Source organism: Sceloporus undulatus, chromosome 2 (assembly GCF_019175285.1).
Source record: "Sceloporus undulatus isolate JIND9_A2432 ecotype Alabama chromosome 2, SceUnd_v1.1, whole genome shotgun sequence".
NCBI lineage: Eukaryota > Metazoa > Chordata > Lepidosauria > Squamata > Phrynosomatidae > Sceloporus > Sceloporus undulatus.
The window spans coordinates 230053360-230160840 of NC_056523.1; the positions used below are offsets into that span (position 1 = coordinate 230053360).

The window sequence follows — 107481 nt, forward strand, 5'->3', positions numbered from 1 at the left end:
AACCTTCTGTTTCTGGGCTGATTTTGGGGAAATATATAGGTTCAGTTACAGATGGATAAAGACCACCGGAATGATCTCCAGAAGGTGTCAGAAAGAATTGTAGGGCCTGAGAATATGGGCAATGCGGGATTAGTGGGACCAAGGGTCTGAGTCAAGGCATGCTAAAGCATATAAGCACCATTCCGCCGTCCCCGATCTCCCTCTCTTCTTTGTCCCGTCATACTGGTTCTAAAATGTCACTGTATTTTCTGTTTTGCCGGCACTCCTCTATTTACAAATTCGCTTTTTAATATCCCAAAAATAGAGTCTACATTACGGTGCTGCCCTATGAAGATATTCGGTCTTCTCACGTGTCTGCAAAAGGGGTGACGTTCTGTCCCTGCATCATTCCCAGAGGGCCTTCAGGGTCCAACAGCTCTGAGGTTCACCAGGGTTGCGCACCGCCGTATTTGGGGAGGCTCTACTGTAACTGAAAGGCCACTACTAGAAGATACTACTGCCGGCGGAATCCCGAAGTGTATTAGTTGGGACAGCAAACACAGATCAGGGAACCAGGAAAGCTCATCCTGCTGATCATGCCAAGAGCTTCTTGGACAGAAGGCCTGGTTTGGCAAATGCATGTTGAAGTTTCTACTACTAAGTCATAAAGAGACAAATTATTGATTAGCTCAGGGGAACAACCACAAATTGATTGTTAGAGCCAGATGCCTTCACTGTTGAAATACAGTAACAGCAGTGCACACATTCAATCACTCTTCCTCACCCTTCAGTCGATGGGCTCAGACTTTGAATACTGACAAATGGTAGAGTGTTTGGCCAGTGTATTGTTCTTCAAATGTACAGGGCCCCTGTCGACTTTTATCTTGTCTACTGCTGAAAACAAGAAAGCTAGCCTACTTCGCTCTTATCTATGCCTTTTTGTATAATACATATGTAAATCATAAGTTCAAAAGATGATTCTTTCGTTCTTTCACATTCCCTTAATGCATTGATCTATCTGACCTAGTTTCCCAAAGTGTAGCAGCAGCTTTATAGTCGATAAAGATCAAAACAAATAATAATAAAAAAGTGTATTATATCTGACAGGTCTTTTGTTTTTTCCCCATTTCCCATCCAGTTGTGCTAAAATGCAAAGACCAGGAAGCCAACAAAACCCTCAGATCCGCACATGTGCTTCATGATGATTTGAGAAGGACACGAGAGCTGTAATTATTTTTTTTAGTTCAAGAGGGATTTTGGTTATTGAGCTTGTTTTAGACAGCTCTTGGAACAGTGCCTTGTTCTAAGCTCCAAATCACCAAGCTAGCTCTGCCTTTTCTCTTCCTTCCCTGTTTACTTTTAGAGACTAGCAGATTTTATATTCTCAGGAAAGGATGTCTTAAGTCTCCATGGTCCATCCCGCCATAACGTCCGTCCCTGTCATGGAAACTAAGTACCTCGTCATCTGCTGCGCACCAATTATGTCCAGAGGTGGGTTGCCTAAATAGTCACAAGGCAGGAGAACAGATTTGGGACATGCTTCTAAACCTGATGCAAGAAAACCAGAAGAAACAAGAACTAAAACAGACCCAAAAATCCAACGATCCTTCAAACTAGCTATTTGGCATAGCTCCCCCATCCCAATGCTCTAGAAGAAGTTGTAATAGTTTTTAGACCACTGATGGAAGGCTAATTTATTTAAAAACAAACAATGAAAGAATTGCCCTTTTCAGATCCTCTAAGAAACAAGCCCCGCATTTTTTCAGCTTGGATTTTTCTTGATAAGAAAACAAGTATGACATGTCGAATAGGCCCCAGATACTTGAAAATGAAGCTTAATTGGTTTAAGTGGAAGTAGTGGGAAGTAACTGGAAGAATGAGGTTAACCAGAGAAAAGGATATGGTGCAAACATGGAACAGCAACCAAAGGAACAAGAGATGCAAACCCAAAATAATGCAAATGCGTGGTTATGCAAATTTGATTCAGTGATTTGTACAATGAAGCAACTACTATTGAAGTGGAATATTTGTTACATGCTCTCTGGCAGCTCGAATATCGTGGCTAATACTGGAAATCAGTACAATTCCTACTATAGAAGAATGGAAAATCTAAACTTCTTGAATTCTGAAATATGGATAGGTTATCTATGTAATGCAGCAGGGAAAACAATTCAAGAAATATGAAAATAATGAAATGGTAGTGGGAAAACATGGTATCTACGAGATAAACAGACCTAATACGGGAGTTACTTAATAACCAGTTGGTTTTTGTCATTGGTTTTGATAGGCCTCTTGTATACTAAGGCCTGTTACAGACGGCCAAAATAAAGCTTCTGTGGTCTCTTTGGAGGTTAGCATTTAAATGAAGCATGGGATCCTAAGAGATCCGGAGGTTGCAGCAAAGCACACTCCATTCCTAACACCGGAGTACAGCTTGGTGGCAGCTTCCGGATTCTTAGGATGCATGCATCAATTTAAATAGAATACCTTCCGAAAGAACACAAAGCACTTTATGTTGGCAGTCTGTAACAGGCCTAAATACGATAGACAGTAATATGCTTTGCTTTGATTTCAGGTTTAATGATAGGTCTACAGGGCACTAATAAGAAATATTATTTTCCTTTACCCCTTCATTTCCTTATTTCCTCGCGCCCCTGTGTTTATTTCCCCCCGCTATCCCCACCCTTTCGTCTTTCTTAATATCATTTAGATAGGATTGTTTTATTCTGTTTTGTATATATGTTTAAAAAATAAAAATAATTTTTAAAAAACAGTGCAATGCTGCAGCTAACAAGGCCAATGCGATTTTAGGCTTGCAATCAATAAAAGGATAGTTCTAGATCAAGGACGTAATAGTGCCACTCTATTTCTGCGTGGGGATCAGGAGCCCCACCTGGAATACTGTGTCCAAATTCTAGGGCGACACAATTCAAAAAGGACAGTGAAAACTGGAGTGTGTCCAAATAGGGAGACGAAAATGGTGAAGGGTCGGGAAAACATGCCCTATGAGAAACGACTCAGGAGCTGGATGTTTTTAGCCTTGGAGAAGAGAAAGGTTAAATGGTGATATGATAGCCTGTTTAAAGATACTTTTAGGTAGTCATAATGAGAGAAGCTAACTTGTTTTCTCTGCTCCAGATACTAGAATCTGGAGCAATGCATGCAAGCTACAGGAAAGAGATTCACCATAACTTTAGGAGGAAAACTCTGAAAGTAAGGGCTGTCGACGAAGGAAACACTATACCTTGGAGTGTAGTGGAGTCATCCTTCCGTAGAGGGTCTTTAAACAGAGGCTGAATGGGCCATCTGTCGGGATGGTTTTGATATGGATTTCTGCATGGCAGGTGGTTTGGACTGGAATGGCCCTTGTTGCAGGCTCTTCCAACTTATGATTGTATGAATCTCTATAAGATTCCTTATGCAAAGGGACTACTTCACTCCAATGCATCGAGGAATAGATAATAGTCTATAAGAACTTATTCTACAAACTTCTTTTGCAACAAGTAGTCTTAAAGGTCTCTAGATCATTTGCATACTGAGCTTCCATACTAAAAGGGTATGTCGCTGAATTCAGTGAGATGCAAGTTTTTGGTATTTGAAGAACCATGGTCACCAGTAACCCTTTTTTCCAATATTGCAACTATACTGAATCCATGCTGTTTGCTGATAGGTCTCGTAGTGTAAGGTCAGCCTAAGATTAATTCATTTTTAACAATTTTGTTGTTGTAATGCCTTCGAATTGTTTCTGACTTAGGAATGACCTAAGGCGAATCTATCATGGGTTTTCTGTGGCAAGATCGGTTCACGAGAGGTTTTCCACTGCCTTCCCCTGAGGACTTGAGGGGTTTATTCATACCTGAAAAGAATTTTCAGGATGAAGCGGTGTTGAATCTATTATTCACCGGCATCCCAAAATGCACCCAATTAAAAAAAACCCCCACTTAGGCCACGGGCACTGTGCGCCAGCCGGGGGCCAATAACTAAGGGTCGGTAGCATGGCACCAACCACACACAGTATCCATATACAAGCCATAGTTCGTGCAAGACGGTGCCATCTTTTATGCAAGTGCCATTCAACCAGGGTGGTGTAACGATGACATCACACATGCACGACATGTTTAAAATGGGACAGACGTGCAATGTGATATGTCTCCATCTGACCCCAAGCCGCTAAGGCGGACTGGCGGAGGCGTGGCAAGGAGCTCCGAAACGGAAATTCTTTGGGGCCGCCTCGTTGTTGGTGTGGCAAACAAACGGCCACGCCAATGAATGAAAAGGACACCCTTTTCCAGGCAATGGAGAAGTGGCATTTTTTTGGCTGCTGTCTCTTTGGCTTGGAAAAAGGCTGGATGGGACCCAGTGTGAAAAGAAGGTGGGTGCAACGACTGCCCCGTTGAGTTGGTCTGTACCGTGCATAATCTGGGATAATCAATAGGGGGTTGAGGGTTTTTTTTTTAAAGATCTGCATTGTTTGGTAGTGTGAAGAACCAATGTGAATAGACAGAAAAAAATAGACCCCGGGATAAAATGCTGCATGCCTTGAACAGTTCGGAATACATTTGCATATTCGATTCCATCCTTGTTTGAGTACTTTCGACCTGTGAGCAACTGAACATGCAGAATGCACATTACATGTGCTCATAGTGTGAATAAAAAATCCAGAATGCATGAGTGAGATTATTTGCATTGTTTACAAACTAAAACCCACCCCCCCCGATAACATCTGAATAACACCCTGAGAGTGTGTGACTAACCAGGGTTACCCAGCGGTTGCAGGGCTGAATGAGGAATCCTGGTCTCCAGAGTTATAGTCGCAAAACTAAACTCAACCGCTACGTCATACCGGTGTCTGTTATTTTTAAAATTAAAATGTCCGTAATAAGAAAGAATTCAGACTTTGAAAGCAGAGGATAGTTTTCTTCCAATTCAGTGGACAGTATGACCAAAACATGCATTGCTTCAGGCGATCATTTGCATGAACTCCAAATCAGTTGGTGGATTTGAGATATTTCTATCAGGTTTGTGGTATAGTTAGCTTCTTCTGAATGGATTGTTTTTTGAGAAAGTGCCAGAGAGAAAAGAAAAGAAACTAGTTAAGAGAGACCAAATAAAGAAAGCATTGTTAAATTAGGAAAACCTACTATGGTTGTATGCATTATGAACCTGGTCGAAGAAACCAGCCATTTCTTCATACCAGAGCTGGTTCCCAAGAAAGCAATTAAATACTTTTGGGCTTAAATCAAGCCCTGTTTAAATGTGATACTTTCTCAGATAATATATTAATGTTATTGCGATGTCATTTTCCATAGTAAATTGATAATATTTAATAAAGGCTCTATTTGTTCATAATCAAGGGCTCCTAGAGTTGTTTTCTGTCCAGTCCCCCTACTATGATTCTCCAAAAAAAAAAAAAAACAAAAAAATAAATATTTTAGTATTTATTTTTATTAATTTTACCATATATATTTTTGAGAGGTATTATTCTAAATTTTTTAAGCACCAAGTTGACTCCAGTTTTACTTTAAAGTCTAAGCATTTAATCAGATAGAAGAATACTATGGATACAGCCACGTCTGACAGAGTCTTCAGCAAGTTCAATGTATCCAAATATAACTTATATAATTTTGTCGGTTGAATGTCAGGGATGATTTCCCATCAGATTTGCTGCTCAAGCATTTCCTGCAAACATAGTTGTTTCTCTGCATTCTTATATATCTGGAAGGAAATTGGCACATAATTGCCTTACATCCGGGATGGACAGCTTGTACTGAAAACACACTGGCAAGGTTTCACATAATTCTCTTTCTCATCACTCTCTCCCTCCGTCTCCTTCTCTCCATCACAAAGAAAGTCTATTTAACAATTGTGTTGAGAGGTATTTTTAAACTTTTCCATGAACCTTTATTATTTCATAATGATAGAAACAGTGGCTATTTAATTGTACACACAAGTCTACTTTAGCTGAGAACTGTACAGCCAGGGAGAAAGCCTGCATTATACATTGTTTCATATAATACAATATAAGTAATCTTTGGTTTTAACTTGTATACATCATAGCGCATGTATGGTTACTAATCAGCAGCATGAAAATGAACTCGCATCAAAACATGTTAAAATAAGAGCAAATATGGATAAATGCCACAAAATACACACGTCTCACTTAGAAATTAAATTGTGCATGAAATATGCCCCAATTTTGGATCCTATTTTACTAGAACAATTAGAAGCAATATTTAGAAAGCACATAGTTTAATAATGCAGCATAGGGAAGACTCTTACTAGTTATGTAAGCTAGCATATACCTTACTACTAATGCAAGTACTCTTACTTGAGCTATATATCTTTTATAACAGAATTCCAGACAAGGGCCCTTATCATGAATGAGTGTGGAACTGGGGGTCTTCTGCAACTGGCGATTCGAATTCGCGTCAAACGCAATGTACGTCATACCTGGTAGTCCTTCCGCATTGGCAGGATTAAGAATTGGCCAATCCGCATTCGCGCGAAGTGCATTCAAGTGGCAGAAGAATGTTTTGTCAACACGCGGTGACTGCAACAGGAGGATTGCCGATTCATATCGGCCGCCTCGCACATGCTTCCGTGGTGCATCCTGCAATGGGTTGCGACCTTAAACGATGCCGGGGTGAAAAGGGGGAGGTCCCGTCATGACAGGCCCGGTAAGACAGCTGGAGAGCCACTCATGCACATTAACAATCGCGATACAACGTGCCCATTACGGTTCCTCTCTACATCCTGCTTGGTTTTTAATGTTACGCATGACTCGAATGCAACAATATAGCAATGCCCGGTTCTGCGTGTGTGTGTGTGAGTGTGTGTAGGTATGTAGTCTGGGGGGGGGGGGGAGGAGCAATTCCAGCGGATGTCAAAGAGGCGGGATGGGACATCTAAGTCAATGGGGGAGCTTTGATTAAGAGTTTCGGCATGGCAGAAGGAGGTTGACTGGATGGCCTTTCTTGGGGTCGCCATGATGCCAGCGGCGTTCCGCCTCCTCACCGGCTTGGGATCCAGCCTGGGCTGCATCCCAGGCAGGGAACAGGCACGGGGCCGCTAGAATCGCGGCGAGCGCCGCCGTTCCAAGCGGCCTCCCTCCTCCTCCTCCCGGCTTGAGAGGCGAAGCCGGGGAGAAGGAGGAGGAGGTGCTGGAACCGCGATTACCATCGCCACCGCGCCTCTTTCCCTTGCCTGGATGCAGCAGGATGGCTCTCAGAGCCGGGGATGAGGAGGAGGAGGCCGCTGAACGCCCCCCCCACGTTCCCTGGAACCGGCAAGAAGGAAAGACCCAAGAAGAAGGAAGAAAAGAAGAAAAAAGAGGATAAACATTGAAGCTGGGGGTTCTTTTTGCGATGGAAATCAGACTGGGTAGTCAAACACAGACCCATTTAGCACTGAGATCAACAGAGCCCCAATCCAGGAATATCGCCGAATCCCTTATCAGCGCACTGGCAACACGCTCCAAAAGAGGAGCCAGGACCATTCAGTTCGGCAGTTCGGCGCATTCACGTGAGTGAGGATTGGGCCATTCGAATGCTGGTAATGATGGTAATGTTTGGCGAATAATAACGCGAATTTGAACCACCCGTGGCGCAAAACCAACCCAGTTCCACACATCATCTGATAGGGCCAAAGCATTAATGTTTTGCCCCTCGTGCTGTTTGGTTATATGAAGTTCTACATGAACTAATAGGAAGGAAAATGGAAGAAAGCCCCAAAAAACGCTCCTGTGGAAGGGAATTGACAGACTGGGAGCTCACACCAACAAAGCCCTCGCTTGCAATCTTCACAAATATGGCTCTGAAGGTGACAGGGGTGAAGGAATACCCCCTCCTCAAAAGTTAGTAAGTGTTATAGGGGAGAAGATTAGCCTTTTCAGATAGGACTGTAGACCGATGAGGCGACATCATGATAAGGCACAAACTCACGGGAAAAGACCAGATGCAATGAATGATAGAGGGGCAAAAAAAGATAAGAAGACCACATGCTAGATGGATGGACTATATTTAATGAAGGTCACAAGTATGATTATTGCAGGACCTAGCAGAGCAGGGGAGGACAGGGAAGTCATGCAGATGTCTCATCCACAGGTTTTCCATGAGTCATATGATTGGAAGATGGTTAGCAACAAAGAAGAGTAAAATGACAAATGAAGGCCCATGTCCTTTTACTCTTCTACTGTGAATGAGCATTTAAACAATACAAAAGTAATAACCACACTTTTAATTGTCATGGAGACAAATAGATAATCAGAGAACTTTATATACATCATAGTTTATGGGTCCATTAGTCACCATCAGTCAACAATCAGGCTCAGCATTGGGAGCCAATTCAAATTCCAAACAATTTTCAAAGGCAGCTGCACTTAGATTACATTACAGCAATCCAACAAATAATTCATGGTGGAATGTTGTTGACATTTGGTGATACTCCAGGGACAAGAACGCTGGTATACGAGTCTTACTTGTACAAGTGCACTTCCTGGGATTTGTAATTCAAAAATAGCTAGGGTGAGAGGCCAGCAAGTATAAAGTTTTGAGCACGGTACTTGTTGAAGTGTGCGTCAAGTCATGTCTGAGCTGGACTTGTTAATTGTTGTGTGCTTCAAGTCTGTTATGGGGATCATAAGGCAAACCTATCACAGAGGTGTTCTTTCTTGGGCAAGTTTTCTTCGTCTGCAGAGGGGGTTTGCCATTGCCAATCCTCTGAAGCTTGAGAGGCACCCTTGCCCAGTGGGTTTACATGGACTAGCCAGGATTGAACCTTGCTCACCAGAGTCATAGTCCAACCTCAACCACTACCATGATGATTCTCAAGAGGGTTCAAATTAATAACTTCTATTGAGGCTTTTAAAAAGGCGATAAAAACGATCCGTGGTCCGGAGGGCCGTACCCACTGACTTCTGCCCTGAATAGAACAAATTTGTTCATCTTGTCAGCCCCTTTGGTATTGCCCACTTTGTGTGAACTGTTTTTAATGCTGCTCTGTAGTTAGGATGAGTTTATTGTCGTGATTTTTAGTATTAAGGGAGGGAGGGGTTTGAAGGGTTAGGGGGTCAGGGGTATTGTTTGTTTTGTCATTATTGTTTTGTATTTGTATAACCTTGAGTACCTGCCCAGTTCATCCTTAAAGGGAGAATTGGAGATACAAATATAGTTTGTTGTTGTTGTTGTTGTTGTTGTTGTTTGTGTGCTCAGACATGGAAAACTCACTGGGGGATTGGGGGCAAGTCACACGCTTTCAGCCACCTCAAAAGGCAGGCAAAGCCACCCCCCCAAAAAATATTGCAAAGAAAACCCTGTGAATAGCTTGGGGTGTGCCCCGTAAGTCAGAAAATGACTTGAAAGTGACAACAACAACTCCTTGGATCGGTGATAGAAATTTGGAAACTAGGCTCAGGACAAAATCCAGATGTCTAAGTCCACCCAGATAGGAAGAATCCCTCTTCCTTGACCTAACTCTTGGTCTGATTGAAGTTCATTCTTTCCCTCATCAATCCAAGAGTGCCTTTAGAAAAAAAAATCCACAAACTCTCATTTTAGGAGCCATTTACGTTAGCTGTCAATGGGCAACAAAGATGGCATTCTGTGCTGAAGGTCCTTTGCTTACATAGGATTTCTCATATTGGTGTGGTGGCATTTTGATTTGGTGATTTACAAGCCCTTTCTAACGGAAGTCAAGGCCTGTAAATCCATTGTTATTTTGCATTGTAATGCCTCTGCTTTCTCTCTCAGACTCACGTCCTGTATCCAAGGTTCTCTAATATGTGTTCATTTGGTCTTGTTAAATTTTTTTCTGTAAAGGGTTCAGGTCCGCTGGTACGAGAGAGCTTGTCATATTCCATCTTTCTCCTTTTGGAAAAATTTTGAAATCTCATCTTCCTGGATTAGCCCTTCTACTCACTCAGCAGAGGCTTTATGGCTACATTGCACAGTCATTCATTTGAGAGTGCTTCAAGCATTCATCAATGAAAAACCCATCCCTCTGTTGCCTTATGATAGTTAATTCTAAAGGACAAGTAAAAGGAGAATAGGAAGGGGACCAGGTAGGCACTCTTGGAAAAGAGCCGTAGATGAGAGACTGCCACCCAGGGCACACTAGGGGCTTCAGTATAGTCCCACCTCAACTTCCGCAGTCCCAAGTAAACAAGTAAGTGGTTCTAGGCTGCATCCACACTGCAGAAATAACCCAGTTTGAACCCACTTCAATTCCCAAAGCTCAGTACAAAGCTCAGCACACTGCGTTTGGGAATGTAGCTAAACGTCTCACAAACTTACTTCCCCATAGAACAATGAGCAATGGCAAGTAAGGTTGTGTAAAATGGGATTTTTTTTGCAGTATGGATGCAGTCCTAGTCTTCCCACCATTCAAATGTTTTTAATACAGGCCCTTTCACACTTCACAGTTACAGTGATGATCTAAATGTCATGCCTGTGTAGTAAAAACTGATAAAACACTGAAGTTTCTTCACTAGACTCACAGCAAACCTCGGTCTGACAGAGCCAGAAGGAGGGACCAAAGATGAATTGGCCAAACACAGATTGTTTTATTTTAGACAGCTGTCACCTCGGGAGGAATTAGCATTTCCAACAAAGATCCCGAGAGCCCCGAACAAGGAAAAATGGCTTCTTTATATAGCATTGAAACAAAGAACTCTAGTTGGCAATCCCATGGACAGGGCAAAAGTTAACATAAGGATTTTCGTACAATCAGAGTGCAGATACATGAATACATTAAAAGTACATTCTTTTCACATTCCACTAGCCATTAGCCTTATCTTTAGCCTCATCTGTCCTTGCCCCCCTTCAGTCCTTGCAGAGATATCTCTTCTCCAGGATTAGGGCCTCTGCCTAACTTCATACATAAACCACACTCTAGACCTGGGGTCAGAGCCCTAGTCACTTTGATCTCTCAGGCCTTAAGTTTTACTCCTTTGCTTGCATTCCTGGGCCTCTCAAATTCCTTTCAATGCATGTACCTTTATTTCTACAAACTACATTTATATGCATACTAAATATGAAACTTTAAAAATCTTTACCTCACCTGCTCCTATGGGATCCTGGGATTTATGGTTTTACGGAGGGAAATTTAGAATTCTCAAAGACCGAGCTCCTTTAGGTAACCCATTAAACTACAAATCCAAGATGACTCAGATTGCAGCCATATTTTATTTATTCATTTATTGAATTATAGCCCACCTTTCTCCCACAGCGGGATTCAATATATCATGGTTGTGAGAGAGGCACAGCTCTGGCTAAATCTACATTGCCACCTTTTAGCGGCATAAACATTTACAGAGGCATTAGATTTTTTTGTCTTCTTCTGGTATTCAACGAAGGGTCTCCATTAAAGTTGTCTTCCTTATTCTGCAAACGCATAACTAGTCTGGCTGGCAAAAGCAGAAAATCTTGTGAATTCACTCTAAAGAAGATTAATCAAAGTGTGACAATGGGATACAATGGGTCCTTGATAGTTTCTTGGGTTTGGTCCCGGCACGCGGGACATAGCCAAGGGGGGTGTCAGAGGGTCTGGACCTGCGACTTCTTTCCCTTCTTTCCTCTCACATTCAAGTCCTTCCACCCTACTCCTCCTCATGCTTTTGCAGAAGTGTCCCTGGGAGAGGAGAGGAGGAAGGGGGGGAGGAAGAAGAAGGAAGGAAGACGGAAGGAAGGAAAAAGGAAGGAAGAATTATAGGAAGGGAGGGAGAGAACTGAAGAAAGGAAAAAGAAAGAAGGATGGAAGAGGAAGGAAGAAGGGAAGGAGGAGGAGAAGGAAGAATAGAAAGATTTGTAAGCGCGAGGCAGGGAACCGTCTAACTACTAAGATATTGCATGTACAGCGCTGTGTAAATTTACAGCGCTTCATAAATAAAGGTTAATAAAATAATAAGAAAATAAGAATATGAAAAAGAAAAAGGGAAGGAAAGCTCTAAAAGGAATATATAAAAGAACGAAAAGTTGACTTCTTACTTCCTTCAGCATTATCCAATATCCAATATAGTAAAATTTACATAAATAATAATAGAGATAATAAACAGTGTACCATCGGGATACAATTACCCAGTATTACGAATTTTTCGGGTAAAGAATAAAAACCATAGGGATTTATTTTCGGCTTAGCGAATGTTTTTTTCGGGTACGAAAATTACCCCGGCCTGGGTTTTAAATGGAGGCCGCGGCAGAAAGCCGCGGCTTTTCTCATTAGGACCTATGGCAATTCGGGTTAACGAAGGTTTTTTTTCGGGTGTACGAAATTAGCCGATGGAACGAATTAATTTCGTAACCCGAGGTACCAACTGTAATAATAATAATAATAGCAATAACAAGAAGAATATCCTTATCAAGCTAAAGGGGGAGTCTCCCTTATCCAAAATGCTGAGGACTAGATGATTATAGGAGTTTCAGAAGCTTGATATATTTATAATATGTATAAACGGGTATTTTGGAGATGGGCCCCAAGTCCAGCCATTAAATCCATATTTGTTTTATATGCATCTCAACAGACATAGGCTGAAGGTAATTTAATACACAATATTTTTTAAAAATGAGCTTGCCAGCAAAATCCTGAGAACAGACCAATATAATCAGTAATTGATCTAAACCTCAGGATTCCCAAGTTTCCTTGACTTGGGTCAGACCAGATGCTCTCATGGTCAGGTTTTGGGATTTCGGAATAATTCAGATTTCAGAAGTCAGATAAAGGAGACTCGTACTCTACTATGTGCATTTCTTCTGATATTAAAATCAAGTTTTCAAAAACATCATTTCTTTGATTTTTGCAACAACAAAAAAGAGGAGGGTCTGTGATGGCAAAAACCAAGAAGCTTCCTTACCAGCTTTGTTTTTCTCTTTTTAAAATAAAAATAAAATAAATACAGTTAGTTGTGCCCATTTTCAGCATGTCAATGGGGATGCTTGATGGAGAGTTCCTGCATGGAAAATGGGGTTGGGACTAGAATGGACCTCCTTGGGGTTCTTCTACTAATGATGAAAAAATAAGAATCAATCGAAAGTGGGGTCGCCAATGAAAGAGGTCGGCGGCAAAGGTCGGGGCCTCTCTGTCCTGCCCTTTGCTGTCAGAATCGACCTTCAGTTAGGTGTTCAGGGTGTCTTCGGCCATATAGAAGAAGATGGGTAAGATAGATGGTTAAATAATGGAATAGAAGAGGGTTAAAGGGAGGGATAGATAAATGGATAGAGAGATGGGTAAATAGGGTGTCTTCTGCAGATAGATAGATAGATAGAAAGTAGAGAATAGAGAAATAGATAGATAGAGAATGGATAGGATAAACCGACAGACAGTCAACAAGCCGAAAGATAGGAATGATAGAAGAATAGACCGAAGATGAAGAGATAGATAGATAGATAGATTACATCACCAAACAGCAGACAACATTGAACGAGGGGGGAAAGGTTCCATGGGGAACGAGCGGATGGTCACGTATGTAGGACGAGGCAGCAGGTAATTTATGAGGGGCTATTGAGAATCTGAGCCCATCCGGTATACAGCCTTAGATCTCGGCGACATAGGAAAGCCAGGAACCAAATGTCAACCCTCCTCCTTACTTTTACAGATCAAAGAAGGGGTTTTACACAAAGGAAAGGTGCTGGGAACCAACTCATTGGGAGGGGCTGGAGGGAATCTTAGGTTCGATCCCATTCTGGGTCTTCATTTTGGCAAAGACGTGGCAAGAATACTTGTTCCAGTTCTAATCAATAAATTTTTCTGTTTCATCTGAAGGTTGTGTGGATCTTTGGCCAGAGTAGTTCCAGATCTCACACCCTGCCTTGTAAGTAAAGTCCATTGGCAGACCTCTGAGTTTTACTTTGCAAGGAGTTTTTATTTTCCTTATTTTCACCTTTTTAAAGGAGTTCCCCCCAAATTCCTGCAGAGGATTAAGGGGGGCTGTGGAGTCCTATGGCTCTGCTCCAGGCAATGCTAGACGGCAGGCCCCTCATCCAGCAGCACACCACAGACTGCTGGGAACTGCAGTCTAATAAGGCTGCACACTGCAGAAATAAGCCAGTTTGACACCACTTGAATGCTAGGAAAATCCTGGGATTTGTAGTAATGTTTGTGGCACCAGAGCTCTCTACAAAGAAGGCTAAATGTCTCCACAAACTACAATACCCAGATATTGTTGTTGTTGTTGTTGTTTGTTTATTATTATTATTATTATGATTATTATTTATTTTATATCCCGCCTTCGCCCAATATAACGGACGGACTCAAGGGTGTTTTCCATAGCATTAATATAAAGTATGTCTTTCTACAATGTAGCTGGACACCCCCATTACATAATTTGTTGTGGATGATGTTTGATTAGATTTCCTGCATGGCAGAATGGGCTGGACTGGATGGCCCTTCTTGGGTCTCTTCCAACTCTATGATTCCATGATCCTACGGTATCCTACTGTGATTTTAATTGTTTTTAAATTTATAAAGTTTTAAAGTTATAAAGTCTTATAATGCAAGCCATGCACTGATGGACTATTGCACTATAATTTTTTATTGATTGATTTTATATCCTGCCTTTCTCCCCAAATAGGTTTCTCTTAAAGAGGTTTGTTTTTTATAAAAAGAAAGGACTGTATAATGTCTTGGAAATAAAAATTATGATAGATAGATAGATAGATAGATAGATAGATAGATAGATAGATAGATAGATAGAGTCTTGGAATTAAAAAGTGTGTGTGTGTGTGTGTGTGTGTGTATGTCTTGGAATTAAAAATTCTTCTTGGAAGTGGGATTGAAATGTTGTGTGGCTGCAGCCTGGGTTCTTAGCTCAGCTCAGAGGTTGGAATGCAGTGTCTCAAAGCATGAATAGAGTGTCTCTGAGCATGAACAGAGTGGCTGCCGCTCATTGCTTGAGCAGCTGCACTTTGATTTATCGACCTGAATTTATCTGATGTAAACACCTTCAGAGGAAGGACTCAGTTTGCATCTGCACTGAAAAAATAATCCAGTTTTATGCCACCTTAACTGCCCTTGGCTCCATGCCGTGGAATGCTGGGATTTGTAGTTTGTTGCGGCATCTGACAGAGATGGCTAAACAGCTCCTCAAAACTACAAATCCCAAGATTCCATAGCATGGAGCCATAATGGAAGTTAAAGTGGTGCCATCCTGAGGTAAACGCTTGCACCCTCCTTTGTGTCTGGGGCGGGGGGGGGGGCTTTAGCCTCATCAAAATGGTGGCTCTTAGTCGGACCCCCCTTTCCCAAAATCCTGGCTACGTCCCTGGTCCCGGACCCCCCCTGTGCATAGCAAATCAATAGATGTCAAGTCCCATTAAACACAATGGCATAGAAAAGGGTACCCTGTAAAAATGGCAAAATCAGATTTGAAATTATGAAATTTATATTGATTTTTTAATATTTTCAAGCCATGGATGCTTGAATCCGTGGATACAGAGGTCCAAATGTACTTCTGAGATCTGACATTATCAACTGGAAACTTTGTCTTTCTATCTAACATCATTCGGATAGTCCAGGAATTTTCTCCACAAAGGACATGCTCTTAAAGAATCTGTTTGTTGTCATGAAGCTGTAGAGCCAGAGGGGAAAAGGGGGGAATTTCCATGAAGACTGATAGGACAGCGATTGATGGTGAAATAAGAACTTGGGAGACACCCCACCCGTCCCCTATCCAGGGAACTTTGCAAAGAAACAGATTAGATGGAACGCATAGATATAATAAACAGAAAAGACAGAGATCACTCTTATCTAATTGACAATCAGGATTAAGCAATCTCCCCTAATGATGTTAAGGAAATGGTGTAGTAAAAGGTTTCAAAACTGGTTGTGCTAGCTCAATATACTAGCTAGCTCAATATACAGGAAGAGCAAATTGTTCTAGGGTTTTGCATTTTTAAAAAAACAATATTAAATTCTCAAGTCCTTTCCTGAGCTATATTGGGAACACTGGCAAATCTGGTGGGGTTTTGTGAGCACTGGTGTAGGTGGTAAGGATGACATTTATAAATATGTGCTGAAGGAGACACACTAGTGCCAGAATTTAGCATTGCACAAAATATTCTCTTTTTCACAGAGTATCCTAGCCAGCATTGAACATAAAGAAGGACAAAGAGAAATAAGCAGCTCTCTTATGACTTTATCATGCAAGATGTTAAAGCTAGAGAACAGCAGTGTTGGTAACACTTATTGCATGACATTGTGGTTGTTTCATTGCTGTTTTGCTGCTAGAGTGTCCCTTTTCATTGCTAGGGAACGTCTGTCAATAAGGTCCCCAAAACTCTCCTGTAGCATTTGTCAACGAATCATAGAATCATAGAATTGGGAGAGACCACAAGGGCCATCCAGTCCACCCCCCCTGCCATGCAGGAAATCTAAATCAAAGCATGCACAACAGATGGCCATCCAGCCTCTGTTTAAAGACCTCCAATGAAGGAGATTCCACCACACTCCAAGGGAGCATCTTCCACTGTCAAACAGCTCTTACTGTCAGGAACTTCTTCCTAATGTTGAGGTGGAATCTCTTTTCCTGTAGTGTGAATATAACTACAAATACTATATGCTAACAAAGGTAATTAGGATATAGTATCTATGGGATCTACGGAGGAAAGTCAAGGAAGAAAGTGCAAAGGCAAGCTTACTGCTGAACATAAGGAAAACAAGAAGTTATTCATAAATTCAACCTAGACAATGAAGAAGTAGAAATAGTAAAAGAGTTCCTATACTTTGGATCAAGCACACATCAAAAAAGGGGCTGCAGCCAAGACAGCAGCAGCAGCAGCAGAAGAAGAAGAATGGGGAGGGAAGCTAGAAACTGTTTTAAAAAGCAAAGATATGCAACTAAACATGACAGTTAGAATCATGCAAGCAACTGTATTCCCCATTACCATGTATGGATGCAAGAGCCGGACAATTAAGAAATTTATATGAACAGAGCCTCATTTTCAGGGGCTCATAGGACTTCTTATCTTCTGGCTTCCTTATAAGTGCAAGACTCACTCTGCTAATGAGATTATTGTCTTTTTTCACCTGGTGACTCTGAAACTCTTTGCTTTGCTCTACTGTAACCTTTACCATGATGCCAGATAGGAGATAATTGCTTCGTTTCTTTCTAGTTTCACTGTCAAAGAAAGCAATTTTTCTATGTTTTATTGCTTATCTGATAAGATCTCTTTTGTTACCGTATTGCTTTCAATGATTTTTTTTTTAGGTTGCAATAATCACAAGGACTGAATTAAAGTATGCATGATTTATTTGACTGTCTTAACTGTTCATAATTAAAGCAAGTTGCCATTGTTTGCACCACTGTGTATGTTGTCTTTCCTTGCAACTTTTGTTTGCACTTCTGATTGGCCCATGGCCACTATAGGCACATAATTGTTTTGTGTGATGATGGTGGTTGGCCACTGAGTTCCCACATAACCAATGCCAGAGGTACTGAAGACAACTGCTTGAGAATCCTTCTTGAAAAACCTGGGGATCGGCTGGGCCTTGGGGCTACAGGCTGGTTACAAAGGGTGGACTTTGGACTAGAGAAGTGACCAGTGGGGTCCCACAGGGTTCTGTCCTGGGCCCAGTGCTATTCGACATCTTTATTAATGACTTGGGTGACAGTATTGGAGGCATACTTATCAAATTTGCATATGACAACAGATTAGGAGAAATAGCTAATACCCCAGAGGACAGGATCAAAATTCAAAATGTCCTTAATAGATTAAAAAACTGGGCCAAAGCTAACAAAATGGATTTCAAAACGGAGAGATGTAAGGTACTGCACTTAGGGTGGGAAAATGAAATGCACAGATATAGGATGAGTGACACCTGGCTGAATGACACTACGTGTGAAAGGGATCTAGAAGTCCAAGTAGACCACAAGTTGAACGTGAATCAACAGTGCAATGTAGCAGCTAAAAATGCCAATGCGATTTTAGGCTGCATCAATAGAAGTATAGTGTCCAGATCAAAATAAGTAATAGTGCCACTTTATTCTGCTTTGGTCCGGCCCCACCTGGAATATTGTGTCCAGTTCTGGGCACCACAATTCAAAAAGGACATTAAGAAACTGGAGCGTGTCCAAAGGAGTGCAACTAAAATGGTGAAGGGTCTGGAAACCATGCCCTATGAAGAACGACTTAGGGAGCTGGGGATGTTTAGCCTGGATAAGAGAAAGTTAAGAGGTGATATGATAGCCCTGTTTAAATATTTGAAGGGATGTCATAATGAAGAGGGAGCATGCTTGTTTTCTGCTGATCCATAGAATAGAACCTGGAACAATGATTGCAAGCTATAGGAAAAGATATTCCACCTCAGCATTAGGAGGAACTTCCTGATAGTAAGGGCTGTCTGACAGTGGAACACACTCCCTCGCAGTGTGGCGGAGTCTCCTTTCTTGGAGGTCTTTAAGCAGAGGCTGGATAGCCATCTGTCAGGGATGCTTTGATTGAGTGTTCCTGCATGGCAGGGGATTGGACTGGATGGCCCTTGTGGTCTCTTCCAACTCTAGGATTCTAGGATTATATGGATGGAGCTAGTGGTGTTATGATCCTCTGTGAAAATGGAAAATGTCCTTGCCCAGGAACAGAGGCCACTTTGGGAGATCATGCCTTCTAGACCTTTGAAGAACAAGAGGCTTGATTATCTAAGAAGGCCTACATGCAACTATCTGCAAACTTTTTAAAAAGAGGGGAAATTCTTTTTAAAAATAGAGCGATAGAGTAATCAGAGATACAAGGCATGCAACCTCCTTTCATCCCACCCATAGAAATTGGTTCGTATTTGTGAAATTCATTTTGTTTCTCTCAAAATCTCTGAGATGCTTTGCCAGAGCAGGAAACGTCAACTTTTGATGTATTGTTTTAGGCAGAAATGGGTTATAACACTAGGTAATTAATTAGTCTCGTCAGTTTTGTGCAGTGAGCTAGGATTCCCCATGATGATATCCTTATTCTGGTGTGACAGATGGTGTTGCAGCCTCAACACACTTTTTCTAATAACTAGTAGTAATCTTGTGTAACCTGTCAAACAGGAAATGGCATTTCCCTAACATACTGGGAAGAAGGCTTTGTGAGTCACAGTGAGAAGGGCTGCCTGAACCAGTGCCATGTTCAGCTGACCAAATATACCCTTCCCAGAAGTCTTTGCACTTCAGGGAAATCCTGGGTAAAACCAGGAGTAGCTGGTTACTGGTGATAGGGAGCAGAAGTAACCCAGATGAAGACTCCACTCTGTTCTGCTTTTGCAGAATAAATGCAGCTGCTCACCACTCCCAGACACAGATCAACTATGGAGAGATCCCTTTTGGCCACTTAGACCAAAGCTATTATCTTTTACATGCTGGGAATATTCGCTCATGCAGATTACTCTGAGATGTCTACTGAGCTGCTAGCATGCTATAAATTGCTTTTACTTGCTGTTTTTATTTTGTGTGTTGCTCAGTTGTACAGTGTTATATGAAAACAATGATATTTTGAGGTGAGGGAGAGGTGTCTATGTTTTTTGCATTTGAAAGGCTTTCCATGTGATTATCAGGGACAATTTGACAAACAAAAAGGCCAAAAAGATACTTAATTTTTATTGTTCTCAGTAAGGCGGCTTTGTGGGACTGGTGTGGAGCTTGAGGGAGTACAAAAGTAAGAACAGGGTTATGTGTGTAACCCATGGACCGTAATTCCCCCACCCCTGCTGTAAAAGGATGTGCATGTGTTTCTGTTAATAGGAAAGTCACTCTCCCTGAATGATTCCAGGATGCTAGAGGAAGCTGACAATTCCATCACGCTGGGGAAGTGCACCTGGCCTTCATACACTCACACTTCTCCAACGTTTCCTTCGCAGTTGGCGCATAGTAAGACCCTGTGTGATAATCTTCTGTGTTAACTGCCCTCAGTTCAACCAATGGTGACCCTGTGTGCGAAGCATCTCCAAGACCTCTTGTCCTTTATTGCTCTATTTAGCAGAGGGGATCCCAGTGCGGATGGCAGGACTTCTGGTGGGACTTGTGAAGCCAGAAAAATGGCTGCTTGGGCAGGGGAAGGCAAGAGTTGCACGGTGCCCCAGTTTGACTGAATGATTCCTGACATTCTGGAGGAGGTGAGGGGACCCAAAACAACAGGACAATGGGCCACAGATATAAGATATAAGATAAACAAAGCACCAGCGATCCTTTGCTTTAATCCTCTCTGCCTGGAAATGCACATCTATTGCCCTCCATTCACACCCCAGTGTGACAACTTTGGAAAACCATTTCAAAATGACTCCAGACATTTCAAAGTGATTCCAAATCCATTTCAAAGTAACTTCCAAACCATTTGGTCTTTTGAAACTCTGTGGAGTCTGCCCCTGAGGCATAATTTTGGTATACATATTGGGACCTTTTCAACAAGTCCCTGGCTCAGTCTATCAGCAGGCAGAACCCCTGTTAGTTTGCTTGGCTTAGCAGTTTAGCAGCTCACCTATCCCCCCGGCTGTTGGAGCTGCTTGAGCCTTCCATTTCATCCTGGACCCTCAATGATTGGAATCAAGGTCCGCATAGGTAATTATCACTGTTAGTGAAGCCTCATTACTATTCCATCTTGCCACCATTGATTTCTCTAGCCATAATGGTTAAATGCCTGTACTGCAGCCACTCACCCACAAACTATAAGGTTGCAGGTTCAAAATCAGTGAGGGCTCAAGCTTGACTCAGGCTTGCATCCTTCCGAGGTCGCTAAAATGAATAACCACCTTGTTGGGGGCAATTAAGTTAGAATTGTAAACAGCTTAGAAACTGCTTAGGCAATATGAATTGGTATACAGTATAAATGAAGCTGCTATTGCTTTGCTAGTATGTATGTGTGTGTGTGTGTGGTCGTTTGAGTGAGTGTGTTTATCTCCCTTTTAAATAAAAAAGCGGCTGCCTGAATCCCCCGGGCTGGCCGCTTTGCCAGTGGGGGCTCGGCAACGCGGGGGCCTTGGCGCGCTCCAGCATGCCTTGCTGGGGTGTGCTGGCTCCTGATTGGCTGGCCGGGGGAAAAGGAGGGACTTCTGCCTCCCACGCGGTCGCTCTGGGAGACGGAGGCCCTTCTCTATGGTTGCCCCGGTCCTCCAAGGCAGCCGATTGGCCGGCTGCTCTTGGGGGCGGGGCGACTCCCCTCCCAGCCCCCACTGTTCAGGCTGGCCTATATAAGGCCACATGGCGCTCTCTCCGGCGCCATTTGCAGCTTGGCTCTCCCACCTGCCCTCCCTAGGGTGCTGGTTTTTGTCACGACTTTGGGGCGCCAGCAGAGGTTCTGGATCTGGTAGGCATGGTCTATAAGGTTGCGTAGCACTGTATTGGGAGTCCCTATGGGACACGGGAATGATGAGAGCATGCGTTGTGGCCATTGCGGGGGCCATAACGTCACACCACTTCCCGGTGACTAGGGGCTTGATTTCATATGCAATCAGCAGGTTGCATGGTTCCGAGAGGGCGTTAGATTAGCCCCTAGCTCATCCCGATGCCTTGCTCCATATGACATGTCATTATCTTACAACGGCGGGTTGTACTATGATCCAGACCTCATGCTTTTGGCCAACCCTACCTTTGGTTGCTGGTTTGCGTAAATAAAGTTGTGGCCTTTCCTCCACATGTGGCTTCTGTTATTATTGTGGCGCCGCCCTAACTGGCAACTCATTTTCATTAGAAGTCTGCCTCTGGAGTTCAGTGTGCTTTTGGACCCTGTAAAAATTGGGACTGAGTTAATCCAGTCATTCTATGGCCTGGGACAAACCACCTGAAAAGGGTGCCCTGCTGGTGGCCTTTTTTCCTCTGGAGGGAAATCAGAAGAAGAGCCCTCACTCCAGTCCATCTGCCTTGGTCCAGGCCTCAGAGGGAGAGAAAAATCACTAGACTTCATCCCCTTCCCCACCACCATTCCCTTCTCCTTTTGTGTTGTTACTTTTAGATTGTAAGCCTGAGGGCAGGGAACCGTCTAATTAAAAATAATAATTGTAAGCTGCTCTGATAGCCATTAGGGCTGAAGGGCGGGGTATAAATAACATAAATAAATAAATAGGTGGCGCCTAACCAAAGCAGAATACAGTGGTGCCCCGGGTTACGAAAGTAATTCGTTCCGCCGCCGCTTTCGTAACCCGAAAGGCTTTCGCAAGCCGAAACTCCATAGGCGCTAATGGGGAAAAGCCGCGATTTGGTGCGAAAAAGCCGAAAAAAGCACCAATTTTTTTTTCGTAACCCGAAAAAACATTCGTAACCCGGAACAATTATTTCCTATGGGATTTTTTCGTATCCCGGAAATTTCGTAACCTGGGTATTTCGTATCCCGGGGTACCACTGTATAGTGGCACTATTACTTCCCTTGATCTAGACACTATACATTTATTGATGCAGCCTATAATTGCATTGGCCTTTTTAGCTGCCCCATCGCACTGTTGACTCATGTTCAACTAGTGGTCTACTTGGAACTCCCTGATTGGCTGGGAAGTCAGGAAGGAGTGGGACCTCTACCTGATGATGGCCCTGATTGGCTGCCATTGCTCTTTAGAGCCACATGGCTGGGCTGGCTGACACCATTCCAGCTGGACTTTCCCACCCTCCCTCCCTCTACTTGGGACATGGGTTCCTGAGTGCTGTCACAACTTTTGGGGTGATAGCATAGGCTGTGGATCTGATGGATGTGGTTTCCTGAACTGTGGAGCACATGATCGGGAGTCCCAAGGGGTTCCGGGGGTTCTGGGAGTAATGAGGTGTTGCCATTGCGGGGGGAACTCCAGAATAGCATCCTCTGGTGACAAAGGGGCAAAGAGCCTTAGCTCTGGAGTGGCAAACCCAATCTAGCTGCGGGGAAAGACTGCAAAGCAGTTTGAAACAAATCGGCTTCTTCCCATTGGATGTTCTTCTCCATCCCTCCAGGATCCTCCAACTAAGAAGGAAGCACATGGGTCCCAGAACCCACCAGCCTTGGAAAAGAATGAAATCCCAGCCAAGGTGAGTGACATGATGTGGGGAGTGATACTAGACTCTTTCAAACATACAAGGAATTGCAGGATAGTGCGGCACTGGACTGGCCAGTGGGCTCTGATGCCTGATGCCTCCAAAAAGGTGACAAGCTTGGAAACTTCCCTCTTGTAGGCCTTGAAGGTTGTTGGGACCAGCAAAGACAACATGCCCTTCATCACAGCAAGTTTCCAGTCTCCCACAGTTCCCCTGAGAAAGATGTGGTAAGGGGTCTGCTTCAAGTGCCAACTGTCAGAACATGGCCTCCTGAAAATGAGAGAGAGAATCTGCAATTCCATTCTCCAGGACAAGGCACGAAATGGGCCCTGAATCTGGTGTTGTTGTGGAGGCACAGCAGAACCAAGTGGTGGACCAGGAGCATGACCTGCTCTGATTTGGATGTTTGGTGGGTGAGGACACTGACCACTACCTGATTGTCACACCAAATGCAAACTACCTTGCTGGCAAAGATCTCCTTCCAGATGTGGACTGCTACCAAAATGGGAAAGAATTATAGAAAAGTGAGGTCCTTGAGGATGCCCTTCTTCTCCAAGTGGGCGGGCCATCACTGGGCATACCAGTGGCCTGGGGGGGGGGAATCCCCAAACCCAGGCTCCCTGCCATATCAGAGTGGACCTGTAGCCCTTGTCCCAAGCCCAAAGTATATTGCCTCAGGGTCATCTCATTGAAATCCCAGAGAAACGTCTGCCACAATTTAAGGTTCTCCTTGATGCCCCTTGAGGCAAATGTGGTGGTGCACTGCCCTGACCGCCATAGTCACCATTGCAAGCCGGGTGCAGAAAGCTCAGCCTGGGGAAACCACCCTGCATGCAAAGTTGAGGTGTCCCAGAGGGGCCTGGACTTCTTGGAGTGTGGCCTTCTGGGATGCAAGGGTGGCCTGTAGCATGGAGAGGAGGGAGAGAGACACTTGTCACCGAGTCCAGCTGGATTCCTAGGTATGTGAGGGAGGTGGTGTCTTCTTGGATGTTAATGGAACTTCCAGTTCAGCAGCCATGGCCTGGAAAGTGGCCAAGAATTTGGCACAAGCCTCTCCCTATCCTCCCCAATGAAAAGTAAGTCATCAAGGCAATGAGTCACCAAAGCGGACATGGCATGGCCTTTCGCCTCCCACTCCAGGAAAAAACTGAAAGTTTCAAAAGCTGCACAGCTGATGGAGCAGCATATAGGCATGGCCTTGTCAAAGTACCATTGTCCCTCGAATTTGAAACCCAATAAGGTTGGGCAAGGGTTGAGAGGGCAAGTCGTCTTTTTCAAACTACAGAGAAGCTTGTCCACATCCTCAGTACTTACCGACTCAAATTGATCCAGTCTAACAGTAATGGCAGAGGCACTGGATGCCTCTCTAGTTGTCTCTGTCCTCAAATTGGCATCCAAATCAGCCCTTATCCGAGAGATGTTATCTGCAAGGTAAAAACAGCCATGTAGTATCCTCTGAGGATACACTTCCTGGTCTTCTTGGACAAGTGAAGACCAAGGGGCTCCTCAATGTCTGTGAAGATGGGAAAAGTGGCTGTCTGGGGGTCCTCCCACACTCTCTCCAAACCCAGGCACCTGGCCCTGAACCTGATGGCACATGGAGCTAACCCAGGGGCCAGGGCATGTTCCAACCAGTAAATCTTCCTGCTGACTGGATCAGCAGACTCACCAACCCCATCCCTCCTGGTTTGTGACCTCTTGGCCTTCTTGCTGCTTTGCTTCCTCCTGCGTGTCATGTTCTTGGCAGCAGAGGAAGCACTAACCAATTTGGGGCTCAATGACCTGCTGGTGCTGCTGCCCTCGCTACCCCTTTGGTGACTCATTATGAGGAGGGACCCACTGCTGGTGACAGAGCTGGCTACCTTTGCTTCCCCTTAGGAGCCAGGGCAGCCCATGATTTCCTTTGCTGCCCAGCCTGCCCCCTGGTGGCAGGCTGTGCAGGCTCTGCCACCTTACTTGCCTTCTTAGGAGGCATGACTAAGTGGGGAGGGGGGAGCAGAGCTGGTGTCCTATGCCCCTTCCTGGCCACTTGAGAGAGCGGGAGTGCCCCACCGCTTGGAGGCCTTGGCCCAAGGCCCTGCCGGTGAGGGCTCCCTACACCAGATCTGAAGCTTCATGGTTCCAGAGGGGGGGTCTGCATGGAGTGCTGTGCGAGTCCAGACCTCACCCCCAGGCCAACTGTCAGGCTGAACACGATGTGGCTGGACAAGGGGAGGCCCCCGGTGCTGGAGGAACCTGTATGGGCGCTCTCACTGAGAGCCCAGCAGGAATGATGCCGGCCAGACCAGCCAAATGGCCTGAAATAGGCATGACTGCTGGTTGGAAGTCACCGGCAGGATCTCCGGATGCAAAGGCTGCTGGGACTTGGAGTCCTGTGCAGTTGCTGTAAGTCCCGCCGCAAACTGGCCCAGACATCCTGAGAACAGGCCAAGGCCCTGCTGAGCTGGGAGAGCAGCCTGGTGGCACGATGGCTTCCCCCCCAGCAACTGGACCGGCCCGGATGAATAGGACGGACGCATTTTCTAGTTCCCCACCAGAGATTTACTCATTACTGGGCTTGATTATGAGACTTCTGTCAGACTCTCCAGTTCCATAATACGGGCTGTAACTTTGAATGTTCAACTTTATTAGTATTCACTCCGCTGTTCCTCTTTCACTTTCTTAGCATGCTCCCAAAACCTGCTCTGCAGCACCAATCTTTGGCAGCAAGAAGGAATGTAGGGGAGCAGGGAGGAGAAGCAAGTTGTGTGCCCTTTTAATAAAAATGTAACTGCAGATGAGCAATCTTATATCTTTCCACTTTTTAGCTGCTTTTACAATGCCTCTGTTTGTCTCTCCTTCTCTTCCCTTCTGCCTTCCTCCACAGCTTACTTTTGTTGTTGCAAACTGAGCCCAAAATGTAAAAGAAATGCATGTTCAACAGGAGTAAGAGAAAGAGGAGCTGGAATCTTTTCCTTCCCTGTGCTGGAGCCTTTCCTAGCTGGCCTGTTAATCTTCTTTAATAACTTTGCCAGCTTGACCGTGTTTTGGTGATGCTTGGCCACACATGTCTCACTTTTCATGTGGGAAATGTTGGAGGCTGTGCAATAACATGTATGATGTTTAGTGGGAAAGCTTACACTGTGGATGGTATTGTCACTCTTTTTTTAAAAAAAATGTTGCAGACTCTGGATCTTTACTTGATAGAACAAGACGAGGCCAACAAAAAGCTACATATGACAACTAGATATCACAATTTGTTGTTGTTACTGTGTTCCTTCAAGTCATTTCCAACATGGGTGAAGGTGATTGTAGGTTCCCCTTAGAGCCACCATTATCATATGATTATCTTGGCAACATTTGTTCAGACCGGGTTTGATTTTGACTTGCACAAGGTCACTCAGTGGGTTTCCACAGTTGACTGAAGATTTGAACCCTGGCCTCCAGAGTCATAGTCCAAGGCTCAAACCACTAGAACTATGCTGGTTCTAGGTGTTATGATAGCCTGTCCCTTAAGGAAGCCCTCAAAGACCAATTTCTTATTGAAATTTATTGCAGATCGATGAATTATTACCAGTGCCACTCACCAAAAACAAAAGAACAAAATTCACCTTGAGTAAACCAACCTTATGCACCAACCTCATTTATGGCATTTTCAGAGAACGTTGACACAAAGGAGGTAAAGAAGCACTCATGTGAAGGGCAACAGTATATTTAGAATTCTTCTTGCATTCAGCTTTAGTACATATAGAAATAGGCTACACTGGGAAGGGAAGTAGATGGATCCTCACTGTTCCTTTCCCCCATTCAGATATTTGCAGTCTTTTGTTCTTTCCAACTGGAAGACATCTGCAAATTTTGATATCTTCTTTTCAGTGAAGTGAATCTAAATTATCTTTCATTTATGCTGGCCAAATTCAACAGGCCCAGCTACTGCCGGTATGGTGAGAACTGTGTTGTCCTGCTTCTCATATAGGTGTTGAGGGCATTCCAAGATCCTCATAACTACAACAATGAAGCTCCAATGCTGTAGTTGTGAATGACTGAGACCCACAACCGCCTTTGCTGCCTGGTTAATGCCCTGACTGAAGCATTTCTGATGTGTTGAAGATCGTGGTGCTGGAAAATGACTTCCATAGCACACTCCTAGTTGTGGGGCCCTGCTGCAACTGCTTTCTCAAAGGCACTCCACAACCAGGGGTGTACTGCAGATGTCATTCCCCAATGCCCTAATCACCAGCACTTCAGAAATACTTTAGTCAGGGTGATGCTAGGATATTTTGGGGATCATGTCCAGTCGTTTATGACCACAGGACACCAGCCTATATGTATTTTGATACATGGTAGGAGATATGTGTTGATGTGTTACAATATTGATTTGAGGTTAGAAGGATTTGTTACCATGGATGAAATATGGCTGCAAGATTTTGCAACACAGATAGGAAGAGCTCTTTTCCATCCCTATGGAATGGCAGTAGCGGCAGCAAAAAGGATGTGTTGACTAAAACTATTGGAGCTGCACGGAACCAATCAGTTGAGCTGTTTCGAGTGGTCAGGGATCTGTTGCAATCTGGTCCTGTGGAGAACCTAAGCCACTCAATAGTGAAGAATTTGCCCACCATTTCACTGATGAGTTCCAACAAGGCTAAAAGAGGCTGTGTGGTAAGACTTATTTTGAAAAAACCTTCCCTGGATCCTACTGTATTAGATAACTTCAGACTAGTCTCCAATCTCTCATTTCTTGCAAGGAGCTAAAGTGTGTAGTGACCTCTCAACTCCAGAAGTTCCTGGATGAGACGGATTATCTAGATCCATGTCAGTCGGGTTTCAGACCTGGCAACAGGACAGAAACTGCTTTGATCGCCTTGGTGGATGATCTATGCAGGGAACTGGACAGCGGGAGTGTGTCCCTGTTGGTCAGCAGCTTCCGATACCATTGGCCATGGGATCCTTCTGAGTCACCTCTTTGGGATGGAGCTTGGAGCTGGCTCCATTCTTTCTTGGAGGGCCACTCTCAGAAGGTGGTGCTGGGGGATAATTTGGCCATTGGCCTGTGGAGTCCCTCAGGGCTCAGTCCTGTCTTCTATGCTTTTTAACATCTACATGAAACCGCTGGGAGAGGTTGTCCGGAGTTTTGGAGTAAGGTGTCATCTGTACGCTGATGATACCCAGCTCTATCACGCCTTTCCACCCAATTCTGAGGAAGCTGTTTCTGTCCTGAACCAGTGTCTGCTGCTGTAATGGACTGGATGAGGGCAAACAAATTGAAGCTTAATCCAGACAAGACAAAGGTGCTCCTGGTCAGTTGAAAGACAGATCCAGGAATATGGATTTGGCCTGTTTATTTTATTTAACTTTGCGTAACATACAAATATATAGAACACTACTAATTTATACATAAAGAAATGGAAATATGCACACACACACACACACACACACACTTGTATATATATTTGTAAGCCAAATACATCTACTATAGGGGCATGGTGACCTCTTTTCATGGATATTTGACATTATTTTCTGTCATCATCCATTATTTACTTCTTTGCGCGTGGTGAAGTCATTTTTCTATTAGGTTTCTTATTGCTTTCCTTCAAGCAGTAGGGTGAATAAAGGATTTTTTTTAATTCTCAAAGTTTATTCACTTTTCCCCATTTTTTTGAAAATTTTGATCTATTTTCTCGTTGATCATCATAGTTATTCTGTCCATCTCCTTCAGATCGATTACCTTAATCAACAATTCTTCCAATAAATTGTTATTCCCCCCTTTCTAATATTTAGTAAACACTAGATGCACTGCTATTACTAAATACAATATAACATCTATTCATCTCGACATATTTTCTCTTTAAGGTCAGCTGTAATGTTCAGTAAGTATAGTTGGGGTTTCAATCCTAGTTCAAATTGAAAGATATTCTGAATTCTCCTGTGTACTCTTTCCCAAAACCTTCTTGCAATTGTGCAATCCCACCACTTGTGGAACAATGTTGTTTCATTTTCCCCACATTTCCAGCATTTACTTTCCTTTGAATTTTGGATTTTAGCTAATTTTAATGGAGACATATGCCATCTATATAGCAATCTGTAGTAATTTTTAGTTAGATTGGCACTTTTGGTAAATCTTATGTCTTTTTTCCATGTTCTTTCCCAGTTATCTAATGGAATTGGTTCTTTGATATCCTGCATCCATTTAATCATTGTATCTTTCACCAATTCACCTTCGAATGCAATATCTAGTAAAATTTTATACACTCTTGATATCATATATTTTTGTCTCTTAAATAATACTTTATCCAAAATACTTAATTCTGTATCAATACCAATTTCCTTCTTATCCTTATAGTATCTCCCTTTTAATTTATAATAAAGAAACCAGTTTATTTCTATTCCATCATTTTTTAGTTTTAACTTCCTGCCTTTTTCCTGTATTAGTTAGGATATCTAAATAAGTAATCCATTTCTTTTTTTATAGATTCTTCTGCTTTATAAAAGGCTTCTTGGACCAAAGTCCATCTTGGTACTTTAGAGTAAAAGTACTTTTTATACTTCTTCCAGATTTTAATTGAAGTTCTCCTTATTATATGTCTATTCCATTCTTTGAGATCTTTCTCTTCGTAGCAAAGGTATGTGTGCCATCCTTTCCCTAGTTTTGTTCCTTCCAATGCCAATAAATCATCATTGTTTAGGTCCATCCAGTCTTTAATCCATGTGAAAGCTCAATCATAGTAATTATTCGGTCTGTTTAGATGGGATTCCACTCTCCCTGAAAACTCAGGTTCGTAATTTGGGGGTACATCTGGATTTAGCACTGAGCCTGGAAACCTGTGACCAGGAGTGCTTGCTCACAGATAAAACCTGTGTACCAACTGCGCCCGTTCCTTGAGAAGTCAGATCTGTCCATGGTGGTACATGCCTTGGTTACATGCCACCTGGATTACTGTAATGCATTCTACGTGGAGTTGCCTTTGAAAAGTGCTCAGAAACTTCAGCTGATCCAAACAGCTGCAGCCAGGCTGTTAACTGGAGCTGGCTATAGGGAGCATACAACTTGCTTGTTGCAACAGCTCCATTGGCTGCCAGTCTGTTTCTGGGCACAATTCAAAGTGCTTGTTTTGACCTATAAAGCCCTATATGGCTTGGGTCCAGGCTATTTGGAGGACCGTATCTCTCTGTATGAGCCTACTAGAGTACTGAGATCATCTGGAGAGGCTTTTCTCTCTGTCCCACTACCCTCTCAGGTGAGAACAAGAGAGAAGGCCTTCTCAGTGACTGCTCCCAAGCTTTGGAACTCCCTCTGTAGAGAGGCCTGGATGGCGTCATTCTTACTATCCTTCCGACGCCAGGTAAAGACGTTCCTGCGCAGTCAGGCCTATGAAGCTGAGAAGGACTGGGTTTTTAATGCTGGGCTATCCAGATTTTAATGGTTTGTATTTTAATATGTTATATTTTAATTTATAACTGTTTTAATCCTTAAAATTGTTTGTTTTTAAAATTTTATATTTATGTATTTTAATATTTTTGTATTGTTTTAAATTGTATTGTTCTATACTCGTTTGCCACCTTGAGTCCCTATATTGGGATCAAGGAGGGATATAAGAAAATAAAATGATGATGATGATGATGATGATGATAATAATAATAATAATAATAATAATAATAATAATAATATCCTAATAGTTTGACTGAATAGTCCATTTTAACAAGAATGCTAGGGGTTTTTTTTGGTGTGGAATATTAGCAAGTATTGCGAAACATACGATCAAATAAAATTACAACAAAAGAGAACTACTCAAATGACTGTAGCAAACAAGTAATATTTTATTTTGTAATCAAGATATTCAAAATAGCCATTTGAACCTTAAAAATGTGCAGCTAGTTTCCAGTAAAAAAAGTAAGCTGCCCCAGTCTTGACAAGTTGTTAGGGCAATTGCTGGACTGGTGATTCTCAGAGACACAGCTGATCTTCCTTGCTGAAATAAAGGAACCATTTCATTTAGAGAAGGGACATTAAAAATAAGTAAATTAAAACTGGTTTTGGAGCTAATCTTCATTAACATGCTGAACAAGCCTTCAGCTATTTCTTCTGCTTCCTACGAGTGGAAAGAGCACCACTTGCCACTTTAGAAAGACGGCTACACAGCTGCTGCTGTTGGTTGCTGTAATTTGTTGGTATAGTTCTTTTTTTAAAAAGCATCTGAAGAAGCATTCAGTCCCAAAGCATTCAGTGGTAATTCCTGGCACCAGAATCAACATTTTATTCCCACCAACAGGTTATTTTTTAAAAAAAATTCTAAGATACATTACAGAAGATACCCCGCAATGGCTTGTATGGTTCAATACGTCATACTGGGTTCCTTGGCTATTGGTTCTCCTCCTTGCTAGATGGGATCAGGGAGAAGGAATACTTTCTGATATTACTATTAGCATTTATTCCAACACTGTTCCTTAAAAAAAAGAAGAAGAAGGCATGGCTGTATGGGTCTCACAACATCCAGAGCCAACAGTGAGAAAATGCATTGAAGAAATCTGAATGGTGTTTGGCCAAACAGTTTACAGTGTTGTGAGATCCAAATGATTACAATGGGCCCTTTGGATCCACTGGGGTTTGGTTCTAGGAGCCCCTGTCAATACTAAGATCCATGGATGTTCAAGTCCCATTGAAAACAACAGCATAGTAAAATGGTGCCCTTTATATAAAGTGGGAAAAATCAAGGTTTGTTTTCTGGAATATTTTAAAAATAATATTTTCAAGCCATGGATAAGTTAATTCATAGATAAAGACATTGTGGATATGCAGGGATGACTCTATTTGGACAATTGTCTGCAGTGTAATACAGCGTAATCCTCCTGCACTTGTGTGCTGGCTTTTGCAGGGACTGGATAAGCTTCAAGAGGCAACAACTAGTAGTAGTCAAAGCTCTCTGTTGTGAGAAGTCCTGTTTTTTGTACTTACCTGGAAGAATGTGTCTATGAAGTTCTTATTTTTCTTTGACTCTTATGCTACCCACCTTTCCGCCCTTTAAATATGCTAGCATCTTTTGCTTTGCCTTACCTTTCTCTCCATTGCTTTCAAACTCAGTCTTGCTGGCAAGCTGTAGTATATTCAGCCTGGGCAAACTCATCTGGTGGAAGGAGAAAGAAGATGGGTCACAGAAGTCTAAATGGGACAATGTATGGATCCATTCACATATTTAGCAAGAGAGGGGTGACTTTAATTTTAGGGAAATGAATTAAAACACCTTTGGATTGCAAACACAGGATGCTCAAAATTATCCCATTCTTTGGAATCTTCAGGTTGAAAACGGATCTTTATGACCCTCCTTCCCTGCCTTTAAAAGCAGCTCCCCTGCAAAATCCAGCAGATGAAGCTTTCAAGACCATACTGGAATCTGTAGATCAGTCTGTTATATTAACAGTATGTTAAAGACATAGGCAATAATTTTGAAGAAAGCATAGGTGAACTCAGAGGACTACAAGGAATTGCGTTTGCATATATGCAAGGGTTGTGAAGGATGTAATGTAATGGCTAAATATGGAATACAATCATGTCAACTGTGAAATAGCTGGCTTTCCATTAAAGAGAAGATTATAACTACAGTCTCATAGTTGCTCATACAAAGGAACTATCATGCAGTTTGGAAGGAATGGCTCCACCTGTTAGCCCTGAAAGGAAACTCTTCCATTATTTCATACCAAATAAATACATCTTCAATGTGGAGCTATTTGTCCCACTTGTACACAGTGACCTGTGTACAAATATATTATTCAGCGACTACCAGATCTCTTACCTGTTTCATAATAATCGTAGATTTTAACTAGAGCTGGTTTGATGTTAGACACTGCATGTGTTTGTTCTACAGTTAATGCAAAAGTAATTTTCTCTGCTGATACCTGAGGAATAAGAAAACAAGAGATATTAGAGATAGCTTCTCTTGACATGTTTTGAAGCTGCAGCTTTACAATAAACTTACAAAAGCCCTTTCCCTCCCACTCAGAACTTACAGCTTCCAGATAACAGAAGACGTGGTCATTCTTGATTTCTACTCGCATCACTTTGTTTTGGAGCTGCATGCGACAAAAAGTAAAAGGAAGGATATTTTTACTGACAGGAATTGAGGCATTGGCCTATGACACCGAAGTGAGAAAAATATGGCCTATAGATTGCTTTTTGTCATTGCTTCTGACTAGTTGGAATGATGCCAGTTCTGAAAAGCTCTTCCTTGGGAGCTCTTTCACTTCCATGCCGAAATCTCTAAGTGTATTAATGAGGGGGCCTCTACCCACATTCCCATGGCAAGATGGGGGGAAATGGCTTGTTGGCCTAGGGCTGCTGGGATGTAGATACTCTACTGCAAGGGTGGGAAATGTGTGGCCCTCCTAAATTTGCTGGACTACAGTGCCCACCAGCACTGACCATTGGCCATGCTTGCTTGGGTTTAATGGTTGCTGGGATTCTAAAGCATCTGGAGGGCCATATGTTCCCCAGTCCTGCTCAGCACATTTGAGTGAGTGTTGCATGTAGCATGTGGTTATTACCACTCCACTATGGAAATAAGCAAATAACATATTTTCTAATCCATTCATGGTCCTTTCAGAAATAACATAAAAGGGGTCCTACTCCACATGGTAACATCTCCTTGACATGCTAGTTCCCTGCCTTACATGAAAAATATGAAAGCTCATGCTAACAGCCTTTCTTTCAGTTAGGAGATTATTGCATGCGAAATCCACGCCAGGTAACACATGGGTTGTTACCAACGGCTACGGATCTTATCACATTTCTCCATGCCCAGGGAGTAGGTTGCTTGTATCCAACCCAGGCCTCTCCCACAGCTTTTCATGAATGGGATTTTCCCATTCATTAAAAGCTGTGGGAGAAGGCTGGGTTGGATATGACTGCCTACTGCCTGGGCATGGGGAAATGCGATAAGATCCGTCACTGTTGGTTACAACCAACATGTAACCCAGCATGGATTTTGTGGGTGATAATCTCCTTATTCTCAAAGGTGCTATAAGATCCTGTTGCATACTAATTTTCCAGACTAAAATGGCTATGTCTTTGAATTCATTCTTTTAATGCTGAGCCTTTACCTCATTGAGGGACGACTGGACAGGAACAAAACCAGACAGCATCTTCATATCAACAATGGCCATGTTGGATGTGTTGCGCTCCCCAGTGTAACTTGAAACAAAAACAAACCTGAGTCATTTTGTATTCTGACTGAGCCTAGTTGAAAATGTATTGTCAAGAGCTTCCTAAAATATTCATAACATCTGGAAATTCAAATTCAATGTTAAAAATTTTGTAGCAAGTTAACTCAAGTTTTGCCACGAGAAAAGAACTTTCATCTTGTGGAAGTTAATACAACTTTTTGTTTTTAAAATGCACGTTTGTTTATTTTGTATAAATGATGGCAAATGCTGGGTTATTCCAGCATTTGCCATTATTTTTGTCATTAGCAGTACAAACTGGTATTATACCAAGTAGTGGAAATATGCCTCAGCCCCTTCCCTTCCTATTTCCAAGATTTCACAGAATCTATCCATTTCCAGATGCCTCCCTGCATCCATTAAGCGTTAGAGACCAGCTTTGCTTTTTAAATAGAAGCTGGAAATTTTTCTTACAAAGTTCAGTTTTGTACTTATTGTGCTTCCATGAAATCATGGCGTATATGTGCCATATGGCTGCCCTAACCTACAGTGAGTAGTAAGCAAATTTATTGCTTGGATTTTGCACCTCACACAGGAACAATACATATTCCTGATGTATTGTTGGATTGCCAACAATACATCAGGAATAAAACTGAAGTTGACGAATTGCCTCTATGGCAATGCAACAAGCAGAGGATAGATGCTAATCAATACCAGTCATCTGTTCCCATTCTCTCATCCACATTTCAAATGGGACATTACCTGGTTGTCACAACAACAGTAAATCTGGGCAGGAAATTGCCTGTACAGGAAGCATTTTTTGTTTCCACTGCTAGAGCAAAGCCAGAGGCCTGTGCAGGAAGGATGATGTTGTACCTCAAGGTTGTCTGAAAGAGGAGGAAAAATGATCAGATAGCATCAGCAACAATTGCATCACTGGTTGTGATGCTGTGCATTAAGTAGCCAAGGTACTTATGGAAGGACATTGACCAAATCATTTACCTGTATGTAGGCACATCCAGAGCCACTAACGTTCACGCTGTAGCTTCCTTGGGCACTGGGCAGTGCAACCTGCTGCAGTAGGACACTGTTGTCCTTATTCACCAAGAACCGCTTCGTGAAAGATTCCCCAGCACTAATATCTACTGTGTTTTCAGCATCTTTTTGAAAAGTCTGGATTCCATATTCAGATAAAGCATGGAGGGCCACAGGAGTGTCCTGGAGAAAGCAGTAAAACCGTATTAGAAAATATCCAAGGGTAGCCATGTTGGCCATGTAGCAAAATCCAATAATATCTAAAAGCCACTAAACAGTTATATCCTCATTGGACTAACCAAAATACACAAAATACATGATGAATATTATTAAATATATTATAATATATTCTGTTAATTATATTAATTATGTCTAAGTCCATGGTGGTGTAGTGGTTTGAATGTTGGACTATGGCTCTGGAGATCAGAGTTCAATTCCCAGCTCGGCCATGAAGCCCACTGGGTGCCCTTGGGCAAGTCACATGCTCTCAGCCTCAGAGGGAAGCCATGGCATACCTCATCTGGAGAAATCCTGCCAAGCAAACCCCATGATGCATTCCTTTAGGGTCATCATAAGATGGAAACAACATGAAGGCACACATTACCACCACTGTATTAATTATATATTATAAATATTCTATTAATAGTAGAAAACCATGTGAGGCATCTCATTCATCACATTTCCATCCCACTGCAGGAAGCCTGAAGTGATATACATGGAGGCTATTTGGTTTTGCCTTGACAACAACTCTGAAAGCTAGGTGAGGCTTAGTGAGCTTCATGGCTGAGCAGAGGTTTGAAGCCAGGTCTCTCCAGTCAAAACCTAGCATTTTCCATTTTACAGCCCTGTCTCTTCTCTTCCCAGCATGTACTAAGGAAGAAGAGAAAATAAAATAATAAAGATTGGCCTTGATTAGCCTTCAGAGCAAAATAGAGCAATAACTAAGCCATGTGGACAGTTTATTTAACTCCCTGACAATTAATTCCATGGGTGTTTGGCAAACCAGTGTGAATGCAAAATCGAAAAGGGCTTTTTACCTCATAAAAGAATACTACCAATCTATTTGTAGAGCTTGAAATGGAGGCACTGGGAGACATTCCAAGTAGTTTAGTAAACACAGTCTCTCTCTAGTCCATACAGCTTTTAGTCCATTATGGCAAACATTTATTTTGATTCAAAATGCTGTCTGACCCCAAGAGTAGGAGAGGACTAATGCTCTTCACCACACAAATATGTTCTGCTAGGTCTGTTACAGACTGCCAAAATAAAGCTGCTTCGGGTCTCAGGTATGCTGTTTAAATGATGCATGCATCCGAAGAATCTGGAAGCTGCACCAAAGCAGCACTCCAGTGCATAGGAATGGAGTGTGGCTTTGGCGCGACCACTGGACTCCTAGGATGCATGCATCATTTAAATAGCATACCTCCAAAGAGACCCGAAGCAGCTTTATTTTGGCAGTCTGTAACAGGCCCGTGTTAACTTTTTAGTTAATTTAATTTAGTTATACTAGTTTTTAGGCACGGTCAATTTTTTATCCTTGTATATATTTGGATATTCTAACATAATTTGTATTATGTATTTTGTCTTCTATTGATATGGTCAGCTAATCAATAAAATTTTTTTTGTTGTTGCTAGTTGGGTATTACGTATGGGGAAATGTGCATTCTTGAAAGCATTGCGTTTTCCCAACATAGAATCATAGAGTTGGAAGAGACCGCATGGGCCATCCAGTCCAACCCCCTGCCATGCAGGAAATCCTCTACTCCATGCAGGAAATCCTCTACTCCATGCAGGAACAGACTAGAATAGGAACCAATTCAATCAATTCAAATGATAAGAAAATAGACTGTATGCAAACATTAGAATAAATTCTTTTACACTAGAGTAGATGGTGACCTCTCCATCTCTGGAGGTTTTTAAACAGAGGTTGGATGGCCATCTTTCACGGGTGATTTAGCACTAGATTTCTCAACTGCCAGGGACTAGTTGGCCCTTGTAGTGATGATTCTATGACAGATGAAAGGTGCAATTTCCTCCAGAGCATGCAATTAATTTAATAGTCACCTGACTGGAGGAGAAGCCTCCATAGAAGTTCTGTTGTCTGACAATCCAATGTGCTATCTGTGAGGCAAAAGTCAGGTTTGCCTGGGAGAGGTTGGGTTGTTTGAGCCAAGCCAGCAGGATGTAAGCGTTGGTCTCAATCTCAGCAGATGGGGCACGAGGATAGAAGGAAGAAAACTGTTCAGCTGCAGGCCTCTTCTCCCTTTCCCAGTACACCAGACCCCCTAGGAATTCAGAAGATAATATTGAGAAATGGCATGGGCGGAATGCATTGGTAGCAATTGGATATTTGTCCATAGGTAGTTTCTTTGCCTTTCACCCTGGTCAAAGTAGGCATTCTCTCAGACGTACCCCACAGACTGAGTCTAAAGAAAGTGTCACATGCAAACCCTATCTTAAAAGGGGTGGTGGTGGTATTGTACCATTTAGCCTCAAAGAGTTCTAGAAAATTCAAAAGTGCACACTACCATCTCACATTTTGATCCGTTTAAATAAAAGTATTTCCTCCTCTGAACAAATCTTGCTAAGAAAACCCCATGATAGGCTTGCCTTATATTCACCATAAGTCAGAAACGACTTGACTGCAAAGGCACACAAAGCAGTGACCCATTTCCTAATTCCCCCTCCTTTTAAACTCATGGACCACATGATTACTACTTCTGTTTATTTTTAATTTTCCTTAAAGCAATCTTATTTCTTACTTACTGTATATACTCATATATAAGTCTAGAAATTTTAGTCCAAAAACTAACCCCCAAAGCCTAAGCTGACTTATCCATGGGTCAGTGTAAGTACTGTACTTTAACTCTTATTTAAAAAGAAACCATCCCCTGGTGAAAGAGTGTAATCTGTCCTAGAAGCATTGACTCACCCACTAATCGCTCAGCTATCTAGCCTTTATGGTGAGCCCAAACAATTATGCCTGCCAGAATTTTATATGTTCTTTAGCATTGTTTTCCTTTGCTTCATCCTTTATATCTTTTATTATATGCCCCTAAATTTTACCCTTGACTTATCCATGGCTCATATCAAAATCCATAATTTTGGCACCAAAACTTGACCTCAACTTATAAATGAGGTCAACATATAGTCGAATATATATGGCACTGAGGTACATGGTGAAACCCAAGTAGTTTCCCTCTGCTAACAGAAGATTTCCAGAAATCCACTCTCTTTCTCGCTGCACCTGTGCTTCTGAAGAATCTCCTGTTCAGCAAACTCTTACCCTCTGGGTCATTTTTTAATACAAAGGGAGGGATGCTTCATGTGCTCTTAGGCTACTCTCCAACTGTAGCATTTTCTAGCATTGACAAAATTGTAAATGTTTGGTCTGCTCATGCAAGGACTGAAATTGTGGTAGGGACAGGGGTGTACATACAAGCTGTGCTCCCCCCCCCATTTCTCTATGTCCTTGGCTCCTCCTTGGGTGAATTCATATCAGCTCTCCATATCCATACATTTTTTATCTATGGTTTAAGGCATCCAAAGTTTTAAAATATTTTTAATATATATAAATTGCACAAAGCAAACTCTGATTTTGCCATCTTATTCAATGGACACCGTCTTACTGTGCCACTATATTTAATGGGACTTGAGCGTCCATAGATTTTGGTGTCCACTGGGGGTCCCTGAACCAAACTCCAGAAGATACCAAGGACCCACTCTAGTGTTCTTACATCCAGCAAAACTGCAATAGAATAGCTCTGCACCGTGGTGAAACTGGTTCTCTCCTTAGCTAGGGGTTTGTTTTGTTTTTGTTTTGACTCCTCCAATGGATTATAATGTCCACAGGTTTTTCACTGGTTTATACCAGACAGTCTGCCCACTTTTGGGGTGAAGTTGCATATCAGATTTAGGTTCTCCCTTAGTTCATCTTCAACTATCACGAGAAGAACCTTGAATTATTTGTTCCTACTCTTGACCCTGGGCTCCAAGTCACAGTAGGCCAAGTCTAAGCTGGGTCTGTAACAGGTGATGATTGGCACTTCATCTCAGCCCAAGCAGTCATTATACCAACACAGGCATGGTTAGAGGTGTTAAAGCATTAGTTGATTGCAGACAGGGTGACTAGACATCCTCCTTTTCCAGGACATGTCCCTCATTTCAGCTTTCTGTCCAGGAGGAATTTCAAAATATTTCCATTTTTGAGTATGCCTAGGAAGCATGAATTTATATGTGTGTGTGTTTAGCTTTTACCTTGTAATGTCCTCCATTTTTCTTGAATGCCCTACATTTTACGATGCCTTTTCCTCCTTTGTGGTTGGGACATCTAGTCACTCAGATTGCAGATCATTTCAGTTGTCAACAAAGTTATGGCCCTTATTTAAAACCAAACATACATGCCTTGTTTTTTCGTCCCTAGGTCCAAGGGCAAAACACTTACCAGTTCTAGTAGCAGATTTTAGCAGGATATCAAAGATATGGTTCAGTTTTTCCACTTCGCCAGCTAAGCTGTAGGTATAGGCCAAGAGAGCATTGACATAGATGTTTTCAAAATCCCTGTCTGAAAGAGCAGCCAAGCAGGAGAGACCATTCCGCACCACAGGATCCTGTAGTTTAAGACACATGTTATAGACACACTATATAAAGACATTTCTCAATAACTGAATAACTTAAATGGATACTAACATAGTTAGTATACTTGCATTTGAATTAAATAAAGAATTGCACACTCCAGTTGCTAGAACTAGGGTCAGCTCTGGTTAGTACATGAATGGGAAGCTGACAATAAATGTTAGGTGCAGTGGGCTGTATTTCAGAGAAAGGAAATGGCAAAACCACCTCTTGAGTATTCCTTGCCTAAGAAAACTTTATGAATTTCAGAGGATTCATAAGTTGACAGCAACTTGAAGGCACAGACACACCACATTAATTGACAAAACTATTCTTGTAAACCTTCTGTTGCTTGCTCGGGATTATTTTGTAATGAATTGTAATGGACTGTGCCCTTTGTTTATAACGAACAGCCAAGAACAACATGAGGGACATGCACAATCCTGATACTACATATTGTTGTAGATAATTCACATAGTATGGGTGCCTCCATGGGAAAGGTTTAATTCTATCTAAACTGAAGTTGGTGAGTGAGATTCAAAATTGGCTTAATGCCCTAATTGGAGGACTGGGAGTACAAGTCAGAACGAGAGATTCAGGAATCTGCAGTGCAAGTGCAGAACTGGTGAAAGATACTGTGTGTTGTCGTAATAAATCCATACCGATTGGGGAAGTCCATTTTCCATTAGAGAAGCAGTGACGTAAGCTGTGATTACAATTCTGTCATCTGTTCCAGCCTATTTATAAAAGGGGAAAAATAATTCAGACCAAGGTGCAAACAGGAACACACATTCTTCACTCCAAATGGTGACGGGGTTGAGAAGGCGGGTGGTTATCTTTGTTGTTCTTGTTCCTCTCAAAATCCAAAGTAAGAGTAAAATTACATCCCAGCCAAAATCTGAATTCATAGATTTCATTTTAGGCTGAGTTTAATGATAGTATCTTAATCATTCACAAATTATTATTATTTTTAGTGTGCTTTTGTATATATCCTGGACTTGGCTAGATGGAAGAATAAGACTCTTAAGACTCTTATACTGTTTCCAACATTCCCTTCTGCTGTATTGCAATCTTCAGCTTCCAAGTGTAGAAAGAATCTAGCCTCCAAGTACAGCACTATGTAGTGCAGGCATCACTAAGGTCCCTTCCCTAATAATAAGGGGGAAAAGACTGCCAGCAGTGTTACCAATCACCCTCGAAGGAAATCCCCCTGAAAATCCCCGAAACACCCCCAAATTCCCAGGGCCATCTGGGTCAGGAGTGGTACATCCAGGTCAAGGGTCTGCAAAGGCAAAAGAGGATGGGGACCCCTGGGTCAGCAATTTTGGGGGTGGTGGGGACTTCTGGGTCTGCCATTTTTTGGGCCGGAAAGGCATTTTTGGCCATTTTTTGGAAGGGAAATGAAATAATTCCCCCATAAACGGAAAGGCTTCTAATTACCCAATGAGAAGGTTTAATTCCCTGGAAATTCCCCAGAAATTTTATACCCGGAAATTACCCAGGAACCAGTGTGTGAAGATGTGGCCAACCAGAATTCCCATGCTACCTTTAAGGCATTGTTGTAGATGTTCCCTTGTGGCTGGAAGCAGCCATCTCCTTCCTGTTTGCTTGCAATCCAGATGAGTGCTTGGCTCAGGACATTGTCATCTACAAATATATAGGGCTTGCTCTGCGCAAATGCTTTGTAGATCATAGCAGTGAGCCTAAGAAGAAAAGGATAGGAGGAAGTTGGGATGAAGACAGCACAATGCAGGGCAGAGAAACCAAAGGCAGGGTATGTGAAGCATTAAAACAGAAGCTATTCTATCTACTTGCAGTCTTAGTTCTCACCAAAGGTTTCCTTCTGCTTGCTTGCTGCCAAAAGTGCTGAAGGATCCATCAGATAGTCTGAAAGACAGTTGCCTCTGGTACCCTGAAGTAGAAGAAAAGATACTAAAGTCAATTTGCAGGTGCTCTCCCCCACCTTTAATTGTAGCAGCATTTTAAGCAGCAGATACTTGGGCTTTGGTTATCATTCCTAAATTAGCTTAAGGCTCCAGTCAATATGAGGACTGCCAGTGACTTTTGGCCCTATTGAAATGTTAAAGAGAATGTGGAGGCTGCCTCCTTTCCTATCATTTTCAAAATCAAGCTAAGGTTTGGAACAAGTCTTGTACAATATATTTCCAGGAATTAAAATGGATAATGAGCTCAGCTGACATTTTGATTTCATGGTTCATTTAGACCAGCTTGTAGCCAATCCATAATTATATGGCATGGATATAGGGGGAAAGGAGGCGTGGTGAAGTGGTTCAAGTATTGGACTATGACTCTGGAGACCAGGATTTGATTCTCAGTTTGGCCATGATACCCACTGGGTGACCATGGGCAAGTCACACACTCTCAGCCTCAGGGGAAGGCAATGGTAAACTCCCTCTGAACAGATCTTTCCAAGAAAACCCCAGGATAGGTTTGTCTTAAGATCACCATACATCAGAAATGACTTGAAGGCACACAACAACAGCAAATGTGGGGAGAAATATGGACATATGTATTAATGCTTCTAAGTTTGAAAGAAAGTAAAATGAGGGAATAGTGTGACTTGGTTGTGGGTATGGGTGGTACAGTATGATGGGGAGAAAATGTCATCGTCAATAATGCCAACATTCCAAGAGGTAACCCATTTTGTCACTGAAATGTCTTGTCAACTTGTCAAAGCTGGCATCAGCCATGGGGTGCCCTGTACAGAATGCATGGACAAGATAATGGCAATCCATCAAGCCACATGGAAAAGGCCAAAAGGACAGCTGCTTTTTCACACAGGTCTTTCCCAGGGTGCATCTACACTGTAAAAATAAAGCCATTTTGACACCACTTGAATTTCCATGGCTCTATTCTTCAGAATCTTGGGATTTGTAGTTTTCTGAGGCACCAGCATACTATGGTAGGGAAGGCTGACACCTTGTAAAACTATCATTCCCAAGATTGCAAAGGATGGAGCTACAACACTTAAAATGGTGTCAAACTGCATTATTTCTACAATGTAGATGCAGTCCAAGTTTGAAAATTACTGAATTTATATTGAACCATAGAAGTGATACAGACCACCCAAAAGGGCGGCCTGCCGGCGCCTGTTTTTCCACCAGAGGAAAGCTGCAGCCGCCAAACCGCATGGCTTCCCACCGGTGGAAAAAGAATCCTCAAAAAGCAGGTTCTTTTTATGCTGCGGTGGCGGCGTAACAAGTGTGCCACTGGTGCACTCATTATGTAAGCACCGTGCAGTGCCATGCAGATGCCACGTGACGCTTACGTAACAATGGCAGCGCCCACGTATACAGGGCGCCACCATTGTTATGCCCTGATCACGTGCAAGGGTTGTGGGGCATATGGGTGCACTGCCCTGAGTCTACCCTAGCACATGACAACATTACGAAAGGCCCATCTGTTCTGCGCCATAGAGTTGGAAGCGACCCTAAGGGCCATCCACTCCAATCCCCTGCCATGCATGAACTCACAATCAAAGCATCCCTGACAGATGGCCATCCAGCCTCTGCTTAAAGATTTCAAAAGAAGGAGATTCCACCATTTTCTGAGGGAGTGTGTTCCACTGTCAAACAGTCCTTACTGTTAGTAAGTTCCTCCTAATGTTAAAGTGGAATCTCTTTTCCTGTAGCTTGCATCTATTGTTCTGTGTTCTAGTCTCTGGATCAGCAGAAAACAAGCTTGCTCTATCCTCAATGTGACACCCATTCAAATACTTAAACCGGGCTATCATATCACCTCTTAACCATCTATTTTCTAAGCTAAACATACCCAGCCCCCTTTCCTCATAAGGCATGGTTTTCAGGCCCTTCATCATTTTGGTTCCCTCATTTGGACATGCTTCAATTTGTCAACATCTTTTTTGAATTATGATGCCCAGAACTAGACGCAGTATTTCAGGTGAAGTCTGACCAAGGCAGAATAGAGTGGCACTATTACTTCCCTTGATCTAGACACTATACTTTTATTGACGCAACCTAAAATAGCATTGGTCTTATTAGGTGCCGCATTGCACTGTTGACTCATGTTCAACTTGTGGTCTACTTGGATTCCTAGATTCCTTTTACACATTGTCTCCTTAAGCCATGTGTCCTCCATCCTATATCTATGCATTTATTTTTTTTCTACCTAGATGCAGTTATTTTACACTTCTCCCTGTTGAAGTTAATTTATTAAGCTCATTTTGAATGTAAGTTCATTTTGAATTTTGATCCTGTCCTCTGAGGTATTAGCTATTCCTCTTAATTTGGTGTCATCTGCCAATTCTGTCCTCCAAGTCATTGATGAAGATGTTGAATAGCACTGGGCCCAGGACAGAGCCCTGTGGGACCCCACTGGTCACTTCCCTCCAGGATGAAAAGGTGCCATTGTTGAGCACCCTTTGGGTTCAGCCAGTCAGCCAATTACAAATCCATGTAACAGTTGCCTTGTCTAGCTCACATGTTACCACCTTGTCTGCAAGAATATCATAGGAACCATGTCAAAGGCCTTACTGAAATCAAGATATACTATATCCACAAAATTCCCTTCATCTAACAAGCTGGTAATTTTATCAAAGAAAGAGATTAGATTTGTCTGGCATGACTTGTTTCTCTGAAACCCATGTTGACTTTTTGTGATTATGGCATTGCTTTCTAGATGTTCACAGACTCTCTGTTTAATGATCTGTTGTAGAATCTTTCCTGGTATTGATGTCAGACTAACTGGACGATCATTGTTGGGATCCTCTTTTTCCTCCTTTTTGAAGATGGGGACAACGTTTGCCCTCCTCCAGTCTGCTGGGACTTCTCCTATTCTCCAGGAGTTCTCAAAGATCATTGCTAATGGCTCTGATATTACATTTGCCAGTTCTTTTAATACTCTTGGATGTAGTTCATCTGGTCCTGGAGACTTCGTTTAGATTAACAAGGTATTCCTGTACTGTCTCTTTACTTATTCTGTACTCAAATTCCCCCAATCTGTCTTCTGCTCCATTTTCCTCAGGTTGAACACCCTTTCCCTTTTCTGTTAACCATGTTCCATGCAGCAACTTCTCAGGGTCCCTGTTCCATACAATAACTTCCCTAGCTGCAAATCAGAGATCATTTCTAATCACAGTATCCCAGATTCCCAGACTTTACACAGATTATCTCTGATTCGTGTCAGTTATTTTAGCAATAATGGCAAGAGAAGTGTGGATATGAAGAAGAAACTCTAGTGATCACGGTGTAGCCAGTGGCTTTGAGGTTTTGGGAACAACAGATGAAACCACATTTCTGATTTGTATATCCTAGGACTAAAATTATAGAAAAACAGAGTAGATCACAGCTGGGAAATGATTAATTAAAATCCATTCATTATTCCCAGTGTGTTAGATTTTAAAGTTGTTATTTTATTGTTAAATGACAGTGACTTGTTACTAAAACAAATATTACTCACCACTAGTTAAGTGCCCAATGATCCTGGATCTTTTTTCATCTGTCAGCTGCCCAGTGTTGTTCAGATATGTCAAGATGACAAGGTTGGATAGGAACATGGCAATATTTTGCTCTGCACATCCATAGGGCATTTGGAGAAGATTTTCAGAGTTCCGCATTGCTGTGCCCATAACATCACCTGTTGACCAAGATAAGGTAGTTATTTAATTAACCAAACTGTTTCTTCCATCAAACTGTAAACATATATTATTTGCATGTAATGTTTTACAGATCTTAGACAATTACAGCAGTTTAGATTACAAAATCTTGTTTCATACTCTGCATTGCAATGATATTCCAGTGATGATTCCCACTATTTCAGTTTGCCTTCTTTCAGAGACTATTAGAGAGCATATCAGGTACTCTGTCCAACTTCCTACCAGGATGTGGAGAGATCTTGTAACACCATTGAGAATAACAGAAATAAATTGGCAGCATGAGCTTTTGTAGACTTCAGTCTCCTTCTTCAGATGCATTCTGAGGAAATAGACTGAAGTCTATACGAAAGCTCATGCTGCCAATTTCTTTCTTTCAATAAGTCTCAAAGGTGCTACAAGATCTCTCCACATACTGATTCTACAGACTAACACGGCTATATCTTGCAATCTCCAAGCGTCCGCACATGCTGGATTATGAAACAAATGGATTATCACTTCATCTATGTAGGCAGAATTTATTCTCCCTTGTTACTACAAAGACTATTTACATACTATTTTTGCACTATAAGAGGCTGAAGTGGAGAAGTGTAGTGTCTTTTAAACAGACACATTTATACTTAAGACCCAAATATGGAGTGAATCTTTTACATTTACTATGGCAAATGCCATTAATGCATCATTGCAAACTGCTCTGCTGAGACCAGCAAGTAGATTATCACATCTAAAATTAATTGCTGGCTTATTGTAACCTAAATCTTCAGGTTGAGCACAGAGCAGATGGAGGCTTTCAAGTTAGAAAGACCAAGAGGAACAAAAGAAACACCTTTTACTATTCTCTGCACAGTGTAGGCAATTTTCTTTGGCAAAAAAACCTACCACTGCATGGATGGTATGCAATACTAGAAAATCACTTATTATGAAGTCTCACAAAAATCTTAGATAAATAAAATACAAGTAAGGAGAAAATTCAAAATTTTGAAAACTTACCAAGGACAGAAACTACAGCTCTAGCTGAGCCTTCCACCAGATTTTCAGGTAAGTTCAAGGTTATTGGCTCAGAGATGGGTGTACCTTTGGGGTGATAGAAATAAATAATGGGACCGTGGGCACTCTTTCAAAATTCTTTATATAAGAACAAAATGTCCCTCCGGCAAGCCATTTGAATACAGATACGAAAACTGGAAAGGGTTAGTGGTAGAGGTGAGATGAATGTGTTTCCAATATTCTGATGCTGAATACCCAGTGGGCATCTGGTGTCTAATGAGAGCCAGCATAACATAGTGGTTTGAATGTTGGACTGTGACTGGAGGGTTCAGTTCCCCGCTTGACCATGAAACCCATTGAGAGACCTTGGACAAGTGGCACACTCTCAGCCTTGGGGAAGGCAATGGTAAAGAAATTTGGCTAAGGAAACCCCATGCTGTAGGTCAGAAATGACTTGAAGGCACAAAACAACAAACGATATGTGATCAGCATTAAACACAAGAACATGCAAAGATATCCAAGTCATTGCATTGTGGCAGGTCAGTCTCTTATGCTCAATAATAATAATAATAATAATAATAATAATAATAATTTTATTTGTATACCACCTTTCCAGTTAAAAGAGAACATGCAATTGTATTAAGATTTATTTACAGCACTTCTGTCTCTCTCTCTCTCTGTTAACATAAAAAGGGTAGCCAATTATGTCAACAATAAAATTGAAGCTGTCCTTGGGGCAATAGAAAGGACTTTACAGTAGAGACTGATATCTCTGTAGTAAGTAATTTACCAGAACTTCAATGAAATCATCATCATCATCATCATCATCACCATCATCTTGCACCCGTTTGTTAGCCACTCAAATCAGAATTCATCTATAATGTCCCCATTATTGTCATAAATTGGTATATTTCTAAGGAAAGGCATAAATTATAAACATCAGTTTGCTTTGTTAAAGCTGTATTTGGTTTACACTGTTTACTGAATTTAACGGGATTTTATATTGTTGAATGTCTGTTGTGCTGTGTAAATTAATGATATAAACACAAAGAAAACAAGGTAATAGAGAATCCTAATGGAATAAACCAGTATTTGACAGTTGGCACGTCCAGAGGTTTCATATAAAACCAATCAACTGATGTTAAAGTCTTGGAACAAGTGCAGAAAACTGGCATATTCACTTATTACAACTTGCAAAATTTTCTTTACCTTTTGTACAAATAAGACTGCTCTGGGTCACCTCCTTTTTGATGCCTTCAGGCTGAAGGGCAGAAAAGGGAGAGATGGGTAAGGTTGTATGAATCGCAGTTATGAAAATACATAATAACTCAACACTAACAAAATGGAAGCCACTAACATGTAATGCAGAATAGATGAGAAAGTCATACATGTACTTATATATTGACAGTGCAGTCGGTCCTCCATATCCACAGATTTATTAATCACGGATTCAAGCATCAATGGCTTGAAAATATTTTTAAAAATATATAAATTCCCCAAAACAAACCTTGATTTTGTATATTTTATGTAAGGGACACCATTTTACTATGCCATTATATCTAATGGCACTAGATTTTGTTATTCACTGGAAGTCCTGGAACCAAATTACAGTGGGTACCAAGGGCCACTGTATAACGGCTATACCATTGACTACACAATCATGGTGTGATTTAACACTCTTCAGTGTGCAAGTCCATTGTTCACTCTACAGGGATACTGATTTGCTCTTTGTCTCTCCCTATCCCTGAGAGCCCACTGTGCTAAGCACTGTTCCATTCACTGCTTGGATCTTCGAGGTTTTTTAGTCCCTATGTAATTGACCTACTCATGCACCCTTGCTCTTCTTCCCATCTGTATCTATATATATAAGGGGGCCTCCTCTTCACAGAGACATGCAAACTAATGTAACACTACTAGTTCATAAACTATTATTTTCATCTCTTGCAGATCCCAGTAATGCCTTTTCAAATTACCTCAACCAAGAGTGGCAGGATGATTGTGTCCCTTCGTCCCACTGTTCGCTCGCCTGCTTTGGCTTCAGCAGTGACGGTGACGTTCAAGGTGCCTGAAAAAAGATCCAGAATGCACATAAAAAAGCAAGCCTTTTGCCAAAGTAGCAGTTTGCAAAGCTATGGGCCCAAACAGACAGCCAAAATAAAGCTGCTTTGGGTCACTTTGGAGGTGTGCTGTTTAAATGATGCATGCATCCTAAGAGGCCAGAAGCCACGCCAAAGCCACGGTCCAGTTCTAAGGACTGGAGCGCAGCTTTGGTGCAGCTTCTGGCCTCTTTAGATGCATATGTGTCATTTAAACGGCATACTTTCAAAGTGACCCAAAGCAGCTTTATTTTGGTCTGTCTGTTCAGGCCCAAAGATACAGAAGTAAAATAAACAAGAACACTTTCCATTTTAACTTGCATGTTCTAGGTAAAGCACAAATCATTTATACACCACTTCAGGTATGTCTAATGAAAAGCTAGCTAATATGTTACCATTTTTTAAAAAAATCAATTTTGTTCAAAGCAAATAAGGGATTCTCATTCCATCTCTCATTTAACATGGAGAAGAGTATTTGTTCCTAAGGTGAAGTAGTATTTTAGAAAAGAAATGTTAGTGCAGTGGTTCTCAACCAGAGAGGCTGGACATGTCAGTGGACTTCCAGCTCCTAGGATCCCTGGAGTTCTTCATGCTAGTTGGGGGTCCTCGGAGTTGAAATCTAATAAGAGACCTGTTTGAGACACACTGTTTGAGAGAACCTGTACAGGGGCAGCAATACAAATATTACAAGAGGAGAATGAAGATGATTACCCAGCCGCTGAGGAATAATTCTCCAGGTATGGGATTTTGTTTCATTTGCACACAGGCTTGTGAGATTGTTCTCCGATGACAGGCTTTCTGCTTTGAAATCCTCAGACTCTTCCAGCGCAACAGTTACCTGAGAGGCAAAGGACCAAGAGGAATGTAAGTAAGGTAGTGCCACAATGCCAATTCATACCTCTGCTCTAGTACTGCAAGCTTGACTAGGATTAGGTCTTTGTTACCTTTCCTAGGATGCATGCACTCTGCAAAAATAATCTGGTTTGACACCATTTTAACTGCTATGGCTCAATGCTATGGAATTCTGGGAATTGTAGTTTGTTGTGGCACCAGAGCAGAGGTGAATGCAGTTGTTGCCAACTTTAAACATATCAAGAAATATGGGATTTGCGGCATCCCATATGGCCCAGTACAAGGGCTAGATTTCAATATGGGATATCCTCTAGAAAATGGGACACCGGGGAACCCTACTTGTAAGTCATAAAATATAGTAATAATACAATATGTGTGTTGTAACAATGGCAGCTGGAGATAGTAGAACATACTGTACCTCAATGCAGTAGTTCAGGTAATTGTAGACATTGGCTTTAAGAAGGAACTCTTCCTTTTGGATAGTGGAGTAGGGTAGTGTCACACCAACAAAGAATGGCTGGAAAGCTCTCATAGAGGCAGGCCTTGACATGCCAAAGCCATCCTTTTCTTCCAGACAATACACACTGGCTTCCCATTCAGTGATAGTGTCAGGTACAGTGTATGAGAGAGTGGCCTTCCCGCTAGAACTAAAACAGAAAAGAAGGTAAATGTAGAGGTCTTCTGAGGCCCTTTGCTCCCAGGGTTGAACTTTATTACAAAGATCATCCATTTAACCATATATCAGAGGAGATAGGATAAGAGCCCCCTAGTAATGGTATTGCAACATCAGATCTTATTTGAAATCTCTCCAAATAAAATATGTTGAATGGATTTGCCCCTGAAAGCCACTACTGCTATGACCAGCACTTTCAAGTTTATTTGATTTAACTTTATTAATTCTAGTATAGCACTTAAGAAAAGTCTCAGCATTTGAGGATTTTTCTTAACAAGTCCCATAAATACATAAAAATAAAACTAGCAAATAAAAAATAAGGAAGTTATTGCTGTAAAACTAATTTTCCAGGTAAATAAGACTGAGAGACAATATTAACAATAAAAGCAGTTTTGTTGTTGATATTGCATGGTTTTTGTGGAGACAGGAAGCAAAATAGGTATGCCTTGAAAGTGATACTAAAAGTAATGAAGAGCAGGTGAAAGACTCACTCGACTGGAAGAATATCCCATATCCAGGTTTCAGGGAAGTTGGATCTCATGGTCTCCACCACGCTGTCAGCAGATCCGGCAAAAGCAACTTCCTTTGCTATAGGAAAGCAGAGCAAAGTCATAATAAAGCCTGTAAACTCAAGAAGCGCAATTGGAAAAGGTTAATATTTACTCAAGAACACTGAATGCTAAGCCCAGAATGTATGGAGTGTTGCATTAAACTGCATCAAGCATGAATGTGGTAAAACCTATTGCCAGCTGTTTCCTTTTGGAAACAAATAGCCCATACAGACAGGCCAAAATAAAGCTGCTCCAGGTCACTTTGGAAGTATTCTGTTTGATGCATGTATCCTAAGAGTCTGGAAGCCGGGCTAAAGCCACACTCCAGTCCTTAGGAAGCCTAAGGCCTGTTACAGACTGCCCAAATAGAGCTGCTTCGGGTCTCTTTGGAGGTATGCTGTTTAAATGATGCATGGGTCCTGAGAGTCTGAAGGTCGCGCCAAAGCCACACTCCATTCCTAAGCACTGGAGTGCAGCTTTGGTGCAGCTTCCAGATTCTTAGGATGCATGCATCGTTTAAACAGCATACCCCCAAAGAGACCTGAAGCAGCTCTATTTTGGCAGTCTGTAACAGGCCAAAGTGTGCTTTTTACATCAGTATAGGAAATCAACTGAAGGGATCTTCAGTTCAGCTCTTCTACTGAAGAGATCTTCAGCTGAGATCTTCAGATTCTCCAGATGTTAAAATTGCCCTCAACTGTTAAAACCATCAACAAGGGGCCTCCTGTGGTTGATCTTGCTTGATGTGTTCTAGAAATGCTGTGTTGGGAGTTCCAGGTAGACCTGTGTAACCCAGCTTAGCCATCTATTCTATTCTATTCTATTCTATTCTATTCTATTCTATTGCTAAAGGAATATACCTGTTTGGGTGCTATGCTGCTCCTATTCTTGCCATCTTTAGTCAATTCTAATTAACTCCTCACCTTGATACCTACCAAGACCACCAACACCAGGCTCATCATCAGAGGAAATTTTCTTGCATTCAAAGTCACTTTGGCACACAACCGGCTTCTGTAGTGTGGAGTTGATGAAAACCTTGAGACCCATGCTCTGCAAATGGATAGATAAAATGTTTTTTTCTTTAATGGCAGACACAAACTTCGCAAGAAATGGTTAGCTACCTGATTTGGCAAACCTTCTTGCATTCTGACTAGGCATTTAGGGAGGTCAGACACTCCTTCCTCTTTTCCAGTTACACATAAATTATTCTTCAGGAGTAGCACAGATTTCATGCAACCTCTCCATGGATCTTAAATTAGTGACTATGATAAACTGGTCTTAAGAAACAAAAGACATATGCCATACAAAATAGCATTCATAACTAATTGAGAAAGTGCACAGTGAACAATTTGGGGGTGGGGGTGGGTGGAAAAAGGAGGTGCAAGCTGGGCTACAGAGACTGCAAAAGACTTAGGTTGGAAGGAAGAGGCTTCCTTCAAGCAGCTCTGTCTTCTCCTTTCCACCAGCTATGTCACTGGCTGCATCCCCTTTGGTTCCAGAGATTCCTACCCTCACATGTTCAACCAGGTCTTGCGGTATCCATTGGTGTTATAAGAACACATCTCCTGCTAGAACTCCATTTCAAAACAACACTCCCCTACTTCACTATTGCACTTTCCAGATCCATTCACTCCTTCAACATAATTTTATTGAGAATACTTGGTATTTACTTCATGTATCTGCCAACTATTGGTTGTTGGTAGATGATCATAATGACATCTGAGGAAGTAGGCTTAAGTCTATGAACGCTCATGCTACCAACTTCTCTTTTAGTTAGTCTCAAAGGTGCTGCAATATCCCTTTGCAAATGGATTTTCCAGACTAGCATGGCTATGCCTTTGAATAAATGACATAGGCGGGTTACAGACCACTCTCAAGTGGCCGTTCTCCCGCCGCCGCCATTCGCTGTGGAGGGAAGCCCCAGCAGCCAGACCGCGAGGCTTCCTGGTGCAGCGAAAAAGGAGAGCCAAAATGGCGCTCCTTTTCAAAACGCGGAAGTGGCGCGGCGAGGGGCGAAGCGCGCCCTCGCGGCATCACTTCCACTGCGACACGTCTGGACGCTATGCGTCCAAGACGTCAAAATGGCGGCATCCATGTGGATGGGTGCCGCCATTTACGACACGCTCCGTGTATGTTGGGGCCAGGGCCGGTTAGGAAGGGGTGACTCTTCCTAACCCTACCACGCCCCTTCCTAACCCTAGCACGCACGGAGTGTGTCGTAAGTGGCGCTTTGTAACCCGCCATAGTGTGCTAATTTGTGCTATTAGATGTGCTTTGTGTTTTATATCTCTGTGCAGTAAACTGTAACGGCCCATGGCCATGAACAATAAATTTACATGACAAGCTGAACAACAAAGCTTAACCATTTTCTCCTATTAAAAACCATTAAAACCTTATGTATGTATGTGAAATAGAAGCTGACTGCTCACTAACAAGTTCTCCGCAGTCATTATTTTAGCAACATGCAAATGAAAAAACATTCTCACTCTGCTTTCTATGTTTCATTAGGGCTTCTGACAGCAAACATGCTATTCACAAAGGAAACAAAAAGAAGGCGCAATAGTGTCAGGCCCCATGTAGGTAGACAAACATACCTGGAAAACATCATAGGCATTTCCATCATTGGTAACATTCACAGGGACATAGTACATGCCATCAAAAAATGTATTTTTCAGCTCAATGCATGGTTCTTTAGAGTCATCTTCAAGGTCCAGTCCCATGTAATAATAACCAAAAAGTTCTAGATAAGGCATCTGGTTGTACACCTGTTGAAAAGGGGGACAATGCACTACTTGAAAAAATGGGAAGACACTGAAGAGTTATAAATATGTATGTTATACTATAAAGGTCATGCTACATTTATATTTCAAGATGGATATACAGTAACTCTGTTCAGAGGAACATAAACGGCAGAACGTTTCTTTCCCCCCCTTTTTCCTGTTTATTATTTTTACAAAAATCTTAGTTAAAAATAGATAAATCTTTTTTTTTTAATCAGTATCTAACTGAGCCAAAATACCTCATATAAATCAACACTTAGTTCACAGTTTGCTTGGGACAACTTCTCAATGGCCTGTTACAGACTGCCAAAATAAAGCTGCTTTGGGTCTCTTTGGAGGTATGCTATTTAAATGATGCATGGATCCTAAGAGTCCGCACCAAAGCCACACTCCATTCCTAAGCACTGGAGTGCAGCTTTGGTGCAGCTTCTGGATTCTTAGGATGCATGCATCATTTAAACAGCATACCTCCAAAGAGACCCCAAGCAGCTTTATTTTGGCAGTCTGTAACAGGCCATAGTTTTATTTCTTCTTTAACAAACATTTAACTCTTCTGACCACATATAACTTCTTTAAATTAACTTATATTTTACATTTCTGCAATGCGTGCAGCAGTTATCGTATATATTAATATATTTTTCTCTTCCTGGTTTAAATTGTCGTTTGCAGCATCTGTTATATTTAAGAGGAATAACTGGAACTAAAGATAGATTCTTTTGCATTATGTTCTTCATTATTCCGTGTATATCTTTCCAGAACTTATTTGTTACCTTACATTGGCATCACATATGATATACTATGCCTAATTTTCCCTTACATTTTCAAGAGTTTCCCCCCTTCTCTTCCGGATCTTTGCCTATTTTGTAGGTGTTATATACCACCTGGAAAATGTTTTAAAGTAATTTTCTTTTAAATTATTACATTTTGAAAATTTGTGATTGTTTTGCCACTGTGCTAATGGTACTGTACTGTTGAATCTTTCTTTAAATACCAAGTTTTATCCCCTCAAAATGGAATTATTTTTCTGATCAATTCTCTTGCCCTTCATTGACCGCGAGTAAGATGGGGGGATTTTCAGTTGCATCTGTGGATCCAGAATTAATCTTGCTTCTTCTTCTTTTGATATAGTTGAAGGAAGCAATAGACCTCTTCTTGCTCCTTGTGGCTTTCCTCCTGTTCTATCCACTGTACCATCAAAGGGCCCTTTCCCATTATACAGTTATAGCACTATGATTCCACTTCAACTGTCATAGTTCCATCTGCATGGCTCTGGGTTCAAGGGACAGTGAATATTTTAAGACTTACACGGTCAGGAGACAGATCTTCTCCAGGCCTCAGAAGCAACACACTCTTATCCACGGCTCGCAAGGCACAGAGGGAATTGCTGGTAGCTTCAAGGAAGAGGCTGACACTCGAAGCTGGCAATGCCTCTTTCTCAGAGAACTGCAGGCTGACCTGGAATTGAACAGAGATTTCAAGTCTCTTTCCACAAAACCATCTCAGAAGGACTCATTTCTCATTTGTAGAGTCATCACACATAGCTGTTTATTCTACTATGGGATGATAAATATTTCTTTGGCCTGTTCCACATGGGCGTAAAGTACGTCCCCAGGACATACTAGGGTTAGGAAAGGGCGTGCTTTACGCATGCCCCTAACCCTAGTACGTCCTGGTGACGTACAAAATGGCGGCACCCGTTCTACACGGGCACCGCCATCTTGACATCGTGGATGCATACCATCCGCACATCCCGTGACGGAAGTGACATCGCGAGTGCGCCATTGGCCACTTGCCGCACCACTTCTGGGGCGCAAATGAAGCCGCTTTTTGTGTCTTTATTTTTGTTGCGTCCGGGAACCGCGCGGTTTGACTGCTGCGGTTCCCAGATGCAGTAACCAGCAGTGCCAGTAGAGCGCCCATTTTGGGCGCTCTGTAACACACCATAGTTTCTTTTCTCCAGCACTCTGCTTAATCTCAGGAAAACAGCAGCTATCGTAAAGCTTATATAACACTTCCACAAGTACTATCATAGTTCGCTACGTAGTGGGATTTTACTCCCTATAAATGAGGGGGGTTTTTTGGGAGGGGGTAATGAATGGACCCCACTAATAGCACATTTGTCTGAAAAGAATTTTAAACTATGCAAAGATAAGCAGATCACCCAAATCATTTAATAGCTTCTTTTCTTTGAAATAATAAATTTCTGGTTCTTTAAAGGAATGCATAATGCCCTTCAGAAACTGAAAATTTTGAATCCTGTATCAAAAACCATGAAGAGCAAGTTAGACCTACAGCCAAATATTTGACTGGATATCCTAAAGGCACTGGATCCTGCCTGAACTTGGAAGCTAAGCAGGATCAGCTTTCATTAGTACCTGGATGGGAGACTGCCAACAAATACCAGGTGCTGCAGGCTATATTTTGGAGGAAGAAACTTGCAGTACTTGAGGTGAAGGAATTAGCAAGCACCTCTAAGTATTCCTTGCCTAAGGAGTTCAAACAGTGGATTAACCCATGAAAATCGTGCAATTGACATTAAAATGTGATTAAAATGAGATTAACACAAGAATCATTATGCCGTGAATAACAGGCAATAAACAGCAAAAAGTAATCCATGGGAAAATCCTATGAATGATTTGCTGCTGTTTCTTGTCTTGTTATTCACAGGATAATGGCACTTTAATCACGTTTCATCTTGACGTTCTGTGAAAACCATTTGTGCAATTGTGGGATTATCACACATTATTCATGGGATAATAGTGCTTTGAACATGACCTTGCCATGTTAAAACCATTAATGCAATTGCAGTATTATCACAGGTTAATCACCGTTTATACTTCCATTTATCCCTCGTGTGATAAACTCTTCAGAAAATCCATAAAATTCATGGGGTCACCATAAGTCAACAAATGACCTGAAGGTACACACACAGAAAGACACATGTTTCTTCAGATTAATGAAACATATTCAGAGGTAGCATTTATCTCTTGGACTTTGGAATGCTTTGTTCCCAGTGCCACATGGTCAGAAGGAGGAGGGACCTGCTTGCATAGATACCTCTCCAATGAACACCAACCACACCTTGAAAAAATGCTTATGAAATATTGTAATATTCATTATATTATTCCAAATAAAGAGTAACCTTCAATCTCACTTCTCTCACTTTCCTTTCTCTTAAGTCTACTAACACTTCTCTCTCTTCATCCCTCTGTTCTCTTCTCTCACATACCCTCTTCCAGTCTTATCTTATCTATCTATTCTAATCTACCTACACACACCTTCCTCACCTACTTAACCTTCTATCTTCTTCCTTATCATCACCTTGTTACTCTTCATTAGTTAGACACATACCACTCTCTCCCTCACTTCATTCCTAACAATCTCTCCATTTTGACTTCCTCCTACCTATACTAAGTTTGCAGGGCATATGACTTTCTGATATTAACCTTATCACAAGTGGATCCGATTTCCCTTAACTATCGAAATTTTATTTCCTCCAATATATATATATATATATCACCTAGCGAGCCTGAGCACTCGAAGATTTAAGAGAGATCACCGCTATTTCACCCCATTGCCTCTCTAAAAACTGAATCACCTTTCCCCATTCGTCCCTAACCTGTTCTATTCCATTATCTCTTATCGTTTGAGTTAAATTGTCCATCGTAATAGCTTCATACAGTTTTATAATCCAATCTTCTAACCTTGGAACCTTATCATTTTTCCATTTTTGAGCGAAGCATATTCTAGCAGTAGCTGTTAGATAATAAAGAATTTTCTTATCAGTTCCTTTAATCTGGTCATCAAAGATGCCCAACAGGTAAGTCTCTGGTTTCAATTGTATCTTTCCCCCCAACATATTCCCAATTTGGTTATTTATCATATTCCAAAATTTCTTAGCTTCTTTACATGTCCACCAGCAGTGATAGAAGGTTCCAATATCCTTCTTACACTTCCAACATAAATTATTTTTAACCTTGTAAATTTTTGCGATTTTAGCTGGCGTTATATACCAATGAAAAAATAATTTGTAGAAGTTCTCTCTCAAATTTTGAGAAACTGTGAGTTCGTAATTGTTTTTCCATGCTCTTTCCCATTGCAGCATTCCAATTGGAAAAAAAAATGCAATCCTGTGACTAACACCATTATTTTATAATTCTTTTCTCTTGCATGATTCTTAACAGCTTTGCCTGATGAAGAAGCCAGTGAACATTCAATAGCTTGCTACATGTATTTTGTGCATATTAGTTTTCAGATTAAAGGTATCACTGTTTTGAGGATTTTAGATGTTATTGTACTTTGTTATGTATACTTTGCTATAGGGCCAATATATACTTTGCTATATGGCCAACATGCCTACTCCACTGTTTTGAGGACTTTGGATGTTATCGTACATTTCAAATTAGTGTGGATGAACTCTGGACTTCTTCAGCTGTCTAGCTGGTGGCCACATGCACCTCTTTCCTCCTGCTCTCTCCTAGCTTTTGTTCTACTCTCAGGACTGACATATTTCTCTTTGGTCTTTACCCCAGTTCATTTCGTAGACTTACCATTTCACCTTCACTTGCAATTTCTCACTGCTGTCTCCTTTGCCAGACAACTATATTTTTCTGCCTGGGCCCTTATAACTCTCCTGTTCTGTGACACCAAGCACAACCAATCCCTGTCAAAGCCTGACTCAAAGTCCTTAAGCATGTGATGATATGCAGATTAAAAGCAACACAATTTCTGTAGTATTTGGTAGTTTCCCAGGCTTTCATGATCAGATCACAGGATAAACTCATATTATCTTCTCAAGCACTACCATTCATTCATCCTATTTTCAAGAAGTCATTATTAGCATTCTGTTTATGCTCTGTTAGTACACCCTGCATACTCTGCATTATTTTGAGGTACAAATATTTTGTTATAATAGAAGTTACAGAAAGCCAAAAAGCATGAACCTAGAAAGGTCATGATAACCTTTAAGTGAATTTCTGATTACTGCTCGCATAGACCTGAGAGCCCATATCACATAATGGCTGTGAGGATTGCTGCTTCCCAACCCTCTGCCATATTCATTCCTCTTGAAAGTCAAAGACAAAGAAGTATGTTAGCCTAAAGCAGCAAGCCAATCTCTCGGGCACAGTACAAGGTGTTGGTTATCACCTTTAAAGACCTACATGGCTTGAGCCCAACCTATCTAAGGGATCACCTGCTTCCATATAATCCACCTCGTACACTCAGGTCCTCTGGGAGGAATTTACTACAGCCCTTAAAGACTAGATTGATGGCAACCTCCCAGAGGACATAGAATCGTAGAGTTGGAAGAGACCGCAAGGACCATCCAGTCCTGAAGGAAATGCCATGAAGGAAATCTAAATCAAAGAATCCCCAACAGATGTCCATCCAGCCTCTGCATGAAGACCTCCAAAGAAGGAGACTCCACTATACTCCGAGGGAGTTTGTTCCACTGTCGGACAGCCTTTACTGTCGGGAAGTTCCTCCTAATGTTGAATTGGAATCTCTTTTCCTGCAGCTTGCATCCATTGTTCTGGGTCCTGTTCTCTGGAGCAGCAGAAAACAAGCTTGCTCCCTCCTCAATGAGACATCTCTTCAAATATTTAAACAGGGCTATCATATCACCTCTTAACCTTCTCTTCTCCAGGCTAAACATCCTCAGCTCCCTAAGTCATTCTTCATAGGACATGGTTTCCAGACCCTTCACCATTTTAGTTGCCCTCCTTTGGACATGCTCCAGTTTCTTAATGTCCTTTTTAAATTGTGTTGCCCAGAACTGGACACAATATTCCAGGTGGGGCCTCACCAAAGCAGAATATCATGGCACTATTATCTTGATCTAGAAACTATACTTTTGTTGATGCAGCCTAAAATTGCATCAACCTTTTTAGCTGCCACATCACACTGTTGACTCATGTTCAACTTGTGATCTAGTTGGACTCCCAGATCCCTTTCACACATAGTTTTATTCAGCCAGCTGTCCCCCATCCTATATCTGTGCATTTCATTTTTCTGCCCTAAGTGCAGCACCTTAAATTTCTCTGAATTTCATTTTGTTCGCTTTGGCCCAGCTTTCTAGTCTATTCAGGTCATTTTGAATTTTGATCCTGTCCTCTGGAGTATTAGCATTTTCTGCAGCCGCTCCCACTTTATGAAATGGCGTGCCGGACGAGATCCATTCCTTTTGTAATTCTGACATTAAAACCACCAACCAGATGGGAGTCTCATAGTTTTTGGGATTCTTGGAAAATCAACGCAAACTGCCTCAAGTCAAATTGACCCATAAATACCCCTGATTAGGCACTCCCAGTTTTGTCCCATTTAGAATAAGGCAGAAATTATGTCAGATTCAAGCTTGTCCGTTCACTCCTGCTGTCTGTGCCACATGGAAAGGAGTCTGAGCTACTTTCAACTCCCAGCCTTCTCTGAGATTGGATCCTGGCTTCTGGAACTGATAAGACTTGCCCATTGCAATCCTTTAATTTGCTGTCCACTCCTACCTTTTATATCTTAGTCCATGTGTGTGTGTGTGTGTGTGTGTGTGTGGAAGTGCTTCGTGTGAATGTTGACATCCCTCTTACTGTTCAAATAATAAAACTGAGTACTCTGGAGTTCTAGTTTCTTTTGAACTGATAAAAATAGGCTTCTGTCCCGGCTACAGTTATCCTGGCCCTCTCACCGCTAAATTATTGAGCTAAATTAAGTTCCTCATTGAATATAATATATGAGTGGCCCTCTTGGGACCCCTTTCAATTTAGGTAACAGCTCCTTATCATTGTGAGCCACTTTGAGCATGAAATTATGAAGAGCAACATGCTTCATTCAGAGTCATGTGCTGATCAGCTCTTACCTTATTTCTGAAACACTTTTCAACTTCCAAAGAAATACTATCAGCAATCAGGTCACCATTGGGCTGCAAGGAGTAAACCAGGAGTCTAGCTCTTGGGGCCAGCCTCTGATCAACATTCAGTGTGATCGAGAATGTGCTATATTTCCCAGCTGTGTGGGGAAAAACGTGGAATTAAAGGGTGGAGACAACAGAATTGATCAAGCAAATCTAATTAGCTAGTAAAGTCATTGCCTAGGAGAAAATAAAGCTGAAGCCAGCCTGAGATGATATATATGTGACTATGGACCTCAATTTTTGTACCCTTGCCTCAGATGGGACCAACTGATATGCAAGATTATTTGAAACTGGGATGGTCCTTCAAAACCACAAATTTCCTTATCAGCAAAGATCCCCACATAACAAAATCCTGCCTTTCACACTACAGCAAAAACTGAATATACAGTATGCTATGAAAATCAATTTATAACTGTTATAATGATGAATGTGCAGGAGACAAATTAGTCTTACTAAAACCCTGTCTTTCCTTGTAACCTGCTCTACCCAAGGAGGACACGTCCCTGAATTCACTCTGAAATTTTGATTCAAATTCAAAATGAATGGTATCTCTAATTCTTAACTTCATTCTTAGAGCTAGGTTACATAACAAATAGTTACTCTGTGACTTGAATTTAGCAAGATAAAGGTGACTTTCAAGCCTAGTGGTTGCTTTTTCTTTGATGCATATAAAGGTAAAGGTTTCCCCATTGACCAGGTTGTCAAGTCATGTCCAACTACAGGGGGTGATGCTCATCTCCATTATTAAGCTGAAGAACCAACATTGTGAAAGATTACTCTGTGTGTTATGTGGCCAGCATTACAGCCCAGGACACTGTTATCTTCCCACCTATTTATCTACTTCCACTTTTACATGCTTTCGAACTGCTAGGTTGGCAGAAGCTGGGACTAGTGACAATCTCACATGGCACTTGGTCCTTGACCTGCCAACCTGCCACTATTGCAATCGACAGAATCAATGCCTTAACCACTGAATCACTGTGGCCACCAATAGTATATTGCTTATACTGAGCAATTTACTCCTTCATTTTACCATTCTCTAGCACAGAAACTAAAACACTTACGTGTAATTGTCACTTGCTGCGTGTTGCAATCAATAATTTTGCCTTTGTTCATCAGCTGCACGTAAAGAAAGAAAGAAAAACAAACATAGACATGTAGTAGCTAAAAGTAAATTGCTTGCTTTGCCATGTGTGATAATGGGCTGTCCCATCTGGACCACACAGCTAAGGGGTATATTCTCTTCTCCAGGTAAACAAAGGGTCAATGATGGGGTCAATATCATAGGGGAGCAACAGAGATCATGAGACAACTTTCCTAGAGGATGAAAACCTTGGTGAGAAGTGTGAAAGCTTCAAGATGCTTTCAAGAAAGAGATTACAAAACTCAAGGTGCCACAAGGCATGAAGAGAGAGACAGGGAGACTAAGACTTTGGGACTGATGGGGAGGTGTGGGGGGTGCTGCCTGCCTCACTTTCCCCAGTGAAGCTTGGTCGTAGGGTGGACCAAGGGGTCCAGCTTCCCATTACTGTCCAAGACCTACCATCTGTATCGTGAATAGAATAGGAAAGTTCAACTAGTTGGATTGTGGCTTATATTTACTCTAACCTCAGCAGAAACTGACTTAAACAGTTTTTGGAACTGCTCCTAAGTAATACATGAAGGACATGTACAAGATACTCTTTTGCTAATGTAAGATTGCTTGCTTAAAATAAAAGCTTTTCTTTAATGATTTTCTCTTTTTTTGTGTTCTCTTCATATGCCTTTGCTCGGTGTATGCATGCATAAGCGTACAGGATTTTCATCTCACATAGGAGTGGGAGTCAAAGTCTCTGCAGAGTCAGAGGTGAAAAAAAAGCAAGTTAAACCCCTCAGTTACTCCCATTCGGTTACTGAATCATGTGGGATAAAGTAGTGGAGGTGGCAGCTAGATAGTCTTTGGGAGTTCCCTCTTCTACTCAAAAGCAGGAGATCCCATTACATCAACTCAAAATTTGTCATTGTCAACTGTTCTCAAGTTGATCTCAATCCACAGCAATCCTGTGGATGAGACATCTCCAAGATTACTTATTTTCCACTGCTCTGCTTAAGTCCTATAAATTCATACCCATGACTTCTTTAACAGAGTCTGTCCATAGATAGATGGTCCCTTCTGGGATAAAGGTGGCATACAAATTAAATAAATAAAAATCTAGTATGTGGTCTTCCACTCTTTCTACTTCCCTCCATCTTTCCTAGCATTATTGTTTTTTCTAGTGAGCCATGATGTGACCAAAGTATGACAGCCTCAGTTTCATCATCTTGGCTTCCAGGGAGATTTCTGGTTTGATCTGTTCTAGGACCCATTTGTTTGACTTCTTGGCTGTCCAGGGTATCCTCAGCACTCATCTCCAGCACCACATCTCAAATGAATTGTTTCCCTTCTTATCTGCTTTCTTAACTGTTCAGCTCTCAAATTCATACATATTGTTGCATATGAATGCTAAAATCCTACATTTTGGAGAATATGTTATGGTCACAAAACAGTTGTGAATCGTAGACACATTCAGGAGCAGATTCTCAGCCTGGAGTCCTCTCTTTCCTACTTAGAGATCTTGTGTCTCAGGATGTCACAGAGCACTGCCCATGCCCCCCTCTGATGTTTTGCCACATGACACTCCCAGTATTCTAGCCACATCTTTCCACCCGGCAGTGCAAATGCATTTAAGTCCTGCTCAGTATGCTCGCAGCTAGTAGTTATGTCTCCAGTACAGTACTGGGAATATTTAGACACCCCAAGGGCAATCTCCTTTCCTTTCACTAGTTCATTTAAAGTATTTGTACTCTGACTTTCTGCTTGAAAGCAAGTCTCCATCAACCTGACCGAGACCAAGCAAATATAAGGCTCTTCCCTTCCTAGCAATAACTCCGTCAATGGCCAATGTGCTTGGACATTTTGTAACTTCAATTTACCTGAATTTTCCTTCTCCTGCCTCACCGTTCTTTTAGCTTGGATCTGTTAAATTCTAAGTGATTCTGACAAGCATAGCATATTATTGTGTGTACAATACTAATAAATATGTGAGCTTAATACAGTGGGCCCTTGTTATCCACTGGGGTTTGGTTCCAGGATCCCCTGTGGATACCAAACTCTGTGGATGCTGAAGTCCCATTAAATACATTGGGTTTGCTTTTTGGAATTTATATCTTTCTGGAAAATTTCCAAACCTTGGATGCTTGAGACCATGCATAAAAAATCTGTGGATAAGGAGGGCCGACTGTATATTACTTGGTATTATTGATTATAATCCAGTGTAGTGTAGTGGACTATGACTCAGGAGACCAGGGTTCGAATCCCAGGTCAGCCATTTAAACCCACTGGGTGACACTGGCCAAGTCACACTCTCTCAGCCTCAGAGGATGACAGTGGCAATGCCCCTCTGAAGAAACATGCCAAGAAAACCCCATAATAGGTTTGCCCTAGAGTCACCATAAGTCAGAAATGACTTGAAGGCAAACAACAACACATTATTAATTATACAAGAGTTAGTCTGTTCTTGCACACTCCTCAGCTCCCAGTCCTTTGTAAAGCACTGATTGGATTTTTAAAGCTACAGGAAATTCATTACTTATGCGATATTTAATAAGGCTTAAAACATTAGCAATATATTGCCTTCTTATACTTACAATATAATGGAAGTTAACATTGGTAGTCTGGACATCCTTATATTGATCTTTGCTCAGGATAAAGTGCACAGTGACTGGCCTTTGCTGGCTACATGGCAGTTCTTCCAGCACAGGCTCTATTTTCACAAAGCTGCCACTCCGGGAGAAGAAGCGCTGGATGTGGTAAATGGCTTCTGGCTGGTCTGTTTCCAACCAGCCATAGTCAGTGCACTGATCTGGTTGATAGTATGCCTGTTAAGAGAAGGGTGGAAAGGAAAAATATCCCAGAGGTTAGTGAATGAGGCAGGTAGACAAATCATTTTTTCAAAATAAGCTGCTTGATCATGCCCTCAGATGTTTCCATGATAGGGATGTGGTGTACAGCCTATGAGGAATAACAGTACCAGGCATGGGGGGTCTGACCCTGATAAGATACCAAACAAGGGAAGATGTTTCCTTGATCATATCTCTGTTCACCTTGGCTACTCTCTTTTTTCAAGTTTTGGGACTTACTCTCAACTTGTAGCGAGGCTCGAAGAGATCAGAGGTGTCGATGGAAAACAGAGCAGTACCATTCTCGTCTGTGGTGTAGTTAGCTACAACCACCCCATCCAATTCTAGAAAGAGAAGTCCATTGGCAAGTGGCAAGCCATCCTCATCTCTCAGTTTCAGCTAAGAAAAAGAAGTGGGGAAAAGCAAAAACATTAAGGAAACATATTCAGAGATAGTGCTTGGCATTGGGATCGGAAGGACTTTGCAAAAGGCCCTTGTGGATGGATCAGTCTGTTTCAGTCAATGTCACATTCACATATACTCTCTTGTCAATCTCTATTATTTTATCCCAAGATCCATCCACCTTTAAAAAACCCCACAGACTTTTCTGATATTAAGTTGATATAAAAAGATTGTCTTAAGGCATGTAGCTGTGAGGGCATCCCCAGTATGGAAAACAGCTATACCATATAAGGAGATCTGGGTCCATGTTTGGGGATCAGGGAGGCTCAGCATGAGGATGCACAAGAGCATGTAGCTAAGCATGGATTGAACAAGATCAGAATCTCCATAATTCCTTAATCCCTGATTGAAGCAAGGGACCTTTTGCTTACAAGTGAACAGAAATCCAAAAATACTTCCCTCTGGGAGTGATAGTCCTTTGAATATTGCACTCTGGAGTTCTACTTTTCAGAGCTGGTATACACAAGCTAGATCTTCACTTGAAGTTACCTGAGCCCTCTTGCTGCTTTCAACTGATCTACTAAAATTCACCCATTGAATAATAATTGTGAGTGCCCTTCTGGGACCATGGCATTTGGGTAACAATCTGCTTCATTGTGCCCTCCCCACCCCACAAAACAAAAAACCCAGTATCACACACAATGTATTTTCTCTCAAACATCTCTTTTTAAAATGAACTTTGAGTGTTTTGGGGGTCAAGAACTCCATCAGAAAAATTGCAAAAGCCAGGGGGCAACTAAGGTCTATGCAGGTCAATTCATAACAGAATTCACTGAGACAGAATTCATCAAGCATTCTTTACATAAAGCTACACTGGAAGGCCAGGTATTGACTTGGGCCCAAGTAAGTTTAGCTGAAGAGGAAGAGGAGATTGCTGAGAGAAAGGGAGTTGGGAGGAGCAGGCATGGCAATATGGTTAGACAGACATTGTGAAACAAGGGCCAGCTTGCATTGATGCACTGCCTGATTACAGCAGCCACATAGTTGGCTACCAACTATCCATTCAATAGAATTAGAACCATCCTAGACAGTGCCATGTCGTCAGCAGCAATCTACCAACTTGGGTCGCATGCCTGCCGCTCCAATATGCCACTCCAAAAGGATCAGGCCTGCTCTGTGGAGAGTAAAACTGGTTGTCTTTTGGTCTTTCATACAAAGGTCAAATGATAACAATAGCAGCTGCAAAGGAGACAGGCAGGCAGGCAAAGTATGGAAGTAAAGAAATGGAAAGGAAGGGGAGCTAACAAAAGAATGAAGAGACAGAGAAGGGAAAGGAGGGGAAGCAAGAAAGAGGACCACACTATACACAACTGAGAAAAAAATGGGTTTATGGATGAAGAATTGTACTGTCAAAACCTGGTAAATTACAGCAGGCTGATGGAGTATAGGATGCCTATTTCTTCACACAATGAACAACATTTCTACTGTTATTTTAGGTGTTACTTCTGTGTGTCATGAGTGTTTCCAGAATAGGACATCTGCAAGGTTTTATTCTTTAGTAAGGCCCTGTACAGCCTTGTGCCATCTGGAGCAGCGCGCGGGCGGCATCATGGCATCCTAGGGGGGCCGAGTCGGGCGAGCGTTGTCAGGATGCTGACCCTGGGAGCAGAGTCACGGGTCAGCATCCTGACAACGCTCGCCCGACTTGGCCCCCCCTATGATGCCATGATGCCATGCGCTGCTCCAGATGGCACAAGGCATCATGATGCACCTCTGGTGCTGCATCCAGATGATGCAGTGCCGAAGGGGCACCATATAGCTGTGCTGCCACAGCTATGGCGCCCTCCAAAACCCAGATCACAGCCATGGCATGAGGTTGCTGCAGCCCCTATCCAGCCTCTTAGGGGCAGTCCTTATAGCCCCAAAGTATATATTCCCATTTCCTACCGTTCCAGTGAAAGGAATCTGTCTTTTATAGTATCGATCAATGTTCTCAAAGGCTACAGATTTTGTTGCTTGGTAAACAGCGATATAGCTAGAGCTAGAAATCTGGACACCTGTGAAATAAACAGAAGCATCTGTAAAAATCCATTTATATGTTTAAAAAACCACCCCAGTCATGAAGAGTCCTGTAGTGCTGCAGAAAACACTCTGAGGGACTTGTTCTCAGGCCAGCAGTATGTTATAAATATTTCCTGTCGATATAATGAGTACCTGTTCCTTTCTCTGTGACAACTCCTTCTACCTGGAGGGACACGAAGAAATGGCGAGTCACACCCAGGTTTGCATAAAGGAGGAAGGCTTTGGTACTGATCATTTCAGAAACGCAACCATCTTTGCCCAGCTGAAAAGGGAAAGAGAACTGTGATAAGTCTGTTGTAGTAAAACCAGCCAACACCCTACCCCAAAATACATTATCGTGACCTCAGCCTTTATGGGCAAAAGTCTCTTCATAAAATCCATGAAATTATTATCTCAGGGGTCTGCATGCTTGCATGTGTCTGTGCTTCTCTGTGCAAAAATAGGAGGGACAGAGGTTGAGTGGAAGGTTTCAGATAAGACTTAGAAGGCAGACCAGCTTGTTTTATTTTCTCTCTCTCAGCTGTTCCGATTACCAAAGTTATAGGAGAAAAAATAGTTCCTCTTTCACAGACATACCTCTGCATTAACAACCTCACAAATCCCATTGGAATCTCGATCACATCTTGGATGGAAATAGCGTTGTCTACACACTCTGAGCTGGGCTTTTCCTTGGACAGGTTGGCCATAGGTATACCTAAGAAGATAGCAACAAACCAACTAAATTAATTGAGGGATGGAAAAATTCAGAGCAGCTTTCAAGTCACATACAGCTGCATTCATACTACAGAAATAATCCAGGTAGACATTACTTTTACTACTATGGATCAATGCTATGGGATTCTGAGAACTTTCATTTTGGGAGGCATTTAGCCTTCTGCCCCACCAAACTGCAATTCCTAAAATTGCATAGCATTGAGCATTTAAAGTGGTGTCAACCTGGAATATCTCTGCAGTGTGGACACAGCCCTAGAAGGCTCAGGCAACCCTAGAGATTATGAAAGTCCAGGAGGTTCTGCTCCACAAAGATCTGACAATGCTTAGAATGGATCCATACTTTCCCTGTAACAGTTGTGTACTATGTCAGGGTGGGAGGTGAGGTTAATGGTGGTGAATTAAGAGCATTGCCGCCCCAAATAGGAATTCTGCCCACCTGTGAAACTTTCCATCAGTCCCAATGTTCTAGCATTGCAGAGAGCGAGGTGATGAAAACCATTCATACCTAGAACATTGCATTTCACTAAGTTTGCATTCGTTTGGTCACTGCTGGCCTTTTTTCTTTGGCTCTCTCAACTCTATTTCTAACTGCTCATCTGCTATTTTAAATTACTGTGATGTAAGAAATTTGGGGATTGAAAATGTCATTGGGAGGCAGGTTTCTTACTGGGGCAATGCTCTTATTCCCCCCCCCCCCACCCAGTAGCTATACTCCTACCTGCAGAAGTCAGGAGTCCAAAATTCATTCAAGATATTGGTCCAAAACACACTGCAGAAATAATCCAGTTTGAGACCACCTGGGAACTGTAGTTTGTTGTGGCACCAGAGCTCTCTGACAGAGAAGGCTAAACGTCTCACAAAACTACAGTTCCCAGGATTATTGCTGCAGTGTGTTTGGGTCCATTATCAAAGAGACCTGTGCTTATTTTGTTTTGGGGATCCTCTGAGATAGAGTGAAACATGGCCCAGGAATGTGGCTCAGGAATATCTCCAGGGTGCTTTAAGAGACTTCTTCAAGTCATTTTTGGGGAACAAGTTGACATTTACATCAATACAGTGGGGTCCTTCCCAACTAACTCCCAATGTCTCTTCCTACATTCCATCTAAGGTACAAGTTAGAACAATTTCTAGATCAGAAAACATTGTCCAGCCTCAGTTCCCCAACGTTACAACAGGAACACCTTTGCAATTACATCTTCCGATTTCCACTGTGTTAGTGGGACAAAACCTTATCACTTTTTTGAAATTTAGGTGTTAAAAAGATGTTACCACAGGCATTTTCCCTGGCTTCAAGACTTACCGCGCACACATTTCTACTTTTAATTCTTCATCAAAGGCAGAGACCCTCTGTGGTGCTTTGAGGTTCACCTCAAATGTTGGCAACACTGTGGGGAAATGTCAAATGTTAAAATCATTTAGCTTGGTCAAATAGCAGATTGGAAGTGCAACAGGAAAAGGAGCTCTACTTGGAGGAAATACTTCCACCATGATGATTATTGGGTGGGAAAAATGACACAGAGAAAATAAAACAATCTTGCACACACAAACACATGCACACTCTAATGGAAACCATGGGTTTGTGGGTGTACACATGTTAATCCTCACAGTTCTCTCAGACAAAACCCATGCGTATTTCTGCACAGAATAATGTCCTTTGGGATGTGTAAATACTAGGAGAAAATTGCAGTTTTTGCTACTATTAGTGCCGGAAAACCCAACTTTCAACCAAAAAATGAATAACGGTGAATATTTTTCCATCCCTAATTCTGGTTAACACAAAAATATAATCCATAAAGAGTAACATAATCAAATCAGATTAATGATATTGGCTTCTAGTTTTATAATATATTTGAGTTATTCAGATATATTTGTAATATTCAAGGATCAGAGCTGTCCATCCTACAGCCTGGAGAAGAGAAGGTTAAGAGGTGATATGATAGTTCTGTTTAAATACTTGAAGGGGATGTCATATTGAGGAGGGAGCAAGCTTGTTTTTTGCTGCTCCAGAGACTAGGACCCAGAGTAATGGATGCAAGCTCCAGGAAAAGAGATTCCAGCTCAACATTAGGAAGAACTTCCTGACAGTAAGGGCGGTTCGACAATGGATCAAACTCCCTCAGAGTATAGTGGAATCTCCTTCTTTGGAGGTTTTTAAATAGAGACTGGATGGCCGTCTGTCGGGGATGCTTTGATTTAGACTTCCTGCATGGCAGGGGTTGGACTGGATGGCCCTTGCGGTCTCTTCCAACGCTATGATTCTATCCTGTGGGGAATGGAAGCAGGACCATAAAAATGTCAGCAAGGGCACATGAAGCCAGTCTATCACCCCATTTCTCAATTCCACATTAATGTGAGGAAGAGAGAATCAGAGTGACACTGATGTTCACAACTTTCTTAGTGTGACAACTGGATGTGCACTCAGGAGTCTTTCACATGATGGTGATGACCCTTCTTTTCCAGGATTCCCTATCACATGTGATTCAGGTTGCCACCTTCCCTGGATTTGTGAAATCTGACTAGGGATACTGCTCAGTTTATTTACTCCAGTTAAATTTCTTAGGACTCCAGGTTCATTTTAGTTTATGTCCATTTTTTCAGTTTCTCTTATACACAGAAACTTCATATATTTATTAATCTAACACACACACACACACACACACACACACACACACACACACATATATTTAATAAACATATTTATTAAAGACATGCTCAGGTTTTATAGGATAGTGACATGAGAATATTGAAGAGAACGTACTTTTTAATGAAACAAAATATTGGTATGATATCAGCTTCACAAGTGAATGCCACAGTGATGCTCACCATATTCTTCCATGCTGAACCAGTGATAAGTGTTATAGCTTGGTTTATTGTCCACTACAAGCTGATAGGTTCCCAGGGTTGTGTCTTGGACTGTCTGGAACTCATTTTGGAGAATGCCATGGGTAGCAGACTGATTCAGCCACTGAGCAACACGATTTCCTTGAGGATCCTGCAGGGCAGGGGGAGGTAAAATCATATGGTGTTGGATTTACAGTACAGTATACTGCAAAACCTAGAGCCTTATTACATTACAAAAGTAAGTTGATACACAGCAAGAGAGAAGTGGCTTTCTGCTTACCTCTTTGCAAGTCCTTGAAGCACTTCTGTTCTCTTCCTGAGAGAGATGATCATGAAAGTGTATCTTTTGTCATTCTGGGAAAATCTGTTTGGCAAGAGCCATGCTTTTATGACCATCTCCCTCTAGAAGAAGAATGGAAGTTCTACAGTGTGATTTGAAGAAATAAGCAGAAAGCTTAAAAGAGACAACGCTTAGATTTCCTTTCCTATGTTAATATCAGAGCTCATGTGCCCAATATTTTGCGTATGAGAGGGTTGCACAGGAATTAATCTTCTGTCCATTCTTTCAGGTTGTTGCGATTGTGTGCCTTCAAGTCATTTCTGACTTACAACAATTCCAAGAAAGTTATGAGATTTTCTTGGAAAACTATATCCAGGAGAAGTTTGCTTTTGCCTTCCTCTTAGTTTGAGAGAGGTGATTTTTCAAAGGACATCCAGTAGGTTTTCATGCTGAGTGGGGATTTGAGGTTCAGAGAAAGGCAACAAGGATGGTAAGAGATATGAAGATATGAACAAGAAGGAAGATATGATGGAGCTAGGCATGTTCATCCTGGTGAAGAGAAGATATGACTGCACTCTGTAAACACCTCAAGGGCTGCCACAGAGGGGAAGGAACAGGTTTGTTCTGTGCTGTCCAGAGAGTAGGACCAGGTCTAATGGCTTTAAGTTACAGGAGAGTAGATTTTGACTGAACATTAGAAGGAAGTTCTGGATAATAAGAATGGTTAGGCAATGGAAGCAATTGCCTAGAGAGATGGTCTGCTCTACTCATCTACTCAAGATGTCTTCAGAAAAAGGCTGGAGGTTATCTACTGGGGTACTCTAACAGGAGATCTTGTACTGAATAGAAGGTTGGACCTGGATGGCCCAGAGGGCCTCTTCCAACAATATGATCTATGAAGTTTATCAGATGCCTTACGTTCTGCCATGCTCCCCTCGTGTAAATGTCACCGATCTGCAATGGGAGTCTCCTGGTGGGATCGCAGATGGCTCTACGCTTCCTTTTTTGTCATGGAAGCGTTAATGTAAGTGTTTTTTTAATAATGATTTAATCCGTTATTCTTCTCTTACCTGGATGTAGATCAATGGATACTGGAAAGTAAAAGAAAGAAAAAATCAGATTTGAAAGACAAAACCAGAAAAGATCATTATGCTTTTTAAAATCTCAGTTGCTTCGACATCTATAAGCACCCAGTTTCACTCACCACGCGATTCTTTGGCTTTAAATCTGTGTCCAAAGTAATGACTCTAAATAACACTAGAAAGAAAAGGAGAGGGGAGAAATGCAACTTATATTAATTTAATACAATAGTTTCAATTGTTTCATTTCTATAGAGATTTAACTGGTAGCAGTTGTAATGCTTCCAGGGTGTGGATGTCAATGTGTTCATCCACATATTCATCTTCTTAACTGGATCTGAATAATCAATTCCATGGAAATGGCTTTGGGAATATTCAAATAATCTCTGCTCTTTCTAGGAAAGGCAGCTTTCCAGCCGTTAAAGTAGAGAGAGAGAGGCAGGTCCCCACAGGCATCCAAAGGACTTGGTTTGAGCTCAGGGGATGGCCAACAGCGCTCTTCTCATAACACATTGCACTGAAACATCCTGAAGAAGACGACCAGATATCTTCCTTTTCCAGGAAAGGCCTACATTTCAGCCTTCTGCCCAGGGGGAATTACAACATGTCCTTCATTTTGAGCACAAATAAGAAACTTGAATTTATATTTATATGAGTGTTTCTAGCTTTTATTTGGTCATGTCCTCCTTTTTTCCTGAAAGTCCTACATTTTGCAGTGCCTTGTCCTCTTTTGCAGTTAGGGCATCTGATCACCTTGATCTTGAGGTATATTGGCCAAGAAAAGTGAAGTGTGTCTAATGTGGGAAGCCTGTTCCCTCCCCTGCCTGAAGCTATTCACTGAAGAGACTGGGAAGGGTTTTGGATGGTGAAAACAATCCTGGTAGAATGTGGGTTGAAGCTTTGGGCTCATTCCTACTTGCAGTTTAACCTGATTTCTGATTTGGCTTCGCTCCGTGCTGTTTATCAATTCCAAAAGGTCCTTCATTGTCATTATAAAAATGGATCTTTTCATTATTCCTGTGGAATTGCGCTTTTTTGCAAGATTGTCATCCTCACTTGTTTGCACTTCTTCAAAATGTATGTCAATCATCTGTGCATCATCAGTGATGTAAGCAGGTCCCATCCAGACCCCTGCCATCCTTGGATCACCTGATCCAAGCATGGAAGGGGGGAGGAAGACCCCTTCCATTCTTGGATTGCCCAATCCAAGCTTGGAAGGAGGGAGGGGTACCCCCACAATCCAAGCATGGCAGGGGTCTTTAAAAAAAAAAATTCATGGAAAATTTGATTTATTGATTTTGCAAGTAGTTGCAACATCAGTGAATCAAATTTTCTATGAATTTAATTAAAACAAACAAACAAACAAACAAACAAACATGCACCTATCGGTCGCACAACAAGCACAAAGGAGGCACTGGCAAACAGGGAGGGGAATGGTAGATCTGTCAAAAACTGAGGAGGAATGGTAAACACCCCACTGCCATTTGTCCCTCCCCTCCAGAATGAATAGATTCTGATCTGTCATCTCACTTATTGAACTCGCTTCAGAACTGGTTCTTCTAAAAAGAACTGCATGGAGATTACTCTCAGGAAAAACCGAGTGTTTTTGCCTTTGCCTCACTTTATTACGACTGGATTTGATCACACTGTGACAATAACTGGTTTCAAATGGGAACAAGGATCATTTACACCAATTGGCACTTTGCCCTCTATTTCATAGTGGGAATGAGCCCTTTGTTTTCATGTTAATTTCAAATGCATCAGATTATTTTTCGGGGGGGGGGGGAGGTCTCACTTAACTCAGGATAACTGATCTTGGCGTTTCCCCCCAAGTTTTCCTAAAAGATTCACATTCTCAGCTGTGGGGATTACTGATGTGAGTATACCTGGGATAAACTAGGATAAAACAACATGCCTTGAATGTGTTTCAAATACATTTGCATAATCGACTCCATATTTACAATGCTGACATGTGTGAACAACAGAACTTGCAGAGATGCACAGAGGTGTGGTTCTGATTAGAAAAAAATAGTGTGAACAGCAAAACTGAAATGTGTGAGATTATTTGGATAGATGTGCTAAAAACAACAGCGTTTGAATAATTCCTGGGACTGGGGCTGCTCCTCTCCTATCCCTGGCCTCTTTCAACTGAATCATTCTGCTCATATCATAAAACAGGGATAAAGAATGTGTGGATGTCCAGATGTTGCTGGACTCGAACTGTGGAATCCCTTATCCCTGGCTCTGCTTGCCAGGACTGGCAATAACTGCAGTCTGACAGCATCTGGCAGGCTACATGATCCTGTACATATTTTAAAAAGGATTTTGCGTAGATTTGGTTTTGCTCCCAGCCCAGACTGAAGGGAATTGAGATGCAGGCCATTTGCATCCCTCCAGACTCATTCACAGCTCTGTTTCCTGACAACTTGTTCTTTCTGCTTGTCCAAAATTCTGAGGAAGTGTGAGGGCCATATCGAGATAGCCTGCAACAGCTTTTTTGGTTGTTTCAGGGGGTTGTGGTGTTAGAAAAATATTCTTGTGCCAGCCTCTCAGGTGCTGCTAGTACAGTCAGCCCTCCGTATCCACAGATTCTTTATCCACAGATTCAATCATTCATGGCTTGAAAATATTTTTTAAAACCATAAAGAAATCTTGATTTTGTTATTTCATATAAGGGACTCCATTTTCCCATCCATTGTATTTAATGGGACTCGAACATTCATGGATTTTGGTATTCATGGGGGATTCTGGCACCAAACCTCAGCAGATACCAAGGGCCCACTGTATTTACATACTGAACCTGATCTCTCCCTGAACCTATTTTTGCAATCAGAGCAGTGGCAGCTTCCATATTAGTGGGGCAGGGAATTGGCTTCAGATTTTAACCCAAGTTTTAAAGGATCTATCCAGGTTGTGTAATTCTGTTCCCAACACAGGTTGCACAACCTGGATAGCTTATTTAAAGATGAGATTAAAGCATGGAATAGATTGACTGCCCCACTGAAATTCTGCTTGCAGGCACCAATTATGAAGATTATCACATGAAGTAAAGGACAGAACGCTCCTGTCTTTAACTCATCCTTTTGGTGCAATTAAATGAAGATTATCAGATGCTGTCTGTCCATATCCTTATCTCATTCTTCAGTAGTTCTTATCATGCAATTGTGATAACATTTTCAAATGACATCATGCTTCTCCCATCACTGAAGTGGCATGGCCCTGTCACTATGTATTAATGGACATTCCCGTTAATACGATGGGTGCCACTGACGGGAGAAGGACAGAATAAGCGTGGACGTGATAAGGATGGGGTAAAGACAGTAGTGATCCTTCCTTACCCATTGTGATAATCTCATATATGCATGCAGATTCCAACTATATCAATTTGGATAGCTCATATAAAGCTGAGATTTAAAACATGGAATTGATTGACTGCCCCACAGAAATGCTGCATGCAGACACCAACTATATCATGAAAGGTGGTACCCAGCTGCAGGATTTGTGATAATGCCTTGCAAAAATTCAGAGGGAGTTACCCCAAATCACTTAACAGCTTCTATTCTTTGATTTTGAGAATTTCAGTAAATAGAATCATAGAGTCATAGAGTTGGAAGAGAATACAAGGACCATCCAGTCCAACCCCCTGCCATGAAGGAATTCACAATCAAAGCACCCCTGACAAGTGGCCAAAATACTTACAGGCCAAGAAAAAGTAGGTTTTCTGTTCATTTTGTTTTTAACAAGTGATGAGTTTTCTGAAACCTGGCACCCACTGACCTAAACCAGTTGTCTCACCCAAGGGTTCCTGTATTGTTTGCTTTGAGCCCTGATCCTTCCCAGGGTTTCACAAGGCATTCTTCACTTACCTTTCTGGCCAGGTTTGTAGACAGGCTTATCTGTCTGGGCAAATACAGCTGAAGTTAGGTTTCGTACAGCCACTGCTTTCCTTTTGTAGAAGCTGACAGAGGAGCCTTTGGCAGAAAGATGTATGAATGCTAATGCACTAGAACCAGCTGGGGGGACCTGTGTATAGAGAAAAACACATGTAAGAAACTTAATAGTAAAAAAGGAACCCTATTGCTCATTTCACCTGAAAATGAACACAAACTGGCTTTCATCAGTCAGGTTTACAGGCCTTTTTATTTGTCATTTGATAAGCAGACAACTCTATTTCTGATGGAATCATAGGAAAGCCATGCACCTAATGTTTTAGCATCCTTGAAGAAGCTTGGTGATGTCTGGATTGTTTCCGAATGAGGAAGGACTGAAACTGAGCAAAGGAAGAATAGACATTATCAACAAGGATAGATTCATTCTGGTATATTAATTTTAACATTCCTATTTACTTAAAGGCAGCTAGCAGGAGGGTTGCTAGAACAAAAGGCTAAGCTTTCAGACAGCGTAAAACATTGTGCCAGCATGTGCCAAGAAAACTTGTAAAATAGCCTTTTGCCATTCATCTTATTCCTGGCAAAGGAAATTGGGAGAAATGTGATGGATACGCTAATCCTGCCATTATTTTTCATTTCCTGGTGCAAAGTTCAAATCAAACATCACTGAATCTTTTCCTCATTAAAAATGTAGATAAAATGATTTTGGATTGGTTCTTTTATTCATGAAAAGAGTCAATCTTTAGGTGACTTTTCTGATTTATGTGCAGTTGGCCTCCCCTTGATCTTTTCCTGGGTGTGTGTGTGTCAAAATTTGTGTAGTTAATTCATCACCACCACCACCACCCCACTTCCATAAGAGAAATATGTAAATAGGGGTTTAGGATAATGGGCATCAGAAAAGATAGTGACACTCATCCTTAACAGTAAACCTGGTGCCGAGTGAAAACTGATCTAAATCCAGAGTTAGACTAAGAGTCAACCCATTGAGCATCCTCATTCTTGGTTTACATTTCCCTTTCATTTCTCAAATCTTGTAGAAGAGGTCTCTTCTTTCGTCATCTTCTAAAGTCTGCACTGATTATTATAGTAGTTCTTTTTGTTTGTACACACAAGCTGCTGAACCATTGCATTCAGGGTTCTAACCTTATTTGTGTCACTTTTTGTTTTTGCTTCTCTTTATCCTTAACTGCTTGAATAGTTTCATCTGTCGTCAGCTGAGGATTCGCTTTCTTTTTGGTTACAGATAGTGTCTGTTTCATTCCTTCATGACAGTGTCTGTGGCTCCCAGTCAATTAGGCTTGATACCTTTAAATTGCACAGGGATGATCTTCTGGTTGTACTTTGGCACAATAGTTGATTTAGTGTTCTTTAGTTTTACACTAATTGTTGATATCAGCAGTTCATGGTCTGTGCCACAATCTGCTCATGCGCTTGTTTCAGCAAACAGAATGGATAGTTTTTTGGGCTATGTGGCCATGTTCTAGAATATTTTCTTGGCCACATAGCCCCAAAAACCCACAAAAAACTATGGATGCCAGTCATGAAAGCCTTCGACTTCACAGACAGAAAGGAGCTTTTCTAGCTTCTGCTTCCAATTATGTAGTCTAACTGATTTCTATATTGGCCATCAGGTGATGTCCATTTATACAGTTACTTATTGGATTGATGGAAATAGGTGTTTGCAGTGAACACACTGCTGGTTTCACAAAATTCAGTTAGTTGTTTCCTGCTTCATTTCTTGATCCTAGTCCACATTTTCCTACAATCTTTGATTCTGCTCTGTTTCTTATTTGTGCATTTCCAATTACCTATGATTAATAACAAGTCCAGTTTTTGTGTGTGGTCAGTTTCCTCCTGGACTCCAGCATAGACTCTCAATTTCATCTTCTTCTGCCTCTGTAGCGGGAGCTTAAATTCAGATCATGGTTATATAATGGGTATTTCTTGAAGTCTTGTTGATATTATTCAGTCATATTTTGCATTGTATCCTTGGACTGCTTTTGCTGCATCTCTCTTCACCAATAAGGCCACCACATTTTTTAAAAATAGATTTTCATTTTCTGAGTAAAACATTGTGTAATTACTTAAATGAAAATGTCTCACTCCTGTCTACTTTAGCTTGCTCACCCCAAGTATTGCAATATGTATACATTTGCTTTCTTACTTTATTGTGTCTAGCTTCCCCCAGTTCTTGCTGTCCACACTCCATACTCTGGCACTATCTCTTGCTTCATTTTTGATTGTCTCACCACGGTTTGTCATGGTAAAAGGCATTCAAAGAGGATTTACTATGCCTCCTCCTGTACAGTCCTAACAAGTGTTAGCTATGGTGCCACTGCTGCTGTCTGAGATATCCTCTTTCAATGCCACCTCGCCAGTACTGCTGCTGCCCATTAGCTGTTTGGCATATTGAATCTGGCTCCTCAGCAAAAGCCTGTCTGACATGAGAGAGCCTACCAGCAGCACTGCTTAACATCAGCATGGCCTCTTTCCTCATTGGAGAAGGCAATTCCACCACCACAGAAAGTTAGTGCCATGCTGAGAATAAATGGGTTTTAACTGAATGAGTTTAGTGGGCCTAGTCTAAATGGGACAAATGCACAATTTAGCATGGGTGTGGTAAAAAAAAAACAGCCTTCCATGTGTTGTGTTGTTCAACTGCAGCTCCCATCAGCTCTAGCCAGCATGGTCAACTGTAAGTAATGCTGGGAACTGGAGTGCAACACCTGGAGGGCCACATTTTGTTCACCCCAGTTTAGCCCAAGTGGAATCGAAATAATTTCAAATTATAAATTCTTCTTCCTTCTTTTTTTTTTTTTTACAAGTCCTCCTTTCTCTTCAGGGAAATGTAGGAAGTGCAATATAAGGAAGATGAAAGATTATGTACCGTGAAATTGAAGCAGTGGGAGAAGTGACTGTTTGTCACAGTGCCCTCCCATAAAAGATAGCTTTCCGTGTTGTACTCCAGTGTCACATTCACAGAGACTGTCTCCTCCAGATTCTCGAGGTGCAGGTAGGCCTTATTGGAAATGCTGTTCTCCACCACTGCAGGCACGATCAGGGCATATTGGCTGTGAAGAGAGAAGAGCCCATGTCAGCACTGAAACACATCATGTCAAAACAACCAAGCTAATTAGGACAAACTCTACAGAAATGTAGGGCCTGAACAGACAGGCCAAAATAAAGCTGCTTCGGGTCACTTTGGAGGTATGCTGTTCAAATGCTGCAAGCATCCTAAGAGGCTGGAAGCCGTGCAGCTTTGGTGCACCTTCTGGCCTCTTAAGATGTAGGTGTCATTTAAACAGGATACCTCCAAAGTGACCCGAAGCAGCTTTATTTTGGTCTGTCTGTTCAGGCCCGTAGATATATGTATTTTAAAAATGTACCCTATCTGTTGTTCAGATGGATTAAGAGGGCATGATTTGAGTCAGAATAAGGGCATGTTGATACTTCCTCACTCTGGGTAGACATTAATGACTGAAAGATCTTGCATTTATTTGAATTTTTACCTCTGGTCAAACAGGTCAGAAAGCTCACAATGAGAGAAATAATGTAGAGCAGCATGGCAGGCATCAACACACTCCTGGACTGACACCAGGAATAATCTAGGAGCCAAGTTGTGAATGAACACTTGCTGACACACTGATATAGCAATATAATTTCTACTAAACCTTATGGAGTATCTACCCACTCTACTTCTCTATTTAGTCAGATTCACAATGGGTCAATTCAGTCTGTTCATTCCTTCATAAGATTGTATTACAGACAGTTGTTTGAGTTGGGTGGTACATAGAGTGAGTTGGCAGTCAACTCCATGACAGGAGTTGCAAGAGAACAGAAGAGATTACCAGACGATGACTTGAGCGATTATTTTTGTAAATCTCCTTCTTGGCCTCGCCTATCACCTGTCAACATACAAGTGCTTTCTTGTTTGCTTCTCTGGACTCAGGTCTATCAGGAAGTCATCATGACCAAGCACAAAGACCATTGAAAAAGGCTATGTCACCTACCACCCTTAGCTTCCTCCCCACATACCAAAACAAGCAGTTCTAGGGAAATCTTGTTTGTGTGTTTGTGTGTGTTTGTGTGTGTGTGTGTGTGTGTGTGTGTGTATATACACATCAGCCCTCCATATCCATGGATTCTTTATCCATGGATTCAAGCATCCACAGCTTCGAAACATTACAAAATTATATATGCACATTCCAAAAAAGCAAACCTTGATTTTACCATTTTATATAACGGTCATGATTTTACTTTGTCATTGTATTTAATGGGACTTGAGCACCCATGCATTTTGGTATCCATGGAGGTTCTGGAACAAAACTGCTGTGCATATTGAAGGGGCACTCTGTGTGTGTGCGGGCATGCATGTCTGTTTTTTTAAAAAAAGAACAGATTTCAGCAATGAGTTCCAACAAAGACAATTTCGTTTTCCAAAAAGGTGGAAGAGGCAACAAGGGGGTCAGCTATTTTACATCTGATCCTAACCAACAAGAATGACTTGGTTAATGGGGTGCAAGTGGTGGGATCATTAGGTGAAAGTGGCCATGTTCTCCTGAAGTTTGATATACAGCGGAAAGGAGAAGCCAGGCCTAGTCAGACACGCATTCTAAACTTCAGGAGAGCAGATTTCATTAAACTATGGCGGGATACAGACTGCCCCTTTGGGGTGGCCTGCACCCACCCCTTTCCCCGACAGATCAGGGCCTCAGTGGCCACAGCAGCAGCCCCAGAGGCCCCAATCCGCCACTTTTCCAGGCCTCGGGGAAGCAGCAAAATGCCGCTTCTCCGTGGCCTGGAAAGGGGTGTCCTTGGAGCTTCATGCCCCAGGACACCCCAACAGCGACAGGAAAAAGGGGCCACTCAGGCCCTTTCTCTCTGTATTGCAGGCGTGGCCATTTAAAAGTCGCTCCAGCAATACATGGCCGGAAAGGAGCTCTGTTTTGGAGCTCCTTCTGGCATCGCTGAAAAGGCACCACAAGCGCCCTGCAGTGGTGTCAAGATGTAACAGCTGCGTCATGCCGTTGGGACGCAATGCGGCCGTTGCCTCAAAATGGCGGTGCCCATGTGAACAGGGCGCCGCCATTTTGTACATACTCCATACATACTAGGGTTGTGGGTGTCTAAAAGAGACACCTCCAGGCAACCCTAGTACATACAGAGTACGTACAAAATGGCCCATCTGGACAAGGCCTTAGAGAAGTATTGAGGGTGATCCCGTGGTCAGAAATACTAAAAGATAAGGGAGTTCAGGACGGCTAGGAGTTTCTCAAAAGGGAGATACTGAGTGCACAATTTCTAACAGTTCCAGTGAGAAAGTAACATGGGAGGTGTCTCAAGAAACCAGGATGGATGATTAAGGAACTTTCAACTGAGCTAGGTTTTAAACAGAACATGTATAAGAAATGGAAAAATGGGGAAATTACCAAAGAGGAATTCAAACAAATAGCAAGCACATGTAGGGGTAAAGTCAGAAAAGCTAAAGTGCAGAATGAACCCAGGCTTGCCAGAGAGGTTAAGAACAATAAAAAGGGCTTTTTTGGATATGTCTGCAGCAAAAGGAAGAAGGAGATGGTAGGACCATTGTGTGGAGAACATGGCAAAATGCTAACAGGGGACAGAGAAAAGGCAGAATTACTCAACACCTTCTTAGCCTCAGTGTTCACAGAAAAGGAAAAGGGTGCTCAACCTGAGGATAATGGATCAGAGGACAGAATAGGGTAATTTCAGTACAGAATAAGTAAAGAGATAGTACAGGAATATCTGGTTAATCTAAATGAATATAAGTCTCCAGGACCAGATGAACTACATCCAAGGGTATTAAAAGAACTGGCAAATGTAATATCGGAGACATTGGCAATAATCTTTGAGAACTCCTGGAGAACAAGAGAAGTCCCAGGAGACTGGAGGAGGGCAAACGTTGTCCCCATCTTCAAAAAGGGGGGAAAAGAGGATCCCAACAATTATCGTCCAGTTAGTCTGACATTAATAACAGGAAAGATTCTAGAGCAGATCATTAAACAGAGAGTCTGTGAACATCTAGAAAGCAATGCCATAATCACAAAAAGTCACCATAAGTTTCAGAGAAACAAGTCATGCCAGACAAATCTAATCTCTTTCTTTGATAAAATTACCAGCTTGTTAGATGAAGGGAATGCTGTGGATATAGTATATCTTGATTTCAGTAAGGCCTTTGACAAGGTTTCCCATGACATTCTTGCAAACAAGCTTGTAAAATGTGGGCTAGACAAGGCAACTGTTACATGGATTAGTAATTGGTTGACTGGATGAACCCAAAGGGTGCCCAACAATGGCTCTTTTTCATCCTGGAGAAAAGTGACCAGTGGGGTCCCACAGGGCTCTGTCCTGGGTCCGGTGCTATTCAACATCTTCATCAATGACTTGGATGACAGAATTGGGGGCATACTCATCAAATTTGCAGATGACACCAAATTAGGAGGAATAGAGGACAGGACCAAAATTCAAAATGACCTGAATAGACTAGAAAGCTGGGCCAAAGCTAACAAAATGAAATTCAACACGGAGAAATGTAAGGTACTGCACTTAGGGAGAAAAAATGAAATGCAGATATATAGGATGGCTGACACCTGGCTGAATGAAACTACATGTGAAAGGGATCTAGGAGTCCAAGTAGACCACAAATTGAACATGAGTCAACAGATTGATGTGGCAGCTAAAAAGGGCAATGCAATTTTAGGCTGCATCAATAAAACTATAGTGTCTAGATCAATAGAAGTAATAGTGCCACTATATTCTGCAATATTGTGTCCAGTTCTGGGCACCACAAGTCAAAAAGGGCGCCTGGAGCGTGTCCAAAGGAGGGCAACTAAAACGTTGAAGGGTCTGGAAACCATGCCCTATGAGGAACGACTTCGGGAGCTGGGGATGTTTTGCCTGGAGAAAAGAAGGTTACAAGGTAATATGATAGCCTTGTTTAAATATTTGAAGGGATGTCATATTGAGGAGGGAGCAAGCTTATTTTCTGCTGCTCCAGAGACTAGCACCCGGAGCAATGGATGCAAGCTGCAAGAAAAGATTCCACCTCAACATTAGGAGGAACTTCCTGACAGTAAGGGCTATTCGACAGTGGAACACACTCCATTGGAGAGAGGTATAGTCTGCTTCATTGGAGGTCTTTAAACAGAGGCTGGATGGCCATGCTTTGATTGAGAGTTCCTGCATGGCAGGGGGTTGGACTGGATGGCCCTTGTGGTCTCTTCCAACTCTACAATTCTATTAACTCATTCATGGTAATCTTCAACTCTCCTACCAACTCTACCATCTTAAGAGGTGACCTAGCATTCCTTAACTCATCTCATCTGAGGCAAAAACCTGAAGCTGTTTATCTGATACAGAAACAGTGCTGTTTGGATGTTTGACAGGGTCCTCATAGTGCCATGTTCTTCTACAAGCATCTTGATATTGATCTTGTTAGTTTCAACTTGAAATGCTTTAAAGAAGATTTGGACTGGGAAGGAACAGAGAAGTAGAAAGAGAAAACAAACAAGAGAAGAGTGTTCTTTCGCAGATGAAATACATACACCTGTTAAAAGACAGAGAGTTTGTTGTACCAAGATTACATCAAAGGAAGAAACGTTGAAGCAAATACATGGAATGTACCCCCAGGGAGAAGGCTCTTCCTGGTGCCAAGAACTGTAGTCGGAAAGCAGCAACAATCAGCAGATTGGAAAACCTTGCAGAATGAAAGAGGGGTCACATGAAATATATAATGTGCAACTCCATTCAAAAACAAAATAAAGAAATCAAGTGGTGGTGAGTCAATTTAAGCTGGGAAGACAATTTGCAGAGTGGGTAGCTTTTACCTTATGTTTCCCAGTCAAAATATCCCTGACACCAGATAACTCTTGTGTTACCCTGGCTGCTCCATATAAATTTTGGTATAAATGATAGCCCTTAATGAACCCTAGATGAACTCTAGTAGCCTGTCCGCCATTGCCAGCAAAGCAAGGGGACATGTACACCACCCCAGTGGGGAAATTCCTTCATTAACATTCTAGATAGGAAGTCGCATAAGAGGATTATCCTTAGACCAGGAAGAGTAAATGTCTGCCTTCCCCGAAGCTATCGCCCCCTTCTCGAGTGTGTTGTCCAAGCAGCTTAAAACAATCAGACATACACCTAGATGAAAAGAACGTAATCAAACACCTTTGTTTCAGCCATCAAACATCTTTGCCTCAGGTGAGGTTTCGCCCTATAAAGACTCCAGACTTTGGCTAGTCGGCGCGCCATTCTAAAGGTCTACTTACTCCATGTCAGTCAGACCTCTGCTTTGGCTGCTGGCATTTCTGCTCAAACCCAGGTTGCGGAGCAGACATATCCCACAATCCTGCATCCCATTTGCTTCCCGGAGGAAGTCTACATTCTGGTACGTATCACCACTAGCAAAGCCTGAAACCTCTTTCAAACCTCAACCCTGATTTTCCTGAGTCTTGAATGCATGTGTGTGTGTATGTGCAGCGAATGTGTTTCCCCTATTTCAATAAATTCGATATCTAGTTATTAAAATCCGTCTCAGCTATATTTATTGGAACACCATGGTCTCTTGGTATAAATATCGGGAGGGCAATTTCGTAGGGTTGTCGTAGCCGACCCCCTCTTGCAATAGTTGAGCTAATAACAACAATAATAAAATTCCCCTGAACGGACCCTTGGCTACACAGTAAAGAGTGACTAGAAACAACCCTCCCATTGACAACTCAAAGGGTTTGTCTTCCCTTTTCACTACTTGGCATGTAGGAGAGATTAATTTTGGGTCTGGTTGCACAATGGAATGGAGGAAATAAACCTTCCCCAAAAGTTGTGCTCTCCAAATGAATACTCATATACTCACAGTTTTGACTAAGAAACAACAGTCTGTAGAGACTCACATACTGACTATGCAATGTGCTGTGTAATTTCACCCTAATGGTTTTAATTTTTCCCCCAGTGGCAGCTGGTACCTCCAATGTCAATGGAATGATCAGTCCAGGAGCAATCTAGGGTGCTATATTTATTTTAGGGGCAGTGACCAGCAGTCTGGATAGTTTTTTTTAAGTTTAAAAATCCAGGATAGTCCCATTGACCCCAAAAGGAGACACTTCTCAGAAGGCTAAAAGGATGGTCTTTGCTAAGAAGCCTGACAAAATTCTGCCTGTGAATGCTATTTAAACTTGCTTCAGGGGAAGGACACTGCAAATCAAAGTTGCAAGCTTTCATTTTGTTTGTAAGTCATTTTGGATGTCCTCACTCAGAAATTTCTACAGCTTTGAACTGAAGGGGAACATGACCCAATATGATGCTGCATCAAGGAAAGCAAACAATATTTTAGCCTGGATTAATAAAACCATAGTTTCCAAGACAAGAAAAGTAATGCTCCCACTGTATCTGCCCTAGTCAGATCTTGAGTACTGTGTTCAGTTCTGGGCACCCCATTTTAGGAAGGACAGAAACAATTTGGAGTGGGTTCACAGAAGGACAACAAGGATGATAAGAGGTATGGAGAACAAAACATACAAGGAAGAGTTTAGAGTTGGGTCTCAAGGACTGTCACAGAAAGGAGTGGGTAGGCCTGTTCTGCAATGTCCCAGAGAAAAGGACCAGATCTAATGCTCTGAAGTTACAGGAGAGTAAATTTTGATTGAACATTAGAAGGAAATCCCAATTGCCTAGAGAAGTGATGGGGGGGGGAGTCTAATTCTTTTAACATCTTCAAAAAGATGCTAGACAGCTATCCACTGGAAAAGCTCTAGTTCAGTGATTCCCAAACTTTGGTCCTCCAGATGTTTTGGACTTCATCTCCCTGAATTCCTAATTATTGTTCAAACCAGTTAGGGCCTCTGGAGGTTGAAGTCCAAAACATCTGGAGGACCAAAGTTTGGAAAACAGACCTGGAGATTCACCATAAGGGAGGGTTGGACTCAGTGACCTATGGGTCCCTTTCCAACTCAATGATTCTGTCAATGTATCAAGTATCCCCCTTCTCAAAGAAGCTTTGAACAGCATTCATAGGCCAAAACACATCATACTTCTTAGCCAATAAAGATCATCCTTTTAGCATCTTGAGACACACCTTTTTCTATTGATTTTACTTGATTCCCAAACTTTGGTCCTCTTTCCATCTAACCCAGTCATTCCCAAACTTTGGTCTTCCAGCTCCTAGAAGCCCCAGCCAGCTTGGCCATCAGTCAGGAATTCTGTAAACTGATGTCCAAAACATCTGGATGACCTAAGTTTGGGAACCACTGATCTAACCAATATCAGTTCCACTAGGCACTGTTGCATGTTTCTGTGACTTAAGATAGGGAACTACAGTTCTTTGTCCCCAGAGAGGAAGACCACCAGGTCCAAGTCCTTCCAAAGTTGTGTCTATCCAGCAACACATTCTTTCCACCGTCTACCCTCACCAGCTTATGCAACCTGAAAGACAAGCAGTAGCCCCATGTACTGTAGCAAAGGGGCAGAGGAACTACTTCCAGCAGCAAGAAGCAATCCTTAACTGCAGGGCAGGGAAAAGAAGCAATGCTGTACTGCCCACAGTACAATGTTCGGGCCAACTACATTTTCATTGATAACCAGTAAACACAAAGGCCTGTTACAGACTGCCAAAATAAAGCTGCTTCGGGTCTCTTTGGAGGTATACTATTTAAATGATGCACGCAGACTAAGAAGCCAGAAGCTGTGCCAAAGCTGCACTCCAGTGCTTAGGAATGGAGTGTGGCTTTGGCTCGACCTCCGGACTCTTAGGACCCATGCATCATTTAAATAGCATACCTCCAAAGAGACCCGAAGCAGCTTTATTTTGGCAGTCTGTAACAGGCCAAAGTGTCCCCTAAAGGGATGGTCCAATCTGAGTAGCCACATCTGTCCTACACCAGTGAAATTCTACATATTTTGACCAAGGCCCCTGGGATATAGCCTCCCTATCAAAGAAGTTAGATAGGGCCCTTTTCTCCCAGTGATGGATGGGTGGGCGCATTGTTCAGATATGACAGCAGTTTCTTTTCTTTTCTGTTAGTGACTGAAGTTCTATTTAAATCTACCTGTAGCCCAGAACACTAAAATAATATTATTAACCTTGGGATAAAGGCCTATAAGTTTCTGCTAGTATGCATGCCAAATTCTAGGTGTTGAGTTTTATATGATCTTGGAATAATGTCAGAGACAGACATGGAACAGAAACAGACATGGATTACCATGGAGTTCTGGTCCTTTGACTTTTAAGCACCATTCTATACAAACTGGGATCCTGACCAGACATTTGTGAACTTCCTTTCAACGAATAGGAGAAGGGGAGTAGAGTTACATGTACAGTACTAAATATGATGCCTCTCAACCTTCATGCTTTCACTGTGGAGGTCTGAAGGTCTTACAACTCGCATTCTAGGGATGCTTGGCTTATTGCTTTCAGAGTATGTTCAGTGACCCTCTGTTACGACAGTATACACAATTTCCAAAGGTTTGAAACTCATTTCTTTGCAAATAGAGATGTTGAGAGTGGGTCAAGAGTGCACAATCTAGGCGTGGTAGGTCATTGCTGTTGCATTTTGTCTCTTTCACAACAGCTAGTCTCCAGGTTTGATCTACTTGCTGAAAGCACGGTGGACTAGCATAACACAAGTTACCTTTATTTCCTTGTACAATCTTGGTAGTGTATTTGGCTACAATCCTAAACACACAGCTGCTTGGGTAAGCTCTACCAAAATCACTAGGATGTTCTTGAGTAAACATGGTTAAGATTGGGTCTCATGTCCATTTTAGTCCCATTTTCCTACTTGCTGTTAACTGAACAGATCCCTTCATTCTTTCTACACCATCTCTCCATCCTGCTTTTAAAATGTGACTTTGTTTTTATATTATTGTTCACCTGTTTAATTTGTTGCCCAAGATTGACATCAGACTGGTGGTAACATCTGCTCTGCTCCCTCTGAGTTCTGCTTCACAGTTTAAATTGTTTGCTCCTGCTCAAGTAATTGGCAAATTAAACAATTCATATTGTTATATTGTTTGTTCCTTTGAACCTCCCTGGGTGGATACTAAGATATTTCTTTTCTTTGTAGCGATGACATTGCAGGTCTCCAAACTGAACCCTAACTATAACCTAAACCCTAGTTCCAACTAGGGCTGCTGCCACACTGCAGAATTAATGCAGTTTGACACCACTTTAACTGCCATGGCTGCATTTTATGGAATCCTGGGGTCTGTAGTTTGTTATGGCACCAGAGCTCTCTGAGAGAGAAGGCTAAATAGCTCACAAAACTACAAATCCTAGAATGCGATAGCATTGAGCCATGGCAGTTAAAGTGGTGTCAAACTGCATTAATTCTGCAGTGTAGATGCAATGAAAACAGATTCACTGAACCTATGGAGTTCACATAAGTGCTGACTGACTAGATTGCCATTGATTAAATAGGCCTACTCTGGTTGGGTCAAATGAGCTCACATTTCCAGCCTAAGTTGACTTACAAGCAAGTTCCTCTAATTGTCTTATAAAAGTAAGAGTAAAGGAATTCCACACTAAGAAAGATGTCGAGTCATGTCCGAGAGCCAGCGTTGTCAGAGACTACTCTATGATCATGTGGCCAACATGATGCACAGAATGCTGTTTACCTTCCCACTGGAGTGGTATCTATTTATCTACTTGCATTCGCATGCTTTCAAACTGCTAGATTGGCAGAAGCTGGGACTAGTATTGGGAGCTCACCCCACCATGCGGCATCTGGACCTTGAAATGCCAACCTGCCAATCTTGTAATACAGTGTCTTATATAGGAGTTTCCTTTCCGGGCTACTTTTTCCAATAACTTAATTCTGCAGTGCTGTCCCTGTTTAGCAGAGGCTCCTTCACTAAACCTAATACAGCAATATCTTTTTTAAATGATGACATCTGTGGCAGGAATCAAGAGATGCTTGCTTATGTGTGCAAATGTTTTTAACCCTACCATATAATGTTGTTCTTATTGCTTTCCTTGTGTTGAGTTTTTAGATTGCATGCTCCTCAGGGCAGAGGTTTCTTGTACTCTCTGACACAACCATGCAGACTTTTGGGCACTACATAAAACAAAAAAAGGCTAAATCCATTCCCAATCTGAGCAGAGCTGCTGAATCAATGTGTTTTTACAAAAGGGTTGGCTTACCATTCAGCAACTGATTCAATACAGCTAGTCCATCTGGAATAAGCACTTGAGATTTAGGTCTTCATTTATAACAAAAATGATTTTTATTTATTTACCAACTTTATTTATATGTTATCTTTCTCCCAGGCTGGGATCCAAGCCAGTTTATAACAAAGGTTGGGTGGTTGTTTTTATAAAAATGCAATTGTTTTGTATTATAAGCATACAAACACCCTTGGACACTTTAGCGACAAAGTAGGAAGATGAAAACATACCATATATACTCGACTATAAGTTGACCTCATGCATAAATCGAGGGCATGTTTTGGGGCCAAAATTATGGATTTTGCCATGACTCGTGGACAAGTCAAGGGTAAAACATAGGGGCATATAGCAATGGATTTAAAGGATGTAGCAAAGCAAAACAATGTCAAAGAACTTGCAAAATTCCAGCAAACATAACTCTTTGTGCTTACTCTTAAGGCTGGATAAATGAGAGAATAGAGAGGGTCAGTGCTTCCAGGACAGATTATACTCCTGCTTTTCACCAGGAGATGGTTCCTTCTTTTAAATAAGAATTAAAATACAGTACTTATATTGACCCGTGGATAAGTTGACTCAGGTTTTTTGGGTCCATTTTTAACCTAAATTTCTAGACTTATACCTGAGTATATACAGTGTTAACCTTCCATAAGTCTACCCATTGAATTAGTTATTTTCCTTGTGTTGTGTTTTTAGATTGCATACTCCTTAGAGACAAGCTTTCTTGGACTCTCAGACATACCATAAATTCATGTGTGAGCAATTAAGGACTCACACCTTGAGCCACCAGATCCTTTATCACACAAACATCTTCCCATAAAGGCACCAATAGGTTTTGAGCTATTGTCACTACTAGGCTTTTGAACCCCAAGCAAGCAAATACACATACATAAATGTGATTACTTACGGCGGTGGAGGCTGCGCAGTACTTAGATGCAAAAGGAAGAACCCAAGGAAAATCCAGAAGCCCATCTTGGCTGTGGTGTGGGAAAAGTGAAGGAAGAGAAGGAGTTCCCTTTCTTTTATGCTGCTCATAACCACTTGCTCCTCCTTTTCCTCTTCCACCTGCTCTTTCTTTAAAACCCAGGGGCTGGAGTCAGGAAGAAGATTTGCATACTACCATGCTTTTCCTGACTCTCTAGGTTCCTCTGCTGCTGCTCCTTGCATTGGGTTCTGAAGATTCCTGCATTGCTTTCTCTCCTACATACGTCATACTTATATATCTGCCTTCTTTGCCAAAAGATTTCTCAACAGCTGAGCACTCCAGTGACTCACCTGTCCAACTTTTGTTTGGCTGATGTTTGAGACAAGCACAGCAGAAAAGCCAAGTTACATAAAACATGGTGTGCCTCCTTTCCTGGAGGACAATTAAGACAGAAGATAATTCCACAAGGGATTAAAGGAAAACCGATCCAAAGGCCCTGTTATATTTTAATCAACTTTCCCACCCTTCGGAGTACAATGCCTTTTCCAGTCTAGGCAGCTTGTGTTACTCTAACATCGTGAGGTTAGAGAGGTAAACCATTTCTTATAATGCCTCTGAGCCAGGATTTGTGAAAGTCATATGGTGACCTTGCCCTCATCCACTCATAGCTATAACAATGTCTTATTTATAAGGCACTCAAAATTGCTAGGCCTTGCAGAAGAATTAGAAATAACATGGGCCTTGCCTCCAGGCATGCTGTCTAAAGATAAAAGGCAGCCTTAAAAATGGCTAGGCTTTCTAGAAGAATTTAAAAACCTGAAAACAGAAAGCCTTTGCCTGCAGGCACATGTTATGAAGTAACAGGAAGCAAAATATAAGAGACAATGGCCTGTTACAGACTGCCAAAATAAAGCTGCTTGGGGTCTCTTTGGAGGTATGCTGTTTAAATGATGCATGCACCCTAAGAATCTGGAAGCTGCATCAAAGCTGCACTCCAGTGCTTAGGAATGGAGTGTGGCTTTGGCGTGACCTCTGGACTCTTAAGACCCATGCGTCATTTAAATAGCATACCTCCAAAGAGACCCGAAGCAGCTTTATTTTGGCAGTCTGTAACAGGCCAATATTTCGTTCCAGAAAACCAGAAAATCCTCTTGCACACCTTGGATAATAGCTGGATTTATGTGAGGAGAGCTCAAGAGAAAGAGCATGGAGATGTGGTCTGGATGTTAGATTACAACTCTGGAGACTGGGATGCTATTACTTGCTCAGCCATGAAACCTGCTTGGTAATCGTGAGTGAGTCACATGCTCTCAGCCTCAAGGGAAAACAATGGCAATGCTCCTCTGAACAAAGTTTGCCAGGTAAACCCCATGATAAGGACCCTTTAGGATCACCTTAAGCTGGAAATGACTTGAAGGCAAACAACACACACACAAACATGTAAAACTTAAACATGTGAAACTCAGTTCTGACTATGGGGCAAATTAGATTTTGTTGTTTCATATCCATCATGGTAGAAAGCTTCTAGTGCTGCTAAAGGCTGTGGTGGTTGTGAAAGAGTAGTGTCTCCTGTCCTCCCACCATTGCTCTGACACTCTAGGCCAGTGGTTCCAAAACTTTGGTCCTCCAAGTGTTTTGGAGCTCATATCCCAGATGGCCCAACCAACATGGCCTACATGCAAGAACTCTGGGAGTTGAAGCCCACAATAGTTGAAGGACCAAAGTTTTGAAACAACCCTCTAGGCATATGCAAAATTATTCTTAAATGGATTAATGTCCGGGATGGAGAAAAATTAAGAGCTACCAGGTTCACCTCACATTTCAGGTGAGCTCAGAAGTCATATTTCTGAGTCAAGAATGACAAGTTTCAACATTATCAACGATGCTTTGTGTCCAAAATGACAAAACTATTTCCTCCTCCTAGGTGGTGTCCCATAACCTCTCCTACTAGGTGAAGTATGAGCACCTCCCTAACAGCTCTTTGGAAAGCTGAGAGTCATGATGGCACACATCTTCTTGGGGGGGGGGGGGGGAATGTAATGCACAGATATAGGATGGGGACACCTGGCTTGACAACGGTACATGTGAAAGGGATCTAGGAATCCTAGTAGACCACAAGTTGCACAGGAGTCAACATTGTGATGCAGCAGCTAAAAAAGCCAATACAATTCTAGACTGCATCAATAGGACCATAGTGTATAGATTGGGGGACGTAATTGTAACATTCTATTCTGCTTTGGTCAGACTTAACGTAGAGTATTCTGTCCAGTTCTGAGCACCACAGTTCAAAAATGATGTTGAAAAGCTGAAGTGTCAACAGAGGAGGGCAACAAAAATGGTGGAAGGTCTAGAAAGGGGTATCATATTGAGCTTCTTTTCTGCAGTCTCAGAGAGTAGGACACAGAGCAATGGATTCAAGCTACAGGAAAAGATATTCACTTGAACATTAGGAAGAACTTCCTGACAGCAAGAGCTGTTTGGCAGTGGAACACACTCCTTCCAGAAAGTAGTGGAGTCTCTCTGTTTGGAAGTCTTTAAACAGAGGCTGGATGGCCATCTGTCAGAGGTGCTTGGAGTGTGTCTTTCTGCTTGGCAGTATGGGATTTGGAATAGATGGCCTTTGGTGTATCTTCCAACTCTATGATTCTGAACCAGTTTCTCCCTACAGATTGCTCTGAGTGAGGGCCGACAGTGAAACTGGAAGAGGTAGAGCTCCTAGGAAGCTCCTTGGGTATAAGGACTGGTTTAGAGGGCTGCTCTTGGTGATGCTTTTGGGACTAAGGGTGCAATCCTATGCATGCTTACTTGAACATAAATCTCTCACCAGAACTTGGGAATGCTATCCCTTTGTATTTGAAAAAAAAAAAAAGGGGGGGGGGGGAGAAATACTGCAAAATATAACATTTGGGGGCTATATTTCTGTATTCTGTGCAGTAAAGTAATATACGTAGAGGCCGCACATTGGTGTAAGAGAAGCTGGAGGAAGAAGCAGTGTTTTCTGAGTACAGTTCTTCTATACACCCTTTTTTGTCCCCCATCTACAGTAATAAAATAATGTCTCTCTATGACAGCCATAGCTGTCATTTCAAAGTAGACTGCAAATGAAACTGTCTTTGAAGCAAGGATTCCCCTTTAAAAAAAAACACACTTGTGTGTGGAGAACAATTTCAACAGGAGGAGCTCAAACCATCAAGCAAAGCATTTTCAGGTTATAATCTTAACAGAGAAGCTCCAAGGCTTTCCTCAAATCCCTTTTGATCAATCACATTTACTGAGAAAACAATCACTTGCCTAGCAATAACCTTTTGACTTTTATGTCATAGCACAAAGCCTTTCCGTGGAGCCTTTTAGGAAGCTTACTGGACTCATTTTCCCCGTTACGGGAACAGGACACTCGGGGCCATGCATCACCAAGAAAAAACAGATTTTACCGTACACCAAAGTGTCCTCAAATGGCCCCATTGTGTTCCCTGGCCCCAATCTGATCCCATTCAGTGCTGAGGGGTGTTAAATGTTCGGGTTGGAAGTCTTCCAGATGAGCAAAATGGCACCCCTCAGCACCAAATGGGGACGGCTTGGGTCCGAGGAATGGAATGGGGCCATTTTGGGGATACTTTGGTGTGCCATAAAATCTGTTTTTCTCAGTGACGCGTGGCTCCGAGTGACCCGTTCCTGTAACAGGGGGGGAAATGAGTGCAATAAGCTTCCATGCTAGCTCACAGTGTTAACTGCAGGTCCCTTGCAGGCCCAAAATACATGAGGAATAGTATGTTTCCCCTTTAAAACATAGCTGGGACAAGACTTTTGTTGCAGGTTCCCTGAAAGAGCTACAGACCTGGTGTCAGCTGAAGCTAGTGCTGTGACCTGCTTACAATCTGTTTACAGCCCTTATTTCTAAGCTATTGATTCCTGATCATTGAAAATCACAAAACCCATCAGGACATCATGGTAGATGACTCGGAATCTGTCACAGTGGTTTTGTTTGTCAGCTGTGTTACAGTGCACAGCTGCAACTTGACATTCCAAACAAAGGGCTTTCTAGAAGTAAAACAAAGTGGTGGGTACAATAATTCAATGAATAATGATTTGAAGGGCTGGAAAACAGGAGAACGATCTCAGAGGCAGTGCTGATAAGATCCCAAAGACAGAAAGAAGGGAGGAAAACAAGAGCAGACCCTCTGAGATATGGCTGATGGGATTCCTGAGGTTAAAAATAGGTGGTTTCCATGGACCTTTGTTGAATGTTGGCCATAGAAGATCCAGTTATAATTTAGCTAGAAAACATGAGAAAAGAAACTGAAAGCACCATGGATTCCTTGTGGGGTGGTGAAGAATTCTCTCTGGGCCTGCGTAAAGCACTTCAGCTAGTAATAACCCCTGTGGGAGAGAGAGAAAAATACTTTCCACATAGGAATGCTAAGGCATGACGTCTTAAGCTCTAAACAGCAAATGGTTAGGAAGGACCTCCCAGAACAGTAATTTTTTTAGGTGTCTAACAGATGGAAATTAAATGGATCAGGTTTCTAATTAATGCTTCTAATGAATATAAAAGAAAGTGCGATCAGGAACTTTATGAGTAATTAGGCTGCCTTGAATGAATCAAATTCACATCTGTTCCTCATAACTGATTTGTAGGAGTTTGGCTTGCCGACAAACTGGCTTAATGATCTTTTTAACATTCCCGGCCTCACCTGGGTAGTTGCTTTTGTTCTTTGCCAGGATCCCTGTGATGCTGGTTCCTTGCTCCTCTGGAGGCTGTGTTCATACTTCTTTATAGGGACTGTAAAATCATCTCTACACAGAGGGTGTAAGTAATAAAAACAAATTAATTAAAAATTAACTAATAAGAAGGGGCTAGTTAATTCCAAGCTCTGGGAGTTAGTTGTGAAAACTTTGGAGCTTTGAATAGCTTGCCTGCTGGAAAATGCTTCAGTGCCTTTTGCTGCATCTGTACCATTAGACATATCGCCATGTGTTTCCCTGTACTGTTTCTGCAGGAATGAAAGAAACCTGATTTGGGGGCCCAGTTCCTCACACAATTCCTTGCAGGACAATGAACATGACAAGGCATTACTTTCTGCTAACATTGTTCCATGCCTGAGCAAGCTATTTTGTGCAACTGGAAATAATGAGTTGCTGGTCTGATGAATCTTCTGAGACGGTCACTATCCAAAGGAAGCAGAGGCACAACCATTGAAGAAATATTTTCGAGATGCATGAGCAGAGCAAAAGGTGTTTTTTTCAGCCAATACCTTGCAGAGCAGGTTTGAAGGGCACTGACGTGTACGATTTCCATATTGTAATGAAATCTAGGAATTACCCAGTTCCCAGACACACCTTTTCAGGGAATGTGTTTTTCAATGGAGTTGCAGAGCCATCAACCCAACAACACAAATAGTTTTCTTAGCATTAAACAAAGAAATGGTTTGAGGCCAACAGCCATGCTAAGCATAAGAGGATTAAGAGTCAAACATAATATGCTTTCCTTTCATGAAAAGGCCATTTTGCATCTTACTAGTAGGACATTGTTTTAATACATGCTGCTAAGGCTCCCTGTGTAAACATTGCAATGTAAGGCAACAGCTTAAAAATGCACCTACCTTTTCAGACAAAGACATTCCAAATGTTATTTTCAGCATGCAACATTTCCAGGAGAAAGATTAATTTGAAAAGATTCAAGAATTGATGGAGATGAAAAAAAGTTAAATCTGTCCACATTTAACTTCCATTCTAAAACATCTTAGAAGGCTGTGAAATCTTTCTAAGTAAGAAAATATTGTTTTTCCTGCTTTGGCCATATGGAAACTGTTGTTTTGATAGTGAAGATTTGATAACGTGATGAATTCCATTGATTCTGTTTCAGAATAATAACTTCTCGTTGGCTTCAACAAAATCTAGGATTGCGGTTTTCTTTTTATTTCATTTTTGTGGTGTGTGTGTGTTTAAAGATACCTAATAATAATAATAATAATAATGATAATAAAATAATATAACTTTTATTTTTATCTCGCTTTTCTGTAACTAGACAATCAAAGCGTCTCACAACATATTAAAATATCCACATTTACAACATTATATCCCAAATTCCCCCCCAGGATGTTAACTAAGGCTTCCACCTAACTGCAGGACTTGCCCTGCGAGTTACTTCGGTGGGTTATAAACCGCCGCTTTGCGGCGATCTGCCACCGCCGCTGTTTGCTCCGTAAGGGAGCCGCTGCAGCCAAACCGTGCGGCTCCGTTACGGAGCAAAAAAGAAGCTCCAAAATGGAGCTTCTTTCCGCGGCGCAGCTATGATACCGCGAGGCGCCGCTGGCACACTCGCAACGTCATAGGCGCCGCGACACGTCTGGACGCTATGCGTCCAAGACGTAAACATGGCGGCAGCCATCTGGAACGGCCTTTGCCAAAAAATACGTAGTGACTACGTATTAGGGTTAGGGGGGTGCGGAAGCACCACACCTTCCTAACCCTAATACGTAGTCACTACGTATTTTTTGGCGGTCTGTAACCCGCCATAAATAGACCTTTTGCTGCTTTTTAGCACTTGACTCGTGTACTTCACTGGAATAGATATGAGCAACGGCTTTACAGTTACAGTGATAAAGAATAATGTAATGCTCATTATGACGAACATTGCAATTGTTTCTGAAACACTTTTTATGTTAAGGAGTACGCTACAGTCTTGGTCCAGCTGAAAATGGGGGTTGGAGAGGGGAAACCTCTACACTGTGGCTGCAGTGAGAGTGTTTTCCATGGAGGTTCAGACCCATCCACCCGGTGCACCAAGCACTGGAAATACTTGGTATATCTGGTGCAACAAATACGTAGTTCATTAGCAGAGATGGTCTCAATTAATCCTCTGTTGTCTCAGTTGCTCAGCTCCTTTTTAAGTGCCCCAATTTATCTCTGTCTCCTTCTCCCACTTTCCCCTGGCTTGCTTAGGTTACTACAAAGTTAGTTAAAAGTTCAATATGCCAGTGGGTGAAAATATTACACTCATATAGGCACAAGACACCCAAAATTGCTTGACTGTTCAGAGAATGAGGTAGTTGGGGGACATTATTAAAATGATGGGGTTCAAATTAAGTATAGGTGGGTATAACATGCGGATGCAAAATTGGAAATTTATAGGGTATGAAATCTCTCTGGCAATCTCCCCACACTTACCTTAAAATGTATTTCTGTGAGGTCAGAAGGATAGTTTTAGCGCAGCTTTGTAAAAACATTGCTAAATAGACAATTACAAGCGTTGACCTTTTGATTGGATAACTGCAGCAGAAGGAAAATCCTGTTTATCCTAGTGGAGGTCAGTGAGACAATGCCATTGCAAAACTTGGTTCCATTTCTTTACTGCTTCTAGGGATTTTGCAATAGCATTTTCTTACTAGTCTGCACTGGTATATACAAGACCTTCAGCACTGCTTGAGATGGAATCACACTTCCCTTGGTAGATCAGGCTCATGTTTGGGGTGTGGTCCTGGATCCTGCCCTGATGCTTGACTCACAAGTGGAGGCAGAGGTCAGGTCTCTGGGTCCATCATCCTTGGATGAGTTATTGCAGCACTTCCTTCCAGAATCAGACCTTACATCCTACAAGGAGAGGCTCTTAAAGATATTTGTCAACTGTTTGTTGCTATGTATCTTCAACTCATCTCCAACATATTGCAACCCCATCATAGGGCTTCCTTACCAAAAATTATTTGAAGGAAATTTGCCATTAACTTCCTCTAAGGGTGAGATTATGTGACGTGCCCAAGATCATCCAGTAGAGTCCTAAGGCTGAGCAAGGATTTGAAGCCTCATCTCCCAGAGTCCTAGCTCAACAATAAAATCACCACTACACCATGCTGGCTTGTATCAACTGTTAATGTGATTGAAATGGCAACCCAAAACAAGTTTACCAAGAAGGAGGTATCGGGGTGCTTTGCAGAATATGAAAAGTACCAAATCCTTCCCATTTTCAATATCATGGCAAGTCTCCCAAACATGAAATCAGAAGTTAGCATGCTCAGTAGCCAAGAATACAGAGTATTAAGAGAAGAGGAAAACAGAAATTAGGAGGAGAAGATTGGAATGCCCTGTTTGAGCTCATTAAAGTTTACAGGAATGGCTGGCTGTTTGCGTCCTCAGGAATCCTAAACAGGGCATCCTTGCAGGGGACTGAGAATATACCACCACATGTTATTGCAGGTTCCACATGCCACATTTGTTCGGCTCATGTACAATGGCTGCCATTTAGCTTGTGCATCTTGTGGGAATAGCTTTCTTCCATTCTTCCCTGTCTTCTGAGACTGGCAAAGGAGATTTTGGGCCCATACAGACAGGCCAAAATAAAGCTGCTTCAGGTCACTTTGGAGGTATGCTGTTTAAATGACACACACATCTTAAGAGGCCAGAAGCTGTGCTAAAGCTGCGTTCCAGTCCTTAGGACTGGAGCATGGCTTTGGCTCAGCTTCTGGCCTCTTAGGACGCATGCATTATTTAAAATGTATACTTCCAAAGTGATCTGAAACAGCTTTATTTTGGCCTGTTTATATGGGCTCTTTGCTCTGAGTCCTCTTGTTTTCAACACTTATGCTTTTTAGGGACTCAGGACAGGGCCTTTTGTAACACTGTACAAAATCTCTTTATGATCTTGTCCTGAAAAGATCACTTTATGGTATTGGATTTGATTTGCATTAAAAGGTACTTTTGAGAAAAATGAATATAATAATATTCTCAAGCCATCCATAACTGTGGTGCTGTAAAGTGATGTCCTGGATATTGCATCACTGAAGAAGTAATAATATCTCCATACATATCACAAGGGACATCATTCCCCATCCTTCAATGAACATGCTGTGGAACCTCCTTTTTTTCAGTGAATTTGGTTCTTGTAAAAGAGCATTTTTTTTTGTCCAGTGATTCTTCTTTCTGTGCTATTCTTGTACTGTGTTAATACATAAAAGGGTATCACGGGCATGGCAGAGATAGGACATGGGCCACAAGGGAAGAGAACATAAAGAGTTTGTCCTTGTGAAAGTTCCCGTTAGTTTATTGCAGGACTCAGGAAGATCAGGATTCAAATCCCTGCTCAGCCTGGGAACCCCACTGGATGATCTTGAGCAAGTCATACACTCTCACTGGTTTTAATCCAGAACAATGCTGTCTAGGTCATTTTAAATATCCTTAAATACTCATATGTCTCTTCTCGTAGATCCCTCCCCTGGCTTCCAGTTCAGACTAGGGATCATTATAATCTTTTGGTCCTAGGCTTTAATGGCCTGTAGTTTAAGCTCCCCCCATATTTGGCAGATTGGCTAGCATGGTATGTACCATCTAGAAATTTAAGATCTGCAGACACAGGATTATTAGCAGTTCCAACAACAAACCTTTCAGGATCTGGCTCCATGTTTGTGGAGAAGGATCTGATCCACTTTCATAAAGGGTTGAAGACTTTCCTCTTTGATTTGCTGGATTAAGTTGATGAGCAGGTCTAAGGTGGCTGAGATGGGCGATGACTGAGGAAGATTTTGTTGGCTTTGGCTTTAGTATATTAGTATATTATTTTAGTATTTTATGGTGTGGTGTTTTATTGTTCACTTTTTATTGTGTATGTTTTGATGTACCACTCTATGGTGGAAAGGATATTACAAATAAACATTATTATTAAACATTATTATTATTTGCAACCTACCAGATATGAGAAAGTACCCTGAAAACCTGTGCTTTGTCAATCTGTAGAAGACGAACATAAAGAGGATGACTGTTGTTAACTGCCTGACTAATGGTAACCCCATGAATGAGACATCTCCAAAAGCCCCTGCCCTCCACTCCTTTGCTCAGGTCCTGCAGACTGAAGCCCTTGGCTTCCCTGATTGGGTCCATCCATCTGGCAAGTGGTCTACCTCTCCTCTATGTTTCCTAGTATAATTGTCTTTTCCAATGAGTCATGCCATCTCATGATTATGTGGCCAAAGCATGACAGTTTCAATTTAGTCATCCTTGTTTCCAGGTCAAGTTTGGGCTCAATCTGTTCTACCAGCCAGTTGTTTGGCGTCTTGGGCATCTATACTATTTTCAGCATTCTTCTCCATCACATCTCAAATGAGTTGATTTTCTTTCCATCGGCTTTCATCACTGTTCAGCTCTCACATGTATGCATAGTTATTGGGAATACAATGGCTTGGACTATCCTCATGTTAGTGTTCAGAGTTAGGCCTTTATAATCTTTTCCAGTTTTTTCATAGCTGCCCTTCCCAATCCTAATTGTCTTCAAATTTCTTGACTGGATTCTCCATTCTGATCAATGTTTGATACAAGGTATGGGATCTCTTTGACTATTTCAATTTCCTTGTTTTATAATAATAATAATAATAATAATAATAATAATAATAATAATAATATTTATTTGTATCCCACCTCTCCCTGTATTGGATCGAGGTGAATAACAACAAACAAGAGAAAAATAAAAATGCTACACAACAACCCTTAAGTAAAAACATAGCAAAACATCCTAAAACTCCCTCTCACACTGAAATAGAGTTAAAACAGCAATTCCCAATAAAATACTCCCAATAAAATCAATCACGATCATAGTCCATTGGGAACAGTTATGCCATTGGAAAGTGAACATTCTGAGGAGGTCAATTTGGGAAGGCCTGCCGGAAGAGATCCATTTTTATTGCCTTCTTAAAGGCCTCCAAAGATGTTATATGGCGGATCTCCTCCGGCAGGTCATTCCAGATTTTTGGAGCGGCAACAGAAAACGTCCTCTGGGAAGTCATTACCAATCTGGTTTTCTTAGACTGCAAGAGATTCTTCCCAGAGGACCTGAGAGTGTGGGAAGGATTGTATGGGAGGAGGCTTTCCCTCAGGTAAGCTGGACCCAAGCCATGTTTGGCTTTAGAGGTAATGATCAACACCTTATACTGTGCCTGGAAGCTAATAGGCAGCCAGTGTGGGGATTTTAAAATAGGTGTGATAGAGTCAAATTTAGAACTCCCTGTAAACAATCTGGCTGCCATATTTTGGACCAGTTGCAGCTTCCGAACGAGGCACGAGGGTTGCCCCGTGTAGAGTGCATTGCAGAAATCGAGACGAGAGCTTACCAGTGAATGTACAACCGTTTCTAGGTTTTCCCATTCCAGGAAAGGGCATAGCTGGCATATCAGTTGAAGCTGATAACAGGCACTCCTGGCCATCACATCCACCTGAGATGACAGCTGAAGCGACGAGTCCAGGAGTACCCCCAAGCTACGAACACAGTCCTTTAGGGGAAGTGTGACTCCATCCAGAACTGGAGAGCTTATCACCATTCCCAGATTAGGATTGCCTATAGCGACTACCTCCGTTTTATTTGGAGTCAGTTTAAGTCTATTTTTCCTCACCAACCGGGCCACACTTCCCTGTTGATGCACAGACGGAGATCATCGACCAAGGCGACCATGGCGGTCTCAACTCCGTATCCCGACCTGAAGCCAGTTTGAAATGGATCAAGATAATTGCTGTCATCCAAGACTGCTTGGAGTTGGTTGGCAACTGCCCTCTCAGTCAGCTTGCCCAAAAACGGAAGAAGAGATACCGTCCGATAGTTAGATTTCTCCAGGGGATCAAGGGAAGGCTTTTTAAGAATAGGTTTAACCACAGCAAGTTTTAAACTGGCTGGAAAGCTGCCTTCTCTGAGGGAGGAATTAATTATAGATCTTAACAAACTCATAGTTGCCTCGCCTCCCTGGATGGCCAGCCATGAAGGGAAGGGGTCAAGAGAGCAGGTGGCCTTTTTGACTTTAGCAAGCAGCTTGTTTACGTCATCAGTACTCAAAGACTGAAATTGATCCAAATTAATGTCATTAACAGAACTGCTGGACACCTCTCTAGTTGTTTCTGTGTTAAGGCTGGCGTCCAAGTCGGCCCTTATCAGAGAGATTTTATCTGCGAAGTAGTCGTTAAAAATATCACAGCAGGCCTCCATGGGTTGTAATAACAGATTCAAGGTGGAAGGAGTCTGAGTTAGCTTCCTAACCACCTTGAAAAGCTCTGCCGGGCAAGATTTTGCAGACGCAATAGATGCAGAAAAGAAAGACTTTTTTGATGCATTTATTGCCACTCGAAAGGATTTAAGTGAAGTCCTATGATGTGTCTTGTCGGATAGGGATTGAGTCTTTTGCCAGCGGTGCTCTAGTCATTGTACAGCCCGCTTCATCCTTCTAAGATCTTCAGTATACCAAGGATTTCTATTTGAAGCGGGTTGAAAAGGATGCTTGGGAGCAATTGTGTCAATAGCCTTGGTGATATCGTTGTTCCAGGTGGACACCAAGACTTCGACAGATTCGCCGACATTACCAGCCATTGCACCCTCTAGCGCTTCCTGGAACCTTTTGGGTTCCATTAGCCTTTGAGGGTGGACCATTTTAATAGGTCCACCACCCCAGGGGGGTTATGAGTGGCCTTTAGTCCAACTTTAATCCGCATATGTTGTCTCGAGTTTAAAATAGCATTAAAGAACCATCTCTTCCAGCTGTGGAGCATTATCTTACACAGAGGATCTGTTCCTGACCCACCCACCCCCGCGTAAGCCAAAAACCATGTATGCTTGAGCCCCATTCAATATAATGGGGCTTAGGTGCTGCAGTACGGCAGCACGCACCATTCATTCTATTGCCGTGCAGCTTCAGTGTAAGCTGAAAGCCGTGTATACTGCACTCGCATATGGCACGGGCGCATTGTATGAGTTTTAAATTGTAAATTTATTGTTTTTAATATGTATGCTTTTTAAACTAATGTTATACTCTTTCAACTGATCGTGCATTTTTAATTAGCATTCATGCTTCTAACTGTGTTATATGTCTATTTATTACTGAATTTTAAACTGTTGTTCCCTGCCTTGATCCACAGGGAGAAGTAGGAAAGAAATTATTATCATTACTGCTACTGCTACTACTATTTTAACAATCACATTTTCTGTACAAAATAAAAAAGTCCCTGATATGTGAACTGTTAATTGTGAAAACACCTTAGAGTGGTCCTTGGATCATGAATGGAGCATACCTACAGTAATGGAGGAAAAGGGGTTTATTGACCAAGCCTCGCTGTGAGCTGATGTTTTGGAATTTGCTGTAATGATTGGCCAAGAAGTTTCTCAGGGGATATTCTCTCAATGAAAATAATTCAGGATGAATTTGGGTTGAATATCTGTTGTTCACATACATCCAGAATGCACTCAATTAAGTTTTTTTTGGGGGGGGGGGTGTTCCTTAAAAAAAAAAAAAAACCACTTACCCCCGGATAATCGATAATCTGGTTTTCCCCTGAGTTTTTAAACAACATCTGCATTATTGACTGTGAATAACAATCCAAATAAACCTGAGTAGACTTGGTATAAAACTTTCCATTGCTCTGAATGGATTTTGAATGCATTCACATCATCGGTTGACTGCATGGCCCACAAAGCATCACCCCTTTCCAACAGAACAGCAGCTACGGGGGGGGGGGGGAAGGAAAGAGAGATGAAAAGGGGGAAGAGAAAAAGGCATGTCGGCCCCCTTGAGTGGTGGAAGGAGAAGCCTCTGCCCAGCTGAGAGGTGCCAGTGAGTGTGGGAACAAGGAAAGGGTGCATGCACATGTGAGCAACCAAACTCACAAAAATGTGCATTGATGCGGATTGCGGAAAGATGCGTTTCCATGGTGTGAATAAGAAACTCAGAATGTGAGGTGATTCACATGGTTCCAGTAAAAAAAAATTTGAATGACCCCTCAGACTCAGTGGTTTTCCTGAGATAAAGTATTTACCAGATCTGCAGTTCAGCACAGTGGCTAAGGAATTTATTTGTTCTTCCTCTCCTAAAGCCACAGCCTACTAACTCTTATTGTAAAGCGATGTTTCACAACAGGAAAGATTTATGAGCCTTCTGGTTCTACTTGTTGTACAAAGTCCTCTTGTAAAAAGACAGGCAAACAAAAGAAAAAATAAGAAAGTTTAAAAGAGCAATAAGAAATATTTAAAATGTCTGTGTACCTCCAAGACGTTTGATCCCCATGAATTTCTTTGGGTTTTCATAGGCAAGGAATTCTCAGAGATGGTGTGGCCAGTTTTTTCCTATGAAACACCTCTTACACAAAGTCTAGTAAAAAGCAGATCCAATGTAAGAAGCTGGTGGTTTAGGCTTATCTGTTTTTCCATTTCTCTCTCTGTTGGTGCTCACACATGCTCAGTAAAGGTTTCTGGAAGCAGCTGCTGTTTACCATGCCTGGTGTAAGCAGATACAAAATAGACATGGTGGAACTAAATACTGTAGAGGAGAATATCATTCTTTCCCAGATCAAACTTCATTGTGCCACTCTATTCTGCTTTGGTCAGGCCCTACCTGTAATATTGCATCCAGCTCTGGGCACCACAATTCAAAAAAGATGTTGTGAATCTGGAACGTGTCCAAAGGAGGGTGACTAAAATGGTGAAGGGCCTGGAAACCATGCCCTATGAGGAACAACTTGGGAAGCTGGGGATGTTTAGTCTGGAGAAGAAAAGGTTAAGAGGTGATACTATAGCCCTGTTTAAGTATTTGAAGGGGTGTCATATTGAGGAGGGAGCCAGCTTGTTTTCTTCTGCTCCAGAGAACAGGACCCGGAGCAATGGATACAAGCTCCAGGAAAAGAGATTCCACCTCAACATTAGGAGGAACTTCCTGACAGTAAGGGCTGTTCGACAGTAAGAGTGTAGTGGAGTCTCCTTCCTTGGAGGTCTTTAAGCAGAGACTGGATGGCCATCTGTCAGGGATGCTTTGCATGAGAGTTCCTGCATGGCAGAATGGGGTTGGACTGGATGGCTCGTGTGGTCTCTTCCAACTCTATAATTCTATGGCCTGTTACAGACTGCCAAAATAAAGCTGCTTCGGGTCTCTTTGGAGGTACAGTAACTATTTAAATGATGCATGGGTCCTAAGAGTCCGGAGATTGCACCAAAGCCACACTCCATTCCTAAGCACCGGAGTACAGCTTTGGTGCAGCTTCCAGATTCTTAGGATGCATGCATCATTTAAATAGCATACCTCCAAAGAGACCCAAAGCAGCTTTATTTTGGCAGTCTGTAACAGGCCTATGAGTCTATGATTGCATTATTTACTACAGGCATGCTGCTGCCACCCAGCACTGAAGGTCTGTATTTCTTTATCTCTCCATCACCATCCTCTCAGTGCAGATGCTGCTAAAAGGTCTTTCCAGCTAGACAGAGGACAAGGAAGAAAAGGGAGGCTTGGGAGAGATAAAAAGACATTGTAAAAAGACTTTTTTTTGGTCAGAGACTTTGATAAGTGAGGTGTGTCTGTATATATTTAGAAGCCATTCTAATGTAATGTGTGCATTATGCTGTTTTCCTTGGAAGGTGGTTTGGTTCTATTTTTGTTTTGGCCTATAACTCCATCGTAAATGTTCACTTGATGGGTTTAATTCAGCTGAAGTTAAGCACTTTGAATTCCAACTGATTTCTTTGGGAGATAAACTTGGATCCATCTCTCCTGTGGAAATGCATTCACATAAAGACATGGCCAGTTTGGGATTTCAACTTCCAAAATTCACCAGCCATGCCATGTTGTGTATCCTAGGACTTGTACTCTAAAAATCTTTCCCAAACTCTGACACCCAAATACATTTAACATTGGTTGGATCATGACGGCAACAGTCTTCTGTGCAATAGTTACTTTCTCACATGTAAAACACCACTAAAACTCCTACGATGACTAAAAATTATCCAGGTGCTTTCGTCATACTGATGGTATTCTTCAAAGTTTGAAATCTCTTCAGTTGCTATCATGGTATTTGGGCTTACAGAGAATGAGCAGCATCTAGAGGCTCATAGAAGCAGTGCAATATTTCAGATCATTATGTCAAGTTATTGACATAGCCAAAAAAAGTTTTTATGATGCACTTGCTTAGCCTTAAACACAGAATTTTCCAGATGATTTTGGTTCCCATTTATAATTATTCTGTGTTTCTTGTATATTCTTTCTTACCTTAAGTGATCCATTAGGGAAGGTAGGATGAATGCTCCCAAATATCTAATGGCTGCTTGTGCTATCTGTCTGGAAAAAATCTAGGTTGCTTTTCAGATATATGAAGGGCCAGACAACATGTGATATGAAATATTACTTTTGTGATGGTGTCTTCTGTTGTTATTTTTAGCCACACATAGAAACTACAAAGTCCTGGAGCATGCAGGTGGTTTGACAATCCTTTGTACTTGCATTAGAATCCCAGTGAAGGTGCTGGGAAGAAAGCATGTGTTTTGGTGCAAGTGCAGACTTCTGTTTTCTGCTAAACAGCAGCTGCAGGAAATTTTCTTTGATGCTGCAAGGCACAAGGAAAATCTCTCCCTGCCTTCCAATAGTAGTAGTAGTAGTAGTAGTAGTAATAATAATAATAATAATAATAATAATAATAGATTTATTTATAGCCCACCCAATCACAAGGAAGCACACATCTGATGCTAGGGGGAAGGAGTGTGTGCTGTGTACCTTCAAGTTATTTCTGACTTATGGTAATCATGGAGTATTCTTGGCAAGCTTTGCTAAGAGCTTCTTTGAATTGCAAATGGACATTAAATTTCCTTGAATTTGAAAATCTACCAGTGACCACTAGGCCAAAGGGGGAGGTGCCAGCCTGCAGATAGCCCTCCCTATAATTTGAACTGACCAGAAACAGACTAACATCTTCAATTTCTTCCTCCTGTTTGCCTGATGAAGAAGCCAGTGTGACTTTGAAAGCTTACAACGTGTAATTGTGCATTTTGGCTGTCCCAGTAATGGTATCCTTGTTTGGATGTTATTCAAATAATGTTAAGGATGTTACTGCATTGGGGTTTGAGTATTTAGAGGCCAAGGAAAACAAAGCTAAATACTGCATCATTTCCCCATTGGGTAGGTTATTCCATAACCGAGCAGAGAAGAGAGAAGTCACTTAGGGCATCATTAGTGAGTTGGCACTCTGGAAATAAATGGTTCCTGGGGTGGGGTGGGAACCTGAAATTTCAATTGTTTCTATTAGTCTGAGTTTGACTCTATTGTTTTCTTGGGCAAACAAAACACTTTGGGGATATCATTATTTTCCCCATCCTGAAATATGCATAAAGCTTTGGACTAGAGGAACAGGCCAAGAGAATATGCATTACAGTTGGTTCCTTTTTACCATGTACCAGTTTCTCAGTAGGCAATTCTGTTTTAGTATTTCTTATTATTAACCTCTAGACTGTTTCTTTTTCTTTGCATGTTAAGCTATATTTCCTCTTTTTGAAATTAGTGAGCAGAATTCTGAATTTGTGGCTTAGGTGTTTTTAAATGCTAACAAATATATACAGTGTGCCCACATTATACACGGATGTGACTTAGGTGGACACCAGTATACGCTGGAAGCCTGTGCTGGAAGAAGCCTCGGTGCCTCCGGAAGGGATAATGGTGCACATGCCACCACCACATGCAGGAGCCCCATTATTTTCAATGGGGCTTGAGCATACATGGAATTCCCCTTACCCCGGGGGGCCTGGAACGGGCCCCCTGCATAAGGGAAGGGCCCACTGTATTTACTAGTCAGTTCCAGAAACATAGGGCCCAAACAGACAGGCCAAAATAAAGCTGCTTCAGGTCACTTTGGAGATATGCTGTTTAAATGCTGCATGCATCCTAAGAGGCCGGAAGCTGTGCCAAAGCCACACACCAGTCCTAAGGATTGGAGCACAGCTTTGCCACAGTTTCTGGTCTCTTACAATCTGTGTGTCATTTAAACAGCATACAGTCGGCCCTTCTTATACACTGATTTTTTTATACACGGATTCAAGCATACACGGTTTGAAAACGTTCAAAAAAAGTATATATTTCAAATTTCAAACCTTGATTTTCCATTTTTTATATGGGACATCATTTTGCTATGTCATTATGGCCCTAGCATGTGATGAGGGTGTAACAATGGCAGCACCCTGTACAGATGGGCACTGCCATTGTTACGTGCAGGATGCCTAGCGTCC

At 41.9% G+C, this 107481-nt stretch overlaps 1 protein-coding gene across 1 annotated transcript; it reads right to left on the minus strand.

Moving 5' to 3' along the window:
• Positions 1-30711: 30711 nt before the first annotated feature.
• On the minus strand, positions 30712-89555 carry LOC121922337 (ovostatin-like). Its single transcript, XM_042451632.1, has 36 exons — positions 89475-89555; positions 78278-78461; positions 75364-75520; positions 71623-71675; positions 71489-71509; positions 70121-70289; positions 68598-68682; positions 67160-67277; positions 66716-66845; positions 66449-66558; positions 64340-64498; positions 63848-64078; positions 61246-61300; positions 60128-60276; positions 54583-54732; positions 53092-53262; positions 51421-51547; positions 50438-50534; positions 49692-49920; positions 49133-49259; positions 48299-48390; positions 47535-47586; positions 46329-46412; positions 45146-45322; positions 41537-41618; positions 41253-41409; positions 40369-40443; positions 39537-39702; positions 37157-37377; positions 35060-35275; positions 34820-34944; positions 33998-34088; positions 32909-32971; positions 32695-32797; positions 31959-32028; positions 30712-30876 (listed from the first exon to the last, which is right to left on the minus strand). The coding sequence occupies exons 1-35, from the start codon at positions 89537-89539 to the stop codon at positions 31982-31984; spliced, it is 4338 nt and encodes a 1445-aa protein (XP_042307566.1). The 5' UTR covers positions 89540-89555; the 3' UTR covers positions 30712-30876; positions 31959-31981.
• Positions 89556-107481: the final 17926 nt, after the last annotated feature.

Coding starts and splice junctions, on each gene's coding strand:
- LOC121922337 (XM_042451632.1), bottom strand. CDS start 89,539: ATGGGCTTCTGGATTTTCCTTGGGTTCTTCCTTTTGCATCTAAGTACT. Junction 68,683..70,120: donor GTTCAGCATGGAAGAATATG/GTGAGCATCACT, acceptor ATTTCCCCACAG/TGTTGCCAACATTTGAGGTG. Junction 32,029..32,694: donor CTACGATTATTATGAAACAG/GTAAGAGATCTG, acceptor TCCTTCCACCAG/ATGAGTTTGCCCAGGCTGAA.